This window comes from Camelus bactrianus, chromosome 27 (assembly GCF_048773025.1).
Source record: "Camelus bactrianus isolate YW-2024 breed Bactrian camel chromosome 27, ASM4877302v1, whole genome shotgun sequence".
Taxonomy (NCBI): Eukaryota; Metazoa; Chordata; class Mammalia; order Artiodactyla; family Camelidae; genus Camelus; species Camelus bactrianus.
Window position 1 is genome coordinate 12,662,827 of NC_133565.1, and position 144,179 is coordinate 12,807,005.

Here is a 144,179-nt window from a genome sequence, read left to right on the forward strand (position 1 = left end):
TCACTTAAATAACTTTGAGACTATGATTTTAGTCTGAGTAGAAATTCTGAAAAGAACTGAAAAGGCTAATGGAATCATATAACTGCTAAACCAAGAAAAGTGAGAAGAAAAATCAATTTCATGATTTTCAATGAATTAATGAATGCCATTATAATCCTTGATGAATTTATTTGAAACACTGCTGATTTTTTATTGTTTGTTTCTAAAAAGTTAAGGAAACCTTTTTTTCTTAAGCTCTGGGTAACTTACAGCAATTTGGTAATGTAATCCTTTGGGAACAAAGATGCAACAATGATTTTTACTCCTTATCTTTTGTCCTACAATTTGAAAACTCGTAAACAGTATTCTTAGTTTTATGGCAATATGATTATTTGCATAAATTCAATAAGAGTTTTTTCTCCTTGTGAAAAGACACAATCAGAAACATCAGTTATATTACTAAGGATTTGACTGGAATGTCACATTAGGGATAGATGTGTATAGAATGAGGTAGAACTAGATATTTTAAAGGAAGTAAAGTGGATTTTAAGGAGCCAATGCTTATAAAACCCATTGGAAATAACAGCCTGTACCTGTCTTAAAGGGTTTCCAAACTTACAGTTCAGTAAGGAAAGTCACTTCATGACAGACCCAAGAATCTCAAGATATTTTTGGAATTCCTGGAAGACAGAAACTCACTGGATGCTACTGGAAGCACAGGCACAGTTTCCTGGTGAGTCCTGGACTTCACTTTCCAACCTGGAGAAACACTGAATAGTCTTATGGAAAATTCCAGCAAAGCAAACTCAAGAGGTCTTGCGGTCAATCACTATTCTTGCTGCATTTATGTAAATAATCAGGCAGAGTACATTGAAACAAGATGATCTTGCAAACAAATTCATCTTACTTTGTTTCTGATTGAATGTTGGTGATCTTAGTGAGAAAAATTATGTTTTGATGGAAAACTGCACTCTACCCTTTTGGAATCCATCTTGGACATTTTGCCAGTAAACACAAAAGCCCAAGTTCTAGTTTATTCCAGTTTCTGCCTATGGCTCTCCAAATTAATGTTTCCAATTTTTCTCCCTTCTGATGTGGAATCATGGACAAGTAAAACTTCCCTATTCCCAAATCTCTACAAGTTGTGGCTGGATGACTAGGTTTAAACCTCAGGAGATTACCATGAATGATCATGTGTGGGTAAACTTCATGCCTACTTTTGGGTGTACCACACAGAAAGTTCAACAGAAAACCCAATGCCATCACTATAGACATTTCAACTCAAGCCAGGATATCCATTGGATTACCACTGTGGTCTGTACCCAGTATACAAAGATGCTTTTAGAGCAATGTCAAGAAATCTCAACAGGCTTCCCTCTAGAAACAGAAATGGGTTTGTCTTTGTTTTTCTGCTATTTTCATAGAAATTCCACTTCCTTAAATGTTTGGTAACTAACACCATAGAGCATACCCTCTACTACAAAATATCAGACAACTTAACAGGCCTTTAATGAACCATACACAACCTAGCAAGAAAGGAACTCATGTTATTTTAAGGGACAAAGAATCTCTTTTCAATCCTTTGAACAAAAGGGTGGACTGACTGCAGAATTGACCCTGTTACAATTGTCATGAATTCCTGAATAAACCTGTTTTTACCATTTTAACTATTGTGCAACTATGGGTTTTCTCACAGAGTAGCTAGAATCAATCACCCTAGCCAGCACCCAAACTCCCTCAGTTGCACATTAACTCACAGTCACTAGAAGCCCACTGTGGCCAGGTGACATGCTTAACGTCCATCCAGGGGAATCACCACTTTGTTGCCCAGGGGAAGCAGTGCTTCCTGTGTATCTAAGAGCTCAGGGTCAACAGAGCATAAAGCTGGGGCCCCAGGAAGCAGAAATTGTACCTCTCTCTTTACCATCCCTTGATTCTGGACCCATGAAGCCTGGATATAAGGAAACAGTGCCCTAATGGCTGCTGGTCAGAGCATATACAGCCTACTCAAAAGCTCTGTTAAAGCCTTGCAACAAATGTCCTCCCACCTGGCTCCATAAGAGAGTCTTCTAGAGGTCCTTCCACCATTCTGTCAAACAAGCTACTTCAGAACAGTGGGGAATTCCATGCACATGGACCCACTGCCACAGTTCTTTTCTTACAGAATGTATTCACTGATCTGAAGCAATGATGTATAATATAATGTAACAGTGGACAAGGCATTCTTTAAGTCCTTGAATGATTGTTTTAACAGTAGTTTTGCATACAGGTAAGGTAAATCTGTACCAAGTTTACTGTCTATTCCAGTAAGTAAAAAATAAAAAATAAAAAATAAAAATAAAAATAAATAAATAAATAAATAAATAAATAAATAAATAAATAAATAAAAACTGCAGTTTCCATGAAAGAAGGATCCATTGTAAAGAGCCAGACCCAAGGAAACTAATTAATCTCCATAATCAGCTGAAAACACCAACAGTGCTCTGCTTACTATTGGAAGTAGTCATTATCATGTTTAAATCTAATCAGATTAGAGAGCAGATTCCTGAAAACTCAGAAACAGTCAGGTGACCCCAGCAGAAACACTTGGGTAAGTGTTGCTCATGGCAATTGCCCATCAGGGCTGGAAACAACATTTGCTAGGGCTTTGGTACCAGCAGTCTTTTCTTTTTGTTTGTGTGCTGGTTCCCAAAGGCAACTCCTTTCTGCATGGCAGGTGGTTGTACAGAGAGAAGAACACTGAAATTCTCCAAGAACTCCAGAACACTGAAGACTGGCTTGCAACAATGGAGCTGGGTGTCCCCTATGTCCATCTGTGCACTTCCTTGATAAATCCTTAGCAAGAACTCAGTTAAGTCAGTTTAGTAAGAGTCCCTCATCTTTCATGTCTAATCACCCTCCATATCAATCAGGTTTTGCCTCCTCCAACATCTGACAGGTGATTACAGATCAGCCTGGTCTGTATTCAGCAAGAACCCAATAATCTTGTTAGGTTGATGCAGGTAGAGTCACCCCTATAGTTGATACTTCCTCTTATAATAGTCCATCCACTGACCCATATCAGACTCCTTAGCTACAAATTCCCAGGTGTCCATGCACTATTTGGAAATGGACCCATTCCATACTGAGGCCTTCTATCCCCTAGTGCAACAGTCCACAGTAAAATCCATTTTACTGCTTGAACCTGTGTCTTCTCTTTGACACTATGGTACTACAAATGGGATAGGATCAGACTCATCAATGGACCACTAGATCACTCACCCAGGAACATAACTGTGCACTTAGGAAGATTGTCTTCATCTCTGACTGATCAAGCATCCACTGATTTGTCCAACTCCCACATAAATATTCCAGACAAAGATCCTTTGAAGCTGGAGGCAACAGATTTTGTTTCTTAAGATTGGAATTATTTTCTAGAAGCTGTATTAGGGTCCCAGGAAAAGAAAGACTAGGGTACAATGCTGGGTTTTTGTGTTTGTAAGAAGCTGGGGTAGAGTCCCAGCTAAACATTAGCTGAACCAGAGTCCAAAACAAGCACCTGGGTGTAAGAACCAGGGCTAAAGTGATAGACCACCAGATACTAGACTGAGAGTCCCAAATTTCTCTGTTCACAAGTATGTAGGTACTGATAATTAAGACCTTGGGATCTTCTCCTTGGACTGGAGACCATCTTCAAGAACCCCTGCTAAAAATGTTCCCCATTAACTCTTTCTGCTCCTTTGTTCTTGGTATTTTTTTTAACTAAGGATAAGTTGAAACTTCAATGGACTCTTTGGGATATTTAAGGTCTTTCCACACTGGCTTCTCTAAAACCTGTCCCTTCCCATCACAGCTGCTTCTCCTTCCTCCTTTTACCTCTATAAACCTTCCCTCCAGTTCCCTTGATACTTTGACATGCCTCCCTTCAAACTCTTAACTCCTCCATCCTTCTGCCTACCAGCCAGACTTTCCCCCCCACCTCAGCCCCTCCATTCCTTGAAGTCACTTGAACTTGTCTTCCATTGAGGGCTCTTCATAGATTAAGAGACCCCCTTAAAGAATCACCTGAGGTTGAATAGAGAAAAAAAAAAGCTACTTGAAAACAGATGTTTTACCTGTTCAGATGACTTGGAGACACTCAGAACACTGATAGATGTCTCTTCAGTCACTGACCTTAAACTGAGTCCACAGCTGCCATCAGAACATATGTCAGGGCAAAGAAACATCTTAAAAGTCTTCTCCATAACAATTCAGATGAAAATATAAAGTGGAGATGAATCAATCTGATTATATCACTATATTTTACTGATCTGTATCTAAGATTTATAGTTAAAACTGTGAGGTCTCTGTTGGCATGCCTGTATTTTCATGTGCTTGTGTATGTGTTCATACATGCAAGTTATGTATACTTGACGTTTGTCTAGCCATGCTAATACCCAGGTTGAAATTAGTTGATAAAATCCCACAAAGGATTCTGCTTAAATAAGCTTAGAGAAAAAAGCAAGTGCTTCTTACAGAATGTTAGGTATTCCAAAAACCATATGAAATACAGTAACATATTCAGTTTCTAAACTTTCCCATGGTGTGGGATAATCTTGTAGATAAATCTAAGTTTTAAATTGTTGGCAAAATAAAACGCATAAACTTCCAACTTGCCAGCATTAAATATAATGCAAACTCCCTACTTTGCACCCACATTTATTAGTGAAAATTAAGCATAAATTATCTCCACTAGATTTTTCAAATTATAGAACTACAAATCCATCCTAAGAACAAAATGTATAATAAAAATAAATGATGCATTTTTTTCAGCAATTTATGAAAAGTTAGAAAAGCTAAAAAACTCCAACCAAATGGCATTCTGGAAAAGGCATAGCTTAAGAAATAATAAATAGATCGTTGTTTCTAGGGGTTTGGGGAGAGGGAGGGTGGGAGGAATGAAGAGATGAAGAAAAAGGATTTTTAGGGCAATGAAATTATTCTGTATGATACTATAGTGATGGCTACATGTCATTACGCATTTGTCAAAACCCATAGAATTTTACATCGAGTGAACCGTAATATAAACTATGGACTTTGATTAATAACCTGTCCATGTTGGTTCATCATTTGTACTAAGTATGCCACACTGATGAGGGATGTTGAGGGTAGGGGAGTATATATTTTTGGGTGGAGAGGGATATGTGGGAACTCTATCTTCTGCTTAGTTCTGTTGTGAACCTGAAACTGCTCTAAAAGAATAAAGTATTAAAATTAAAAAAAAAAGAATCACCTGATGCATGTCAAAACACTACAAATAAAAAAAGAATGAGGAAAAAAGGAGAATATGGTTAAATATTTTTTAAACCATTGAGTTTTCTTTTTCAGTTATATATGAACATATATATATATTCATTGTCACATTTTTTTCACTGTGAGCTACCACAAGATCTTGTATATATTTCCCTGTGCTATACAACTCTGTATATGCCTATCAGTATCTGCAAATTGTGAACTCCTAATCTGTCCCTTCCCACTCCCCTCCCCCTTGGCAACCATGAGCTTGTATTCTATGTCTATGCATCTGTTTCTGTTTTGTATTTATGTTCTCCTATATTTTTTTTCTTTTAGGTTCAACATATGAGCGATCTCATATGGCATTTTTCTTTCTCTTTCTGGCTTATTTCACTTAAAATGACATTCCTGAGGGACATCCATGTTGCTGCAAATGGCATTATGTTGTCATCTTTTGTGGCTGAATAGTATTCCATTGTAGAAATATACCATATATTTTTTATTCAGAGATCTGTTGATGGACATTTTGCTGTTACCATGTTTTGGCTATTTTAAGTAGTGCTGCTATGAACATTGGGGTGCAGGTGTCTTTTTCAAATAGGGTTCCTTCTTTCTATATGCCCAAGATTGGGATGCTTGGGTCATATGGTAAATCTATTCCTAGTCTCTTGAGCAATCTCCATACTGTTTTCCACAGTGGCTGCACCAAGCTGCATTCCTACCAGCAGTGTAGGAGGGTTCCCTTTCCTCCACAACCTCTCCAGCATTTCTCATTTGTAGACTTTTCAATGATGGCCATTCTGACTGGTCTGTGGTGATACCTCATTGTAGTTTTGATTTGTTTAAATGTTTATATTGATTGCTTTTGATATTTGGTACTTATATAATATGCCACCAAAAAAAGAAAAAAAAAAACAGAATAATGGCTAGATGTGTTGTGTAGCTCATGAAACTTTCACAATTAAATCAAATTAATTGTTACAAAGAATTGAATTAAGCAGATGTAAACTATATAAAATGCATAAGGGAATATTTAATAAGTGTTTTATGTTTTATATGATTTATAACATGTTGCATAACAATCATGTATTTCACACTTAAGTTTTTTATATTTACGCTTATAAATGTCCATATAAAAACAGTTTCATTAACTTATTTGAAAATTTGAACTTTAAAGCTATATGACTGCAAGGTAAAAATGAATATTCATTGACTACCTACATCATTCCCTAATAAGGTTAATATATGGAAATTTAATTACTGAACATGTTTATCTCCTTGGCATCTTGATTTTATAGGGGTTAGAAAATCTAAATATTTTGGGGTATGTTAATAAACATGAGAAATTGTACTTTGACAAAGTCACATGCATGGAGGAATCTCAAAATTATCATGCTGAGTGAAATCAAGTATACAAAAAGTACATACTGTGTGATTACATTGATATAAATTTAGAAAATGCAAACAAATCTACAGTGATAGAGAGTAAGTTAGTGGTGGCCTGGGGTTAAGAAGGCAGAGAGTGACAAGAAGAGTGACAGCCAAGGATCACAATGTAACTTTTGGAGGGAATGGCATGGTCATTGTCTTGAGAGTCGTGGTGGTTTCCTGGGTATACAGGTCAAATTTAATATAAAATTAAGATTTAATTACATGCTAGATAAGGACATATGTCACTAAAAATTATGAAATAATCTATTCATAAATTTGCTACAGAATGGTACTGTTGGGCCAAAGTTAATAATTGGTTACTTCTGAATTTTCTCTGTAAAAGAAAGGACTAATGTTGAGATATGCTCATGATACATGTACATGAAACTACTGGGACTAATAAGGGTAAAGAAAAACTGTGTAGGCAAGGAAAGTAAGATGTGTTTTTGATGAGAAGAGTGATAAAAGATGTGTTTCTGTTAAAGGAAACAATGAACAGTTTTGTCCTAAAGTAAAATGATTAATCTAAAATAGAATAATTAATGATTAATGATTAATATTCCAGAATAGAAAAGAGGGAACAAATAAGACAAAAATGGAATGGATATTAAAAGCAAAACAAAACAAAAGTGGTAGAAAGTTTGTGGGAAAATAATCTTTAAAGGGAATCTTATAATATATGGTCAAATCTGGCTAATTTGAATGGATTTACTTATAAGGTTTTGAATAGATTTACTTATAATTAACCTTATAAATAGTGGTACACTGATGAAATATCAGAATTTAGTTGCCTGGCATTCTACAGAAAGAATGTTTTCTTAGATTATAGGTTTGCATTAGTAAGAAATGGTGAAAAAAAAGTTTCTGTTTTACCTAAGTATTCTATCTGGGGAACCAAGATTTTGTGTTTTAAAATCATTCCATCTCCTTCAGGTTGTCTTTATCATTTATTTGACTACTTAAAAATAATTTGTCAATTTAAAAGAGCTACATTTTTTACAACCATGTCATTTGCTGTATTTGCTTTTGAAATATTTTAATTGTCACTTTGGTTAAACACATAGCCAAGTAAGGTTTCACAGTTGCCTGGGGTTGTATTTAGTCAAGCATTCAAATATTTTGATATTGCTGATAACTCCTCAAAACCAATTTTTAAAGGGAGTTTTTTTTATTTCAAACTGATTTGGTATTTCCCAGATACTCCACAGAAAACCCCCAAGGATTTGTCCCACAGCTTTGAAAAGGCAGATGCAAATAATCTGGTTTATTTGGTATATTAAATTACATGGAAAACACTATCACATAATAGTGAAGATAAAGCTTCTTAGGTTATATGAAGTGGATATATGTCACTGATACAGGTACTTCAGGAATGGTATGAGGCTCATAGAAATCTATCAACACTAGTTGTCCAGATATTATTATGTTATAATGTTACTGCCACATAAATAATTTTATTTATACAGTCAGCTCTCAGAAGAACTGTAACCATGACCATTTTAAGTTATTTACCACTCACACACAGTTAATGTGTTACTTTGAGTTTTTTTCCTGGAAGTTTTTACCATTAGCTACAGGCAAGAATGCTCTGTGTTGGCAGAATGTGAACAACTTTGAATCTATGCCACTAGACTAAGTAAGAATACCCAGAAGGAGTGACAACATTGATGAGTTACTAAAGCTGTTAACCACCAATCATGTAGAATAAGAATGAATTCCCTGTGACTGAATAAACTGATGGTGGGGGAATTATGATGTTTTAAACATTTTTTGAAACATCCCTAGGTTCATATGTTGTTTCTGTTTTTAAGTTTTCTTTTCCAGATTGAAGGAAATCCTTTTACCTTAAGCCAGGTGTAGCTTTCCACAATTTGGTAAAACATACCTTTGTGAACAAATATATAACAATTCCTTTTTATCCCTATCTGAAACTCCAGAATTCTAAACTTTCAATGAATATCCTTATATTTAAGGCAATACAGTTATTTGCATAATTTCAATTGTTAGGTGGTTTAGATAGAAATGAGCACTGGGCAGGGGGCTAGGAAGGGGAAAGGAACAATCCAGAATGCAAGGAACCTTAGCTGTCTAATTAACCAGAGAACAAGGTCAACCACAGTGCAGGGAACCTGAGTTATCTATCATTCAAACAATCAATCAATCAATCATGAAACAAGGATAGAAAAACAGGAAAGCTAAGGAACGGTGCCACTTTTCCTCTCTTGGATTAGCCCATTCCCAATTTTGGGGAGTTTCCTATCTTTCACTTTTATTTTTACTTCACTAATAAAAAAGAAAAAAAATCTTGCTTAAATCATGCTTTTTGTCTCGTCAAAAATTCTTTTTTGGGGGAGGTGGTGACTAAGAACTGATGTAATTCTTATTTCGCTATTCCTGGTATCATAAATTTTGGTGCCATGACTCAGAAGGTGTGCTTAAACCTAATGTTTCTTCATTCATTTTCCCCTGCCTCCCTAAGGCCAGTGGAGCACAGTCTCCTAGGGTTGGCTGTGGAGGGTAGATCTAGGATACAGGGTGTGGAGCTCCAAGAACTGCTGGGCCAGTCAGGCAGCAAGTAGCCCATCTGGGTCCCTGCACTGGGCCAGTTACAGTGCAAGGGTACTAAGGCCATGGACTGCCTTCCCCTATGCCCAGCCACATGCATGCCTGCCCCAGTGCATTCTGCCACCACCAGCCCTGCCAGCCATGGAGCTCCAAGTAGAGATAAACAGGCTTGCTCTAGAACCACAGTAAACTAATCACTTCTGGCTTTTACACTGGACTGGCCTATAGAGAAGACCACTCACCACCTTAAAACAATGCTCAAAGGAGAAGCTACCAAATCAGGAAGAGTAAAAGATAACATTTGAATTAGACAGCTGCCCCAAGACAATGAATGAGGCCTGTATACCAATTATTTTATTACTCACACCTTAATATACTGGTCCCTAGCCTTTGCTGGGGATCCTTACTTCTGCTTTCTGAGCTCTACTATCGAATTGTCTAAAAAACACCCTCCTTCAATCTCTAACTCTCTTTTTCCCACTGATCACTGCAAGGTCCTATGGTTCAGATAAGGATGCCTCCCTCTTGGGTATTATTAACTTACTCTGTGACCTAAAAGAAAACTCTCAGTTCCCTAATGCATCTGGGGCCACGTCCATGTTGGCACTATTTTAACTTATGGTGCCCTGGTATCTCTTATAATCATACCCTGTTTGCCTTATTCACTGGCCAACTAGCATTTGGCCACCTACATGGCTTAAGTAACATTGTCCCTGGTGGCCTTTTCTAGAAAACACCACCATGACAGTAACCATGGGCTACAATGTCTCTGATTCCTTTCTGGCTTCATATCCTTCCAGGGACACTTGCTTAGGCAAGAAAACATCTCTGCCTTAGAAAGCTGAGCTTCTGGAGTTCTAGCTCAAGTTGTCCTCTCCTGCTGCCTTCCACATTCAGGAGCTTCCATAGGGACCCTCCAACCCTAACTCACTCCATGTTTTTGCTCACCCTGTCTCTGGTTATCCCAGTTGAGCAGCGATCCTGCTCCTGAATCATTGATGACCTGCGGGTTAAAATAATTTCCTTGGACTGCGGAGACTCCCGGCTTATGGTAAGACTGGACACTTTTCCCATCCAGTGAGGAGGCCGGGATGCTGAGTCCTCCTTCTGTGGACCAATAATCCTGGGAGGCTCTCTTTAGTCCATGGCTTCAGGGTACTCTTGATTACAGGCAGAAAACTGAGACATCAAACTATAGCCTGTGGCCTTCACCTTGGGAACCTGATCTCTGAAGACCCCCTTTTCCTCAGTATCCTGCCCTTCAGATGGGAAGGTAACAGTTGATCCATGCTGGGACACCCCTGGGCTACATCTTAGCCAAAAGCATGACTCATAAAAAGGTGCATAAATTCAATCACCTTTCTCCAGCTTAATCTTTTCAACAATATACAAGGCAAATGATCTAAAATACCATAAATCCAGAACTTTTATTTGCTGAGGGATAGCATTGATCTCTTAAAGGAATGAAAAAAATAAACACCTTTTCCGTGGTTACTCTCAGCAATCTGCTGTCCCCAAAACCTCCTTGAGGGGGCTTCATTAAATGTACATCCTCCCCTGCTCTCCCTACCATATACCCTTCATTTAGGGGATAAATATCTCACCAAATCTGCCCGTCATATTAGACAAAATCTCCAAAAGGAAATCCTGGAACCCGGAATGATACTTGATGAATGCTAATCAATGCTGCCACAGGATTCTTGTTTTTGTTTTTGTTTTTTTAGATCCGGTACAAGGGTCCAAGGCTCAGGAGAAGGAAGGAAGGAAAGATGCCAGACATGCTTAAATGATTACAGCCCTTCAAGGTCAGCCACCATTACTAAATCATCTGCCCCAGCAGCCCGAGACAAGCCTGATGATCAATATATCTGTCACTGACCTGGTCAATGGGCCAAGAAATAACTCCATAAGGACAAACCTACAAGATCTGCCTACTTTTGGTATAACAAGCAAGGTCATTGGGTGGCCCTCCATCCCTCGAGTCAAACAGCCCATGGGGGAGAACCAGCCTGTGACCTGCAGATGGTTGTCCAGGACTAAAGAGGCCCGATCCAGTCAGCCCCAATGCAAGAGTTCTTCAAGTTCTTCATCACAGGGCTAGAACCATGGGGAAAAGTGGATGGATGTGGCAGTATCATTTTGGATACTGGGGCCAACTACTTAGTCCTGACTTCCTTCTCCAGACCCTTCTCTTCTAAATCCTACAACTCACATATCCTTCTGATCATTAAAAAGAATGGGGCCTATAGACTAGCCCAACATTTAAAAATTATAAAGGAGGCTGTGGTGACTCTTCATCCAGTGGTTCCAACCCCCTATGTATTACTGAAAACATACCTCCAGGAGCCCAGTGGTACACTGCCTTAGATCAAAAGATGCTTTCTTCTATATACCCCTTAGTCCCCAATCCCAATAATTATTTGTCTTTCAGTGGGACTCACCTAATTGGTATCAACACCAGCTAACATGGACAGTACTACCACAGGAGTTTAGAGACAGTCCTCCCCTCATTGGCAAACTTTGGCCCAAGATTTACAGGACTCACAGCCTGAAAAAGGAACTAATCTCCAACATGTAGATGACTTACTTATCTGCTCCCTTACTTGAGAACAGACCACCCAGAATGCAATCTAAACTCCTGACTTCTTTGGTGAGCCAGGATATAAAGTTTCCAGATCCAAGGTAAAAATTGTCAAACAATAGGTAACTTATACAGCAGTTGTTCAGAGTCCTGCAAACCATAGCCTTTCCCCTGAGTGAATTTAGGGAATCTTACAATTCCCTAATCCCACTAATTGAAAACAGCTCAGGATATTTCTTGGACTAACAGGTTACTGTAGGCTTTGGTCTATAGACCAAACTCTGTATGAGAGTTTAAAGGGTAAGGATGACTCAGTACCTCTACAGTGGAGTCTTTCCCAACAGGAAGCAATGGAAAAAGTGAAAAAAAAATCCCCTAGAAAGATCCCCAGCCATGGGACTTCCAGATCCCACAAGGCCCTTCCAGTTATACATTCATGACAGAGGAGGAATAGCCTTGGGGATCCTCATCCAATGGCTGGGCCCTACCCAACAGTCCATTGATAGCATCTCCAAGCACCTAGATCCCACTGCTCAAGGCTGATCATCCTACCTAAGAGAGTTGGGAGCACTCTCCACTCTCCTGGTGGAAGTTTTTAATCTAAATCTGGGGGCCCCTATACAAGCATATGCTTCATATCAATTTTTTGATCTTTTAAAAGGCAAGGGACATTTCTGGCTCTCAAACTCTCAAAAACCCAGATGTCACTGTCTCTGTTTGTGGGACACTCAATCCCACTACACTATTAACATCACCAGATGACTCTCTTCCCTTTCACCTATGCCATGAGACTTTATCCATTTCTCTTGGTGCTAGAAGAGATCTCACTGACCAACCCCTGGAAAACCTTGTTGAGATTTGCTTCATGGATGGGAGCCACATATTCTTATAAGCCTGTTAGCAATCTGCAACTGCTTTTCAAGCAACACCACAAGTCAAACTTTAAATGGCTATACAACAAAATAATCAACCAATCAGCCAAGACAGCTTTTATACAAGCCCCTAATGGACACCGACAATTCACTCACCACCTGTCCAGTGACAGACAGCTATTTGGGATACAAATGAGGTCCACTGATGCCCCAAATTGGCAGGAAGTAGCTGCAGCAGTCATCACCCTCTACGTCCCAAAGAGTAGGAGTCATATGATTACAGGTGGGGAATGTTAGGCAGTTTAGATAGAAATGAACACTGAGCAGAGGTAGAGGAATGGGAAAGGAACAATCCAGCACACAAGGAACCTGTGCTGTCTAATTAACCAGAGCACAGGGACCCTGAGCTCTCAATGACCCAGAGGTCAGGGAACTGGAGTTGTTAGTTAATCAATCAATCAATCAATCAATCAATCATGAAACCAGGATGTAAAAACAGGAAAGATAAAGAAAAGGTACCATTTTTCCTCTCTTGGATTGGCTGCTCCCAATTTGTGGGTGTGTACTACTTTTCACTTTTTTTAAATCACTAATAAAAAATCTTACTTATATCACACTTTTTGTCTCTTCAAAAATTCCTTTTTTTAAGTGACTAAGAACCGAAGTAATTCTTATTTTCTGTTTCCTGGTAATTAAATAATATTTCTTCTCCTTGCAACAGGACAGAATTGGAAACATTTATTATAACACCAATTCTTTGACTAGAATATCATATTTGAAATTGATATGCATCAAACCAGATGTGACCTAAGAACTTTAAGGAACTAAGGTTGACTTTAAAGATCCAATTCTTACAAAGTCCCTCTTGGAAAATCTATCCTGAACTACGTTAATGGGGTTTCACAACTTGAAAGTCAGTAAGGAAAGTCACTTTCCATCAGGACCAGGAACCTCAGAATATTTCTGAATGTAGACAAGTTCAGGATTTCCAGTCAAGATGGCCAGGTGGTAGGAACATAAGCTTACCTCTCCTTGTGACTACAATCAAAAAGAGCCTGGAACCTAGCAAATGAAATCTTATGCAATTGGAAACACAAAGAGGGAACCACCTTAGGATGGTAGGAGGGTTGTTCTGGTGATATAATTGGGCCCCCAACCTGCCAGGTGGGTGATCCAGAAGCTGAAAAATAATTAAACTACAGAGGCCCTCTCACAGGTGTGAGAGCTCTAAGTTCCACATCAGGCTCCCTAACTCCAGTACCAGCACTGGGAAGAAGAGTCCCCAGGACAACTAGTTTTGAAGGCCAGAGGAGCTTGGCTCTGGGAGCCCCATGGGACTGGAGGAAATGGAGACTCCATTTGCTTGGAAAGTGTACACAGAAATTCATGTGCACAAGGTCCAAGGGCAGAGGCAGTGATTTCATAGGAACATGGGCCAGACATGCCTGCTAGATATGGAGGATATCCTGAGGATGTGGGGGAATGCCTGCTGTTCATCCAGGGGACATAAAAGCTAATGATAGACATTCTGAGAGTGTTAATCTACATGAGCTTTCCTGGAGTCTGTCATCTTGATTGGATTATTACCACCAAGACCCAGCCAGACACAACAGCCTGTAGGGAAGCCTCAGGCTGATTAACATACAGGGTGGGAACACAGCCACACCCATCAGCAGACTTCCTAAGCCACAAAGGCCTCTAGACACAACTCTACCCATCTGAGGTGGAGGACAAAGATTCACACAACAATAAGCAGGCATGGGCTCCTCCTCCAGGAAAACTGCATAAGCCTATAGTCCAGCCTCATCCACCAGGGGCAGATACTAGAAATAAGAAAACAAGAACCCCAAAGCCTGTGGAAGGAATCCACAAACACATAGAAAGATAGACAATATGAGGCAGCAAAATAATATCTTTCAGGCACAAGATAAAATCCCAGAAGAAGAAATAAGTGATGAGGAGATAGGAAATTTATCTGAGAGTTAAAAATAATGATGTTGAAGATGTTCAGAGAACTCAAGAATAGATGCACAGGGCCAAGATTTAAGCAGAGGTGGAAAATATAAAGAATACCTAAAGAGAGCTGAAGAATAAAATCACTGAAATAAATAACACACTAGAAGGAACCAAGAATAGACTAAATGAGGTAGAAGATGGACCAATGAGCTAGAAGACAGATTAATGGAATGAACTTAAATATAAAAAAGAAATAAACTCACAGAAATAGAATACAAACTTGTAGTTGCCAGGGTAGAGGAGGGAGGGAAGGGGTAGACTGGGAGTTTGAGATTTGTAGATCATAACAGGTATATAAGTGCTCTAAAGAAAAAAAGTCTATTTTAAAAAAGAATATTTGGGGAATGTACACAAAAGAGGAATTCACTTCAATCGGTATGATATTGTAGAGAAAACCTAGTGTAGACACTTGGCTTGACTTCATAGCCTCCAGAGGCTTTTAAAAGTGTAACATCAGGTTCCTTAAGAAAAGTTACAGCAAAGCAAAATCAAGAGACCAGATGGTCAATCATTATTCTTGTGTACTTACATAAACAATCGGACTAAGTTTAATGAGGCTGGATTTATTTTACAAACAAATTTGTCTATGATTCTCTCTGATAGAAGAGATGGTGACAATAGAGGTAAAATTTTGTTTCAAAGAGAAACCATGATGTATAATTCTGGGTCCTATCATGCACATCTTGGCAGTCCTTGACAAATGCTGGATTATTTTAGTTTCCTCCAAAATATAACTAAAATTCTCCAAATTAGCACTTCCAATTTTTCTCCCTTATGACTTGGAATCATTGTGAAGGAAAACTGCCCTTTTCCCAAAACCTGACAAATTGAAGCTAGAAAATGTATCAGAAACTTCAAGGAATTCACAACAGGCAACTATTGTGTCTGCTGCTGTGTGGGTCACTCAGCAAGTTCACCTGAATTCCTGATGCCATCACCATGGACAGTCAAACTGAAAACTGGGACACCCATTGGATTTCCTCTGCTACCCTCTGTCCACTATCTAAAGGCGATTTGAGCCCAGCATATTCTTGATTGGCTGCCTTCTGGATTCCTTTTTTTTTTTCCACTATTACTCTTTTTTTCCTCTGATTTTCATAGAAATGACTCTTCATTAAATGCTGGATGGCTAGTGCCCTCCAGCAAATGCACTCTACTAACAAGTCTTAACAGATGATTCAGCTGGTCATTAAAGAACAAAGTGTGTCTGAACAAGAACTGAGTTTAGATTATTCAAAGGAAAGAAGAACATTTGTCTGTTTTTTCCTTCAACAAGAAAGGGTCTGATAAATATATCTGGTGGAAATTCTAACTGGAAAAGACACATGCACCCCAATGTTCAGAAAAGCACTATTTACAATAGCCAAGACATGGAAGCAACCTAAATGTCCATCAACAGATGACTGGATAAATAAATAGTGGTATAGATATATCTCAACCATAAAAAAGAATGAAATAATGCCATTTGCAGTAACATGGATGGACCTAGAGAACGTCATTCTAAGTGAAGTAAGCCAGAAAGAGAAAAAAAGTGCCATGTGATATCACATATATGTGGAATCCAAAAAGAAAATAAAGGACACAAATGAGCTTATTTACAAAACAGAGACCGACTCACAGACATAGAAAACAAGCTTATGGTTACCAGGGGGAAAGGAGATGGGGAGGGATAAATTGGGAGTTCGGGATTTGTAGATACTAACTACTATATATAGAATAGATAAAAATGTGTATTTCTACTATATAGCACAGGGAACTATATGCAATGACTTTTAATAAACTATAATGAAGAAGAATACATATACATATATATGTATATACCTGAATCACTATGCTGTATACCATAAATTAACAACATTGTAAATTGACTATACTGCAGTTAAAAAAAAGACTAAAGGCAGGTTCTCTTACAACAACTGTCTTAAAAGTCGTGCTGTAAGAAACAACATTCTCTCTTCTTCCTCTCTGCCATGTGCTCGGCAACCACAAAACAGCAACTTTGCATGAGTGCATCTCCATCCACATTGGCCAGGCTGATATCCATATCAGCAATGCTTACTGGGAGCTCTACTGCTTGGAACACGGCGTTCAGCTCAATGGCAAGATGCCAAGTGACAAGAAAGTTGTGGGAGGATATGACTCCTTCAATAACTTCTTCAGTGAAACATGAGCTGGAAAGCATGTGCCCAGGGCAGTGTTAGCAGATCTGGAATCCACAGTCATTGATGAAGTTTGCATTGGGACCTGCCACCAGCTCTTCCACCCTGAGCAGCTCATCATGGGCAGAGAAAATGCTGCTAATAATTATTCCCATGGTAACTACACCATTGGCAATTAGATCACTGACCTTGTCTTGGATCAAATTCGAATACGGGCTGACCAATGCACAGGTCTTCAGGGCTTCTTGGTTTTCCACAGCATTGGTGGGGGAACTGGTTCTGGGTTCACCTCCCTGCTGATGGAACATCTCTCTGTCATTTATGGCAAGAAGTCCAAGCTGGAGTTCTCCATGTACCCAGCCCCCCCAAGTTTCCACAGCTGTAGCTGAGAACTACAACTCAATTCTCAAAACCCACACCACCCTGGAGCACTCTGATTGTGCCTTCATAATAGACAATGAGGCTATCTATGACATCTGCCTTAGAAACCCCAATATCGAGCACCCAACCTACACTAACCTGCATAGGTTGATAGGTCAAGGTGTATCCTCCATCACTGCTTCCATGAGAGTTGATGGAGCCCTGAATGTTGATCTGACAGAATTCCATAACAACCTGAGTCCTTATCCTCACATCCCCTTCCCTCTGGCCACATGCCCCGTCATCTCTGCTGAGAAAGCCTACAATAAACAAATTTCTGTATCAGAGATCACCAATGCTTACTTTGAGCCAGCCATCCAGATTGTGAAATGTGACCCTTGCCATGGTAAATAAGTGGCTTGTTGCCTGTTGTACTGTGGCAACGTGGTTCCCAAAGATGTCAATTCTGCCATTGCCACCATCAAGACCAAGCGTATCATCCAGCTTGTGGACTGGTTCCCCACTGGCTTCAAAGTTGGCATTAATTACCAGACTCTCTCCATGGTAACTGGTGGAGACCTGGCCAAAGCACATTGAGCTGTGTTCATGCTGAGCAACATCACAACCATTGCTGAGGCCTGGGCTTGCCTGGACCACAAGTCTGGCCTGATGTAAGCCAAGTGTGCCTTTGTTCACTGGTATGTGTGTGAGGGCATGGAGGAAGGAGAGTTTTCTGAGGCCCATGAGGACATGGCTGCTCTTGAGAAGGATTATGAGGAGACTGGTGTAGATTCTGTTGAAGGAGAAGGAGAGGAAGAAGGGGAGGAATACTAAAGTTACAATGTCACAAAGGTGCTGCCTTTACAGGGAAGCTTATTTGGTTTAAACATTAAACATTTGTGGTCTGGTCAGTTAATTTGTATGTAGTAGTGTATATTCTTGTATACAATTACTGACTTATGCTTTAAAACACAATGTTTTGTTACAGACCCAAGATGTCAACTTCTCTGATGAATTTGAATAAAGTATTCCCTTTCTTAAAAAAAAAAAAAAAAGATTACAAAGAAGGGATCTGACAAGGATTAATTGGTTGGCCAAATTTTATTCAGACTGTTGAAACTTTTCCTAGGCACATATGGGTACCTCCCTGTAAAATCCTCAGCAAGAATTCTGCTGAGTGAGTTTTGCATGAGTTCTTCAACCTCCAGGTCTGGTCATCCTCGAAATCTAATTTTGTTTCACATATTCCAACCCCCCAGCAGGTAATGTTTGATAAGTCTGCTTCATTTTCAGCAAAAATCCCATATGTCTTTTTACCAAGAAATTTCCAATTCCTTGGTGTTTCCGATTAGTAATATACCATCAAGTGACCACCACTGAGCTCCTCTGATATAAATTCCCTCTTCCCAATTAAAATGGTCATGGTAACAGTTCTTTTGAGAGCTCACTGTATAAAGAAAATTATTTATGTGGCAGCAACATTATAACATAATAATATCTGGACAGCTAGTGCTGACAGATTTCTATGCACCTCATACCATTCCTGGAGTACCTGTATCAGTGACATATATCCACCTCATATAACCTAAAAATCTCTATCAGCACTATTATTTGACAGTGTTTTCCATGTAATTTAACGTACCAAATAAATCAGAATATTTCTGCATCTCCCTATCCGAAGGAGAGGGACAAATCCTTGGAGAATTTCCAGGGAGTCTCTGGGAAACCCCAAGTCAGTTTGAAGTAAAAAAAAAAAAAAAAAAAAGACTCCACTTAAGAATTGATTTTTAGGAGTTATCAGCAATGTCAAAATATTTGAACTCTTGACTAAATATGACCCCAGGCAACTGTGAAACCATACTTGGCTATGTATTTAACCAAAGTGACAATTGAAATATTTCAAAAGCAAATACAGAATATGATATGGTTGTAAAAATTGTTGCTTTTTTAATTTGAGAAACTCCATTATTTTAGTAGTCAAATAAATGATTAAGACAATATGAAGGAAGGGGAATGATTTTAAAACACAAAATCTTGGTTCCACAAGCAGAATACTTAGGTAAAAAAATATATTTTTTGCCATTTCTTATTAATGTAAACCTGTAATCTAAGAAAATATTGTTTCTGTAGAATTGCAGATGACTACATTCTGATTTTGCATCAGTTTACTGTAATTTATAAGGCTAATTATAAAACCTTGTAAATAAACCCATTCAAATTAGCCAGATTTGACCATATATTATAAAATTCCTTTTCAACATTCTTTTCCCCACAAAATTCTACAACTTTTGTTTTTAATATCCATTCCATTTTTGTCTTACATGTACCCTCTCTTTGATTCTGGAATAATAATAATTAATTATTCTATTTTAGATTAATCATGTAGTTTAGGACAAAATTTTTCATTGTTTCCGTTATCAGAAACACATCCTACATCACTCTTCTCATCAAAAACACATCTTACTTTCCTTGCCTACAGAATTTTTCTTTATCCTTATTAGTCTCAGTAATTTCACGTACATGCATCATGAGAATATCTCAACCTTAGTCCTTTGTTTCACAGAGAAAATTCAGAAATAAACAATTATTAAATTTGGTCCAATAGTATTCCGTAGCAAATTTATGAACAGATCATTTCACAATTTTCTAGTGGCATATGTCCTTTTTATATGTAATTAATTCTTAATTTTATATTAATTTAGACTTGTATACCCAGGAAACCATCACCACTTTCAAGACAATGACCATGCCATTCCCTCAGAAAGATTCATTGTGACCCTTGGCTGTCCCTCCCCTTTGTCCGTCTCTGCCTCTTTATCCCCAGGCCACCACTGATCTACTCTCCATCACTATAGATTAGTTTGAATTTTCTGAATTTATATCAATGGAATCACACAGTATGTACTTTCTGTATGCTTGATTTCACTTAGAATGATCATTTTGAGATTCCTCCATGCATGTGACTTTGTCAAAGTACAATTTCTCATGTTTATTAACAGATCCTAAAATATTTAGGTTTTCTAATCCTTGTAAAAGCAAGATGCCAAGGAGATAAACATATCCAGTAATTAAACTTCCATATTTTCACCTTATTTGGGAATGATGTAGGTAGCCAATGAATACCCATTTTTTATCTTACAGTCATATACCTTAAAATTTAAAGTTATGAAATAAGCTCATGAAATTGTTTTCATGAGAACATTTGTAAGCTTAATTATTATAAAACATAAGCATGAAAAATATGATTGTTATGTAACATATTATAAATCATATAAAACATAAAACACATTAAAATATTACCTTATACACTTTATATGATTTACATCTGCTTAATTCAGTTCTATATAACAATTAATTTTATTTAATTGTGAAAGTTTCATGAGCTAAACAGCACATCTAGCCATTATCCTAAATTTTTTTGGTGGAATATTACATAAGTATCAAATATCAGAAACAATCAATATAAATATTTAAACACAGCCTCCTTTTTTCTTTCTTTCTTTCTTTTTTGTAGTTTTTTTTAACATTTTTTATAGATTTATAATCATTTTACAATGTTGTGTCAAATTCCAGTGTTCAGCACAATTTTTCAGTCATTCATGGACATATACACACTCATTGTCACATTTTATTCTCTGTGAGTTATCATAACATTTTGTGTATATTTCCCTGTGCTATACAGTATAATCTTGTTTATCTATTCTACAATTTTGAAATCCCAGTCTATCCCTTCTCACCCTCCACCCCCCTGGTAACCACAAGTCTGTATTCTCTGTCTGTGAGTCTATTTCTGTCCTGTATTTACACTTTGTTTTTGTTTGTTTGTTTGTTTTTGTTTTTTTAGATTCCACACATGAGCGATCTCATATGGTACTTTTCTTTCTCTTTCTGGCTTACTTCACTTAGAATGACATTCTCCAGGAGCATCCCTGTTGCTGAAAATGGCATTATGTTGTCGGTTTTTATGGCTGAGTAGTATTCCATTGTATAAATATACCACTGCTTCTTTATCCAGTCACCTGTTGATGGACATTTAGGCTGTTTCCATGTTTTGGCTATTGTAAATAGTGCTGCTATGAACATTGGGGTGCAGGTGTCATCCTGAAGTAGATTTCCTTCTGGATACAAGCCCAGGAGTGGGATTCCTGGGTCATATGGTAAGTCTATTCCTAGTCTATTGAGGAATCTCCATACTGTTTTCCATAGTGGCAGCACCAAACTGCATTCCCACCAGCAGTGTAGGAGGGTTTCCCTTTCTCCACAGCCTATCCAGCATTTGTCATTTGTGGATTTTTGAATGACGGCCATTCTGACTGGTGTGAGGTGATACCTCATTATAGTTTTGATTTGCATTTCTCTGATAATTAGTGATATTGAGCATTTTTTCATGTGCTTTTTGATCATTTGTATGTCTTCCTTGGAGAATTGCTTGTTTAGGTCTTCTGACCATTTTTGGATTGCGTTGTTTATTTTTTTGTTATTGAGTTGTATGAGCTGCTTATATATTCTGGAGATCAAGCCTCTGTCGGTTTCACTTGCAAAAATTTTCTCCCATTCCGTAGGTTTTCTTCTTGTTTTACTTCTGGTTTCCTTTGCTGTGCAGAAGCTTGTAAGTTTCATTAGGTCCCATTTGTTTATTCTTGCTTTTATTTCTTCTAGTAGACAATTTTTGAGATGTATGTCAGGTAATGTTTTGCCTATATTTTCCTCTAGGAGGTTTATTGTATCTTGTCTTATGTTTAAGTCTTTAATCCATTTTGAGTTGATTTTTGTGTATGGTGTAAGGGAGTGTTCTAGCTTCAAAGACGTCTCAACTAGATTGCTATTCTGCTTAAAATTGCTTTTCTATTATTGATTATACACTGTTTTCAAGCATTTTTCCCTCCCTTCTTTTAAAATTCTCTTTTATCTTTTGTTAAAATCTGTTATATTTTCTATTACCTTTTAAATATTTACTTTTTAAACAATTATATATGTCTCCAGTTTTAATCCCTTTAGAATTTTTCTCATAAAATATTTTTATTTTTATTACTTCTAAAAAATCCATCTCATTTCATTTTTATTTCTCTTGGTTTTGATCTCCTATTATTGATTATACACAGGTATCAATTATTGTTTTCTGATCTTTTCTCCTTTTTTTTTAAGGTTTTTAAGCAGATGTCTCAACTCAATTACTATTCTGCTTCAACTTGCTCTTTTATTATTGATTATACATTGTTTTCATCCCTTTTTTCTCCATTCTTTAAAATTCCCTCTTTTTTCGTTTGTTTTTCATTTTTATTCCTGCATAGGCTTTAGATAGTTAAATAAATAAACCCCTTAAGGACCATAATAGATAACTGATACTCATTAAGCCACAGTGCCACAGAGATATAAGCAATATGATGAAGCAGAGGAGCCACTCCCAATTAAAACAGCAAGAGAGGGAGGAGGCCAAGATGGCAGAGTAGTAGGACGCTCATAGATCACCTTCTCACACAAATAAATCAAGTATCACATCCATGGACCCACTCAGCCAACCAGAGAAACTGTGGAATTCCTAAAGAATATTGTCCTCTTCAAAAAACAAAGATGCCAGAATCTTGTAGGAGAAAAGGAAAAAAGAGAGAAGAAAAGGCAAAACAGTGTGGGACCGGTCCTGCGGGGAAGAAGCAGCAAAGGAGGACTAGCACCCTTTCACTGGGTCACCCCCTATACAACAGAGAGACCAGTGGATAGAGGGGGAATCTCCAAGGCTTGGCTCTGCCCCAAGCACACCTTGACCAACAGAACTAAGTTAAACAGGCACAGAGTGTTCCTGCATCACCCAGCCAGTCACCAGCCAGTAGCTGGGGGCTGGGACAGGTTGCCTGAGCTGGGCAGAGGACTGGGGTGGCTGAACTGGGGAAGCCCTAGGGGACTGCAGGGGGCTGCATGCCATGGATGAGTGGGTGCACAGGGCAGAACAACCTGGGCCCTCCATAAAAAAACAAGGCTGATGTACCCTGGGGGAAAGGGTGCATAACCCCATATCTGAACACCCGCTGATGGTTTTAGGTGAAGAGAGGTGGGGCTCAGGCACAACAGCCATGTCCTCTGGCACTTAGCACCCAGGTGGGGGCAGAGGTGAAATCTGAACCTGCATCTAAGGGCTCAGCAGCCTCAAAGGCCAGTGACCTTTTTACAGCCTGAGGCAGATAAGATCCTTTTGCCCTAGTACCGCACAGAATTTGCACCACCAAGACAAACAAGGAGCTTAATTTAAGCACGGAGCAGGGGCAGGGCTGTTCCACAGTCTTCCCTGAGCCCCCTTGTGGAGCGCCGACCTGAGGTGGAGCATGGAGCAGCACGGAGCACACAGTGGCACAAAGCTGAGGAGGGTCCGGTGCCGAGAGAGGACTGGTGGCCACCAGCCTTCCTGGCAGGAATGCTGCATCTGACCGTGGTGCTTGGTGGGGCATGATCTGCTTGCTGACAGGCACTGGGAGGAGCACAGACAAGGGTGCCAGCTGAGGGCCTCTGGAAACAGCAAGCTGAGTTCAGGAAACAGGGTGAAGACAGAAAGACTTCTCATTAAGAGCACGCAGTCTCCAGTAGAACACCCTCCTTTTTTTTTAATCTGTTTTTACCTGTTCTATTTTGTATTACCTTTTTAATTTTCACTTTTTAAACAATTATATATGCTTCTAGTTTTAATTCATTTAAGTTTTTCTTTTAAAGTAGTTATATTATTATTTTTAAAAACCTACCTGATTTCATTTTCATTCCTTTTGGTTTTGACCTCCTGTTATTGATTATACAGAGGCTTCAAATATTATTTTTTGATTTTTTTTCCTTTTTTAAGGGTTTTTTTTTTTTTTAAAAAGACATCTCAACTCAATTGCTAGTCTGATTTAAATTGCTCTTCTATAATTGATTATACACTGTTATCAAATCTTTTTTCTCACTTCTTTTAAAGCACTCTCTTTATTTTAACTTATTTTATCTGTTCCATTTTCTATTACTTTTTTAATTTCTACTTTCTGAACAATTGTATATGCTTCTACTTTTAATTCCTTTAAAATTTTCCTTCTAAAGTAGTTATGTTATTACTATGTTAAAAAAAATCCACCTGATTTCACTTTCATTTCTTTTGGTTTTGATCTCCTGTTATTGATTATACATACATTTCAAATATTGTTTTTTCATCTTTTTTCTTTTTAAGAGATTGTAAAAAGACGTCTCAACTCAAATGCTAGTCTGACTAAAATTGCTCTTCTATAATTGATTATACACTGTTTTCAAACTTATTTTATCTCCCTTCCTTTAAAATTCTCTTTATCTGACTCTTTCTCTTTTTTTAAGGTATATTCCTACATAGCCATTAGATAGATAAATAAATTTACTCCTTAAGGACCACAATAGATAACTGATACACCGTAAGACACAGTGCCACAGAGATATGAGCAAGGTGAAGAAACAGAGAAACCATTTATAATAAAAAGAACAAGAGAAAACCCCTGAAAGAACAATCAATTAAATAGATATTGATAGCCTACTAGATCAAGATTTCAAAAAAAGAGTGATTAAAGTACTGAAGGAATTAAAATAGATAGTGTTTAAAGATATAAGATATGTCACAAATGAAATGGAAGCTATAAAGAAACAAGAAACAAGTAGAATTGGTAAACACATTGGCTGAGATGAGAACAGATTTAAAGGCTGTGCAAAGCACACTGGATAATGCAGAGGAATGAAAAAGTGACCTAGATGACATGACAACAGAAAGCACCCAATCAGAACAACTGTGAGATACACAAATAAAAACAAATGAAAATAGCATAAGGGAACTATGGGATAATATAAAGTATGCTAATCTTTGCATAATAGGAGTCTCAGAAGGAGAAGAAAGAACCAAGGGGATTGAAAAGGCATTCGAATAAATCATGACTGAAAACTTCCCAAACTTAAAGAGGGAATCAGATATCCAAGTACAGGAAGTTAAGAGGTCTCAAACAGGAAGAACCCAAACAGACCCACATGAAGACATATAATCAAGATGGTCAGAGTCAAGGATAAAGAAATGATCCTAAAGGCAGCAAAAGAAAAGCAAAGAGTGAGTAACAAGGGAATCCCCATAAGGCTCTCAGCTGATTTTTCTATACAAACACTACAGGCAAAAAGGGAGTGGCAAGATATATTCAAAGTTCTGAATGAAAAAAAAAAAAAAACTTCAGCCTAGGATACTTTATTCAGTAAGGCTATCATTTAGGATAGAAGGAGAGATAAAGAATTTCACAGACAAGCAAAAACAAAAAGAGTTTAGCAACACTAAACCCATGCTAAAAGAAATACTCAAAGATCTACTCTAAGCAGAAAAGCAGCAGGATGCTACAGAAATGAGAAAAACATAAAAAGGTGATAGCTAATAAATTACAAATATAATAAACACAAAATTGTAAAAGAAGTCATTGAAATCATTAAGAGTGGGAGAGGGAAGCAAGAAAATATAGAGTATTTTTTTCTTCCTTTTTAAATTTTTTGTTCTTGGTAGGATGGGTTCAAGATATAGTAATGGGCTAATAGATTTTAAAAAAAAGGGGTACCCACAAGCCAAAAAGTTACAAGGGAGTCACAAAAACTAAATAAAATCCATGATAATGCAAAGGAAAATTACCAAACCACAAAAGGAAGAAGAAAGGAACAAAGAGGATATACCAATTCAACTGCAAAGATAAGTTCAAAATGGCAATAAACACTCATCTATCATTAATTACTGTAAATGTTAATAGACAAAATGCTCTAGTCAAAAGACATAGAGTGGCAGACTGGATAATAAAGCAAGAACCTTCAATATGCTGCATACAAGAGACCTACTTTAGGGAGAAACACACATATAGATTGAGAGTGAAAGGATGGAAAATGATATTCCATGCAAATGGAAAAGCCAAAAAAGCAGGTGTAGCAGTACTGATTTCAGACAAATTAGACTTTAAAACAAAGGCCAAAAAGAAAGATAAAGCAGGACATTTTATAATGATTAAAGGAGTAATACAAGATGAGGATATTACAATTGTTAATAAATATTCACACAATATAGGGGCATCTAAGTACATAAAACAAGTACTAACTTAGATAAAGGAAGATACTGATGGGAATACAATCATAGTTGGAGATTTTAACACCGCATTAACATCTCTAGACAGATCTTCCAGACAGAAAATAAACAAGGCAACAGAGAAATTAAATAATACAATAGAAAAATTAGATTTGGTGGATATTTTCAGAGCATTACACCCCCCCAAAATAGGATATACATTCTTTCCAATGCACATGGAATATTTTTAGGATTGATCATGTACTTGGGCACAAAATAAACCTCAACAACTTTAAGAAGATAGAAATTATCTCAAGTATATTTTCTGACCACAATGCCATGAAACTAGAAATCAACTACAAAGAAACAAAACAGAAAAAAATGAAAGCATGGAGATTAACAACATGCTATTAAAAAACCAATAGGTCAACGATGAAATCAAAGTTGAGATTAAAAAATAACTTGAGACTAATGAACACGAAAGCACAAGCACACAAAATTTATGAGACACAGCAAAGGCAGTGCTACGAGGGATGTTTATAGTGATACAGGCCTTCCTCAAAAAAGAACAATCTCAAATAAACAGTTAAACCTACCAACTAAAAGAACTAGAAAAAAAAGAACACAAAACCACAAATGGCAACAGAAGGAAGGAAATTATAAAGATCAGGGAGGAAATAAATAAAATAGAGATTAAAAAAATAGAAAAATCAATCAAATCAAAAGCTGGTTTTTTGAAACAGTAAATAAAATAGAAAATCCTCTGACCCAACTCACAAAGAAGAAAAAAGATAGGCACAAATTAGCAAAATAAGAAAGGAAAATGGAGAAATTACACCAAACAAAATATAAACACAGAATATCATATAAGAATATTATGAAAAACTATATGGAACCAAACTGGATAACCTAGAGGAGATGGACAAGTTTCTGGAAACATACAGTCCACCAAGAATGAATCAAGAAGAAACTGACCACTTGAACAAACTGATCACTAGAAATGAAATCGAAATAGCAATAAAAAACCCTACATATAAAAGTCCAGGTTCGGACAGCTACACTGGGGAATTCTACCAAACATACAAAGAAGAACTCAAACCAATCATTCTCAAACTCTTCCAGAAGATTGAAAAGGAGGGAAGACTCCAAAACTCATTCTATAAAGCCACCATCACCCTGATACCAAAACCAGGCAAGGAAACTACAAAAAAAGAGAATTATATGCCAATAGTACGGATGAACATGTATGCAAAAAATCCTCACCAAAATATTAGCAAATAGAATCTAACAGCACATAAAAAAGATTATACAACATGATCACTTTGGGTTCATCCCGGGGACACAAAGGTGGTTCAACATATACAAATCAATCAATGTAATACATCACATCAACAAGAAAAAGGACAAAAACCACATGATCATCTCAATAGATGCAGATAAAGCATTTGATAAAAATCAACACCCATTTATGATAAAAACCACCCAAAGTGGGTATAGAGGGAATGTATCTCAACATAATAAAAGCTATAGATGACAAATCTACAGCCAGCACAGTACTCAATGGTCAAAAATTCAAAACCTTCCCACTAAAATCTGGGACAAGATTAGGATGCCCACTATCACCACTCCTATTCAACAGTCTTGGAACCTTTAGCCACAGCAATCAGACAAGAGAGATAAATAAAACAGATCCAAATTGGGAAATAAGAGGTTAAAGTGTCACTATATGCAGATGACATGATACTATATACAGAAAATTCTAAAAGGTCCACACAAAACTACTAGAAATAATCAAAGAATTCAGCAAGGTAGCAGGTTACAAGATTAACGTTCAAAAAGCAGTTGCATTTCTTTACACTAATGATGAATAAGCAAAAAAGAAAGAAAAGAAACAATTCCCTTTAAAATAGCACTCAAAGTAATAAAATGCCTAGGAGCAAATCTAACCAAGGAGGTGAAAAACTTATACATGGACAACTATAAACCATTGGTGAAGGAAATTACAGAAGACTTTAAAAAATTGAAAGATATCCCATGCTCCAGGATTGGAAGAATCAATATTGTTAACATGGTTATACTCCCCAAGGCAATCTACATATTGAATGCAATCCCTATCACATTACCCAGGACATATTTCACAGAACTAGAACAAATCATTAAAAATTTTTACAGAACCATCAAAGACCTGGAATTGCCAAAGCATTACTGAAGAGAAAGAAAGGGTCTGCAGGAAAAAACTCTCCCAGACTTCTGACAATACTACAGAGCTAAAGTATTCAAGACAGCATGGTACTGGTACAAAAACAGACATATGGACCAATGGAACAGAATAGAGAGCCTAGAAATGAACCCACAAACTTTTGGTCAACTAAATTTTGACAAAGGAGGCAAGAATATACAATGGAATAAAGACAGTCTCTTCAGCAAATGGTGTTGGGAAAACTAGACAGCAGCATGTAAATACATGAAACTAGAACGCTTCCTTACACCATATACAAAAATCAATTCAAAATGGACCAAAGACTTAAACATAAGAAAAGATACCATAAACCTCCTAGAAGACAATATAGGCAAAACATTATCTCACATACATCTCAAAAATGTTCTCCTAGGACAGTCTACCCACACAATAGAAATAAAAGCAAGAATCAACAAATGTGACCTAATGAAACTTACAAGCTTCTGCACAGCAAAGGAAACCATAAGTAAAACAAAAAGACAACCTATGGAGTGGGAGAAAATGTTTGCAAATGAAACCGATGAACGCTTGATATCCAGAATATATAAACAGCTCATATGACTTAATAAGAAACAACCAAACAACCCAATCCAAAAATGGGCAAAAGATCTAAACAAGCAATTCTCCAAGGAAGACATACAAATGAAAATAGGCACATGAAAAAATGTTCAATATCACTAATTATCAGAGAAATGCAAATCTAAACTGCAATGAGGTATCACCTCACACCACTCAGATGATCATCATTCAAAAATCCACAAATGACAAATGCTGGAGAGGCTGTGGAGAAAGGGGAACCCTCCTACACTGCTGGTGGGAATGCAGTTTTGTCCAGCCAGTGTGGAAAACAGTATGGAGATTCCTCAAAAGACTAGGAATAGACTTACCGTATGACCCAGGAATCCCACTCCTGGGTATGTATCCAGAAGGAACCCTACTTCAAGATGACACCTGCACCCCAATGTTCATAGAAGCACTATTTACAGTAGCCAAGTCATGGAAACAACCTAGATGTCCATCAACGGATGACTGGATAAAGAAGCAGTGGTATATTTATACAATGGAATACTATCCAGCCATAAAAACTGACAACATAATGTCATTTTCAGCAACATGGATGCTCCTGGAGAATGTCATTCTAAGTGAAGTAAGCCAGAAAGAGAAAGAAAAATGCCATATGAGATCGCTTATATGTGGAATCTAATAAAACAATAAAAATGAATACAAAATGGAAACCAACTCATAGATATAGAATACAAACTTGTGCTTGCCATTGGGGACAGTGGATAGAAAGGGACTGGGATTTCTAAATGTAGAATATATAAGCAAGATTGTGCTGTGTAGCACTGGGAAATATATACAGGATCTTGTGGTGGCTCACAGTGAAAGATAATGTTACAATGAATATATGTATTTTCATGAATAACTGGAAAATTGTGCTTTATACTGGAATTTGACACAACACTGAAAAATGATTATAACTCAATAAAAAATGTTTAAAAAAAAAGAAAGTGAAACTCAAAATCACACACACACAAAATTTATCCTTAGGAAAAAATACCAGTAATGAAGGAGCAGAAAGTGTTAATGGGGAACATTTTCAGCCGGTGTTCAAAAAATGGCCTCCAGTCCAAGGAGAAGCTCCCAAGGTCTTAATAGTTGATACCCAAAAACTTATGAACAGGAATTTGGTACTCTCAGTCTAGTATCTGCTGGTCTAGCATGCTAACCCAGGTTCTTGCACCCAGGTGTTTGTTTTAGACTCTGATTCAGCTAACGCTTGGCTGGTACTCTAACCTAGGTTCTTACAAACACAAAAAGCCCAGCATTCTAACCTAGGTTTTCTTTGCCTGGGGCTCTAATACAGCTTCTAGAAAATAATTCAAATCTTAAGAAACAAAATCTGTTGCCACCAGCTTCAAGGTATCTTTGGAATATTTGTGTAGGGGTTGGACTCACCAGTGGATGCTTGATCATTCAGAAATGAAGACAGCATCTTCCTAAGTGCACAGTTATGGTTCTGGGTGAGTGATCTAGTGCTCCATTGATGAATCTGATCCTATCCCATTTGTAGTACCATAATGTCAAAGAGAAGCCACAGGTTCAAGCAGTAAAACAGATTTTAATCAGGACTGTAGCACTAGGGGAAAGGAGGCCTCAGTATGGAATTGGCTCATTTCCACATATTGCATGGACACCTGGGAATTTATAGCAAAGGAGTGTGTTGTGTGTCAGTGATGGACTATTATAAGAGGAAGCATCAAGTGTAGGGGCAATTCTTCCTGAATCAACCTAACAGGAATCTTGGATTCTTGCTGAATACAGGCCAGGCTAATCAATAATCACCTGTCAGATGGTGGAGGATGCAAAACCTGATTGATAAAGAGAGTGATTAGACATGGAAGATGAGGGACTCTTGCTAAACAGACTTAACTGTATTCTTGCTATGTAGTTTGCAATGAAGTGCACAGGGAGACATAGGGGACACACAGCTCCTTTTGTTACAAGCTGGTTTTCAGCATTTTGGAGTTCTTGGAGCATTTCAGTGTTCTTCCCCCTGCACAGCCACCTGCCATGCAGAAAGGAGTGTCCTTTGGGCACCAGCACACAAACAGGAGGAAGAGGACTGCTGGTATCAAAGCCCTAACCAGTGTTGTCTGCAGCCCTGATGGGCAAATGAACTTAATTACCATAAGCAACAATTAGCCCAGTGTTTCTGTTGGGGTCATCTGATTGTTTCTGGGTTTTCTGGAATCTGCTCTCTTATCTGATTAGATTTAAAGATGATAATGATTATTTCCAATACTAAGCAGATCACTGGTAAACAATGGTGTCAGCTGATTATGGAGATTATTTAGTTTCCTTGTGCCTGACTGTTTACACTGGATCATTCTTTCATGGAAACTGCAGTGTTTTTATTATTTTTTCTTTCTCCCTTACTGGAATAGACAGTAAACTTGATACAGCTTTGCCTTATCTGTATGCAAAACCACTGACAAAACAATCATTCTTGGAATTAAAGAATGCCTTGTCCACTGTTATGTTATGTTATGTTATGTTATACACCATTGTTTCAGATCAGTGAACACACTTTGTAGCGAAAGATGTGTGGTAGTGTATCCAAGTACATGTCATTCCCCACCATTCTGAAGTAGCTTGTTTGACAGAGTAGTGGAGGGGCTTTTAGAAGGCTCAGTTACGGAGCATTTGTTGCAAGGCTTTAAAAGGGCTTTCGAGTAGGCTGTATATACTCTGAATCAGCAGCCATTAGGGTATTGTTTCCTTATATCCAGTCTTAATGGGTCCAAGAATCAAGAGATGGAAAAGGAAAAGGCATCATTTTTGCTCCTATTACCCCAACATAATGCTCTGTTGACTTAGAGCCCTTAGGTACACAGGAAGGACTGCTTCCCCTAGGAGACAAAGCAATGATTCCCCTGGATGGAAGTTAAGAGTGTCACCTGGCCACATTTGGCTTCTAGTGCCTGTGAATCAATGTTCAAGGGAGGGAGTTTGAGTGCTGGCTAAGGTGATTGATTCTGGCTACCTTAATAGAAAACTCATAATTTCACAATAGTTAAAATGATAAATCTTGTTTATTCAGGAATTCAGGACTATTGTAACAGGGTAAAAGGGCCCTCGGTATTGAACCAGGGTCAATTCTGCAGTCAGTCCACCCTTTTTTTCAAAGGATTGAAGAGAGATTCTTTGTCCCTTAGAATAACATTAATCCATTTCTTGCTAGGTTGTCTACTGTTCATTAAAGACCTGATAAGTTTTCTGATGATATTCCATACTAGAGGGTATGCTTTATGGTGTTAGCTACCAGGCATTTAAGGAAGTGGAGTTTCTATATATTTAAAAAAAAAAAACCGAAAAACAAAGACAAATATAAAACCCATTTCTGTTTCCAGAGGGATGCCTGTTGAGATTTATTGACATTGCACTCAAAGCATCTTTAGAAGGTGGCTACAGACCACAGTGGGAATCCAAAGGATTTCCTGGTTTGCAGCTGGAATGCCTGTAGTGATGGCATTGGGTTTTCTGTTGAACTTTCTGCGTGTTAAACCCAGAAGAAGGCATGAAGTTTTCCCAGACATGATCATTTATGTTAATCTATTGAGGTTTATACCTAGTCATGCAGCCTCAACTTATAGAGATTCTGGAATAGGGAAGTTTTAGTCCTCTGCGATTCCAAGTCAGAAGGGAGAAAAATTTGAAACATTAATTTGGGCAGTCATGGGCAGATACTGGAAGAAAGTAGAACTCAGGCTTTGGTGTAGAATGACAAAATGTTCAAGATGGAATCCAAAAGGGTAGAGTGTTTTTTCCTGTTGAAACTTAATTTTTCTCATGAAGATCACCAACACTGAATCAGAAACAAAGATGAATTTGTTTGCAAGATAATCTCATTTCATTGTACTCTGCCTGATTATTTACATAAGTGCAGCAAGAATACTGATTGACCACAAGGCCTCTTGAGTTTGCTTTGCTGGAACTTTCCATAAGACTATTAGGCCTCTCTCCAGGATGGAAAGTGAAATCCAGGACTCACCAGAGAACTGTATCTGCACTTCCTGTAGCATCAGTTGAGTTCCTCTCTTCCAGGAATTCCAAAAATATCTTGAGATTCGTGAGTCTGTCATGAAGTGACCTTCCTTACTGAACTGTAAGTTTGGAAATATTTTAAGAGAGGTACAAGCTATTATTTCCAATGGGTTTTATAAGCATTTTCTCCTTAAAATCCAATTTAGTTCCTTTAAGCTTTCTGGTTCTACCTCATTCTATACATATCTTTCCCTAATGTAACATTCCAGTCAAATCATTGGGAATATAACCGATGCTTCTGATAGTGTCCTTTCACAAGGAGAACACATTCTTATTGAATTTATGCAAGTAATCATAATAATGTAAAAGTAAGAATACTCATTAAGAGTTTTCAAATTGTAGGACAGCCGTTAAGAAGTAAAAGTCATTGTTGTATCTTTGTTCCCAAAGTTTTACCAAATTGCTTTGTTTACCAAATTGCTGTAACTTACACATAGATTAAGAAAAAGTTTCCTTAATTTTTAAGAACAAAAATTAAAAAACCAGCAGTGCTTCAAACAAATTAATCAGGGATTATAATGGCACTCATTAGTTCATTGAAATCCATGAAATTGATTTTTGTTCTCACTTTTCTTGGGTTAGCAGTTATATTTCATTAGCTTTTTCAGTACATTTGGGAATTTCTACTCAGACTAAAATTATGGTCTCAAAGTTATTTAAGTGATGCTATCAGTGATAATCCCTGACTCTAACCAATTGTAAACACTTTTTTTTTAAAAGAATCAAAGTCAAATAATAACTGTCTGTGAATTACAAATGACTTAAAATGTTCATGATTGAAGTTTTGATGAGAGTTCACTTCATAAGAAAAACTAGTGATTTCTGTGGCATATAAAACTTTATGGTAATAAATATACAATGAGCATACTGACAGATTTCTATGAACTTCTTACTATTTGGGAAATACCTATATAATAACACATATCCAAACATGTATAAGCTAAGGAAGTTTATCATCACTTCTTAGTTGGAATAGAATTTAAAATATCAAGTAAACCTGATTAGTTTAGCATCTCTCTTTTTCAAGGTGGGAGGCAAATTGTTAAGGATTTTCCAGAGGCCTCTGAGATCAAATATTCCATTTGAAATTTGATTTTGGGAACTTGTTATATATGTAAATAGTACCTAGACACTCGAATAATTAAGTCGTATGCCACTAAAAAACAATTCTTACCTGCTCATTTAACCAAAGTGACAACTAAGAGATGTCAAAATCACATATAGAGTCACATAGTTGTCAAAGAACTAGCTCTTTTTTAATATTGAGAATAATTCATTTTCTTAAGTAATGAAATACCTGTTAAAACAACAGGAAGCATAGGAAATTATTTTAAGAAAAATCTTGGGGTCATAGAAAGATTACTTGAATAGTAAAGAAAAATCTTTAAAACTTTCCTGTTGAGAAGAGATCAATAACCTCAGCAATTTTTTGTTGTTTTAGGAGAGAAAAAGAAACCGATTCTAGTGTTACATCAGCGTAGTATTAATTTTATGAGTAATTTTAAAAATAATATAAATAAATCCATCAAATCTATGCCAGTTTGCCAACACGAGAATCCTTTTCCAAGATTCCTTTCCCACAATTCTTCCCCAATTAAAAAATATCCATTCAGTTTTTCATCTTATTATTTAATTTTTCTCATTCTAGCAAACCATACACTCTACTTTTTTAACAAAATTACACTCTTTTCCCCCTAAGAAGAACACACCCTTCATATTATTCCTTAACAAAACACATCTTACTTTCTTTGCATGCAAGGATTTTTTTTCTTTACTGTTATTAGTCATAGGGGGATTTACATATATTAATTAGAATTGTTAACCATTAGTCAACTTTCTTTTACAGAGAAAAGTAGAAAGTAAGCAGTTTTTTAAACTATTTGCCACATACTATCATTCTGCACCATTACAGAAACCTGAATCTCGTCGAGAGACCTAGCAACACTCGGAGGGTGGGAGAACTCAGGTTTATTATGCCAGTGGGCCCAGGGGAGCTAACACTCCAAGCTCTGGACACTGTCTGTAAGTTTATAAAGGCTTTTGTAAGGTTTTAGGTTTAGATTAAGTTTGCACCTTATGCAAATGAAGTGTTAGAAATGGACCAATCAGGAGTTAGCTAATGGGAACCAATGGAATATTAGGGGTAAATGAAAATGTGGTGTTAGAAATAGACCAATCATGACTGAGCTTTTGGGAACCAATGGAATTTTAGGTGTAAATTTAATTTTCCTAGAAGCAAGCCGTTTTACAGAAGCACAAAAGTGGGAAGGCAAAGGCCCTGCCTGGGAGGTCTTGCTGGTCTCTTTGTGGGGTTTGCCCTTTCATTCCCCCTTTTTGATACTCTTTTTACTCCTGGAGTGATTATCAATTTTCCTCAGTCTGCAGATACTCACTCAGTGTCTATACAGCAGGAACTTAACACCAGCTATAAAATATAGGAATACCCTCTGTCTATTAAGTCACCCATGGTCATACTGAAGAGAGCCCCAGTTAGCTGACCTATCCCCACATATTCTTGATCTCCCCTTTGGTGCTGTTTATGGGAAGCATAGTTTCATTGTACCACCTTGTCGCATTTCAGGCTCTGCCTCCCCAGGTAAAATTTAGTTCTGTGTTATTCATATAGTATACAGCATATTCATTATCATCCACCCATGGTTCCCAATCTAGTGTTGTCTGGATGAATGACAAGGTTTAATTGCAGTAGGCCTCTTTAACATATCTTATCTCATTGCCTTCATCACTATGTTTTAAAAGCATATCGAGAGGTTTCCATTAGTTTGATTACATACCCAAGGTATAATCCCATATAGAGGCTGGCCGGTCTGGTTTCTCTCATACCAGTGGGGGCTTGGGCCTCCTCCTGCCCCTGCCCTCTCGGTTTTATTGCAGAGAATAGCAGAACCCACTTAGAGACGGTGTTAATGTTATTAGGTCCTCCAGAGAGGCCTAATAGGCCAGGAGGGGAAATGTAGGCATATCATATTTTGTGCCCTCTCTTAGGCAAGCCCAGCATTCCCTCTGCTTGGTAATCCTGCCATTTGGGTTACCACCAGGCTCCACGAATGTGTGACCTTTCATCATGCAAGTAGGGGGTTTATCCATAAAAGCAGAACGAGGTTTACAATTCTGGCCATTCATCAATTTGTCCAAGGAGAGGGCCAGGTCAAAGGCATAGGATAGTTGTGAGGCATCCTACCAGAAGGAGATATGAAACTGCCAGTAGGAGTCTCCTGGATTACGGTCATTTGGCAGGAGCTACTATAGTCAGTCCTATAGCGAAGATTAGAGCAAGGATTACTATGGGGGAGAGAAGCAAGGTGTGGCAGTGCCAGGTCATCACAGTTGGGATCCCTATTAAAAGGGGCATTTTGATTAATCTGTCTCAACTCGACCTTAGTGACTTCCTCAAACTTCCTCCATGCGTTGACTAACCAGATTCCGGGTGTGGCTAGAGCAGAGCTTGGTGTTCTTCAGCAGGTGTGGCAGGCATTTCTGGATCCTGAATTTTAGTGCCCCTCTGGGAACCTGGTTGACTTTCCAGATGTCCTCATCTCGAAGCGGGTCAGCCCTGTTCACCCTGGTGTGGTGAACCCATGGAATGCCTCCTGAAAATTTGAGACCTGTTGGGATGGTTAATATAACTGGGTAGGGACCCCTCCAAGTGGATTTGAGGGGCTCTTTTTCCAATCTTCTACCCAGACTTGGTCGCCAGATTTGTAGGGGTGTAGTGTCATTCCCGGTGGCACTGGGTTGTTGTCAGTTACCCACCTATGGACCTCTCATACAGTCTTCCTGAGACCCTGCCTTTGCTTATGAAGTTCTAAGCTTCCTACCTCCTTGATGTTTTCTCATAGTCTAAACAGGGGAGGGGGTCTCCCATACAATATTTCAAAAGGGGAGAACCCTATCTTGGTCCAAGGGGCACAGCCTACCTGCAGGAGAGCCAGGGGCAAAATGTCAGCCAAATATATTTGAGTTCCCTGACTGAGTTTGGGCATAACTGGCTTTAGGGTTCAGTTCATGCACTCTACTGTGCCTGAACTCTGGGGCCTGTAGGCCACATGTAGATTCCAGCAGATGTTTAGCATTTTTGCCACTTGTTACACTATCTCCACCACAAATGCAGGTCGATTGTTTGACCCTACTGTCAATGACATCCTGAGTCTGGGAATAATGTCTCTGGGTAAGGGCTTTGTTACTTCTCTCACCTTTTCAGTCTCTGTCAGATATGCTTTTACCTATCCTGAAAAGGTGCAAACAAAACCTGCAAGTACTTGTATCCTCTGCCGAGCACTATTCCAGTGAAATCCACTTCCATATCTTCAAAAGGGGCCTGGCCACAGCACTGGATTTCCATGGGCTGAGTTGGCCCCTTTTTTGCATTGTTCTGGGTACATATGGTGCAGCACTGTGAAACTAAGTCACAGAGGGATGGAAGTCGAGCAATCAGTGTCACTCCAGCAGGACATCTAAGGCAGTCTTTCCTAGGTAGGTGAGCTCATCTTGCTGTGGGATAACCTTTTGGGCTAATTTTTCAGGTATGTATATTCATTTGTCAGGCAACACCCACTAGCCTTCCTCTCCTTTTCTTCCTCCTTCAGTCCTGGCCCATAGGTTTTCCTCTCAGCTGTATCTTGAAGGTGTTGGCAGCTTGGGTGCTAGCAGAACCTTCGCGATGTTCCTGTGATATCTGGAGTGACCAGATTGACTTGCTGCTTCTCACACAGCCTTATCTGCCAGTCAGTTTCTTCTGCTTATGGGATCATTTCCCTTTTGGTGTCCTTTACAGTAGATGACTGACACCACTGTGGGCTCCCAAACTGCCTCTAACAATTTTAATATCTCATCTTTATTTTTGACCTCTTTTCTTCCTGATGTTAACAAACCCCTTTCTTTATATATGGAACCATGTATATGCAGGGTAGTAAAGGTACACTTAGAGGCCATGTAAATGTTGACCCACTTTTCTTTTCCCTCTCACATGCCTGGATGAGTGCCCATATTTCTGCCTTCTGTGCCAACTAGCCCTGTGTTAGGTGTTTGGCCTTTAGTATATTGTATGCTGAGGTCACAGTATATCCAACCTTACATTGTCCATCCTGCATGTAGATACTTTCATTTGTAAAAATTCAAGTTTCAGAGTTCTGGAGCAGAATATCAGACAGATCAGGCCTGCTTGAGTAGACTTCTTCTATTCCTTCTTCACAGTCATGATCAGGTGGGCTCTCTCCCACAAGCAGGAAGGTGACTGGGTTCAAGGTTCTCACTGTCTCAAGAAGGATCCTGGGATTTTCATAAGGGAGCCCTTGGTAATGTGTCATCCTAGTGTTGGTCAGCCATCGATTCCTCTGGCTGTTCAGCAGGGTGTTGACTGTGTGTGGAAACTTTACATTGATAACCTGCCTGAGAGTGAGCATGTCTGCCTACTTGACCAGGGTTACTGTCAGAGCCCATGCTCATAGGCATGTTGGCCATACTGATGCCACTGACACCAGGCGTTTTGACTAATAGGCCATGCCCCGCAGCCAGGGCCCCACTGCTTGGGTGAGAAAACCTAGGGCTGTGTTGTTATTTTCACGGATGAACAAGTTGAATTCTCTTGTCACGGCTGGTAGTTCCAGTACTGGGGCACTTGTCATCAGTCCTTTGATCTCATTGAATGTTCCTTCCTGGTTGGGTCCCCAGTCCAAGGGTTCCTTTCCAGATCCCATAGTGGCTTTGGACAGGGGTTTGGCTATGTCTGAAAAATCAAAGATCCAGATTCAGCAGAACCCTGCTGCCCCAAGGAATTCTCAGAACTCTTTCTTGGTGCCTGGCTGAGGTATAGCATACTGGCTTTTTCCACTCCAGGCCCAAAGCCTTCTGTCCTTCCAAGACAATGAACCCGAGATACCTGACTGTCTCTTTACATATCTATGCCTTCTTCCAAGAGACTTTATAGCCAGCATCTGCTATCAAGTCTAACAGGGCCCGGATTCCCTTGCAGCAGTCCTCTTGATTGGGGCTGCCCAATAATAGTTCATCCACATACCAAAGCAGGGTGCAGTTTAGATCTCCTGGGAAAGCAAACAAGTCCATGGCCAGTGCTTCCCCAAACAGGGTGGGTGAGTTTTTAAAACCCTGTGGTAAGTGAGTCCATGTCAACTGAGTTCTCCTTCCCATGTGGGGGTTCTCCCACTCAAAGGCAAATACTGGTTGGCTGGTGAAAACTTGATGAAGAAGAAAGCATTTTTGAGACCTAGGCAAGTGAACCATTTGACTCAGGCTGGTATGAGTCTCAGATATGGGTTCAGGATCACGAGATGTATCATGCTTATAGCACTGTTGACTACTGGCAAATCCTGTAATGATCTATAGTGTTTTTCTTCAGTATTCTTTTTTACCATTTTTTATTGAGTTATAGTCATTTTACAATGTTGTGTCAAATTCCAGTGTACAGCAAAATTTTTCAGTTATACATGAACATACATATATTTATTGTCACATTTTTTTCTCTGCTGTGAGCTACCATAAGATCTTGTATATATTTCCCTGTGCTATACAGTATAATCTTGGCTATCTTGAAACCCCAGTCTGTCCCTTCCCACCCCCCACCCCCTTGGCAACCACAAGATTGTATTCTATGTCTATGAGTGTTTCTGTTTTGTATTTATGTTTTGTTTATTGATTTCAAGTATGACTGGTCTAATATGGTATTTTTTTCCTCTTTCTGGCTTACTTCAGTTAGAAAGATATTCTCCAGGAACATCCATGTTGCTGTAAATGGTGTTATGTTCTCATATTTCATGGCTGAATAGTATTCCATTGTATAAATATACCACTTCTACTTTATCCAGTCATCTGTTCATGGGCATTTAGGCTGTTTCCATGACCTGGCTATTGTACATAGTGCTGCTATGAACATTGGGGTGCAGGGGTCATTTTGAAGTAGGGTTCCTTCTGGGTATATGCCCAGGAGTGGGAATCCTGAGTCATATGGTGAGTCTATTCTTAGTCTATTGAGGAATCTCCATACTGTTTTCCATAGTGGCTGCACTAAACTGCATTCCCACCAGCAGTTTAGGAGTGTTCCCCTTTCTACACAGCCTCTCCAGCATTTGTCATTTGTGGATTTTTGAATGATGGCCATTCTGACTGGTGTGAGGTGATACCTCATTGCAGTTTAGATTTGCATTTCTCTGATAATTAGTGATAATGAGAATTTTTTTCATGTGCCTTTTGATCATTTGTATATCTTCCTTGGAGAATTGCTTGTTTAGGTCTTTTGCCCATTTTTGGATTGGGTTGTTTGGTTGTTTCTTATTAAGTCGTATGAGCTGTTTATATATTCTGGAGATCAAGCCTTCATTGGTTTCATTTGCAAACATTTTCTCCCATCCCATACATTGTCTTTTTGTTTTAGTTATGGTTTCCTTTGCTGTGCAGAAGCTTGTAAGTTTCATTAGGTCCCATTTGTTGATTCTTGCTTTTATTTCTATTGTGTGGGTAGACTGTCCTAGGAGAATATTTTTGAGATGTATGTGAGATAATGTTTTGCCTATATTGTCTTCTAGGAGGTTTATGGTATCTTTACTTATGTTTAAGTCTTTGATCCATTTTGAGTTGATTTTTGTATATGGTGTAAGGGAGTGTTCTAGCTTCATTACTTTACATGCTGCTGTCCAGTTTTCCCAACACCATTTGCTGAAGAGACTGTCTTTATTCCATTGTATATTCTTGCCTCCTTTGTCGAAGATGAGTTGACCAAAAGTCTGTGGGTTCATTTCTAGGCTCTCTTTTCTGTTCCATTGGTCCCTATGTCTGTTTTTGTAACAATACCATGCTGTCTTGATGACTGTAGCTCCATAGTATTGTCTGAAATCTGGGAGATTTATTCCTGCAGTCTCTTTCTTTTTCTTCAGTAATGCTTTGGCAATTCTAGGTCTTTGTGTTTCCATACAAATTTTATTATGATTTGTTCTAGTTCTGTGAAGTATGTCCTGTGTAATTTGACAGGGATTGCACTAAATCTGTAGATTGCCTTGGGCAGTGTGACCATTTTAAGAACATTTATCCTTCCAATCCAGGAGCATGGGATATCTTTTCATTTTTTTAAGTCTTCTTTAATTTCCTTCTTCAATGGTTTATAGTTTTCCATGTATAATTCTTTCACCTCCTTGGCTAATATTTTCCTAGCTATTTTATTACTTCGGGTGTTATTTTAAAGGGAATTGTTTCTTTACTTTTTTTTTCTGTTGATTCATTGTTAGTGTAAATAAATGCAACTGATTTTTGAATGTTTATCTTGTAACCTGCTACATTACTGAATTCTTCTATCAGGTCTAGTAGTTTTTGAGTGGACCTTTTAGGGTTTTCTATATATAGTAAAATGTTATCAGTATATAGTGGCACTTTTACCTCTTCTTCTCGAGTTTGGATCCGTTTTATTTCTCTCTCTTGCCTGATTGCTGTGGCTAGGACCTCCAAGACTATGTCAAATAGGTGTGATGATAGTGGGCATCCTTGTCTTGTCCCAGATTGTAGTGGGAGGCTTTTGAGTTTTTCACCATTGAGTACTATGCTGGTTGTATGTTTGTCATATATAGCTTTTATTATGTTGGCATAGGTTCCCTCTATATCCACTTTGGTGTTAGTTTTTATTATAAATAGATGTTGAATTTTATCAAAAGCTTTTCTGCATCTATTGAGATGATCATGTAGTTTTTGTCCTTTCTCTTGTTGATGTGATGTATTACATTGATTGATTTGTATATGTTGAACCACCTTTGTGTCCGCGGGATGAATCCAAAGTGATCATGTTGTATAATCTTTTTTATGTGCTGTTAGATTCTATTTGCTAATATTTTGGTGAGGATTTTTTGCATACATGTTCATCAGTAGTATTGGCATATAATTCTCTCTTTTTTTGTAGTTTCCTTGCCTGGTTTTGGTATCAGGGCGATGGTGGCTTCATAGAATTAGTTTGGGAGTCTTCCCTCCTGTTCAATCTTCTGGAAGAGTTTAAGAAAGACTGGTATGAGTTCTTCTTTTTATTTTTGGTAGAATTCCCTGGTGAAGCCGTCTGGTCCTGGACTTTTATTTGTAGGGAGGTTTTTTTTTTTAATTTTTTTAAGCTAATTTGATTTTATTTTAGTGATCTCTTTGTTCAAATGGTCAGTTTCTTCTTTGTTCAGTCTTGGTGGGCTGTATGTTTCCAGAAAGTTTTCCATCTCCTCTAGATTATTCTCCTTCTGCCTTTTTGATGGGCAGGGGAGGCATATTCCATGGAGATTGGCACTCTGTGAGAATTCCCTCATCACACAAGAGCTGGATATGCTTCTGAATTCCCAAGCAGGATTCTGTGGGCATGGGGTACTGTCACAGCCTGGCCGAGGTTGCACGCACACGTTGGTCTATTACCAGTGGTGCATGATTTTGGGCCAATCCTGGGAGTCCCCCTTCTGTCCAGATGGAGGGAAATTCCTTCAGAAGAGAGTCAGGGTTTGTCTGAGTGCTTTCCATTTGGTATAGGTGCCATTCTTCTTCTCGGTTCATGGTCACCATCATGAGCGAGTTTCCTTCATTCCCAGAGTCAGATATGTTTTTTTTTTTTTTTCTGAAGAGAACATTATCTAAGCCCCCAGGTTCATAGAAACTCTCTTCCCAAGAGGGGGATGGGATAGTCTGGTAGGTATATAAATCCACAAGTGACTGAATGTCCTCCCACCTGGCATGATTGAGGATGGGGAAATGGCTGAGCAGCTTAATCCTAGGTGGCCCACAAAATAGTTGCCTTTTTCTTAGTCAAGGGGGCCACAAGATCAATCACCACCAAATGTTGCACCCCAATGTCCACCATAATTTTCATCGATTGGCCTCCCACCAAAATCTCAATGTGGGCTCCTAGGGGCCCAGGAGCAGGGAGCTCATTCCCCCCTAGTCGGAGTCCAACCCTGCTAATCCAATGAGGTCCCTCAGACGGGGTTTGGGTCGGTATTTTCCTTTGCTGGCTGGGGGCTTTCTCTTTGATAGATTCTTTGCCTCTCCGTTATGAGGGCACTGAGTTTTCCAGTGACCAACCTTGCAGTGTCTGCATTGGTCCTGCTGCAGTGTGGCCCTCGCACGAGGTCCCCTCTTCTGCAGTCGGGTTGGATGCCGGTTTGTGTCAGGGCTCCCTAGTGCCACTGCCAACAGCAATGCTTTCTGTTTCATCTGTTTGTCAGCTTCTTGTCGGGCTTTGTGGTCTCAGTTTATGAAGACTTTTTGGCCACCTCTAGCAGTTGATAGAATTCATTCCAGCAAAACCTTCCAGCTTTTGGAGTTTTGAGGTGAAGTCGGTGAATGACTATGCCATGAAACCAGCATTGACCATTCACTGGTTTTCAGGGGCCTCGGGATCAAATGGGATGTAGATCCCAAAAAGCTTCACATACTCTCTCATAGAAGTTTGTGTGGGACTCATCCAGCTTTGGATCACCATGGTGGTCTTGGAATTGTTGTTTGTCTTCTTCATTCTGGCTTGCAACCCATGTAAGAGGGTGCTCCAGTATTCATGCAAAACCTCTCATCTGGCTTGGGCATTAAAGTCCCTGTTTGGTCTCATTTCAGGGGCCACATCTTTCTACATCTAGATTCCCTGCCAAGGCCCCACCCCTTGCAGCCACTTTATGGTTTCTGTCAGGATATGCTTTCTTTCTTCAGTGTTGAAGAGTGTTACGAGCAGCTGATGGATGTCATTCCAGGTTGGTTGATTGTTGGGTCTGGAAGATAGATTCTAGGAGGACATTCATGGCCTGAGATTTCTCTCAATAGGGCAGAGTGTGGTGTTGCCAGTTTAAGAGGTCTGTCATGCTGAAAGGATGGTAGTATAGGATGAAGCAGCCAGGCTGCACAGAGCCATCATTACTTAATTGTTGGGGCCCTTGGGTCTTCCAAGGAGGGATCTGGAGGGAGGCCTCTGGCTGTGTGACTCACTGGGCTGAGTGGAGTCTCCTCCCTATGGGCTTCTGGATTGGACCTGGAGGTTGTGGCTGTGGGGACACAGACAGAGGTGGAGTACCCAGTAGCGGTGGCTGTAGTGGATCCATAGAAACAGGGGGAACATATATCAGGGGCATCAATCACTCTTCTTCAGGGTACCCCTGAAGAATTGGCTTCATCATATCTTCCTTTTCATCTTCAATGTTTGGGCCATGAGGATCCTACAATGTCCCTATTTGAACAGAACTGGACACACAGAGGCAAGGTTTGGGTGATCATCAGCCAAGAGTCAATATATAGAAATTGGTTGGTGTGCCCTGGGGTCCTGGTATTCACTCAGTATACAGCCCAGATAGTTTGCAAGTCAAGTGTGCCCTCTGAGGGCCATCCCACTACAAAGGCAGAAAATTCTAGCTTGCACAATGTGCAAAATTTTCCTGGTGTCAATTTAATCCCATGGTCTCCTGAGAAGCCCTTTTTGAAGTTATTAATCATGCAGTCCAGAGCAGTCAGTCCTTGATGTTGAGGTCCCCATTGTTATGTGACAGATTTTATGGCCTATAGGCATGAGTCTGCTTCTGGCACCACAGATAGTGACCCTAGTTACTCTGTTTCCTCCACTCCTAAAATCAGTGGATCTCCCTAAAAGCCAGCTGCCTCACTGTGTCTCACATCTGCCTGGCTGAAAGCATTGCCAGTGAGTTGGGGTTTCTCCCAGGAAAGAAATCTCTGATGAATTCTAGGGCTTGGACAAGTTTCAGGGATCCTTGTACAAAGCCTTCTCTATAGCCTGAACTGACAAAGCATGGGGATGGGATGGCAGGCTTGTGACAAAACAAGTGTACCAAAAAGGGGCCTTCAAGGAGGGGAGCAGCCAGTCCTGGGGAAGGCCTCCCTGGCTCACATCTTGAGGTCTCAACGTTAGACAGAAAGGGCAGTACTGGGGCTTGTTCACTAATTGTGACAAGATATCTCAGATGTCTGATGATATAGTCACATTTGAAACTTTCTCAAAAGAGTCTCATCCTAGTCCTTGAGGGCACAGGGGTCACTTACTCATGGGATGGTCTACATCCCTTTCCCTCCCTGTGTGGCCACCCTGTGCCATGTTGCAGACAAGACAAAGAGAGGGACTTTTTCTGTATCCACCTGGGCACTCCTCTTTTGGGGATGAAGGTGCCTCAGCATTGGTGGGTCGGTATAATCTGCTGACTCTGATTGATACCCTGAAGGGTTGATACCACCCTGAGCCGTATGAGGTCACCATGAAACCTCATGTTGGGACTCACTCAAACTCTATAGCAGAGCTCCCTGGAGCTACAGACTCGAACCTGAAAGGCAAGCAGGTCAGGCCACATACACACACACACACACACACTCAGAGGTTAATTTCACATTCCTCCCCACCAACTTGGGTATCCTTGACCTATGTTCCCAATTAGGGAACCCTTAGGAGATGATCAATCTCCTCTTCTGTCCACTGGGACAGGACCTGATTATAGACTAGTCCCCAGGTTCCTAGCTGTCTGGTGAGTTGGTCCATCCATCCACCAAATCCAGTCAGGGTTCATCTGCCCAAAGGGCTGAACCAGTTCAGTGAAGGAGGACCCAGAATACTATCATGTGACAGGCCACCTCTTTCACTTTAGGGGTTCCCTGACCTCCAGGTGGTTGCTCCGTCACCCCAGTGACTCAAGGTGCCAGCACGGTTGGAATCACAATGGGGCCTCCAGAAATGTTACAGAAACCTGAATCCTGTTGAGAGACCAAGTGACACTTGGAGGGTTAGAGAACTTAGCTTTATTACACCTGTGGGCCCAGAGGAGTTAACAATTCTAGCTCTGAACTCCACCAGTAGGTTTATACAGGCTTTACAGGGTTTTAGGTTTCCATTAAGTTTGCATAATATGCAAATGATGTGATAGAAATTGACCAATAAGGAGTGAGCTTTTGGGAACCAATGGAAATTTAGGGGTAAATTTCATTTTCCTAGAAGCAAGCCATTTTACAAAAGCCCAAAAGTGGGAAGATATAGGCCCTGCCTGGGAGGTCTTGCTGGTCCCTTTGTGGGTTTTGCCCTTTCAGCACCAAAGTTATTAATACATTATTCATAAAATTTAAAAGTAATGCGTTTTCATAATAGAATTTATTTTTTATAAAGACACTCAAATATGTTTAGCTTGTTTTTAATGTATTTGAAAAGATGCCAAAAGTAGACAAAGTTTTGACTATACTTCAATAAAAAAAGAATTCAATAGCATAAAAAAGTAGATAAATGTTTGTTCAGCAATTAATGTTTAAATATTTTATTTAGAAATGATCTAGATATTCAACAGATATATATTATTTACCTTCACTTAGTATAACATTAAATTTTCAAGTTGCTAAAAAGTTTTCAGGACTACATTTAAGTGGACTTAGTCCTACAAAACATAATTATGTTGAAGTTTATTTTGAAACTTTTATTCCTTTACACCTATTTAATCACTTGTTATGAATAGTTATGCTTGAATTGATCATTAAAATTTCATGAACTAAACAAATCTACACACAATACTGAGTTATTTTTTGTTGACAAATTAGGCAGTTATTAAAAATAAAAGTCAGAGAATTAAAGAAATTAAAAGGTTAAATATACAGTCTTCTCTTTGTTTTCATTTATTTTTTTCCATACTGTGCTGGAAATGTATCAAATAATTAATTTTATTGTACAGTTTTTCTTAGTTTGAATTTATTGTTTTGTAATATTAACCATCAAGGAGAGATAACATAAGCTTCCTTGTCTTGTAAACATTGGCAGAAAAAGGTGTATGTCTTCACTATAGTTGATCTGAAGACATTCCTGTTTGCTTGTTTTTATTTTATCAACAGTTTTGGAAGCTAGCTTTATTATAAACATTGTCCCAAATAAAATGTTATAAATTTATCAATTTTATTAAAAATGATTTTTTCTATGCAGTCATCCTTTGCCATCCTCAGAAACTTGACTCCAGAACCTCCATGGCTACAAAAATACATAGATGGTCAAGTTCATGGTAGAAAACTGCATCCTATTTCTTGTATACTTACATAATTTTTAGATTAATTGCAATACTCAGTATAATGTAAATGATATGTAAATAGTTGCTGGTACAGGACAAATCCAAGTTTTGAATTTTGGAAATTCTCTATTTTTTTTAATGTTATTGATCTACAGTTGGTTGAATCCATGGATGCCTAACCTTTGTATACAGAGGGCTGACTGTATTTTCATGTGTTTAGAAATGCTTAATTTATAGAAGTGCTTGTTTATCTGTAAGCTAATTTGAATACAACTCCATTAAAGGATTTTATAAGTTAATTTAATAATATCATCCAGGGGTAGAAATAACTTGTATATGTAACATACACAAATAGATACAAAAACACATAAACATACCTAAATTATAGATACATAGAAACAGACATCTTATATCTTTCTTTAGAAAATTTTAGCTATGAGGCAGTAAAACATAGTAATACAAGCTCACTGGTTTATCCTCACTTTATCTTTTCATTTGAATTGTGTTCCACCCAAGGAGACAAGTTACAGTGCCTGATTTATCAATATTTTGCTTTGACATGTATTCTGATGAATGTAGTGAAGTAAATTTTAGACCAGTAACCGAGGAGACATCTAGCTGCTGCAAAACCCATCTGAGTGAACAAAATGCAGAGTTCTGTCCCCTAGTAGGAATTTTTTTTCTCTTTTCTGCCCAAAGTGGTTGCTTTGAGGGGGATCCCTTAGTCTGCTGAGAGCCCTCCATGTGGGACTAAAGTTCAAGTGAGTGTCAAGAACCAAGGGGCTAGGTAGGAAGGGAAAACTATATGTGGTGCAAAGCAGGGTAGGAAAAGTAGGATTTGAAAGGAACACATCAAATGACTCAAAGAAACTGGTGGAAAGATCAAAAGCACTGGCAGGGGAAACAGAAGCAGCTGGCACAGGAAGGGAGAGGACTAAGGAGCCAGACTGAGTTTCCAAATTATCTTTAGTAAAACTGTGTCCAAAAGAAAAGGAAGTGAAAAGTGTTGGTGGAGCATATACTCAGCAAGTATTTAGGAATGACATATTCAGTACACTGAGATGCTTCCCAGATCTTAACTACTAGTAACTTTATACTTATGAACACAGAAGACTGGGACTCTAACCCAACCTTCAGCTTCTTGCAAATGCATGCTTGCCTGGGACTCTAACACAGTTTGTGTTTGCCTATGACTCCAACCTAGCTTCTTAGAGAGAAGCCCAGAACTCTAACCCAGCCTCTGTTTGTCTGGGACACTAATCTGTATTGTTGTGTATCCTTAAACATATGAATCAGAATCCCTCCTTACCATATTCAATGGATATTTGTCTGGACCAATGATTTGAAGTCAGACTCAACAAAGGATCCCAAATCAATCAATCAGAAGGGAATACAAAGTCTTCAAAGGAGTACCCAAACTCCAGGATGAATCTAGCTTATATACATTGTAACATTGTAACTGTCAAATAAAACCATACTGTTTAGAGGAGTAAAAACAGGGTTTATTCAGGACTTTTGCAATGGGAAAAGGGGATGTAAGTATAGAACAGTCTCAATTCCATGTACAGCATGAGGAAGTTGGAATTTATTAAAAAAAAAAAAAAAGGAGCTTTGAGGTGGAGCTCAGGAGATGGAAAATTGCTAAAGGCAAATGGCAATGGCCAGATTGTGGTTATACCCATGTAACAGGCATCTTCCTGAAGTCATGCCTGGTTGAACTGTCATAATCTGGTGGATTTTGAAGGATGATATACCTGATTAGATACTGAGGGTAATCAAGCTTAAGGATGAAAGACCCTTGCTAAACTGTTTTAGCAGAGTTCACAGTAAGGATTTTACATGGATGTGCACAGAATGGATTCAGAGATTGTTTAGAAGCATGCCTAAGTTTTGTTGAAGCAAAGAGTCTGTCACTACCAAGGGAAAATTGAACAACTATACCACAATAGATGAAATGAAGATTATGTCTGGAATACAGGAGATTCTTTAGGGTTTCTATTACTGTTAATCTGCTTTGTGATTAAGTTCAGTGGAAAATTACAACTCATTCTGAGCAGGACTACTAATGGCCCATCCCTTCTGGAATTTTACTAATTTAGCTGCTACCACTTTACCAGTTACACAAATGAGGACTGCCAGTGTCATAAGGTTTCCCTCCTTATTGTGTTGTGATTACATGTGTATATGTGCATGTACAACATATATATATATATATATATATATATATATATATATATATATATATAGACATTTGATATGTATAAATAAGTCAGATGTCTTTGAGTGTTTAAAAAATCTAGATGAATAAACATCACTCAAGTACTTTCTTCTTCTTGGGAAGAGGTTAGTGTGTTGTGCCATGTTAGGCAGAATTATGACCTTGTTATTGTCTTTTTTTGAAGTTTAAGTATGGCTGAAGTTGGTGGGTGTAGGTGACAATTGGACAAGGGGTAGACTTGTGATGGGAACTTTCCTGGGATAAGGGATGTACAGATAGCTGGTAAATCATTATTTCTCAGTGCATTTCTAAGTGGGTTTCTAAAAGGTATTGGCTTTGATTCAGCGACTGAGTAGAGTGACCTGCCTTCACCAATGTGAGTGATCTTTCAATCAGAATAGAGGGCCATAGGGGAATGAAAACAAAAAACAAAAAACAAACAAAAAAATTCTTACTGTCCCTTGGAACTAGGACATCTATCTTCTCTTGCCCTTGAGCATCAGATATCCTATTTCTTTGGCCTTTGAACTCTGGAATTTACAGCAAGGGCTTCTTCATTCAAATGCCTTTGGTTTGGGAGTAGCAGTTACACCATCAATTGCTCTTGTTCTTAGAGTTTCAGTCTCAGATTGAATTATACCACCAGCTTTCCTGGTTCTTCACCTAGTGGATGGCATATTGTGGGACATTTACCATGTATAACTACCAGAGAAAATTCCTATAATAAATGTTCTTTAGTATCTATTTCTATATTGCTCTGTCCTATAACTTCTGATTTTTCTAAAGAACCCTGAAAAATATTGATTTAGGCATGGAGAGTGGTTCTAGGGATATAATTTATAGATGAGTTTTTTTGTTTGTTTGTTTGGGGAGTTCCTGGAATTGCTCTCTAATTAGATATAAATATGCTAGTGAATCTATTTGCATTAGAAAGCACAGCTCTGTTTGTGCATGGTGTGACCTATTTATGGAGACACACAAAAATGTCTACATTGAATATTTCTCATCAATCATTAAAAAAAGGAAGAAGTTAAGTATATGTATATGATCTTTTCTAACACTTTTAGAAATCAAGGAATATAACAGAATTGGTTTGTTCCTCCTAATATTGCTGGACAAAATGTTGGGGATGGGGGGAAAGATGAGCTGATACCTGGATATCCAATTCCTTCTTAAGGTTTGGGAAATTTTCAGCCATAATTTCTTCAAATACTTTTTTTTATCCCCTTCTCTCTTTATTCTCTTTTTGAACTCATAAATTTTTTAACATTTTTATATTGAATTATTGTCAATATTGTGTCAATTTCCAGTGTGGAGCACAATTTTTCAATTATACATGAACATACATATATTCATTGTCTCATTCTTTTTTTCTGTGAGCTAACACAAGATCTTGTATATATTCCCCTGTTCTATACAGTATAATCTTGTGTATCTGTTCTATATAAGCCTGTCAGTATCTACAAATTTTACACTCCCAATCTGTCCCCTCCCACCTCCTCCACATTGTCAACAAGTTTGCATTCTATGTTTCTGTTTTGTATTTATGCAGTCTGTTTCTGTTTTGTATTTATGCAGTTTGGTGGAGCCACTGTGAAAAACAGTATGGAGATTCCTCAAAAGACTAGGGATACAATTACCATATGACACAGTAATCCCGCTCCTGGGCACATATGCAGAAGGAACCCTACTTCAAAAAGAAACCTGCACCCCAGTGTTCATAACAGCATTATTTACAATAGGCAAGACATGGAAACAGTCTAAATGTCCATCGACAGATGACCAGATAAAGAAAAACTGGTATATTTTTACAATGGAATACTATTCAGCCATAAAAATGATAACATAATGCCATTTACAGCAACATGTATGTCCCTGGAAGATGCCATTCTAAGTGAAGAAAGCCAGAAAGAAAAAGAAAAATACCACAGGAGATCGCGTATATGTGGAATCTAAAAAAAAAAAAAAAAAAAAGCAAAGAACATAAATGCAAAACAGAAACAGACTCATAGACGTAGGAACTCTTTTTGGAACTCATAATTTTAATGTCAGTATGTGTGATGTTCTCCTACAAATCCCTTAAACTGTTCTCATTTTTCTAAATTCATTTTTCTCTTTGCTATTCTGATTTGATGTTTTCTAGTGTTTTGTCTTCCAGATGACTTATGCATTCTTCTGTATTACCCAATCTGCTTTTAATTCCCTCCAGTGTAATTTTCATTTCTCTTTTTTTATTTTTTAACTCTGTTGACTTCTTCTTTATGTTTTCTATTTCTTTATTAAGTTTCTCACTGTGCTCATTTATTCTTTTCCCAATTTCAGTTAGCATTCTTTTTACTATTGATTTGAAATCTTTATCAGTTCAATTAATTTATCCCTATTTAATTAGGGGTGATTTCAGGGTTTTTTCCCCTTGTTCTTTCATTTCAAACATATTGTCCTGTCTTCTCATTGTGTTCACCTTCCTTGGTGTTTATGAAATTAGGTGAAACAGTCATCTATCCCATTTTGAAGCTGAGGCCTTATATGGGAGACTCCCTGTGCAGTCTGCATATACACAGTGGCTCTGTTGGGAGAACTGGTTTCAAAGCGTGCATGGGCCATGTTTTTCCCTAGAATGTGCTAACAATCACTGTCTTGTTGGGAGACAGGACTGCATTTAAAGGGTCTAGAGCCAGAACTTGTAAACTGAGATATCTCCCATGCTCAATGGCTGTTACTACACTTTGCAGGTGTGATCAAGGCCTGAGGTTCTGGAGCAAACACCCAGTAGTTCATTTCTCCCAGATGTGCTGACAGTCTCTTCCTTGGTTTGGGATACTGCTGGGATCTGAGAGCTTAAGGCTGCACTTGTGAGTTGGTTTCATGATTTTCCCAGTGTGAGTACCTTGATTAGAGTCTGGGTAATGCCCAGAGGGTCTTGAGCTGACTCCCTTCCACATGTGTGCAGGGACAGGCATTCTGGTAATGGTCTCCAACCTGAAGCTAGCATTGCTCTTTTTCATGTGGTCACATGTAAGCATGTTGTCGAGGTGGTGGTCTTTACCTTTCAGCTATCAGTCTTTCCCTAGTGTGTGTACTAAAGTGCATGCTGCCAGTGGCTGCTTCTATCCAGGACAGAGGCAGGGCTGGGGTCAGAGCTGGCTCTGTTCCCTTGAAGTATGCACACTCTCATTGGCAATGGCAGCCTTCACCTTAGTGAGGAGCAGGGCTGGAGCAAGAGTAGCTGGAGCAGGAGGCTGATGCAGGCTGGGGGATGTGCTTTGGTGCTCCTGACCAGCTGATAGAGCCCCAGGACATTTGCAGTCTGTTCCTTCAGCAGTGTGACTGTTCATAAGCAAGTCTGTGCTTGCACTCTTTGAGGGCAGAGTCACAGTTTCTTACAGCCCTCCAGTAAGTCTCACTGGTTTTCAAACCAGCTAAGGAGTCTTGTCTTCCCAGTGTCAGACACAAGGGATGGGGTGCCTAATATGTGGCTCAAATCACTGGCTTCCCAGGAGGGGCCCGTGAACCTGTCATATCTTCCTCTACTTCTGTGACCCCTGCTAGGAGCATGTGTCCCAACCAGGTCACTTACCCTCCCTTCTTACCAGACTCTGTGTGGATCTTTCTTTGCAGCCTTGGTTGTAGGAGAGCCATCCTGCTAGTCCCCAGGTAATGTCAGTGAGTAGTTCTATACATAGTCTAATGTTGATGTGTTTGTGAGGAGAGATGACAGCCCATCATCCTCCTACTCTGCCATGTTGATCCCCCTGCCTGATTATTAGTGCTTTTTTTTTCCAGTTCAAGTGGTCTCAACTCTCAAAGTGGAAGTGAGATAGCCAGTATCAATGGGTTTCTCATCTCCATCCTAAATGGTAGCAGTCTCCTAATTCACCATGGTATCAGTATTTTTGCTCCAGTCTGAGTGTATTATCCCTGATTAAACAGGAAAATGTTAATATTGTCTCCTGAGGCAGTGGCCACTTATGACTAGCTTCAGGTCTGTGTAGGCCACTAAAGGTGAGGTTACAAAATGTAACCAATGAGGAAGTGTGGACACTGCAAAATAACTACTTGATTGTGTGTGTGTATACAGGAATCTGGGGAATATGTGTGGGAATGTACTTTATGGGTGTGGAAATAATGGTAGAAGCAATATAAACTTGGATTAGTCCCAATTAACTAGTATAGGCCCATAAATCAGAGATTGTCCATTGGCTGTTGTAGTATTTGGAGTTAGAAAAGAATCTAACCAGTTGGTTTTTTATGACAAAAAAATGGGAAAAAATTGGATCAAAAGAGAGCCCACAATATGAAAATTAGTCATATTTATTCTTACTTGGTTTAACATAGAAGGTGTTCAAAAGCTTAGGGCCACTGGAATGTAACTGTGGATTTGTTGTTTAAGAACTATTCACCCACACTTGGTGGGTTCTGAAGACCACATTTCACCAATTATTTGAGAAATAAATTTGAGAGTGGTGTTCTAGCACCTTGAGAATCTCTGTGTTTTCTCTTCTTTGTAGGCTGGGCCTCACAGTGGGAATTGGAAAATCCACTAAGTTGAAAAATCTAAATATAGTGGGCATAATTGGATCATGGGATGGCTAACCAAATGGTATCACCTAACCCCCAAATTGAAGGTATAAATAGTTCCTATAGTGAGCAGCAGAAGCAAAGCAGCATGAAAATATTTTGGTTGGCATAGGCCTATGGTGCTGGCTCATTAATCATGGTGATCCTAAAAGTGAAAGAGACAGGAAACCTAATTAAAAATTACTAAATCTGCATAAGCAGAAAAGTTATGATCAAAGTGAAGAAAAGTGTAACTAGAATCATAAAAAGAGTTGGTCATAACCGTTCAATCAGTTCCCTGACATGAACCAGATTATAGACCTAGAGACTCTTGAATGAAAGGGAATGAAGAACTTGCAGAAAGAACTTATCTCAGTAACAAAAAATTTTACTGTTAGTCTTTCTCCTAGCCTTTCCAAAATGGATCTACTGCAATTTACCAGGGTAACTGTGCACTTGGTTTGGAGGGTGATATAATTAAACACATCAGAGACTACTTGGGCATTGGCTGTGTTTGACATTGCCTTTAGGAGAATGAAAACATCACTCTGCCCACTACTGAAAGGAGGGGTTTATGGGGGTCAGGTGAACAATGACATTTTAGCTCAAGTCCATGTCACAGAGGGTCCAGCAGTTCTCCTAACTCATCCTGTGGTCATTCCCAACTCTAGACTACATACTTGGAACAGATATTTAGAAGCTGTCAGAATCCTCTCACTGGTTCCTCAGTCTGAAGGGTGATGGTTGCTATGTTGCAAAGGCCACATGGAAGTCATTTGAACTGCCTAAACCCAACATCAAAAGCAGTGTCACATTCCTGGAGGAATTGCAATGATCGGTGCCTCCATTAAGGACTTGAAGGATGCATGGGTTGTGATTTCCACCACATCCTGTAAAATCTTCTATGTGGTTGATTCAGAAGGCAGCAGAATCTTATCAAATAACAGTGGATTAAGGAAATCTTATTCAGATGTGGTTTCATTGGTGAGCAAATTGATCCACTGCACAGTAGTCATTAAATAGCCATTGATCTGGCACATGCCTTTTTCTCCAACTTGTCCATAAAGTTCACCAGAAGCAGCTTCCTTTAAGGTTTCAAAGTCAGTAATACACCTTTACATCCTACATTGGGGGAATATCAACTTTCCAGATTATGACACAATGATAATCATTCCCTTCTACAAGATACTATACTTGTTCATTTTACTTATAACATTATGCTGAATGGATCTTTTAAGCAGAAAGGGGGACCACTTCAGTCTAATTGGCAAGATATTTATGTATCTGAGAGTGGGGAATACATTCAACTAAAATTCAAGGGATTTCTACCTCAGTAAAATTTATAGAGTTCTAAGGATTAGGGCATGCCCAGATATCTGTTTCAAAGTAAACAGTTGTATCATCTGGCCCCTCCCACAACCAAGACACATGCATAATTCTGATTGGGCTTCTTTGGATGTTAGAGGCCACATATTCTTCATTTGAGTGTATTTTCCTGTCTCATATATTGGATAGCCTGAAAGTCCACTAGTTTTTAGGAGCACCCAGAATGAAGGATGGCTCTGCAAAATACCCAGGCTGTTATTCAGACCACTCTGCCATATGGACTATAAATTCCAGCAGACCCAATAGTTTCTGGAGTTTTGCTGACAGATGTGAATGCTGCTTGGAGCTGTACCAGTCCTGTAGGTGAATTACAAAACAGGCATTTAGGATTTTGCGTCATGGCCCAGCTGACATTCATGGATAACTAACTACTTTTCTATTGATGGTAAATATGAGCCTTCTACTGGGCTTTAGCAGAGACTGAATGCTTGACTGTGGGCCACCAGGTTATCATAGGAACTCAGCTGCCCATCAATAACTGGATGTTAAATAACCAATAGAGCCATTAAGATGGCTCAGCAATATTCCATTGTGAATTGGAATTGGTATACACATAATTGGTCTCAGGAAGGCACTGAAAAAAAAAGTAAGATACATGAAGAAGTGGACCAAGTATCCATAGTCTCCTCCTGCTACTCCACGTGTTCTCAGCCTACACCAGTGGCCCCATGTAGGCCTCCCGAGCATCAGCTGGACTTGATTAACAGGAATTTCTGCAGGATATACAAATGCTAACTGAAAGCAGTCAGCTGCCAACACTGCACCTCATTTTGGGGACATCTTTGAAGGACAGAGGTAAAGAGACGTCATCTCAGGAAGCAGAATTTCATGCAGTGCACCTCCATGTTTACACTGTTTGGAAGGAAAAATGGTGGGCATGGAGTTATATACTAATATATGGGCTGTGACCAATGCTTGACGTTTAGCAACTTGAAAGGCATGTGATTGAAGACTAGTGACAATGGAATTTTGGGAGATGCATGTGGATGCACATTTATCATTGGGCAAAATTTGAAGATATGTATGTCCGATGTGAATGGTCACCAAAGGGTGACCTCAGTTAGGGAAGATTTTAAAATTCAAGTGGTTAGGACAACAGAGTTTGTGGATGCAAGTTAGCCTTTTCATGTAGTTACCCCTGATATTGTTCACTGGGTACATGAAAAAGCTGACCTTAGAGTCAAGGATGGAGGTTATGCATGGGTTCAGAAACATGGATTTCCACTTACTAACCCTGAGTTCCCAATCTGCCAGCTGCTGATGGCAATGTTGTGTTCCTGATGTGGCACCATTTGCTCTGGACTTATTTTCAGGTGAATGAAAGCTTCCTCCTGGAGACACAAAACAATTCACTTGAACTGGAAGTTAAGACGGTCACTTCGCATTAGATGCTCCCTACGCCGCTGAATCAACAGTGAAAGAAGAGAGTTACTGTGCTGTCTTAGGTGATTTTTCTAACTACTGCCAATGAAAAACCATAGCTGGAAAGTTGTTGAACCTGAAAAAAAGAACAGATTTATTAAGGACTATTGCAACATTAAAAAAAAGAGGCCTCACTATAGAAATGTTCACAATGCTTAATACAGCATGGGCAAGTGGGAATTTATAATCAAGGGTCCTGGTGAGATCAGGAATGTGATAATATAAGGGCATTGCTGGTTAAACCTGTTTCAAAGAATTCTTGCTGAAGATAGGCCAGACACGTGACATCACCTGGTGAATGACAGAGGATAAGAAACCCAATTAAATATTACAGGTGTACCCTGGAAATATCGTGGGTTTGGTTCCAGACCATCACAATAAATCAAATATCACAATAAGGAGAGTTACACAAAATTTTGGGTTTCCCAGTGCATATAAAATTATGTTAAGACTAGGGCGGAAGGTATAGCTCAAGTGGTAGAGCTCATGCTCAACATGCATGAGATCCTAGGTTCAATCCCGAGTACCTTTTCTAAAAACAAATAAATAAATAAACCTAATTACCTTCCCCCAAAACAAATAGATAAAAATAAATTGTATAAAAGTTTTTTTAAAAATTAAAAAAATTATTTTAAGACTATACTGCAGTCTATTAAGTATGTAATAGCATTACGTCTAAAACACAATGTATATAATTTAGAAGAATTATATTATTGGTTAAAATAAATAACCAACAAGGATATATTGCACATCATAGGGAAATATAGCCAGTTATTTTATATTAACTCTAAATGAAGTATAATTATGAAAATATTGACACACTATGTTGCACACCTAAAACTAACATAATATTATAAATCAAATGTACTTCAATAAAGATTAAAATATTAATCACGTCAGAAAAGTAATACTATCAGGAAAATGGCTACAATACACTTACTTCATATACGATTGCCACAAATTCTGAATTTCTAAAAAATGCAATCTGTGAAGCACATCAAAATGACTCCTGCCTGTACAGGGTGATTAGTTATGGACAATAAGGGACAGCGCTAAACTGAGCAGGGTTCTTGCTAAATAAGTATTTCACAAGGAAGTTCACAGATGGGTTTAGTAGATGAATCAGGAGCCTGATTAAAGTTTGGCCAAGCAAAGAATCTTTGTTAGTCTCCCTCTTGTTCTCAAAAAAAGAGAAATTTTTCTTTGCTTTGAATAATAAAAGTCCAATTTTTGTTCATTGGGGATCTGCTGAATCATCCATAGAAAACAGTTAGTAACCATCATTTACTGGGTGGTGTTAGCTATGAAATATTTAATGAGAAGGAGTTTCAATTAAATTAAAAAAGAATAAAATCTCAGTTTCTAATTCCATAGAGCAAGCAATGGGGAAGATTTCTAGATGTTCCTCTCAAAGTACCTTTAGATGGAGGAGTGAGCAGAGCAGTGGCAATCCAGTGGATTTCCTGGTTTGCATTTTGAATCTCTGTGGTTATGTCATTAGGTGTTCTGCTGAGCTTCCTGAGTTTCCCATACAGCAGTAGGCAGAAAGTTTGCCTGTACATGACCTGTCCAAGTTATTTCCTTAATATATCCTCTCATCCAGCCTCAGCTTGCAGCACTTTGGGAAAAGGATAGCTTTACTTCTCAGTGATTTCAAGTCAGAATTGATTAAAATTGAAAATGTTAATTTGCAGAATTGCAGGCAAATACTGGAAGATTGAAATGATTCAGTCAAGGGCTGACATAAAATGCTGTCAGAACTCACAAAGGTAAATTATATTTTCCCATGAAACATTATTTTTCTGTCTACAATCACCATCATCTCTGTCAGAAAAAAAAAAAAACTGAACAAACATATGACTAGTTTTTTGCAAAATAAAGCTAGTCTCATGAAACTAGGCCTGATTATTTACATAATGTCCCAAGAATAGTGTGGGGGCATATAAGTCTCTTGGGTTCCCTTTGCTGAAAATATTCATAAGGAATCTCATATTGTACTTTTGAAAACCTATCAAAGTTATGAAGTCATTCCAAGAGCTTGCTAGTATGTTTTTCCTACAAGATCTATAGACTTTTGTGAATCCCTTTTCTTTTCAATTTCCCAAAATATACTGATTTTGCTGGGTCTGGTGGAAATGACCTTCCTTACTGGTTTGTAAGGTAGGGTACCCCACATTCCTAATGTAATCTGGTTTTCCAAGGAGGTTTTATAAGCGTTGGGTCCTTTAAGTCAACAGTAGTTCCATAAAACTGTCTGACCATATCTGAATTGATGCAAATTTTTCTCAAATAAAACATTCCAATCATGTCTTGATAATATAACCAGTGTTTCCATGTTTCTCTGGTTACAAGGAAAATAGATTGTTATGGAACTTATGCAAATAAAACAAGACCATAAAATTAAGAAAGTTCACTAAGGTTTCAAATTCTAGAGGGACAAGGTAAGGAGAAAAAGGAATTGTTGCATCTTTGTTCACAAATGTATTCTTTACAAATTGCTAACATTTCCCTAAATCTGGAAACAAAAACCAAAAAAAAGCAATGTTTCAAACCAAAAATTATTTAAAAATTATAATTAGCCTTAAAGTTCATTCACCTCTTTGTGTTAATTTTTATTCTGCTTGATTTTGGGATACTGTTAGAAATCCATCATCTTCTGCATTCTTTCTGGAAGTTCCTGCATGGTCCAGAAGCATGGTCTCAAAAATACTCAGGTGATCCCATCATGGAACATTCCTGCATGTAGCTGATTGTAAACACTTTAAGAGAAGATACAAAGCAAACAAATACTATCTGTAAATGACAAATTACTTAAAATGCCCATTGTTAAAGCTCTAATGAGACTCATTGAATAAGTAAAATTATTTTTGTGGCATGCAACAGTTTAGCATAATAACTGGACAACATGTGTATCAACAGATTTCCATGATGTTTGTACAAATTCTAAAATACCTGTGTTAGTAATATATATCTGCACATATATAACCTAAGGAGGTTTCTCATTACTTCTTATTTGACAGTGTTTCCCATGTAAATTAACATACCATATTAACCTCATTAATTTAATATCTCCCTTTTAGAAGGTGAGAGACAAGTCCTATAAGATTATCCAGTGAGTCTCTGAGAAATCTCATAGTTAATTTGAGGTTAAAGATACTAAATTTAATATTTATTTTGAGAATTGTCAAGAATATCAAAAGGTTTGAACACTTGACTATACAGAAACACAGCTAACTGTGAAACTATACTTATCCATCTACCAATGGATAATTAAAAACGATAATTAAAAGTTTCCAAAGACAACACCAGTTGCATAGTTGTAAAAAATGTTCCACTTTAAGTATTGAGAGCAGTTTAAACCAACATGAAGGAGATGAAATTATTTTAAGATATAAATTCTTTGTTTTGCAGGTAGATTATTTAAAAGGTAAAGAAAAATACCTTTTTACACTAACAGTCCTATAATCAAACAAAAGTGTATTTTAGCAGATATAATCAGATTCTACTTTTGCATCAGTGTGTTGTTAATTCTAAGATTTTAAAAAAATCTTATATCCGAGACATGGAAACAAGTTAAATGCCCATCAACAGAAGACTGGATAAAGAAATTGTGGAAAATTGTATATGCTTCCATTTTAAATACTTTTAAATTTTACATTAAAATATTTTTATTACTATTATTGTTAAAAATCTACCACATTTAATTTTTATCTCTCTTGGTTTTGATCTCCTGTTATTGACTATACATAAGTTTCAAATATTGTATTTTGTTCTTTTCTCCTTTTTTAAGTTTGAAAATACATCTTGAATTCATTGATATTCTGATTCAACTTGCTCTTCTATTATTGATTATACACTGTTTTCAAACCTTTTTTTCTCCTTTCTTTTCAAATACTCTCTCATTATTTTAAGTTTTATTTCTGCATAGGCATTAGACAGATATATAAATAAACTCTTTAAGGACCAAAACAGAACTGATAAATCATAAGACATAAAGCCAGAGAGATATAAGCAAGATGAAATAGCAGGGGAACCACTCCCAATTAAAAGAGAAAAAGAAATCCCCTAAAAGAATGATCAATGAAATAGACATTGATGGCCTACTAGATCAAGATATCAAAAAAGGAGTGATCAAAGTACTGAAGGAACTAAAAGAGACAGTGTTTAGGCATTTAAAATATGTAAAAAATGAAACTGAAGCTATAAAGAAGAGCCAAGTAGAATTGGTAAACTCATTGGCTGAGATTAGTGCTATTCTAAAAGCTGTACAAAGCAGACTAGATAATGCAGAGGAATGAATAAGTGACCGAGAAGACAGGACAACAGGAAGCACACAATCAGAACAGCTGAGAGAAAAACAAATAAAAAGAAATGAAAACAACATAAGGGAACTATGGGATAATATAAAGCATGCCAATCTACACTTAATAGGGGTTCCAGAAGGGGATGAAAGATCAAAGGGGATTGAAAGATTTTTGAAGAAATCATGACTGGAAACTTCCCAAACTTAAAGAAGGAATCAGATATCCAAGTACAGGAAGCTCAGAGGGTCCCAAACAGGAAGAATCCAAACAGACCCACACCAACACATATCATAATCAAGATGGCCAGAGTCAAGGATAAAGAAATTATCCTAAAGGTAGCAAGAGAAAAGCAAAGAGTGAGTTACAAGGGAAACCCCATAAAGCTCTCAGCTGATTTCTCTACACAAGCACTACAGGCCAGAAGAGACTAGCAAGATATATTTAAAGTCCTGAAAAAAAAAAAAAAAAGATGCAGCCTAGGATACTTTATCCAGAAAGGCTATCCTTTAGAATAGAAGGAGAGATAAAGAATTTCACAGACAAGTAAAAACTAAAAGAGTTTAGCAACACTAAACCTATGCTAAAAGAAATATTCAAAAGACTACTGTAAACAGAAAAGAAGCAGGATACTACAGAAATGAGAAATTCATAACTGGAAAGGTGATAACCACCAAGAATTACAAAATAGAATGAACACAAAATTGTAAAAGAAGATTTCTAAATCATGAAGAGTGGGAGAGGGAAGCAATAAAATCTAGAGTACTTTTATCTTTCTTTTTAAAATATTTTGTTCATGGTAGGATGGGTTTGAGATTATATTATTACCTGTTTAATAAAAATAGTTATAGTAATGAGCTAACAGGCTTACAAAAAAGGGTAACCATGAGCCAAAAACCTACAAGTGAGTCACAAAAACTAAATAAAATCCATGATAATATAAAGGAAAATTTCCAAACCACAAAATGAATAAGAAAGGAACAGAGAGGAAATACCAAATGAGCTGCAAGAAATAAGTTCAAAATGGCAATAAACACACATCTATCATTAATTACTGTAAATGTCAGTGGACTAAATGCACCAATCAAAAGAAACAGAGTGTCAGACTGGATAATAAAGCAAGAACCCTAAGTTGCTGTATACAAGAGACTCACTTTAGGGGGAAGGGGACACATAGATTGAGAGTGAAAGGATGGAAAAGGATATTCCACGCAAATCCTTTGGAAAAGCCAAAAAATCAGGTGTAGCAGTACTGACTTCAGTCAAAATAGACTTCAAAACAAAGGCCATAAAGAAAGATAAAGAAGGACATTTTATAATGATTAAAGGAGTAATACAAGATGAGAATATTATAATCGTTAATATATATGCACCCAATATAGGAGCATCTAAGTATATAAAGCAACTACTAACAGAGATAAAGGGGGATATTGATGGGAACACAATCATTGTCAGAGATTTTAACACTGCATTAACATCACCAGACAGATCTTAGACACAGAAAATAAATAAGGCAACAGATAAATTAAATAATACAATACAAAAATTAATTTGGTGGATATTTTTGGAGCATTACACCCCCCAAAAATAGGATATACATTTTTTTTAAGTGCATAGGGAACATTTTCTAGGATTGATTATGTACTTGGGCACAAATAAACCTCAACAATTTTAAGAAGATAGAAATCATCATAAGCATCTTTACTGACCACACCACCATGAAACTAGAAATCAACAACAGAGAAACAAAGGAGAAAAAAGGAAATTATGGAGATTAATAAAGATGCTATTAAAAAAACAATGGGTAAATGATAAAATAAAAGTTGAGATTTAAAAATACCTTGAGACAAATGAAAACGAAAACACAACCACACAAAATTTATGGGATGTAGCAAAGGTAATGCTAAGAGGGAAGCATATAGTGATACAGGCCTCCCTCAAAGAAGAAGAACAATCTCAAAAAAAAAATCTAACCCATCAGCTAAATGAATTAGAAAAATAAGAGCAAAAGCTCCCAAAAAGCAGCAGAAGGAAGAAAACAATAATCATGGAGAAAATAGACAAAATAGAGTTCAAAACAAAAATTAGAGAAAATCAACCAAACCAAAAGCTGGTTTTTTTTTGAAAAAATTAATAAAATCGACAAACCTCTGGCCAAACTCACAAAGAAGAAAAAAGAGAGAGCTCAAGTAAGCAAAATAAGAAAGGAAAATGGAGAAATTACAATAACATGGAAATTCAGAATATCATACAAGAATATTATGAAAAACTATATGGAACCAAAATGGATAACCTAGAGGAGATGGACAAGTTTCTGGAAACATACAGTCCAAGACTGAACCAAGAAGAAATTGACCACTTGAACAAACAGATCACTAGATACCAAATCGACTTATCAATAAAAAAAAACTCCCTACAAATAAAACTTCAGGACTGGATGGCTTTACCGGGGAATTTTACCAATCATACAAAGATTTTATACCAGTCCTCAAACTCTTCCAGAAGATTGAAAAGGAGGGAATACTCCTAAACTCATTCTATGAAGCCACCATCACCCGCATACAAAAACCAGTCAAAGACACTACATAAAAAGAGAATTATAGGGCAGTGTCGCTGATGAACATAGATGCAAAAATCCTCACCAAAATATTAGCAAATACAATCCAACAGCACATAAAAATGATTATACATCATGACCAAGTGGCGTTCATCCCAGGGACACAAGGGTGATTCAACATATGCAAATCATTCAATGTAATACATCACATCAACAAGAGAAAGGGCAAAAACCACATGATCATCTCAATAGATGCAGAAAAAGCATTTGATAAAATTCAACACCAATTTATGATAAAAACTCTCACCAAAGTGGGTATAGAGAGAACATATGTCAAAATGATAAAAAAGCTATATATGACAAAACTACAGCCAGCATAGTACTCAATGGTGAAAAACTCAAAAGCTTCCCACAAAAATCTGGGACAAGACAAGGCTGTCCACTTTCACCACTCCTATTCAATATACAATTGAAAGTGCTAGCCACAGCAATCAGACGAGAGAGAAATAAAATGGATCCAAATTGGAGAAGAGGTAAAAGTGTCACTATATGCTGATGACATGTTACTATATATAGAAATCCCTAAAGGTCCACACAAAAACTATTAGAAATAATTGAAGAATTCAGCAAGGTAGCAGTTTACAAGATTGACGTTCAAAAATCAGTTGCATTTCTTTACGTTAACGATGAATCAACAGAAAAAAGAAAGTAAAGAAACAATCCCCTTTAAAATAGCACCCAAAGTAATAAAACACCTAGGAATAAATCTAACCAAGGAGATGAAAGAACTATACACAGAAAACTATAAGTCATTGATGAAGGAAATTAAGGAAGACTTTAAAAAATGGAAAGATATCCCATGCTCCTGGATTGGAAAGATCAATATTGTTAACATGGTCACACTACCCAAGGCAATCTACAGATTTAGTGCAATCTCGATCAAATTGCCCAGGACATATTTCACAGAACTAGAACAAATCCTAATAAAATTTATATGGAACCACAAAAGACCTAGAATCGCCAAAGCATTACTGAAGAGAAAGAAAGAGGCTGGAGGAATAACTCTCCCTGACTTCAGACAATAGTATAAACGTACAGTCATCAATACAGCATGATATTGGTACAAAAAACAAAAAAGATATATGAAGCAATGGAACAGAATAGAGAGCCCAGAAATGGACCCACAAATTTTGGTCAACTCATTTTCAATAAAGGAGACAAGAACATACAATGGAATAAAAACTGTCTCTTCAGCAAATGGTGTTGGGAAAACTTGACAGCAGCATGTAAAGCAATGAAGCTAGAACACTCCCTTACACCATACACAAAAATCAACTCAAAATGGATCAAAGACTTAAACATAAGACAAGATACAATAAACCTCCTAGAAGAAAATATAGGCAAAATATTATCTGACATACATCTCAAACATGTTCTCCTAGGACAGTCTACCCAAGCAATAGAAATAAAAGCAAGAATCAACAAATGGGACCTAATGAAACTTACAAGCTTCTGCACAGCAAAGGAAACATAAGTAAAACAAAATGACAAACTATGGAATGTGAGAAAATGTTTGCAAATGAAACCAACAAAGGCTTGATCTCCAGAATATATACACAGTTCATATGACTTAATAAGAAAAATCAAACAACCCAATCCAAAAATGGGCAGAAGACCTAAACAAGCAATTCTCCAAGGCAGAAATACAAATGATCAATAAGCACATGAAAAAAAATGCTCTATATCACTAATTATCAGAGAAATGCAAATCAAAACTACAATGAGGTATCACTTCACACCAGTCAGAATGGCCATCATTCAAAAGTCCACAAATGACAAATGATGGAGAGGTTGCAGAGAAAACGCAACCCTCCTACTCTGCTGGTAGAAATGCAGTTTGGTACAGCCACTGTGGAAAACAATATGGAAATTTCTCAAAAGTCTAGGAATAGACTAACCATATGACCCAGGAATCCCACTCCTGGGCATATATACAGAAGGCATTCTATTATAGCCAAGACATGGAAAGAGCCTAAATGTCCATCAGCAGCTGACTAGATCAAGAAGCTGTGGTATACTTATACAATGGAATACTATTCAGCCCTAACAACTGACAACATAACACCATTTGCAGCAACATAGGTATTTCTGGAGAATGTCATTCTAAGTTAAGTATGCCAGAAAGAAAAAGAAAAATACCATATGAGATCACTCATATGTGGAATTTAAATAATAAAAAAAAACATAAAAACTAAACAGAAACAGATTCATCAACATAGAGTAAAAATTTGTGGTTCCCAATAAGAGAGGGAATGGAAGGGATAGACTGGGAGTTCAAAATTTGTAGATACTGACAGGCATATGTAGAATAGATAAACAAGATTATACGGTATAGCTCAAGGAAATATATACAAGATCTTGTGGTAGCTCACAGCAAAAAAAAAAAGTGACAACGAATATATGTATGTTCATGTATAACTGAAAAATTATACGCTACACTGGAATTTGACACAGCATTGTAAAATGACTACAGCTCAATAAAAAAAAAGTTAAAAAAAAATAGAGAAATTTCCGAAATTCAAAAGTTGGATTTGTCTTGTACTGGCAACTATTTACATATCATTTACATTTTACTGTGTATTGATAGTAATCTAAAAATTATGTAAGTATACAGGAAATAGGGTGCAATTTTATACCATGAACTTGACCATCCATGTATTTTTGTATCCATGCGGGTCTGGAGCCAATTTTCTGAGGATATCAATGGATAACTGCACAGAACAAAACATTTTTTAATAAAATTGATAAGTTTATAAAATTTTATTTGGGACAATCTTTATAATAAAGCTAGTTTCCAAAACTTTTGGTAAAATAAAAACAAGCAAACAGGAATGTCTTCAGATCAACTATAATGCAAGAAAGCACCTTTTTTTCTGCCTAGATTTACTAGACAAGGAAGCTTAAGTTATCTCTTCTTGATAGTTAAGATTATAAAACTATAAATTCAAAGTAAGAAAAACTGTACAATAATATTAATTGCTTGATACATTTTCAGCACAGTATGTAAAAAAAAGTAATGAAAACAAAGACAAGGCTGTATATTTAACCTTTTAATTCTTTGCTTCTGTAATTTTTTTTGATAGCTTCCTAATTTGTCAACAAAAAGTAACTCAGGATTATGTACAGATTTGTTTAGCTCATGAAATTTTCATGATCAGTTCAAACATAACTATTCATAGCAAGTGATTAAATAGATGCAAATGAATAAAAGTTTTAAAATAAACTTCAACAGTAATTAAGTTTCATAGTGATAAGTCCACTTAAAACTAGTCCTGAAAACTTTATAGTAAGTTGGAAATTTAAGTTATATTAAATGATGATAAATCATATATATTTGTTAAATATCTAGATCATTTCTAAATAAAATATTCAAACATTAAGTGCTGAACAAACATTTATCTACTGTTTTATGCTATTGAATTCTTTTTTTTATTGAAGTATAGTCAAAAGTGTCTACTTTTGGCATCTTTTTAAATATAGTAAAAAGAAGTTAAACATATTTGAGTCTATTTATGAAAAATAAATTGTACTATGAAAATGTATTACTTTTAAAATTTATGAATAATGTATTAATAAATTTGGTGCTGAAGGGGTAAAACCCATAAAGGGACCAGTAAAACCTCCCAGGAAGGGCCTTTGCCTTACCGCTTTTGCCCTTCTATAAAACGGCTTGCTTCTAGGAAAACAAAATTCCTAAATTTCCTAAAATTCCATTGGTTCCCAAAAGATCATTCCTGATTGGTCCATTTCTAACACCTCATTTGCATATGCTGTGAACATAATCGAAACCTACAAACCTATAAAAGCCTGTGTAAACCTACAGATGGGGTCCAGAGCTTGGAGTTTTAACTCCTCTGGGCCCACCATTGTAAAAACCTGAGTTCTCCAACCCTCCAAGTGTCACTTGGTCTCTTAACAGAATTCAGATTTCTGTAACATTTCTGGATGCCTCAGTATGATTCCAACCGTGCCAACACCCTGAGCCACCGGGGTGGCGGAGCAACGAAATGGAGGTTGGAGAATTCTGAAAGTTAATGTGGCAGCATGCCACCTGACAGTATTCCAGGTCCTCCTTCACGGAGGTGGATCAGTCTTCTGGGCAGATGAACCCTGACAGGATTTGGTGGAGGGATGGACCAACTCACCAGTCAGCATGTCCAGATCAGGTAGGAACCTGAGGACTAGTCAGTAGTCAGGTCGTGTTCCAGTAGACAGGAGACTGATCATGTCTTAAGGGTTCCCATTGGGAACATAGGTCAGATATAAGTTAGTATCCCCTGAGTGTGTGTGTGTGTGTTTCTGTGGCATGACCTGCTTGTGCATCAGATTCAACTCTTTAGCTCCATGGTGCTCTGCTAGTGAGTTTGAGTGAGTCCAAACCTGACGTTCCTTGGTGACCTCATATGTCTCAGGGTGGTATCAACCCTTTGGGGTATTGATCAGATTCAGTGGAATATACTGACACACCAATGCTAAGTGTTACCTTCATCCCCAAGAGGGGAGTGCCCAGATGGATACAGCAAAAGCCCCTCCCTTTGTCTTGTCTGCAACACTGGCACAGGGTGGCCACACAGGGAGGGAAAGGGACATAGATCATCCCATGAATAAGTGACCCCAGTGCCCTCAGGGACTAGGACAAGACTTCGTTGAGAAAGTTTTGGAAGTGACCATACCATCGGACCTCCGAGGTATCCTGTTGCAATTAGTGAAACTGCCCCAGTACTCCCTTTTCTGTCTGACATTGAGACCTCAAGATGTGAGCCAGAGAGGGCTTCCCTAGGACTGGCTGCACCCCTCCTTGGAGGCCCCTTTTTGCTACACTTGTCTTGTCACTGGCCCACCCCAGCCCCATGCTTTGTCAGTTCAAGGCTATAGAGACAGCTTTGTACAAGGACATCTGAAACTTGTCCAAGCCCTAGAATTTATCAGAGATTTCTTTCATGGGAGAAACCCCGACTCATTGGCAATGCTTGCAGCCATGCAGATATTAGATTTGGTGAGGCAGTGGGCTTTTCAGGAGCTCTGCTTTTTCAAGGAGTGGAGGAAACAGAGATACTGGGGTCACCATCCATGGGGCCAGAAGCAAACCTACACCTATAGTGTAAAATCTGTCAGATAACAATGGGGGCCTCAAAGTCAAAGCTGACTGCTGTGGGCTGCATGACTAAAATTTTCAAAAAGGGCTTCTCAGGAGACCATGGAGTTAAATTGTCACCAGGAAAATTGCACACATTGTGTGAACTAGAATGGCCCACCTTTGGAGTGGGTTGGCCTTCAAAAGGCACACTTGACTTGCCAACTTTCCAGGCCATATAAAGAGTGATTACTGGGACCCCAGGTCACCCAAACCAATTTCTTTATATTGAATCTTGGCTGACGATTGCCCAAACCTTGCCTCTGTGGGATGTTTCCATTAAAATGGTCAGGGACAGTGAAGGATCCTCGTGGCCCAAACATTGGAGGTGAAAAAGGAAGATATGATGAAGCTGATATTTAAAGGGGACCCTGAAGAAGAGCCATTGATGCTTCTGACATATATCCCCCCTGCTCCTATAGCTCCAACACAGCCACCCTTACCAGATACTCCACCTGCATCTGTGTCCCCACTCCCACAACCCCTGGCTCCTAGCCAGGAGCCCATAGGGAGGAGACTCTGCTCAGCCCAGTGAGTCACACAGTGAGTGGCCGCCCTTATTTCCTCTTTGGGAGACCCAAGGGCCCCAACAAGTAAGTGATGATGGCTCCGTGCAACCCGGCTGCTCCATCCTATACTACAAGCATTTCAGCACGATGGATCTCTTAAACCGTTGACACCATGTTCTGCCCTATTCAGAGAAACTTCAGGTCATGATTGACCTACTAGAGTCGATCTTCCAGACCCACAAACCAATCTGGGATGACATCAGTCAGCTACTTGACAATCTTCAACACTGAAGAAAGTGTATCCTGACAAATACCAGAAAGTGGCTACAAGGGTGGGCCGTGGCAGGGACTATAGATGCAGAAAGATGCAGCCCCCGAAATGAGACCAAACTGGAAACTTAAGATCCAAGCCAGAAGAGAGACTCTGCATGAATATTGGAGTGCCTTCCTACATGACTTGTGAGATGAAGCAAAGAAGCCAACCAACAGGTACAAGACCACCACAGTTATCAAAAACATAGATTAGTCCCCCACGGACTTCTATGAGAGGCTATGTGAAGCTTTTCAGATATACATATGGTTTGATCCCGAGGTCCCTGGAAACCAGTAAATGGTCAATGCTGCTTTTGTAGTCCAGTCCTACACCGACATCCACCAAAAACTCCAAAAGCTGGAAGGTTTTGCTGGAATGAATTCTACTCAACTGCTGGAGGTGGCCAACAAGGACTTCATAAACCACGACCAGGAAGCCCAACAAGAAGCTGACAAATCGATGAAACAGAAATCCCTGTTGGCAGTGACACTAGGGAGCCCTGACCCAAACCAGCATACCCCCAACCACAGAAGGGGGGACTGTGTGCAAGGGCCCCAATGCAGCGGGGCCAATGCACATACTGCAAGGAGGATGGTCACTGGAAAAATCAGTGCCCTTATCACAGAGAGGCAAATAATCTACTAAAGAGAAAGCCCCCGGCCAGTGAAAGAAAGTACTGACCTAAGCCCCCTATTATGGACTTCATCAGATTAACAGGGTTGGACTTAGATTAAGGGGGATGGAGCTCCCTGCTCCTGGGCCCCTGGGAGCCCACCATTGTGATGTTGGTGGGTGGGCCAACTGATGACATTTATGGTGGACACAGGCATGGAACATTCGGTGGTGATCAAACTTGTGGCCCCCTCAACTGAGAAAAAGGCAACTATTGTGGGGGCCACCAGGGACAGAGATACTCGCCCATTTTGCCATCCTTGATCATGTCAGCTGGGAGGACATTTGGTCACTCATGAATATCTATACCTACTAGAGTATCCTAGCCCCTCTTTGGGAAGAGAATACTATAAAAACTGGGGGCTCAGATAATGTTCTCTTCAGGAAAAAAAGCACATCTGACTCTGAGAGGGAAGGAAGGTTTGCTCATGATTGTGACAGTGCCCTAAGAAGAATGGCACAAATGGAAAGCACTCAGACAAACCCTGACTCTCTGATGAAGGAATTACCCTTCTTCTGGGAAGAAGGGGGACCCTACGGATTGGCTCAAAACCATGCACCACTGGTAATAAACCTATGACTGGATGCAATCCTGGCCTGGCTGGGAAAGTGCCCCATACACAGAGAAGCCTGGCTGGGAATTCAGAAGCTTACCCAGTGCTTGTGTGATGAAGGAATTCTCACAGACTGCCAATCTCTGTGGAATACACCCCTCTTGCCCATCAAAGGCAGAAGGAAAAGATTATTGACCAGTGCAGGATTTGCGAGTAGTCAACAGTGCTCTGAACATGAAACATCTGGTGGTCCCTAACCTGTATCTGAGACTTCTACCAGCCCAAGTCAAATGGTTCACCTGCCTAGATCTGAAAGATGTTTTCTTCTGCATCAGACTCACATGAGCCAGTCAACCAAAATCTACCTTTGAGTGGGAGAACCCCCACATGGGCAGAACTCAGTTGACCTGGACTCGCTTATCACAGGGTCTTAAAAGCTCACCCACCCTGTTTGGGGAAGCACTGTCCATGGACTTGACTGCTTTCCCAGGAGAAACTCTAAACTGGACCCTGTTTCAGTATGTGGATGATCCGTTATTGGCCAGCCCCAGTCAAGAGGACTGTTGGAAGGGAACCCAGACCCTGTTAGCCCTGTGATTGGTTGCTAGCTATAAAGTCTCTTGGAAGAAGGCACAGTTCTTTAAAGAGACATTCAGGTATCTTGGGTTCATTATCTCAGAAGGACATCAGGCTTTATGCCCAGAGAGGAAACAAGCCATTTGTGCTATACCTCAGCCAGGCACCAAGAAAGAGGTCCAAGTATTCCTGGGTGCAGCAGGGTTCTGAAAATCTGGATCCCTGGTTTCTCAAACATAGCTAAGCCCCTGTACAAAGCCACTGTGGGATCTGGGAAAGAACCCTTGGACTGGGGACCCAATGAAGAAGAAGCATTCAATGAGATCAAAGGAATGTTGAGTGCCCCAGCCCTAGAACTACCAGATGTGACAAGAGAATTCAACTTGTACATCCATGAAAAGAATCACACAGCCCTAGGTTTCCTCACCTAAGCAATGGGTCCATGGCAGTGTCCCATGGCCTATTTGTCAAAATGCCAGGACCCAGTGGCATCAAGATGGCTACTATGCTTACAAGCATTGTCTGCAACAGTAACCCTGGTCAAAGAGGCAGAGAAGCTCACTCTTGGGCAGGTTATCAGTGTAAAGATTCTGCACGCAGTCACCACTCTGATGAATAGCCAGAAGCATTGATGGCTGACCAACAGTAGGATTACACATTCCCAAGGTCTCCTTTGTGAAAATCCCAGGATCCACCTGGAGATGGAGAGAAACTTGAACCCAGCCACCTTCCTGCCCAAGGGATAGGGCCCACCTGACCACAGCTTTGAGGAAGTAACAGAGGAGGTCTACTCAACAGGTCTGATTTGTCTGATATTCCACTCCAGAACCCTGAACTTGAAATTTTTACAAATGAGAGTAGCTACATGTAGGATGGACAAAGTAATGCAGGATATGCAGTGACAATGGCACATGAGATACTAAAGGACTAACCTCTACTGCAGGGCTGGATGGCACAAAGGGCAGAAATATGTGCACTCATCCAGGCATTGCAAGAGGGAAAAGGAAAGTGGGTCAACATTTACATGGACTCTAAGTATGCCTTCCCTACCCTGCATATACATGGTGTCATATATAAAGAAAGGGGTCTCTAAACAGCCACAGGAAAGAGATCAAAAATAAAGATGAGATATTACAACTGTTAAAGGCAATTTGGGAGCCTGCAGAGGTATCTTTCATCCACTGCGAAGGACTCCAAAAGGGAAATGATCCCATAAGCAGAGGAAACCGACTGGCAGATCAGGCTGTGAGAGAACTGACAAGTCAATCAGGCCACACCAGAGCCCCTGGAACCATTGTGAAGGTTCTGCTAGCACTCAAGCTGCCAACACCTCTGAGATACAGCTGAGAGGAAAACCTATAGGCCAGGACTGAAGGAGGAACCAAAGGAAAGGAAGGATGGTGGGTGATGCCTGACAAATGAACATACATATCTGAACAATTAGCCCACCAGGTGATCCTACAGCAAGATGAGCTCCCTCACCTGGAAAACACTGCCTTAGGGGCCCTGCTGGAGTGGTACTATCTGATTGCTCAACTTCCATCCCTCTGTGCCCTAGTTTCACAGCGCTGCCTCATATGTGCCCAGAACAATGCAAAACAGAGGTCAACTGGGCCCAGGGGATCCAGCAGTGTGGGCAGGGCACTTTGGAAGATACAGAAGTGGATTTCACTGAAATAGTGCCTAGCAGAGGATAAAAATACTTGCTTGTTTTTATCTGCACCTTTTCAGGATGGATAAAACCATATACAACATGGACTGAAAAGGTGAGAGAAGTAACAAATGCCTTACTCAGAGACATTATTCCCAGATTCAGGATGTCATTGACCACAGGGCAAGACAATGGACCTGCATTTGTGGCAGAGATAGTGCAACAAGTGGCAAAAGTGCTAAACATCTGCTGGAATCTACATGTGGCCTACCGGCCCCAGAGTTCAGGCACAGTAGAGTGCATGAACTGAACCCTAAAGCCAGTTATGGCCAAACTCAGTCAGTGAACTCAAACAGCTTGGAGTGATATTTGGCCCCTGGCTCTCCTGTGGATATGCTGTGCCCCTCGGACCAAGATAGGGTTCTCCCCTTTTGAAATCTTGTATGGGAGACACCCTCCCCTGATCAGACTGGGAGAAAACATTAAGGAGGTAGGAAGCTTAGAACTTCATAAGCAAATGCAGGTCCATAGACAGGTAACTGACAGGATCCCAGTGTCACTGGGAATGGCACTACGCCCCTACAAACATGAGGACCAAATCTGGGTAAAAGATAGAAAAAGGAGCCCCTCAAACCCAGTTGGAAGGGTCACGACCCAGTTATATTAACCACCCCAACAGCTCTCAAATTTGCAGGAAGCATCCCATGGAGTCACCATACCAGGGTGAAAAGGGCAGCCCTGCCTCGAGATGAGGATGTCTGGAAAGTCAACCAGGTTCCCAGAGAGCCACTAAAATTCAGGATCCAGAAATGCCCGCCACACCTGCTGGAGAACACTGGGCCCTGCTCTAGCCATACCTGGAAGCTGGCTAGTCAAGGAATGGCAGAAGCTTGAGGAAATCACCAAGAATGAGCTGAGACAGATTAATCAAAGTGCCCCTTTTAATAGAGATCCCAACTGTGATGACCGGGCATTGCCACACCTTGCTCCTCTCCCTCATCATAATCCTTGCTCTAACCCTTGCTAAGGACTGACTGTAGTAGCTCCTCCCAAATTGTCATACTCCAGGAAACTCCTACTGGCAATTTCATATCTCCTTGTTGTAGGATGCCTCACAACTATCCTATGCCTGTTACCTGGCCTCTCCTCGGGCAAAGCGAGGATTGGCCAGACTTGTAACACTCATCCTGCTTTTATGGATAACCCCTTCCTTACATGATGAAAGAGCATCCATCAAAAGAGCAAGGTGCTAACCCAAATGGCAGGGATTAACAAGCAGAGGGAACGCTGGGCTTGCCTCAGAGAGGACACAAAATATATGCCTACAGTTCCCCTTCTGGCCTATTCTGCCTCTGTGGAAGACCTAATGAAATTAATACCATCTCTAAGTGGGTTCTCTGCTATTCTCTGCAATAAAACTGAGAGGACAAGAACAGGGGGAGGACCACACCCACTGGTATGAGAGAGAAACCAGACCGGCTAGCCTCTGTATGGGATTATACCTTGGGTATGCAACCAAACTAATGGGAAATCTCTCAATATGCTTCCAAAGCTTATATAGTGATGAAGGCAATGAGATATGTTATAGATATATTAAAGAGGCCTACTGCATTTACACCTTGTCTTTCAATGAGACAACCCTAGATTGGGAACCATTTCAGGATGAAGATGAATATAATGTATACCATATGATTAATGAAGGACTTAATTTTACCTGGGAAGGCAGAGACCGCATTGTGACAAGGTGGTACAATGAAACTATCCTGCCCATAAACAGCACCAAAGGGGAGACCAGCCAAAGATATGTGGGGATAGGTTAGTGAACCGGGGCCCTCTTCAATCTGACCATGGGTGACCTAATAGATAGAGATTATCCCTATATATCATAGCTGTTGTTAAGACCCTGGCCATATAGACACTGAGTATCTGCAGCCTGAGGAAAATTGATGCTCACTCCATGAGAAAAGATAGCATCAAAAAGGGGGAATGATGGGGCAAAACTCACGAAGGGACTGGCAAGACCTCCCAGGCAGGGCCTTTGCCTTCCAAATTTTGCCCTTATGTAAAATGGCTTGTTTCTAGGAAAATGAAATTTACTCCTAAAATTCCATTGGTTCCCAAAAGCTCACTCCTGATTGGTCCATTTGTAACACCTCATTTGCATACAATGAGAAATTAATAGAAATCTAAAACCCAGTAAAGGCCTGTGTAAACCTTCAGATGGGGTCAAGAGCTTGGAGTGTTAACACCTCTGGGCCCACTGGCATAATAAACCTGAGTTCTCCAACCCTCCATTTGTTGCTTGGTCCCTCAATGGGATTCAGGTTTCTGTAACAGTGCAGAAAGATGGTACGTGGCAAATAATTTAAAAACTGCTTAATTTCAACTTTTCTGTGCAAAAGAAAGTTGAGTAATGGTTAACAATTCTAATCAATATATGTAAATCTCCCTATGACTAATAACAGTAAAGAAAAAAAATCCTTGTATGAAAGGAAAGTAAGATGTGTTTTGTTAAGGAGCGATATGAAGGGTGTGTTTTTCTTAGGGAAAAAAAGTGTAATTTTGTTTAAAAAATTGTATGCTTTCTAGAATGAAGAAAAATAAATAATAACATGAAAAACTGAATGGATTTTTTTTTAATTGGGGAAGATTTGTGCGAAAGGATTCTTGGAAAAGGAATCTTGGAAAATGCATAGATTTGATGGATTTATTTACATTATTTTTTAAATTACTAATAAAATTAATACCACACTGATGTAATACTAGAATTGGGTTCTGTCCCTCTCCCAAAACAGCAAACAAGTACTGAGATTATTAATCTGTTCTTAATTGGAATTTTTTAAAAAGATTTTTCTTTACTACGAAATCAAGATTTTGCTTCTTAAAGTAATTTCTTGTGTTTCATGTTGTTTTAAAAGGTATTTGATTACTTAAGAAAACCAAGTCTTCTCAATTTTAAAAGAACTAGCTCTTTCACAACTATGTGGCTCTCTATGTGACTTTGACAACACTTAGTTGTCACTTTGGTTAAATGGACAACAAAGAATTGTTGTCCATCTTATTTAGTCAAAAGTCTATGCCATTTTTACATATTTAACAAGCTCCCAAAATCAAATTTCAAATGGAATATTTGACCTCAAACAGAGGCCTCTGGAAATATCCCTAGCAATTTGCCTCCCACCTTGAAAAGGAGAGATGCTTAAGCAAACAGGTTTACTTGGTATGTTAAATTCCATGCCAACCAAGAAGTGATGAAAACCTTCTTAGCTTATATGTGAGTGGATATGTGTTATTATAAAGGTATTTCCAAAATAGTAAGAAGTTCATAGAAATCTGTCAATATGCTCATTGTATAATTATTACCATAAAGTTGTATATGTCACAGAAATGATTAGTTTTTCTTATCAAATGAATTCTCATCAACACTTTAATCATGATGATTTTAAGTCATTTGTCATTCACAGTCAGTTATTATTTGACTTTGATTCTTCTAAAAAAAACTGTTTACATTTGTTTACAGGCAGGAATTATCACTGATAGCATCACTTAAATAAATTTGAGACCATGATTTTAGTCTGAGTAGATATTTCCAAAAGTACTGAAAAAGCTAATGGAAGCATATATATACTAACCCAAGAAAAGTGTGAACAAAAATCAATTTCATGGGTTTTAATGAACTAATGAGTACCATTATAGTCATTAATGAATTTGTTTGAAACACTGCTTTTTTTAATGTTTGTTTTTTAAAAATTTAAGGAAACTGGAGAGAAGTAAGATGGTGGAGTACAAGGACGCTTGTAGCTCACCCTCTCCCACAAATACAACAAAACTCACATCTACAGACCCATTCAGGCAACCAGAGCAGCTGCCAAACTCCAATAGAACATTGCCCTCTTCGAAATACAAAGACACCAAAAATCTAGTAGGAGAAAAGGAAAAAAGAAAGAAGGAAAAACAAAACAGTGCGTGATCAGTCCCATGGGAAGGAGTGGCAAAGGAGGACTAGCTCTCATTCATTGGGTCTCCCCACTCCAATGGAGAGGCCAACAGGATGAAAGGGGAGCCTTCGAGGCTTAATCTGCCCAGAGCACCCCTAGACCTACAGAACTAAATTAAACAGGCACAAAGGGTCCCCACATCACCCAGCCCGAGATGTGAGCTGGCAGCTGGGGGCTGGGACAGGCCACCCGAGCCAGGCGGAGGACTGGGGTGGCTGCACTGACATAGCCCCAGGGTGCTGCAGGGTGCTGCATACCATGGCTGGGAGGGGATATGGAGGAGAATAACCTTGGTCCCCATAAATTGTGAAAAAAGCAAAGCAACACGGCTGGTGTGCCCTGGGGGGGTGCACCTTAGCCTTTGTCTCCTCAGACCTGAGGCACCATTACTGGTGCTTCTCACGAGAAGACAGGCGGGGCACAGCCACAGCTGCCATATCCTCCTATGTGCGGTGCCCGGGTGGGGGAGGGGCCAAGCCCTGAACCAGCACCCCAGGGCTCCACAACCTCCTAGGCAGGACTGAGACTTGTTTCAGCCCAAGGCAGATAGGATCTTTCTGCCCTGGCACCTCAAGGAACTTGCACTGCCAAGACAAAGAAGGAGCTGAGATTCAATACAAAGCAGGGGTAGGGCAGTTCTGCAGTCTTCCCTGAGCCCGCCTATGGAGCACCGATCTGAGGCAGAGCAGGCAGTGGCACAGAGCAGTGGAGTGACTGCTGCTGGGAGAGGGAGGGCAGCCACCCGCCTTTCTGGCAGGAATGCAGCACCTGACCACAGTGCTTGGAGGGGGCATGATCTGCCCACCTGCCTTGACCCAGTGCAGCATCTGACTGCGGCATTGGGAGGGGGAGTGACCCGCCTGCCCACCGGCCACAGTGCCAGAGAGATATGAGCAATATGAAGAAGCAGAGGAACCACTCCCAATTAAAAGGTCAAGAGAAATCCCCTGAAAGCATGATCAAGGAAATAGACATTGATGGCCTACTAGATCAAGATTTCAAAAAAGGACTTATCAAAGTACTGAATGAACTAAAAGAAATAGTGTTTAGAGATATAAAATATGTCAAAAATGAAATAGAAGCTATAAAGAAGAACCAAGTAGAATTAGTCAACTCATTTGCTGAGATGAGAGCTGACCTAAAGGCAGTGCAAAGCAGGCTAGATAGTGCAGAGGAATGAATAAGTGACCTAGAAGACAGGACAACAGAAAGCACCCAATTAGAATAGCTGAGAGAAAAACAAATGAAAAACAATGAAAACAATATAAGGGACATATGGGATAATATAAAGTGTGCCAATCTAAGCATAATAGGGGTTCCAGAAAGTGAAGAAAGTTCAAAGGGGATTGAAAAGGTATTGGAAGAAATCATGACTGGAAACTTCACAAACCTAAAGAAGAAATCAGATATACAAGTACAGAAGGCTCAGAGGGTCCCAAACAGGAAGAATCCAAATAGACCCACACCAACACATATCATAATCAAGATTGCCAGAGTCAAGGACAAAGAAATGATCCTAAAGGCAGCAAGAGAAAAACAAAGAATGAGTTACAAGGGAACCCCATAAGGCTTTCAGTTGATTTCTCTACACAAACACTACAGGCCAGAAGGGAGTGGCAAGATATATTCAAAGTCCTGAATGAAACAAAGATGCAGCCTAGGATACTCTATCCAGTAAGGCTATCCTTTAGAATAGAAGGAGAGATAAAGCACTTCACAGACAAGCAAAAAGTAAAAGAGTTTAGTAACACTAAACCCATGCTAAAAGAAATATTGACAGGTCTACTCTAAACAGAAAAGAAGCAAGATGCTACAAAAATAAGAAATTCATAACTGGAAAGGGGATAACTACCATGAATTACAAATAGAATAAACACAAAATTGTAAGAGAAGACATCTAAATCATTAAGACTGGGAGAGGGAAGCAAGGAAAGCCACTGTGGAAAACAGTATGGAGATTCCTGAAAAGACTAGGAATAGACTTACCATATGACCCAAGAATCCCACTCCTGGGCATATATCCAGAAGGAACCTTACTTCAAAATGACACCTGCACCCCAATGTTCATAGCAGCACTATTTACAATAGCCAAGACATGGAAACAGCCTAAATTTCCATTAACAGATGACTGGATAAAGAAGTGGTATATTTATACAATGGAATACTATTCAGCCACAAAAATGAACAACATAACACCATTTGCACAACATGGATATTCCTGGAAAATGTCATCCTAAGTGAAGTAAGCCAGAAAGAGAAAGAAAAATACCGTATGAGATTGCTCATATGTAGAATCTAAAAAAAAAAATTTTTTAAAGACAGTTTGTTTTTTTTTTTTTTGCTTCACTAATAAAAAATCTTGCTTATATCACAGTTTTTGTCTCATCAAAAATTCTTTTTTTTTTTTCAGGTGACTAAGAACTGAGGTAATTCTTATACCCTTTTCCTGGTAAAATAAATTTTGGTGCCATGACTCAGATAGCATGCTTAAACCTAATCTTTCTTCCTTCATTTTCCCCTGCCTCCATGAGGCCAGTGGAGCACAAGCTCTTGGGGCAGGATGTGGAGGCTGGAGTGAGGATACAGGGCATGGAGTTCCAAGTGGTGCTGGGCTGGTGAGGCAGTGAAAGGCCCACCAGGGACCCCACGCTGGGACAGTTGCAGTGTGAGGGTACTAAAGCCATGGGCCTCTTTCCCCTATGCCTAGCCACATGCAAACTTGCCCCAGTGCACTCTGCAACCACCAGCCCTGCCAGACATGCAGACCCAACTGGAGATAAACAGACCTCCTTAATCCAGAACCACAGTAAACTAATCACTGCTGGCTCTTAAACTGGACTGGTCTATAGTGAAGACTACTGACCACCTGAAAACAATGCTCAAAGGAGAAGCTACAAACCAGGAAGAGAAGACGACATTTGAGGTAGACAGCTGACACGACACTGAACCAGGCCTGTATACCAATTACTTTATCACTCACACCTTTATATTCTGGTCTCTAGGCTTTGCTGGGGATCCTTGTTTCTGCTTTCTGACCTCTGTTATCAGGTTCTCTAAAAAACACCTTCCTTCAATCCCTAAATCTCTTTTCCCACTGGTCCTGCAAGATCCTATGTCTCTGACAAGGGTGCCTCCCTCTTGAGCTATTATTAACATACTCTCTGACCAAAAGAAAACTCTCAGTCTCCTAATGTGGCTGGGGCCAAGCCTTGTTGCCACTGTTTTAACCTGTGGTGCTCTGGGATCTCATAACCATACCCTGTTTGCCTTATTCGCTGGCCAGCAAGTATTTGGCCACTTCTTTTGTACATGCCTTGACTAACATTGTCCCTGGTGGCTTTTTCTAGAAAACACCGTCGTTTTCTAGAAACCCCAGAGACATGGGCTACAATGTCTCTGACTCCTTTCTGGCTTCATATTCCTCCAGGGACACTCTCTCAGGCAAGAAAATATCTGCACCTTAGAAAACTGAGCTCCTGGAGTTCTATCTCAAGTTCCCCTCTCCTGCTGCCTTTCCCATTCAGGAGCTCCGGTAGGGACCCTCTAACCCTAACTCACTCTATTTTTGCTCCCCCTTTCTCTGGCTATCCCAGTTGAGCAGCTCTCCTGCTCCTGGCCACTGATGGGGTTAAAACTAATTATTTTCTTGGACTGTGGAGACTCCCACCTCATGGTTAGATTGTGGCTGCTTTCCCCATCCAGAGAGGAGGCTGAGATGCCAGGTCCTCCTTCTGTGGACCAATGCCACTGAGATGCTAAGCTTTCTTTGGTCAATGGCTTGAGGGTACACTTGGCTACAGGCAGAAGACTGAGTAATCAGACTATAGCCTGTGGGCTTCACCTTGGGATGCTGAGCTCTAAGATCCCCCTTACCCGAGTATTCTGCCCTTCAGATGGAAAGCCAACAGTTGATCCCTTCTGGGACTCCCCTGGGCTACATCTTAGCCAAAAGCATGGCCCATAAATAGGAGCATAAATTCATCCACCTTGCTCCAGTTTAATCTCTTTTACAATACATAGCAAATAGTCTAAAATATCATCTATTTAGATCTTTTATTTGCTGAGGGACATCAATGATCTCTTAAAGAAATGCAAAATAACCACCTTGGCTGTTGTTACTATCAGCAACTTGTGGTCCCCAACACCTCCTTGAGGGGGTCTCCCTTATATGTAACTCCTCCCCTGCTCTCCCTACCATACAGCCCTCATTTAAAGGATAAATTTCTCATCCAATATGCACCTGAAATTAGACAAAAGCTCCAAAAGGCAATCCAGGAACCTGGAGTAACTCTTGATAAATGCTAACCATTGCTGCCACAGGTTTTTTGTTTGTTTGTTGAGATCAGGTACACGAGGCCAAGGCTTAGGAGAAGGAAAGAAGGAAAGAAGCCAGGCATGTCTAAATGATTACAGCCCTTCAAGAGCAGCCACCATCCCTAAATCCTCAGCCTCCAGCAGCTCAAGACAAGCCTGATGATCAATACATCTGACACTGACCTGGTCAATGAGCCAAGAAATGTCCCCATAATGACAAACCTCCAAGGTCTGCTTACTTTTGGTGTAAGAAGCAAGGTCACTGGATGGCCCTATGTTCCTTGAGCCAAACAGCCCATGGGGAGAGCCAGCCTGGGACCTGAAGATGGTTGTGTGGTGCTAAAGAAGCCCCCTCCAGTCAGCCCCAACACAAGAGATCTTCACCACTGGGCTAGAGCCACGGGGACAAATGGATGAGGTGGGTAGGACAATAACTTTCCTTTTGGACAGTGGGGGCACCTACTCTGTCCTGAATTCCTTATCCAGACCCTTTTCCTCTAGATCCTACAACACATCTATCCTTCTGGTCATTAAGAAGGATGGGGCCTATACACTAGTCCAAAATTTAAAAATCATATATGAGTCTGTAGTACCTCTTCATCCAGTGGACCCAAACCGCTACATATTACTGAAAACATACCTCCAGGAGACCAGTGGTACACTATCATAGATCTGAAGATGCTTCCTCCTGTATATTCCTTAGTCCCCAGTCTCAATAATTACTTGTCTTTCAGTGGGACTCACCTAATAGGTATCAATGCAGCTGACATGGACAGCACTACCATAGGGTTTTAAAGACAGCCCTCCCCTTTTTGGACAAGCTTTGGCCCAAGATTTACAGGAATTAAAGCTTGAAAAAGGGACTATTCTCCAATATGTAGATGACTTACTTATCTGCAACTTTACTCAAGAGCAGGCCATCCAGCATGCAACCCAAACCCCTGACTTCTTGGCTAAGTGGGGATACAGTTTCTCCCCCAGCAATACACCTATCCTTCTGGTCATTAGAAAAGATGGGACCTATAGCCTGGTCCAGGATTTATGAATCATAAATGAGGCAGTAGTACCTCTTCATCCAGTTGTTTCAAACCTCTATGTATTACTGGGGGACATACCTCCAGGAACCCAGTGGTACACTACCTTAGACCTAAAAGATGCTTTCTTTTGTATACCACTTAGTCCCCAGTACCAAAATTTATTTACCTTTCAGTGGGACTCACCCAATGGGTATCAATGCCAGCTAACCTGGACAGTTCTACCACAGGGGTTTAGAGACAGTCCTCATGTCTTTGAGCAAGCTTTGGCCCAAGATTTACAGGACTTATGGCCTGAAAAAGGAACTGTTTTCCAATATGTAGACGACTTACTTATCTGCTCTGTTAATCAAGAACAGGATATCCAACATGCAATCCAAACCCTTAACTTCTTGGTTGAGCAAAGATATAAATTTTCCAGGTCCATGGCCAAAATGGCTAAACAACATGTAACTTATATAGCAGTGCTCTGACTCCTGGAAACCATAGCGTTTCCCCTGAACAAATTCAGGGAATCTTATAACTCCCTAACCCCACTACTCAAAAACAGTTCAGGGCACTTCTTGGACTAACAGGCTACCTACTGTAGGCTTTGGTCTATAGCCCAAATTCTGTATGACAGCTTAAAGGGCAAAGATGACTCAGTATCTCTCCAGTGGAGTCCTTCCCAAAAGGAAGCAATGGAAAAATTTAAAAGTCCCCTAGTAAGATCCCCAGCCTTGGGGCTTCCAGATTCCACAAGGCCCTCCAGTTATATATTCATGACAGAAGAGGAATAGCCTTGGGGATCCTCACCCAATGGCTGGGTCCTACCCTACAGCCCATGGGATACCTCTCCAAGTGGCTAGATCCCACTGCTTGAGGCTGGCCTTCCTGCCTAAGAGTGTTGGGATCCCTCTCCACTCTCCTGGAGGAAGGTTTTTAGCTAACTCTGGGGGCCTCTATACAAGCATACACTAACCACAAATTTTCTGATCTTTTAAAAGGCAAGGGATATTTCTGGCTCTCAAACTCTCAAAAACTCAGATGTTACTGTCTCTATTTGTGGGACACTCAATCCTGCTACACTATTACCATCTCCAGATGAGTCTCTTCCTTTTCACATATGTCATGATACCCTATCCATTTCTCTAGGAGCTAGAACAGATCTCACTGACCAACCCCTGGAAAACCTTGATGAGATCTGGTTCACCAATGGGAGCCACATATTCTCTTGAACCTCTTAGCAATCTGAGACTGGTTTTCAAGCGACACCCCAAGTCAAACTTCAAAAGTCTATGCAACAAGGTAATCAACCAATCAGCCAAGACAGCTTTTATAAAAACCCCTCGATGGACACTGACCCTTTGCTCACCACCTGCCCAGTGACAGACAGCTAGTCTGGGACCCCATTGAGCCCCACCATCACTCCAGGTCAGCAGGAAGTAGCTAGAGAAGCCGTCACCCTCTACATCCCAGAAATTTGGGGTCCTATGACTAGAGGGGGTAATGTTAGGTAGATTAGATGGAAATGAGCACTGGGAAGGGGGAGAGGAAAGGGGAAAGGAAGGGGAAAAGAATAATCCAGAACACAAAGAACCTGAGCTCTCTAATTAACCAGAGTGCAAGGAAGCTGGGCTGTCAATCAATCAATCAGTCAGTCATGAAACAAGCATATAAAATGAAAAACAAAGGGACAGTACCATTTTTCCTCTCTTGGATTGGCCTGCTCCCAATTTTTGGGACTGTACTATCTTCCTTTTTTTTTTTTTTTTTTTTTTTTTTTTACTTCACTAATGAAAAGATCTTCCTTATATCACACTTTTTGTCTCATCAAAAATTCTTTTTTTTTTTTCAGGTGACTAAGAACCAAGGTAATTTTTATGTCCCTTTTCCCAATAACACAGTAACATTCTCTTCTCCTTGAAACAGGACACAATTGGAAACATTGATTATAATACCAAGGCTTTGACTGGATTGTCATGTTTAAAAATGATTTGCATCAAACCAGATGTGACCTAAGAACTTTAAGGAACTAAGGTTGACTTTAAAGATCCAATTCTTACAAAGGGCCCCTTGGAAAATCTGGCCTGAACTTGGCTTATGAGGTTTCAAAAGTTAGAAGTCAGTAAGGAGAGGCCTTTTCAGGCAGGCCCAGGAACATCAGACTATTTGGGGAATGTAGACAAGTTCAGGATTTTCAGTCAAGTTGGCAAAGAGGTAAGACCACAAATGCCTCTCCTCTTGACTACAACAAAAGCACAACTGAATGTTAAAAAACCATCAAAAAATAAAGACTGGAATCTAGCAAAAAAAGATTTTCTGCAACTGGAAACATAAAGAGGGAACCACAGCTGGATGGTAGGAGGGTGTGCTCAAGATATAATTGGGCCCCATACCCTCCAGGTGTTCAACCCACAAGCTGAAGATTTGTTAAGTTGCAGAGGCCCTCCCACAAGAGTGAGAGCTCTAAGCCCCACGTCAGTCTCCCCAGCTTGAGTCCTGGCATTGGGAAGAGAATGAGACCCCAGGACATCTAGTTTTGAAGGCCAAAGGGGCTTGTATCTAGGAGTTCCACAGGTCTGGAGGAAATGGCAACTCCATTAACTTGGGAAGCATGTATGGAAACTCACATGCACCAGGTCCAAGAGCAGAGGCAGTGATTTCACAGGGACCTGTGCCAGACCTGCCTGCTGGATATGATATATCTCCTGGGGACATGGGGGATATCTGTGGCTCATCCAGGAGACATAAAAGTTGGTGGCATACATTCTGGGAGTTTTCATCTATATGAGCTTTCTTGGAGGCTGACATCTTGATTGGATCATTAGCTCCAAGACCGAGCACCACCCAACAGCCTGTAGGGAAGCCTCAGGCCAAACAACATACATGTTGGGAACACAGCCACATCCATCAGCAGACTTCCTGAGCCACAAAGGCCTCTTGACACAGCCCTATCCACCAGAGATCCATGACCAAGCTTTGCCCAGCAGTGGGAAAGCATTGGCTCTTCCTGCCAGGAAACCTGCATAAGCCTCTAGATCAGCCTCATCCACCAGGGGCAGATACCAGAAATAGGAAAACAATCCCAATGCTTGTGTAAGGAATCCACAAACACATAGAAATATAGACAATATGAGGTGGCAAAAGAATATCTCCCAGTACAAGTCTCAAGAAAAAATCCCAGAAGAAGAAACAAGTGCTGAGGAGATAAGCAATTTATCTGAGAAAGAGTTTAAAGCACTGATGATGAAGGTCTTCAGAGAACTCAAGAGGAGAATAGATGCACTGAGTAAAGTTTTTGGGCAAAGTGTTGGAAAATATAAATTATACCCAGGGTTGAGGAACAAAATCACCAAAATAAATAACACACTAGGAGGAACCAAGAATAGACTAAATGAGGCTCTAGAAGAACAGACCAATGAGCTAGAAGACAGATGAGTGGAATGAACTTAAATATGAAGCAAAAACAGACACACAGATATAGAAAACAAACTTCTAGTTGCCAGGGTAGAGCGGGGTGGGAAGGGATAGAGTGGGATTTTGAGATTTGTAGATACTGACAGGTATATAACTGTTCTAAAAAATAAAGTCTATTAAAAAAGAAAGAATATTTGGGGAATGTATAGAAAGAGGAATTCATCTCAATCGACAGGTATTGTAGACAGAATCTAGTGTAGACTCGGCTTGGCTTCATATCCTCCAGAGGCTTTTAAAAGTCTAATCTCAGGTTCCTTATGAAAAGTTACAGCAAAGCAAAATCAAGATACCATGTGGTCAATCAGTATTCTTGCTGTACTTACATAATCAGACTAAGTTTAATGAGACTGGACTTATTTTGCAAACAAATTTGTCTATGATTCTCACTGATAGAAGAAGTTGTGACAATAGAGGTAAATTTTTGTTTCAGTGGAAAACCATGATGTACACTTCTGGGTCTGATCACACACGTCTTGACAGTCCTTGACAAATCCTGGATTATTCTAGTTTCCTCCAAAATCTCACTAAATCTCTCCAAATTAACCCTTGAAATCATTGTGAAGTAAAACTGCCCTTTTCCCAAGCTTGCAAAGTTGAAGCTAGAAAATGTATTATTAACATCAAGAAATTCACAACAGACCATGGATAGGCAACTTTTGTGTCAGCTGTTGTGTGGGCCACTCAGCAAGTTCACCTGAATTCCTGATGCCATCACCACGGACAGTCAAACTGAAATCTGGGACAACCATTGGATTGCCACTGCTACCCTCTATCCACTATCTAAAAACATATTGAGCCCAGCCTCTTCTTGATTAGCTGCCCTCTGGATTCCATTTTTTTTTCACTATTACTCTTTTTTCCCCCTCTGTTTTTCATAGAAACTACTCTTCACTAAATGCTGGATATCTAGCGCCCTCCAGCAAATGCACTCTACTAACAAGTCTTAACAGATGATTCAGCTGGTCCTTAATGAACCAAGTGTGTCTGAACAAGAACTGAGTTTATAGTATTCAAAGGAAAGAAGAACATTTGTCTCTTCTTTCCTTGAACAAGAAATAGCCTGACAAATATATCTTGTGGGAACTCTAACTGGAAAAGATTCATGCACTCCAATGTTCACAGCAGCACTATTTACAATAGCCAATGCATGGAAGCAACCTCAATGTCCATGAACAGATGACTGGATAAAGAAATCGTGGTGTATATATACAATGGAATACTACTCAGCCATAAAAAAGAAATAATGCCATTTGCAGCAACATGAACGGACCTAGAGATAATCATTCTAAGTGAAGTAAGCCAGAAAGAGAAAGAAAAGTATCATGTGATATCACATATATGTGGAATCCAAAAAGAAAAACAAAAAGGACAAAAGTGAACAGAACAGAACAGAGACAGACTCACAGATATAGAAAACAGGCTTATGGTTACCTGGGGGGAAAGGAGGTAGGGAGGGACAAATTGGGAGTTCAGGATTTGCAGATACTAACTACTATATATAGAATAGATAACATTATATTCTACTGTATAGCTCAGGGAACTATATGCAATAACTTGTAATAAAGTATAATGAAATAGTGTGTGTATATATATATATATATATATATATATATACACACACACACACACATATAAAACACATATATATTTATATATCTAAATCACTATGCTGTACACCAGAAATTAACAGCATTCTAAATTGAACATACTTGAGTTTAAAAAAAAGACTACAGGCAGGATATCTTATGTCGACTGCCTATGAATCACGCTGTAAAAAAGCAATAACCTCTCTTTTTCCTCTGTGCCATCTGTTCAGTGGTGGCTAAACTACAACTATGCCTAAGTGCATCTCCATCCACGCTGGCCACGCTGGTGTCCAGATTGGCAATGCCTGCTGGGAGATCTACTGCCTGGAACATGACATTAGGCACAATGGCCAGATGCTAAGTGATAAGACCATTGTGGGAGGAGATGACTCCTTCAACATCTTCTTCAGTGAAGCAGGTGCTGGCAAGCATGTGTCCAGGGCAGTGTTTGCAGACCTGGAATCCACAGTCATTGATGAACTTCACACTGGCATCTGCCACCAGCTCTTCCACCATGAGCAGCTCATCACAGTCAAAGAAGATGCTGCCAATATCTATGCCCATGGTCACTACACCATTGGCAAGGAGATCATTGATCTTGTCTTGGACCAAATTCAGAAACTAGCTGACCAGGTCTTCAGGGCTTCTTGGTTTTCCACAGCATCGGTGGGGGAACTGGTTCTGGGTTCACCTCCCTGATGATGGAAAATCTCTCTGTCAATTATGGTAAGAAGTCCAAACCGGAGTTCTCCATGTACCCAGCCCCCTCCAGGTTTCCACAGCTGTGGTTGAGCCCTACAACTCCATCCTCACCACCCATGCCACCTTGGAGCACTCTGATTGTGCCTTCATGGTAGACAATGAGGCCATATACAACATCTGCATTAGAAACCTCAATACTGAGTGCCCAACATACACTAACCTGCATAGGCTGATAGGTCAAGTTGTATCCTCAATCACTGCTTCCCTGAGGTTTGATGGAGCCCTCAATGTTGATCTGACAGAATTCCAGATGAACTTAGGTCCCTGTCCTCACATCCCCTTTCCTCTGTCCACATATGCCCCTGTCATCTCTGCTGAGAAAGCCTACCATGAACAGCTTTCTGTATCAGAGATCACCAATGCTTGCTTTGAGCCAGCCAACCAGATGATGAAATGTGACCCTCACCAGGGTAAATAGGTGGCTTGCTGCCTGTTATACCATGGTGATGTGGCTCCCAAAGATGTCAATGCTGCCATTGCCACCATCAAGATCAAACGTACCATCCAGTTTGTGGACTGGTGCCCCACTGGCTTCAAAGTTGGCATTAATTACCAGCCTCCCACCATGGTACCTGGTGGAGACCTGGCCAAAGTACAGCAAGCTGTGTGCATGCTGAGCAACACCACAGCCATTGCTGAGAGCTGGGCTCACCTGGACTACAAGTTTGGCCTGATGTATGCCAAGAATGCCTTTGTTCACTGGTACTTGTGTGAGGGCATGGAGGAAGGAGAGTTTTCTGAGGCTCATGAGGACATGGTGGCCCTTGAGAAGATTTATGAGGAGGCTGGTGTAGATTCTGTTGAAGGAGAGGGAGAGGAAGTAGGGGAGGAATAGTAAAGTTAAAATGTCACAAAGGTGCTGCTTTTACAGGGAAGCTTATTCTGTTATAAACTGAAAAGTTGTGGTCTGATCAGTTAATTTGTATGTAGCAGTGTATATTATCATATACAATTACTGACCTATGATTTAAAACACAACTTTTTGTTACAGACCCAAGGTATCCACTTCTCTGATTCCCTCTTTAAAAAAAAAAAAAAAAAGATTACAAAGAAGATCTGACAAGGATTAGTTGGTTTACCAAACTTTAATCAGACCCTTGAATCTTCTCCTAGGCCCATAATGGTACCTCCTTGTAAAATCTTCAGTAAGAATTCTGCTGAGTGTATTTTGCATGAGGCCTTCATCCTACAGGTCTGATCACCCTAGATATCTAATTAGGTTACTCATATTCCACCCCCCCACCAGGTAATGTCTGATCAGTCTGACTCATCTTCAACAAAAATCCTGTATGTCAGTTTACCGACTAATTCACTTGTCCTTTGTGTTTCCTATTAGCAATATGCCATCCAGTGATCCCACACTGAGGTCCTCTGATATAAATTCCCTCTTCCCAATTCTCTATTCTTCATTGAGCCCAGTTCTATATTGAGGTCTCTTTTTCCTTATTACTATAGTTCTGAATAAATATGTTTTTACCACATTAAATACTCTCCACATATGGCTGTCCTGTGATAGTCTTCATAATCATACAATGCAGTAACTCCCCCTTTGCCTGTTTACACAGAGGCATGAGGAGCCCAAAGTGGCCAGATGTCTTAAGCTCCACTCAGGAAAATTATTGTTCTGTCTCCTGGAAGAAACACTCCTTCACCAGGAACTACAAAGTCTAGGTGGGCAGAGCTTAATGTCATGAGAAAAGGGGAAAAAAGTTTCTAAGGGTAATATAGAATGTGATGCCCCTACCATTTCCACCCCTTCATTCCTGGACCTATTAACTGAATCATTACTGGAAGCTGATTCAGGACATGAATGACCTCCTGAAGAAACTTTCCACAGCCCTGCAATATACTGCCACCTTCCTAAGTTCCACTGAAACTGAGTCTTCAAAAGGCCCTTCCCGTGTTGTATCCATCCAGCTGCTTCAGGATGGTGGCAAACAGGGTGATATAGTGGATTCAATGGGCGTGCACCCCTTGCCTCACTTCTTTTGCTGCAAAGTGAATTCCTTGGACAGAAGCATTCCTTTGTAGAATGCTATGATAACAGATAAAACATCTTTAAGTCCACACTGTAGTCTTGGCAACAGCATGCACACAATCAAGGCAAATCCAGACCCACAGTAAGTGTCTGTTTCAACAAGGCTAAAATGATGCCTTCCATTATGAAAGCATCCTGATGTAATCAACATGCCAGCAGGGGTCTGTCTGAGGACCCCCTGGAATGTGCCAAATGAGAGACCCAGTGCTGCTACCACTTTTAGCAGATCAGGCACTCAGTCATGGTTAATGGAATCCCATGTTGATGAGCACAAGAATGACCTCCATCACTGCCACCACAGCCAACTTGTTCATGAGCCCTCTGGGCAAAGACTGGCATGGCAGGGAAAGAGGCTGACTGATACCCACAGAATGTGTTATCCTCCATGCTTTATTGTTGAAATCTTCCTCTTCTGGTGTCAAACCCTGGTGAGCACTCACATGGGACACACGTATCTTTTACTTTTTCCCAATGAGAGAGGTTAATCCACATACCTCTTCACCAAATTTCACATTTACCAGTTTTCTAATTATGTTCCTTTAAAGTCCCTTTGGCCTGACCATCAAGCAAAACCATTGCCTACAGCCCCAAATCATTATATAATCACACTTAAGGCCACTTTATCTTTCAAACATTACGCACAAGCAGGTGCACTGACTGCCTAAAATCCTGAATGGTGGGATGCTCACTGTCCATCCTCACTGTCCTTCATTGAAGCCCCAGGAAGATGCTGTAGCACTACCACTCTCCACTTTCACGTGATGCCTCCATATGGTGTAAAACCATCAGTAAACAGGCTTGCATCTTTTCTTTCTGTGTTAAGGAGCCAGAGGGAATTCCACCTTATGGGGTACAGGTATGGATGGAGGAGACCGCTTCTTCCTGTCACTTATGTGTAACTCCTGGCCTGTCTGGGCCAAATCATATATGTACCACTCCCATTTGACATAGGAGTGCTGCTGTGCCTGCCCAACTTTAAGACTTGTTGGGTTAAATAACACTTGGGCAGCTCCAGTCAAATAATGTCTTGGTGGCTCATGGTTTAATATTCAGTCTCTCATGAGGTTCAGACACAGAGCAAGAGTTGTTTCTCAAAAGGAGAATATTAATTGGAGGTTGATAGCTGGACCTTGCTCTAAAATCCTAACTACCTATGCTGTGATTTATCTGTGGGCTGGCAAAGGCTTCAAATAGCATCCCTGTCAACCAATGGAGCTTCAAGAACCATTATGTCAGCTGGGTTACATGATCCAAGTGGCAGAATGGCTTGCACAGCATCCTGGACCCATTACAGTGCCTTCTCTTCTCCCCCACAACCAACCTCAAAACTTGTAGCTTCTTGTCACTTGATGCATGGGACTGGCTAACACACCCAAATGAGGAATATGTTGCATCCAAAATCAACATGCCCACTGGATATTGTGCTTCTTAGTTCTAAAAAGGGATACAGATACAACAATTTGCCCTTTACCTTAAAAAGGGTATCTGGACATGTCTCACACCTTTTGGCTCCCTAGAGATGGCACTGAAGCAGAAGCTCCTGGGCTTTTATTGGAATTTGATCTCCACCTTCTGACATGCAAATGTCTTACCATTAAGTCTAGAATAGTTGCTGGTCTTCCTCTCTAGGTCCAAGCAGCATAACTTCATAATTCAATGCAACAACATAATGGACCAGCGTGATATCTTGTGGGAGGGAGGGGTGATCAACATCCCTGCAAACTAAACTGACACTGATAGACAGTTGATACATCCATTAGGAAGGACAGTGAAGGTGCATTGCTGGCCTTGCACATGTAATGAAACTGTTTCTAGTAGGCACTAAGGTGAAGGAGGCATTTGCCAGATCAACAGGTCACTACTGGGTATCAGAGTATGTGTGAATTCATTGTATCAATAAAACCACATTTAGTACAGCAGTTGCATCAGTATGTTAATCTCCCAACAATCCACTGTCATCCTTCAATACATTTGTCCTCTGTCCAGGCCAAATAGAAGAGTTGAAATGGGGACTTTAAAGTATTGGCTCTTTAAAGTGTATCTAAGTTCCTTAAAGCTCTCAGGCCATATCTGATTGGATGTGCAACATTCTCAAATATAAAATTCTAGTCAAAGCCACTGTAATGTAACCAATGTTTAGAATTGTGTCCTGTTGTAATTAGAAGATATTTTCTTGAACTAATGCAAATTACAATAGTGCCATACTTATAAGCATTCAATTTCTGGAGGGATCAAGTAGAATCAAAAAAAAAAAAAAGTAATTGTCACATCTTTGGTCACAAAGTGATACTTTACCAAATTGGTGTACATTACAGATAGCTTAAGGGAAGTTTCCTTCAGCCCAGAAAACAAAATTTTAAAAAAAGAGCAGTTTCAAACAAAATGTCCACAGTTAAAATTCTGATATAGTTTATTTGATGAGGGATATTAGTTATTTCTGTGGCATGAAACATTTTAATATGGTAATCTGAAAACTAAGGTGTTGATAACTTTATCACTTCTAATTTGACAATGTGTCCTGGGTAATTTAACTTACAATATAAACCAAATTAGTTTGGCATCTACCTTTTAAAAGATAAGATACAAATACTTGGAGATTTTTCAAAGGCCTTCTGGAAAATCTCAAAGTTAATTTGAGGTCAAAAAGACTGTATTTAAAATCTGTTTTTGAGAAGCTGCCAAAATTTCAAAAGGATGAACACTTCACTAAATATGATATCCAGTCACTGTGAAACAGTGAATTCATTTAATCCAACTGACAAAAGATTTCAAAGGAAAATATGTACAGTTATATAGTTGTAAAGTATCTAGCTATTTTAATATCAAGAACTCAGTTTTCTTTATGTAATCAAGGATATGATAAAGACAATCTGAATTACAGGAAACCATTTTAAGATATAAATATTAGATTCCAAGGCAAACACTTAAAACCTAAGGAATAAACTTTTCTTACAATTTCTTATCAAGAGCAGACTGCGAAGCTAAGTAAAGTTTGTTGTTTTAGCAGAGAAAGAAAAGCAAATTCTAGTTTAGCATCATGGTACTATTAATGCTAAGACAGAGCTTTTAAACCCTTGTAAATAATTCTTCCAATCTTAGCACTGACCACAAAAGATGCTTTTTCCAAGATTCCTTTCCCATACATCTTCTATAACAAAAAAACCAGATCTGAATCACTTTTCTGTACACTGGAAACTAACACAATACTGTAAATCAACTATACTTCAATTTAAAAAAAAATCATGTCTTACTTTTCCTGCATATAGAACTATTTTTTACGTTATTTCTCATGGAACTATCATTTATAAATATCAATTTAAAAATTTAACCATTAGTCACCTTTCTTTTAAAGAGAAAGCTAGGAAGTAAGCAATTGTTAACTGGCACATATTATCATTCAATGGCAAATTTATTAATAAATAACTTCATAACTTTCTAGATGCAGGTGCCTTTTTCATAGTATAACTTCACACATTTGAAAATGGACCCAAATAGGAGAGTTCTGGTCAAGATGGCAGAGTGATAGGACCACGAGCTTGCCTCATCTTGTGACTACAATGAAACCAGAACTGAATGCTAAACAACCATTGAAAAAAGACTGGACCTAACAAAAAAGATCTTCTGCAACTGGAAACATAAAGAGAGAATTACAGCAGGATGGTAGGAGGGGTGTGCTCATGATATAACTGGGCTCCATACCTCCCGGGTGGGTGACTCACAAGCTGAAGATTTGTTAAGTCACAGAGGCCCTCCCACAGAAGTGACAGCTCTAAGCCCCACAACAGGCTCCCCAGGTTAGTTCCCAGCATTGGGAAGGGGAGAGCCCAGGACATCTGATTTTTAAGGCCAGGGGGGCTTGGCTCTGAGAGCCCCACAGGACTAGGGAAACAGAGACTCCATTCTCTTGAGAAACATACATGGAAATTCACATGCAACAGGTTCAAGGGCAGAGGCAGTGATTTCATAGGAACCAGGGCCAGACCTGCCTGCTGGATTTGGAGGGTCTCCTGGGGCCATGGGGGATGGCTGTAACTCATTCAGGGGACATAAAAGCTGGTGACAGACATTCCAAAATGTTAATCTTCATAAGCTTTCCTGGAGGCTGACATCTTGATTGGTTCATTAGCTTCAAGACTGAGCCCCACCCAACAGCCTGTAGGGGAGCCTCAGGCCAAACAACATACAGGGTGGGGACACAGCCCCACCCATCAGCAGATCTCCTGAGCCACAAATGCCGCTAGACACAGCCCTACCCACCAGAGGTCCAGGACCAAGCTTCACCCAGAAGTGGGCAGGCACTGGCTCCTCCTGCAGTGAACCCTGCATAAGCCTCTAGTCCAGACTCATCCTGCAGGGACAGATATCAGAAATAAGAAAACAATAATCCTATTGCCTGTGAAAGGAATCCACAAACATAGAAACATAGATGATATGAGGCGGCAAAGGAACATCTCCCAGGTCAAGGCACAAAATAAAATCCCAGAAGAAGAAATAAGTGATGAGGAGATGGGTAATTTGTCTGAGAAACAGTTTAAAGTAATGATGGTGAAGTTGTTCAGAGAACTCAAGAGGAGTATAGATGCACAGAGTGAAGTTTTTAGCAAGAGTTGGAAAATATAAAGAATACTCAGAGTTGAAGAAAAAAAATCACTGAAATGAACAATACAGTAGAAGGAACCAAGAATAGACTAAATGAGGAAGAAGAATGGATCAGTGAGCTAGAAGAAAGATTAGTGAAAATCACTACTTCAGGACAGAAAAAAGAATAAAAAGGAATGAGGATAGTTTTAAGAGAACCCTGGGACAACATGAAGCACACTAGTATTTCATTATAGGTGTTTCAGAAAGAGAAGAGAGTGAGAAAGGATCTGAGAAAATTTTTGGAGAGATAATAACTGAAAACTTCCCCACCTTGGGAAAGGAAATAGTCACTCAAGTCCTGGAATCACAGAGAGTACCACACAGAATCAGCCCAAAGAGTAACACACCAAGGCATATAGTCATCAAATTGACAACAATTAAGGATAAAGAGAAAATATTAAAATTAGCAAGAGAAATGCAATAAAACATACAAGGGAACCCCCACGAGGTTACCAGCTGCTTTTCAGCAGAAACTATACAGGGCAGAAGGGAGTGGTACAATATATTTAAAGTGATGCAAGGAGGAAACTTACAACCAAGAATACTCTATCCAGTAAGGCTTTCATTCAGATTTGATGTAGAAATCAAAAGTTTCGCAGATAAACGAAAGCTAAAAGATTTCAGCACCACCAAACCAGGTTTACAACAAGTGTTAAAGGAACTTCTCTAGTCATCAAGCCATAAGAAAAGAGAACAGAAAGAAGAAAGAGAAAAAAAAAAGAGAGAGAGAGAGAGAGAGATACCTACAAAAGATTGCTTTGGCTGTTCGGGGTCTTTCATGGTTTCTTATAAATTTTGGAATTGTTCTAGTTCTGTGAGGAATGTCACGAATATTTTGATGAGGGTTGGGTGGGATCTGTGGATTGCTTTGGGTAGTGTGGCCATTTTGATAGTGTTGATTCTTCCATTCCAAGAGCACAAGAAATCTTTCCATTTCTTTGTGTCATTTCAGTTTTCAGAGTATAGGTAACCTCCTTGGTTAAGTTTACTTCTAGGTATTTTGTTGTTTCTGAGGTAATGGAAATGTCTCTGCCAGTTAAAAAATTCTGGTTTTTGAAATGAAAAAAAAAAGTGAATGAAGGTCCACAAATGGCAAAATATCCTTTTTTATGGGTGAATTGTATTCCATAGTATATATATATGCTGCATCTTCATTGTCTATTCAACTATTGGTGTGCACTTGGGATGCTTCCATGTCTTGGTAATTATAAATAATGTTGCTGTTAATAGCAGGTTGTATGTATCTTTTTGAGTTAATTCTTAGTTTATGGTTGGCTTTATTCCTTTGTTAACTATGTAAATCAAAAGGCTAAAGCCCTAAACACTCTTAGAAACAATGAACAACACATATATGTAAATTTTAAAATATATGTGCAGTAAAAAAAAAAAGATATATCAAGCCATGAAAGACATACAATAAACTTAAAAAGATATATTACTAAATGAAACAAGCCAGTCTGAAAAGGCTACAAACTGTATGATTACAACCAAATGACATTCTGGAAAAGACACAGCTACAGAAACAATAAAAGGATCATGGTTTCCATGGGTTTGGGGAGAGGGAGGGAGGAATGAATAGATAGAGCACAAGGGATTTTTAGGGCAATGAAATTATTCTGTATGATACTATAGTGGTGGCTTCATGTCATTATGTATTTGTCAAAACCCATAGAATGTACAACATCAAGAGTAAACCTTAATGTAAACTATGGACTTTGGTTGATAATAATGTGTCTATATTAATTGATTGTACCAAATATACCACACGGATAAGGGATGTTGAGGGTAGGGGAGTATATATGTGTGGGTGGGGAGGGCTATGTGGGAACTCTGTATTTTCTTCTCAATTCTGCTCTACACCTGAAACTGCTGTAAAACAATAAAGTCTATTAATAAAAAGAAAATGGACCCAAATATGTTTAGCTTCTCTATACGATTTTTAAAAGTATGCCAAATGTAGACAAACTTTTGTTCAGCAATTAATGTTTCCATATTTTATCTTATTTGGAAAAGACCTATATGCTAATGAATACACATTATTGACCTTAAATTAGTATACCTTTAACGTTTCAAGTTACCAAAAAGTTTGTAAAATTATTTTAAGTAGGTATAGTATGAAACAAAACTGTTGTTGAAAAGTTCATGTCTATATTTTATCACACCTACACCTATTAATCTACTTCTGCTTAACAAGTATGTGTGAACTGATCAAGAAAACATGATGGGTTAAAGAAGCAAATCTAGCCATCATCCTATGTTCTTTTTCTTGCTGACAAATTAGGCAATGATCAAAAAATTATCACAGAGGCTAAAAACCTAAAAAGTTAAATGTATGGTTCTTGTGTCTTTAGTATTTTTTTAAAATTTTCTACTGTGCTTGACATGCATCAGGTAATTCATTTTTATTGCACATTTTGTTCTTAGGTTGGATTTATAGTTTTATAATCTTGAACATCGAGTAGAGACATAATAAGCTTGTTTGACTGTTAAACCTAGGAAGAAAAAAAAAAAAACCTGTATGTCTGCATTATATTTAATGCTGAAAAACCTGAAAACATACTTGTTTTACTTTACCAACAGTTTTTAAAACTAACTTTGTTTAACAAACATTATCTCAAATCATGTGAAATTAACAAATTAGATTGCTTTTTACATTTCTGAGGTTTAGGAACTTAATATATGGAAGCATTCATTCATCTCTAAGCCAATTTGAATAGAGCTTTTAAGGGATTTTATAAGTTGATTTAGAAATAATTTGGGGAGGTAGAAAGTGTCACACATACATTACATATATGCATACATACATAACCACAGAGACACATGCAAACAGAGTTCTTATATACTTCATTCTAAAATTTATATCTGTGACTCAGTGAAACATAATGATACAATCTAATTGGTTTATCTCTACTTTATATATTTATCTGAACTGTGTTTTTGGCAAATGGGACAAATAAAGGTTACATGTTAACCAATATTCATGGAGGAGACTTTTAAGATTTCCTTTTGCCCTGAAATATAATCTAATGGAGGCCATGGATAAAATTTTAGGCCAGTGATGAGGAGACATCTAGCTCTATCTGGATGTCTCCAAAACCCAACCCAGTGGACAAAACACTATATTCCCAAATAACATTCTGTTCTCATTTCACCCTCAGGTTGCTACTGCCAACTACATAATTGTCACTTCCCACCTGTTTCTAAAAGAATGAAGTCACTGGCCACTGCAGTCACTGACCTTCAAAACAACTTGAAAGGAGTTTAGGGTGGAGATCAGGAATGAGGCACCCTGTGCTCTGGGGAAAACTGGCAGAACAGGACTTCAGGTAGTTAATTACTTTCAGGAAAATATTTTATAAACCCAATTTCTTGCATTTCTCATATCTAGAAAACACTAAAATCATTAATGGAGACGTCTTTTCTTCATGACTAACAGCAATATTCTTATGACTAGCAGTAAATTTCTGCCAAAATGTGTGCTTGACTGCAGGTACCTCTCTTCACCAAAGTCACATGTGTACTGTCCTCCCCTCTTGCCTCTTCAGAGAAGTTCCTCAGAGCTATCTAAGAGGCTGCCTCCATCATTTTTCTACAGCCATCATTTTTCCCCAAATAAAACAGAACTCACAATTCTCACATTGTGCATTTTTTCAGGAAATAGTTTTGTTGCTCCAAAGAAGGGACCAAGAGCAGACTTCTTCCCATCACTTTAACTCTACAAGGACCCAGAGCTTAGTACCACCAAAGGCCTCTTGTGTCCATCTGCCTCCTTGGAGAGTCCAGACAAATTTGGTAGAGTCTCTCCTGGCTCTCAGATCTCCTATATTGGTTGATGATCCTGAGTTTTATTTTGTGGTGTATAACAGGTACCTGACCCCTAATTTGAAAGATACTGGAAGAGTGCCTACCTAATTAAAAGACACTGGGGGGAGCCTGGTTGAAAGACAGTGGGCTTTTCTTAGTTGAAAGACATTGAGTGGTTTGGACTGAGTGGTTGGGTAGGAGGCTGATCTGATAGCTTTCCTCAATTCAGCGGCCTTATTAGAATTTGTTGGAATAAAAGTGAAGATATTACTTGAGACCTTCACTCTGAAGACAATGGACAGGTCTCCTCCCAGTTGGGCATGTCTTTCACAGACAACTGACAAATTTATGGGAGTGGTGGGTGTAGAGTTCTTGTACTGTGCAGTGGTCACATAGGAAAATCCATTATTTAATTAATTAAAACATTTGCTCATTTAGAGATCATGCACAAGAATTGACCATTCAATGATCCAAGCACCCAAGGTGGTCTCTGAGCACCCAAGGTGGCCTTAGACCACAAAAGGGAGAAATCAAGACACATAAGAAGGATGAAATGACTCTCAGGTGATGCTTAGAGGAGTTCAGCTCACAAGAAGCACACTGGCCCACCACACAATTCCATTAGTTCATCATACCCATGACAAATTCAATTTTAAAGTGGGAAATAGATCCTTTCAAACAGAGAAATGAGGGGTATCAGAAAGCCAGCCTCCAACTAACTCTCCAGCCACGTTTATGTATGTACAAAACTTATACTCACAAGTACTTAATTGGGAATTAAAGAAAAATCTTGCCCTGAAAATGGCCAATATGAGCTCTTCTACTGCATACACAGTTCTTAGAGAAAGCTGGCTTGACACAACATCTTTTCAGAATTCTGACTCTGAGGGAACAAGCCCTTCTAGGAAAAACTGGTTTTCTTTCCCTGTGCCTTGAGATACAAACATTGTACCAGGGCTCCCAGAAACACTTACCTTATCTGTATCATCTCTAATTCTGAAACTGAAGGGGGAAATGGGGGAAATAGGCCATTTAAATTTAACTTATTACAGCTGTAATTTATAAACTAGTGAGTTTTATAGTGTAATACCTGATTCGTGACTAAGTTTTAAAAGGAAGCTATGAAATCTCCAGTTGTGCGTATATGTCTATAACTTTGGATGGTATTATCAAAATTCATTTGCAAATGAACCCTGCTTAATTGGTTTAAGGGAAATTAAGCACCTATATAAATTCTCAGACATATAAGAGGAAACTGGCCAGAATGAATTTCAGGCTCATGTGAACTAGGAAATAGTCAATATTAAATTAATACCTGGTATTAAAGTTTTTTAATGAATTAATGTAGATGATTTAGAGTCATCAAACATATTAAGTATAGTACTTTTAATGTACCTAAATTTAACAGAAGTCAAATGAGATTATATCTGTTGTCAATTTGTCAGCAAAAAAACATAACTTGGTATGATGAAATTTTTATAAGTAAATTAAATATAAATGAGATAAGAGCTTTTGGGTGAACTCTTCAGGAATAATTATATTTTAGAACTTCTACTTAATCTCTCCAGACATTTGGTAACTTGAAATTTTAGAGTTACACTAAACTAAGTTAAAGGATGGAAGTTTACTGAGTAGTTAGGCCATTCCCAAATAATATATTGAAACATTAATTACTGAACATAGGATTCCTTTTGCAGAGAAACTATCAATATTTAGGACTATTTTTAAACTTCTATTTTTTTAATTTTTTTTTTGGGGGGGGAAGGTAATTAAGCTTATTTATTTATTTTTGATGGAGGTAATGGGGATTGAACCCCAAGACCTCATGCATGCTAAGCACACACTCTACCATTGAGCTAAACCTTCTCCTTAGGACTGTTAATGCGTTTGGTGCCACACTGAGATGTTTTCTGTAAGAAAGCACACCATTTTAGAAATTGTCATTGGTATTTAAGCTTGGCAATCTACAGAATGCTAATGTAAAAGATGGTTCCTAATTGCTTACTTCTTAGGTTTCACTAGAAATCAAGGTTTTTAAGAGTTGAAGATTCTAATTTAAATATGTAATTAAATCTACTAGAAATAATAAGGGGAACGTTTCAGTACACAGTAGCAAAGTGGGATGTGTGTTTCTAATAAAAGAAGGTATAAGGAATTGAATTGCATTTTGTTAAGTAAAAATAAAATAATTTTGTCCTAGAGCTGGTTGTTTCTGGATGGTTAAAGAAAAATAGACAAACTAATACAATACAGAAAGTTATGGAAGGTTTGTAGAAAATGAACCCTGAAAAAATAGTTTTGTGCATGGTAAAGACTGGTTAAGTTTATATTGAATTTAATTAAGTAAATAGTTTTATTAAAAGTAAGCTGATGCAAGATGAGTTTGGTTTTCTCCTTCTGTTAATAAAACAAAGTTTTCTTAAACTATTAAGTTACTTTGATAAGATTTTAAGTTTATTTACCTTTCAAGTGATCTGTTCCATATTTGCCTTTGAAATATTTTATTGTCACTTTGGTTAAGTGAATAAGTATGTTTCACAGTGACCTATGATCCTATTTTACCAAGTATCTTAAGGCATTTTTTATTTTTTTGGACAAACTTTCCAAATTCTAATGAAGTTCATTTGACCTCTAGCTAACTGTGGGATGCTTCAAAGGGCCCCTGAAAGATCACAAAGAGAGATATTAAATAAATTAGGTTCATTTGATATGTTAAATTACATGGAAGCATTGTCAAATGAGTAATAAACTTCTTAAGTTATACTATATGAGTAAATGTTATTAATCTAGATATTCTAGAAATTATATGGAGTTCCTAAAAAATCTGGTATGTCTTGGTAAAATGTTATCAGTCATAATTCTAGTTATTATTTTAAAATATTGTATGTCACAGCGGTAACCACATTTATTTGTCAGTTGCATTGTAATCAGCTCTTTAACCGTGTCTTCTTAAGAGTTTTGTTATTAATAGATACTTACTCTTTTACTCTAATGCCTTTGCAAAAATGCTTCCTCTTCAAGAAGATTCTTAGCAAGAACTTTTTGACAAGTACAGGTTTCTGGTAACTTTTAGGTCATACTGGTGAACTGGGTAAGAAATTAAAGAATTCTAATGGAAAACCTTATGGCTTCATAATAAAAAGGATTACTTACATAGGAATGAGTGAATTGGTGAATATGGTTATAATTATTATAGTTTCTATCTGAAATATTATTAGTTTTTAATCTGTGTTCCCCAGATATAAGGAAAGCCTTTCCCTTAAGCTAATTATGGCTTACAGCAATTTGGCAAATTATACATTTGCAAGCAAAATTGAAATATTTATATTTTCTTTCTATCTGATCCCTGCAGATACTGGAAGCTCTTATGTTCCCAACATCTTTATCAGGTAAATTGTGAAGGCCACCTCCTAACAGGTACAAGAATCTCAAGGTATTTTGGGGACCTTCAAAAGGGAGGAATTCATCCAAATCTATAGATACCACAGGTGAAATCTGTGACAAGACCTTGGAATGGTTTTCCTGGCCTTGAGAGACCTTTTAAAACTTGACTCTGAGATTCCTTATAAAAAGTTCCAACAAAGCCAATTTTAGAAGAGTCCGTATGATCAATTACAGTTATGTAAATCATTAGACCAATTTTATTGACAGCTGACTTATTTCACAAATTAGTCTTAACTTGGCTATATTTGGTGGTTTTAGAAAGAAAATATTATGTTTAAGCAGGTATTAAATTCTAGTTTTGTTAATTAAGGTATGTATTTAATAAGACTCACTTCTCAGACAGCACCTTGCTGTTACATTATTGTAAAGTGTAACTGAATTGTTAAAAGGACACTCTAAGTTTGTTTCTGAAGCTTATCTCAGTAATATATCTTGGGATGAAGATCAGATACCTCATGACCTGCAACCAGGGAATTATGAATACTGGAAAAGACAGTATTTAAAAGACTATCAACAAGCTAGATGGGATACTTTTAACTAGCTCATGTACAGTGAAACTGGAGGGAATTCACCCCTGTATTAATATTTCCACTGAGAAAGGGCCCATACACTGAATTGGCCTATAGAGGACTGCTGACCTTACCTTAAAACAATACTCTAAACTAACTATAACTCAATTTAAAAAGATTAAAAAATAAATTAATAAATAAATACTGTGCTGTATGCATAAGCAAAGAACAAAAATGAAAACCAAACAACAATACTCAACAAAGGAGAAACTACCAGGTCAGGATGAAAAGATGACATCTTACATAGACAGCTGACAAGATGCCAAACAAAGCCTAAATACCAATTATTTTGAAAACTGCTCACCCTTATGCTTATAAACCAAATATATTTCTTTCTTGGATACAATCTGATGTAGAGTTTAAAATTAATCCAATTGTTGGGGTTATGGTCAATTACTTATATCCAGTACTTCTAGGTTATCTTAGTGGATTTCTCCACTCACTCCAAGACTCCAATTGGATGGTCCTTAGGAAATTATTCTAGAAGAAAGCAGTCAGAGTTCTGTTTGGGTCACTATTGATATTTATAGGATGGGACTGCCTCATTCAGCCAATCAATCATACTTGCTCTGACCATCACCATAAATGTATATTTTCTTTTAAAGTTACCCAAGCTCAATCAGAGCAACAAGTAAAATTTCAGCCACAGAATATGATCTCCCTCAGTTGTAGGATGGACTTATATGGCTAATACCAGGCTATGATCATTTAACTTTCAGGCTCCCCTTTTGTTGGGAAAAATTAAGCCATAACAAGTATAACCAGCCTAGTAATATTAGTAAATTAAGCTTGGTGCCTTATGAGAAATGCCAATATATCAATTCCCTTAAAGGTAAGAACTGGTACAGAATGGACTAAGTCAGACAACCTAGTCCATTTCTAATGAAGTTCTTGGCTTAAATTTTCACTTATGACCTTACTAATATTATTGACTGTATTACTTGTATTCTGTCTACTTCACAAGAATGTTTCCTGCATTACCAAATGTGTGCCTGAGTTTTGAAAACTAGGTGACCTGACCAGTTGACCAGACATACAGTTCTATAGAAAATCCAATGATTGTAACAACATAACTCAGATATGGGAGGAAGTAACAGAGGGAAATATTTCCTGGACCATTAACAGATTAGTAAGACAGGTGGGCCAGAGGCTTTTGGCTACTATTAATAAGGCCTAGTTCAGTAATAGCACATGGAGTGGCTTATCAATGAAATCTTTGCCTGACCTAGAAATGAGCATTCCTAATACTGAGGGATAATATGGTCATGAACTGCTTCCCAACTCATGGTCAAATTTAGGACCATGAAGGGGCACTTACCATCTGTTTCTACAAGAATTAAGTCACTAGCCACTGTAGCCACTGACCTTCAACACATCCTGAAAGGAGTTCAGGGTGGAGATCAGGAATGGGGCACCCTGTGCTCTGGGAAAAACTGGCAGAACAGGCCTCAGATAGATATTTTCAGGAGATGATTTTATGCGCCCAAATTCTTGCATTTTTTCACATCTAGAAAAGCATTAAAATTATTAACAGAAGTATCTGTTCCTTGTGTCTAGCAGCAAGTCTCTGCCAATATGTGTGCTTTACTGAATGTATCCCCTTTGCTAAAATCATATATATATGAACATATATACACACACACACACACACACACACACACACACACATATGAACCTCCCCCCTTATTTCTTTGGAAAAGTTCCTCAGAGCTATCTGAAATGCTGTCTCTTGGGCTATAGTCCTAATTTTGCCCCAAGTAAAACTTTACTCAAAACTCTCACATTGTACATTTTTTAGTAGACATTATTTTTGGGTGCCCCTCAATCCCTTGAGAGCCCTTGATGGAGGGTAGGGGACCGAGAGTTCAAGTGGCTGCAGAGAGAAGAGAGGCTGAGGTGGGAAAAGTCTGGTTGGTGGAAAGAGGGACGGAGGAGGTAGGGGTTTGAAGGGGGACATATCAAATGACTCAAGGGAACTGGAGAGAAGAGCCAAATCAATAAAAGGAGGAAACAGGAGCATCTGTGATGGGAAAGGAGAGGTTTTACAGATGCTAGTGTGGGAAGACCTTAAGTTTCCCAAAGAGGCCACTGAAGTATGAAATCACCCTTAGTAAAATCATGCCAACAAGAAAGCACAGAGTTTGCAGAACACAGTTTCAGGAGTTTAAGAGGGGAGTTTCCATCCACTGAGAAGCTCCCATGATCTTAACTAATGAAATTTTGACACTTAAGATCAGAAAGCTTGGAACTCCAACCCAACTTGCGCTTACCTGGCTTCTAGGAACAGAAACCTAACACTCTCATCCCAGCCTCTCTTTGTCTGAAACTCTAACCTACCTTTGAAAGTATACTTCATTCTTAAGAATGAACATCTGTCCCTACCAGCTCCAGGGAACACTTGTCTGGACCAATTGTTTAGAAGTTGAACTCACCAATGGATCTCTGATCAGTCAGGAGTCAAGATGAAGTCTTCAGATGAAATTTTCAAAGATGTACACTTAGGGTTCTGGGAATGTGGTCTGTGCAGCAGCGATGAAACTGATCCTCTCCAAGTTATACAGATGTAGCTGTCAAAGGAAGACCACAGCTGGATATTAGTTAAAGTGATCAAAACAGAATTTACCCAGGACTGTTGAAATAGGGAAAAGGAGACACCAGTATGGAACTGGGCTCAATTCCAAATAAAGCAGTGACAATGTTAATTTATAGCCAAGGATCCTTGTGGGAGTCTGGATGGAAAATTACTAAGAGGAAACTTTAGAGGGTATAGGGGTTTCTGTCTAATTGACCTAACAGGGTTCTTGATGAAGACAGGGCAGTCTGATCAGGTATCACCTGGTACACAGTGCAGGATGAGAAACCTGATAGATAAACAAGATCATACTGTATAGCACAGGGAAATATATACAAGAACTTGTGGTAGCTTACAGTGAAAAATAACGTGACAATGAATATATGCATGTTCATGTGTAACTGAAAAATTGTGCTGTACATGGAAATTGACAAATTTGTAAAATGACTATAACTCAATAAAAATGTTAAAAAAAAAAGAAGAGTGATCAGATATGGAGGATAAGACACTCTTGCTAAACTGACACAATTCTTGCTAAGGTTTTTATTTTTGTTTTGTTTTGTTTTTTGGGTTTTTTTTTTTGGTATTTTTTGTTTGTTTGTTTTTTGTTTGTTTTTAACAAGCAAGTGCCCATATGGGCCTAGGAGAAGGCTCAGGAACCTGACTAAAGTTTGATCAAACAAAGAATCTTTGTCATTATCAAAGGGAAATTGGACAATTCCTACACAATGGAGGTAAGGAACAGTATGTCTGGAATATAGACTATCCTGTAGAGATTCTCTTGATATTACCCTGCTCTGTGATTAAGGTCAAGGGAAAAATGCAACAACTCAATCCAAGCAACACTGGCAATGGCCCAGACCCTTCAGGAGTGAAGCTGTGGGTCAGCCCCACCAGGTAAGGTGAAAGGGATCCAGAACTTTTAGTAGGAAAAAGGTTGCTATAAAGACTAGCTACTGCTAAATAACCAGCTATAGAAACAAGGAGTGTAAGTGTCATGAGCATTTCCTTCCTATACTGTTAGGGGTATGTCTGTGTGTGTGTATATACATACATTGAGCAATCCCCTCTTCTTTTCTGACCATGTAATATAAAATATACTGGATTTACATAAATAGTATTTAAGCACTATTAATTTTAATCACACTATTTGTTCCTGAATGTCAGGAGAAGAGTTATCTTTATTCAAGGACTTTACCTCCTCTCCTGAGGAAGGGGTAAGCATGTTTTTGGTTGTATGCAGGACAGTTTTATCATGTTAGGGAGAATTATGACCTTGTGATTATCTTCATTTGGAGATTGAGTATGTTTTAAGGTGATACTTATAGATGCAAATTTGGCAAGGGGAGGTCTGTGATGATCAATTTTTCATGTCAGTTTGACTGGGCTAGGGGAAGTGCAGATAGCTATACATCTTGAACTCTGGCAGTGTCTGTGAGGATGTTTCTCAAAGGGGCTGGCATTTGATTCAGGAGACTAAGGGTATCCACCTTCAACAACATAGACAAGCATCATCTAATAGGAAGAGAGAGCCTGAATAGAACAAAAAGGCCAAAGAAGGGAAAGCTCCCTCTCTCTCTTCTTGATCTGAGTCTCCATCATTTCTTACCCTGAGACATCAGAATTCTCAGCCTCTGGACACTGGACTTTCATCAGTGGTCCCCTGGTTCTTGGGTCTTTAGTCTTAGACTAAGTTATACCACTACTTTGTTGATTCTGCAGCTGGAAGGCGGCAGATTGTGGAACTTCTTGACTTCCATAACTGCATAAGACAATTCCTAAAAATAATCTCCTATTATATAGATATACATATACACACACACATAATACACACATACTACTGGTCCTGTGGTCCTCCTTCTTGAAGAGCTCTAACAATGTATTTTATTGTGAAATTATAATTAATTACCCATAAAAGTGACAACAGGAGGTGGGGAGGGTATAGCTCAGTGGTAGAGTGCCTGCTTAGCATGTATGAGGTCCTGGGTTCAATTCCCAGTAACTCAACTAAGAAATAAATAAAATAAATAAACCTAACTGCCTCTCCTGCCTCAAAAAAAAAAATCAAAAATGACAATAAAAGATTTCAAATGTAAATATAAAATCTGGAAAAATAGCTATTGTAATAATAATACTCAATTCTCTTAAGTACTAGAGGGCATGATTAAAGGAAAAATGAAGCATGGGGTATTATTTTGAATAAGTCACATAATCTTTGTTTCCTAGGTAGATTACTCTAAAGGCAATGAAAAAATTTACAATCTCCTATTAAAAACAGACCTGTAGACAGACAAGGCCAAGATGGCAGAGTAGTAGGATGCTCATAGCTCACCCTCTCCCACAGATACACCAAGACATACATCCAAGGACCCACTCATCCAACCAAAGAAACTACACAACTCTGAAAGAACACTGTCCTCTTCAAAAGACAAAGTCGTCAAAAATCTGTTTTATTCCTACATAGGCATTAGATAGATAAATAAATAAACTCCTTTAAGAACCACAATAGATAACTGATACTCCATAAGCCACAGTACCAGAGACATATGAGCAAGATGAAGAAGCAGAGAAACCATTCCCAATTAAAAGAACAAGAGAAATCCCCTGAAAGAATGATCAATGAAATAGACATTGATAGCCTACTAGATCAAGATTTCAAAAAAGGAGTGATCAAAGTATTGAAGGAACTAAAAGAGATAGTGTTTAGAGATATAAAATATGTCAAAAAAGAAACCAAAGCTATAAAGAAGAGCAAAGTAGAATAGGTAAACTCATTGGTGGAGATGAGAATGGATATAAAGGCTGTGCAAAGCAGACTCGATAATGCAGAGGAACGAATTAGTGACCTAGAAGACAGGACAACAGAAAGCACCCAATCAAAACAACTGCAAGATAAACAAATAAAAACAAATAAAGCAACATAAGGGACTTACGGGATAATATGAAGCATTCCAATCTCCACATAATAGGGGTCCCAGAAGGGGAAGAAAGATCAAAGGGGATTGAAAAGATTTTTGAATAAATCATGACTGAAAACTTCCCAAACTTAAAGAAGGAATCAGATATCCAAGTATAGGAAGTTCAAAGGGTCCCAAACATGAAGAACCCAAACAGACCCATATCAAGACATATCATAATCAAGATGGCCAGAGTCAAGGATAAAGAAATGATCCTAAAGGCAGCAAGAGAAAAGCAAAGAGTGAGTTACAAGGGAACCCCCATAAGGCTCTCCGCTGATTTCTCTACACAAACACTACAGGCCACAAGGGAGTGGCAAGATATATTCAAAGTCATGAATGAAAAAAAAAAAAAAAAAAGATGCAGCCTAGGATGCTCTATCCAGTAAGGCTATCCTTTAGAATAGAAGGAGAGATAAAGTACTTCACAGCCAAGCAAAAACTAAAAGAGTTTAGTAACACTAAACCCACGCTAAAAGAAATAGTGACATGTCTACTCTAAATAGAAAAGCAGTGAGATGCTACAGAAATGAGAAACTTGTAACTGGAAAGGTGATAACTCATGAATTACAAAAAAAATGAACATGAAACTGTAAAAGACATTGAAATCATTAAGAGTGGGTGAGGGAAGCAAGAAAATACAGAGTATTTTTTTTCTTTCTTTTAAAATTTTTTTTTTGTTTTCAGTAGGGTGGGTTCGAGATATAGTAATGGGATAATAGACTTACAGAAAAGGGTAACCACAAGCCAAAAACTTACAAGGGGGTCACAAAAAACTAAATAAAATCCATGATAATACAAAGGAAAATTATCAAAAAACAAAAGGAAGAGGAAAGGAACAAAGAAGAAATACCAAATCAACTGCAAAGAGAAGTTCAAAATGGCAATAAACACACATCTATCATTAATTACTGTAAATGTTAATGGACTAAATGCTCCCGTCAAAACACATAGAGTGGCAGACTGGATAATAAAGCAAGAACATTCAATATGCTGCATACAAGAAACCTACTTTAGGGAGAAACACACATACAGATTGAGAGTGAAAGGATGGAAAAGGATATTCCATGCAAATGGAAAAGCCAAAAAAGCCGGTATAGCAGTACTAATTTCAGATAAAATAGACTTTAAAACAAAGGCCATAAAGAAAGATAAAGAAGGACATTTTATAATGATTAAAGGAGTGATACAAGATGAGGATACTACACTCTTTAATATATATGCATCCAATATAGGAGCACCTAAATACATAAAACAATTACTAACAGAGATAAAGGGGGATATTGATGGGAATACAATCATAGTTGGAGATATTAACACAGTATTAACATCACTAGACAGATCTTCCAAACAGAAAATAATAAGGTAACAGGGAAATTAAATAATACAATAGAAAAAATAGATTTAGTGGATATTTTCAGAGCTTTACACCCCCCAAAAATAGGATATACATTCTTTTCAAATGCACATGGAACATTTTCTAGGATTGATCATGTACTTGGGCACAAAAAAAAAAAAAAAAAAAAAAACCTCAACAACTTTAAGAAGATAGAAATTATCTAAAGCATCTTTACTGACCACAGTGCCATGAAACTAGAAATCAACAACAGAGAAACAAGGGAGGGAAAAAAGAAAGCATGGAGATTAAACAATATGCTATTAAAAAACCAATGAGTCAAAGAGGAAATCAAAGCTGAAATAAAAAAAAAATCCTGAAACAAATGAAAATGAAAGCACAACTGCAAAAAATTAATGGGATACAGCAAAGGCAGTGCTAAGAGGGAAGTTTATAGCAATATAGGCCTTCATCAAAAAAGAAGAACAATCTCAAATAAACAATTTAACCCACTAAATAAAAGGACTACAAAAAGAAAAACAAAAACCCAAAAAGACAGCAGAAGGAAGGAAATTATAAAGATCAGGGAGGAAATAAATAAAACAGACAATTAAAAAAAAAAACATAGAAAAAAACAATCAAATCAAAAGCTGTTTTTTTTTTTTTTTTTTGAAAAAGTAAATAAAATTGACAAACCTCTGGCCAAACTCAAAGAAAAAAAGAGAGAGCACAAATTAGCAAAATAAGAAAGGAAAATGGAGGAATTACATTTTATTACAATAAAATAGAAACACAAGAATATTATGAAAAACTATATGGAACCAAACTGGATAACCTAGAGGAGATGGACAAGTTTCTGGAAACACACAGTCCACCAAGACTGAATCAAGAAGAAACTGACCGCTTGAACAAACCAATCACTAGAAATGAAGTCGAAATAGCAATAAAAAACCTTCCTATAGATAAAAGTCCAGGACCAGACGGCTTCACTGTGGAATTCTACCAAACATACAAAGAAGAACTCATATCAGTCCTTCTCAAACTCTTCCAGAAGACTGAAAAGGAGGGAATACTCCCAAACTCACTCTATAAAGCCACCATCACCCTGATACCAAAACCAGGCAAATACACTACCAAAAGAGAATTATAGGCCAATATCACTAATGAACGTAGATGTAAAAATCCTCACCAAAATATTAGCAAATAGAATCCAACAACACATAAAAAAGATTATACTTCTTGACCAAGTGGGCTTCATCCCCACCACAAGGGTGGTTCAACATATGCAAATCAATCAATGTAATACATCACATCAACAAGAGAAAGCACAAAAACCACATGGTCATCTCAATAGATGCAGAAAAAGCATTTGATAAAATTCAACACCCATTTATGATAAAAACTCTCACCAAAGTGGGTATAGAGGGAACATATGTCAACATAATATAAGCTATATATGACAAACCTACAGCCAGCATAGTACTCAGTGGTGAAAAACTCAAAAGCTTCCCACTAAAATCTGGGACAAGGATGCCCACTATGACCACTCCTATTCAACATAGTCGTGGAAGTCCTAGCCACAGCAATCAGGCAAGAGAGAGAAATAAAAGGGATCCAAACTGGAAAAGAAGAGGTAAAAGTGTCACTATATGCTGATGACATGTAACTATATATAGAAGACCCTAAAAGGTCCACACAAAAAATACTAGAGCTGATTGAAGAATTCAGCAAGGTATCAGGTTACAAGATTAATGTGCAAAAGTCAGTTGCATTTCTTTACACTAATGATGAATCAACAGAAAGCAAAAGTAAAGAAACAATCCCCTTTAAAATAGCACCCAAAGTAATAAATTATCTGGGAATAAATCTAACCAAGGAGGTGGAAGAATTATACACAGAAAACAATAAATTGATAAAGGAAATTAAAGAAGACTTTAAAAAATGGAAAGGTACCCTATGCTCTTGGATTCAAGGAATCAGTATTGTTAAAATGGTCACACTGCCCAAGGCAATCTACAGATTTAATGCAATCCCTATCAAATGACCCAGGACATATTTCACAGAACTAGAACAAACCATAATAAAATTTATATGGAACTATCAAAGACCTAGAATTGCCAAAGCATTACTGAAGAGAAAAAGAGGCTGGAGGAATAACTCTCCCAGACTTCAGACAATACTATGGAGCTACAGTCATCAAGACAGCATGGTATTGGTACAAAAACAGACATATGGACCAATGGAACAGAATAGAGAGCTCAGAAATGAACCTACAAACTTATGGTCAACTCATCTTCGACAAAGGAGGCAAGAATATACAATGGAATAAAGACAGTCTCTTCAGCAAATGGTGTTGGGAAAACTGGACAGAAGCATGTAAAGCAATGAAGCTAGAATACTCCCTTACACCATACACAAAAATAAAGTCAAAATGGATCAAAGACTTAAACATAAGACAAGATACAATAAACCTCCTTGAAGAAAATATAGGCAAAACATTATCTGACATATATCTGAAACATGTTCTCCTAGAACAGTCTACTCAAGCAATAGAATTAAAAGCAAGAATTGACAAATGGGACCTAATGAAACTTACAAGCTTCTGTAAAGCCAAGGAAACCATAAGTAAAACAAAAACACAACCTACAGAATGGGAGAAAATTTTTGCAAATGAAACCGACAAAGGTTTGATCTCCAGAATATATAAGCAGCTCCCATGACTTAACAAGAAACAACAAACAACCCAATGCGAAAGTGGGCAGAAGACCTAAACAAGCAATTCTCCAAGGAAGACATACAAATGATCAATAGGCACATGAAAAAAATGCTCAATATCACTAATTATCAGAGAAATGCAAATCAAACTATGATGAGGTATCACCTCACACCAGTCAGAATGGCCATCATTCAAAAATCCACAAATGACAAATGCTGGAGAGGCTGTGGAGAAAGGGGAACCCACCTAAACTGCTGGTGTGAATGCAGCTTGGTGCAGCCACTGTGGAAAACAGTATGGAGATTCCTGAAAAGACTAGGAATAGACAACAAGGAATCCTGCTCCTGAGCATATATCCAAAAGGAACCCTACTTCAGGATGACACCTGCACCCCAATGTTCATAGCAGCACTATTTACAATAGCCAAGACATGGAGATAGCCTAAATGTCCATCAATGGATGACTGGATAAAGAAGAAATGGTATATTTATACAACATAACACTATTCTGCCATAAAAACCGACAACATAATGCCATTTGCAGCAACATGGATGCTCCTAGGAAATGTCGTTCTAAGTGAAGTAAGCCAGAAAGAGAAAGAAAAATACCATATGAGATCACTCATATGTGGAATCCAAAAACAAAGCATAAATACAAAACAGAAGCAGACTCATAGACATAGAATACAAGTTTGTGGTTGCCAAGGGGGCGGAGGGTGGGAAGGGATAGACGGGGTTTCAAAATTGTAGAATAGATAAACAAGATTATACTGTATAGCACAGGGACATATACACAAGATCTTATGGTAGCTCACAGAGAAAAAAAATGTGACAATGAATATATATATGTTCATGCATAACTGAATATTTTTGCTCTACACTGGAATTTGACACAACATTGTAAAATGATTATAAATCAATAAAAAGTGTTGGAAAAAAAACAAGAAGCCAAAAGTATATAAAATTCAGCATGCACTTAATAATGAATGTTTCAGTACTTTTTCTTATTTTGAAATTATTTAGATATTAAATGGATGTCTACTACTTAACCTTTCATAACTGTAAAATATTTTGGGAAAGTATTTTTAGGCAGAAATTAGAAAACATAACTTTTGTTGAAATAAAGTTTGTTCAAATAATACTCCATTTAAATTAAATTTTTCATTTGTGTAATGTTTAACATCTAGTATATATAATATTAGTTTATTTGAGTAGTGACCCCAAGCAGAATAACAATGTATGCTTGCATTACATTTAATGTTGACAACTCTGAAGATATATCTGTATTATTAAATCAACAATATCAAAGTGGTCTTAAGTACCAAAAACTTACTCATCCCATGTAAATCTGGACAACCTTTGAGTTGGTTCCTATGTTTCTGGGAATTTAAGAAGATTTAACATATAAGTGCTTATTTCTCTCTAAGCTAATTATGATGGAACTCCCTTAAGAGATTTTATTGATTAATGAGGTAATACCATCAGGAGATAGGCCAAAAAAAAAAAATATATATATATATATACACACAAACAGAAACACACAGAGATACACGTACACACAGACACAAGTAGAGGCCTTATATTTTTTATTTTAAAACTTTTATTTAAAACTTATTAGAAACGAGTCAGGCATAAATACAATAATACAAAACTCACTAATTTATAGAAGAGTGGATTCTATTTTTTCTCCACTTTATATTTTTATTGGAAATGCATTTATGGCAAATGGTTTAAAGTTAAAGATTATATGTTCAATACAAGGGCTAAAAGCTTTTTACCAATATTTATTCAGGGGACTTTTGAGATTTTCTTTGCTTTTATATGTAATCTTATAGACTGCATCTTAGGCGAGAGACTATGATGACATCATGCAGCTTTCTGGATGTCTCCAAAGCCTAATCTAAATGGATGAAATACCAAGTCAGTTTCCAATTAGTCTTTTGTTCTTTTCAGCCCCAGGTAGTTGCTTTTGTGGGGTCTCTGAGTCCTTGAGAGCCCCCAGTAGGGTGGGGACCTAAAGTCCCAGTGACTGTAGAGAACTGAGGAGCTGGATTCAGAAAGTGATGGTCTGGAAGGAGCAAACAGAGGGGTGGAGGAGGTAAGGCTTGAAGGATGCAGAGGAGCTGAAGAGACGATGGAAGGTGGTAAAAGGAGGAGAGGAGGTGATGGGAGCAGAGACCTCAGAGAAACCAGTATGAGGGGATCTTCAATTTCTCAAAGAAACCCCTGAAGTTCCAAATTATCCTTGGTAACTTAATGACACCAAGAGAAGTAACTGAGAGAGTTACTGACATGGTGGCATACTGTCAGCTGGAGCTCAAGAAGGGGGATATCAGTCAAACAGTAAGTTTCCACTGGATTAACAGATACACACTACTATATATAAAACAGATAAACAACAGGGTCCTACTGTACAGTATAGGGAATACATTCAATACCTTGCAATAGCCTACAATGGAAAAAATCTGAAAAAGAATACATATATATGATACACATCACTTTGATATACACACACACACACATATATATATATCACTGAAAGTAACACAACATTGTAAATCAACTATCTTTCAATTAACAACAACAACAAAGTTCCCATTGGAGGAGCAGGATCAAATGGAGAGAACAAAGTGGCCTCAAGAGCCAGGATTAAATACCCAATGGTAATCATCAAAAAGACAAGAGATAACAAATGGTGGCAAGAATGTGGAGGAAAGGAAACCCTCCTACACCATTGGTGGGAATGTAAATTGGTGCAGACACTATAGAAAACAGTATGGAGGTTCCTCAAAAAATTAAAACTTGAACTACCATGTGATCCAGCAATTCCACTCCTGGGTATTTATCTGAAGAAAGTGAAAAAAAATTATCTCAAAAAAATTCTGCACCCCCATGTTCATCACAGCATTATTTACAATAGCCAAGGCATGGGGACAACCTAAGTGCCCACTGTCAGATAGACAGATAAATAAAGATATAGATACACAGACACACATATATACACACAAAGGAATATTATTCAGCCATAAAAAGGAAATCCTGCCATTTGCAACATGAATGGAACTTGAGGGCATTATGCTAAGTGAAATAAGTCAAACACAAATAACGCATGATGTCACTTATATGTGGAACATAAAACAAAAACAAGGGAACACATAGATTAGAGAACAAATTGGTGGTTGTCAGAAGTACAGGATGGGTGAAATGGGTGAACTGGGTCAAAAGGTACAAACTTTCAGTTATAAGATAAATAAGTCCCAGGGATGGAATATACAGTACAGTGACAATAGTTAACAATACTGTACTGAATATCTGAAAGTTGCTAAGACAGCAAATCTTAAAAGTTCTTATCTCGAGAAAAAATTTGTGACAATCTCTGGGAATGGATGTTAACAAAATGTATTAAGTATACACATGTATATTGTTATGATATATGTATCAGTATGTTGTTTGCCTGAAACTTACATATAGTTAAATGTCAATTATAGCTCAGTAATAATAGTAAAAAGAGCTAGGATAGTTTTTTTCTGGCTCGAGATTCAGGGAATGACCCCCCAATCAGAACAAGGAGCCAGCAAGGACTTCCATTCCAAGAAGTCTGATACTCTTGTGCGAGCGTACTCAGAACTGAAAGAATCAAAACGTGTCTTCACCATGCTTCAATAGACCTTTGTCTGGAGCACTCCGTCAGGAGCTGGACTCACCAACAGATACCAAAATGGGCAGGACGACTTGAGATCAGACAAAGGTCTCTGCAGCTGAAAGGTCTAGAAACTCCGAGGGTCCAGTGGTGGTTCTGATCCAAACCCAAGCCGTGGAGCCAGAAAACTGTCAAAGATAAAATCAGACGCTAGTTAAAGGTTCAAGAACAGATTTTTCATCAGAAATACACCGTTGTAATAAGGAAAGGGTCCAGCGTGAGCTGAACTCTGCTTCTACTTGCTCAGAGGTGACTGAGCATCTCAAAGGGAGACTAAGGGAATAGAGGAGGGGGGTGGGGGTTCAGGAAAGTCAGGAAAGTGAGAAGTTAGCAGAAAGTGGTAAAGGAGGGGTGTTCGTCTGAGAGTTTGTTAAGGAGGACTCACCAAAGTCAGGCTCCCACAGAGACAGGAGCCCTGTCTCCAAAAGTGGGATGAATAAACAGTAAATTCCTTTGGCTGAGTTTTCTCAGGCCGGCACTTTCATGGGGGAGGGGAGGGTCCAGGGGCAACCCAGGGAGCAGCTTGAGCTATTAGAAACTTGTTACTTTTTTCTGAAGTCTTTACAGGCCAAGGAGATTGAGGCTTAGTCCAGAGGAGGGCTCAGAGGGGCCTGGCTAGTTTGGTTAGAGAGAATCTTTGTTAGAGGCAATACGCCAAGGAAGAACGGCGTGGAGAGGAACAGAGGAAGGGCGGGAGGAAGGAAGAAAACCACCAGAAGCTGAGAGTGATCAAAGGCAATTTACGCTGAAGGAAAGACTATTTTTTAAGAACAAACTGTTAATAATCTACCAATATCAGATTTGGCTAACTATTGTCACATCACCCCTCAAACAGCTGATGAATAGGATTCAGTAGGAAAGCGCTCTGTGGAGAGAAAGCGGAGAAAATCCCAAGGACTGTGTCAGGGAATCAAAGAGCCTCCAAGGAATACACAGAGGGATCCAGGACCAGCGAGCAACAGCGGGTAAACGCCTGCCCACCGCCCGACTGCGGCACCTGCGGGCCCCCTGCCGGCCCCACCCGTCTTGCTCCTAGTCCAGTACCATCCGTGCGCCGCTGAGGACCCCCCTTCATCCGCGGTTCTCTGCGAGGACTGCTCTTGGCTCCCGCATGTGGACACCAGGTGGCGCTGTGACCCGCCGCTCCGAACGTTCTGATCGCTGTCTCCATCCCGCCTACAGGTGCACAATGAGGGGACAGGAGGCTGCACTCGGGCGGGGTGGGGAGGGGGTGTGTGAGGTGGGGAGACAGACAGGTGAACACGAGCACTCAAAGTCCCTCACACTTGCTCTGCGCGGGCCCAGAACCCCTCCTGGAAATCTCCAGGGACCTCCCCAGTAGGCAGGGACCACACTCACTTGTTCTGTCTTCCCAACACGCAGATTTCATGAGCCTGGGGTAAATGTCAAGAAACAAGACCCAGACGTTCAAAATAACTCAACACCCAGACATTTCTCTGTGGGCTGCCCCTGCTTCACTTCCTGCCCTCTCTCACCTGGCCAGTCCCACCAAGCTCTGCCCTCCATGTTCCAGACAAGTTACCGTCCCTCTGTTCCCTCAGATGCACTGGCCTTGCCTGAGGTGGGGACAGGCTTTTTCCTTTTCTCCCCGCCCCCTGCCCCGCCTGCTCTTTGCCTCCCTCCCTGCTCCTCACACTTGAGCACTTCCTCAGATAAGCTCCTCCAAGAGGCTTTCCTTGTGTGTCCTGCCCCAGGTCCTGTTCCTGTTTTGGAGCTCCCAAGCACAGCTGTCTACTCACAGTTTAGTTTTCTGAATCCCCACTGGACTGAAATCTCAGAGAATACGGAGACTTCATCTGTGCTAATCCCCTGTGGCCACCCCTCACATGTAGTGGACACAGAGTGACAGAGAAGATTCTCTTCTCATTGAGGTTCAAAAACAAATAAGGCTATTTCAGTCTCACACCTCTCACCTCTAATCTTGTTATCTTCCCTATAGCCCCCTAGTCTCTGCAAATATGAACTCTGAATCTGAATATGCTCCCCTAGGGAGTCAGCACTGCAGGGTGAGAAATTACAGGACACACAGGGCTCCTTCCCCTCTCCTTTGCACCCATGCTTTCCCTCTCAGTGGGGTATCTCACCTTGCCAGATTCAAGTTAACTAAGCATTCTCCAAGAATCATCTCAGAAGTTGGTGCTCCTTTTATAAACCATTTCAAACATCAGTTCTACATTTCATAAATTTTCATATGCACATTTTCTTACATTTTCAATCCTAGAGAAAAAAAAAAACCTCATATAATCAATGGCATCTCAAAGAGTACGTTGTCATTGCACACACACATGAACTTGGTCTGAAAACCTCTCACTGGCATTTTCTACCTCTATAAGGGTAGATATAGATAAAGGTTCTGTGTAACATATGTGTAAATGTCTCAAAAAATCTAAATGTATACACAAGTTTAAATGGTACTATGGAATGACATTAAAAAATAAATACCATGAGTAGTTAAATTTTAACGTGTAAGCTTCTGTAATTTTTTAATGTATACAGTATTTTTTTATTCTATAATTTAAAAGGTATTTTAATCCTCTATTCATTGAGGTCCTTCACCAGTGGCTTGAGAGAAGTTTCAGGGACAGAGTGTTTTCTAATTAAGAAATTCTACATCACATCTCCATTAACAGTATGACATGGGACACGACAGATACTGATGACTCTGAGTGCAAACTGGATTCTGAAGATATGGATGCAGGTTGTGAAAATACTTATGGGAACCTAACTAATTGTTTTTTTACGTATATAGGAGCTATTTCTCTGTTATTTAAAGGGCTCTTTCAACAAGTACAAGCTAAGGATTATGAGCATTTTATAGTATAATGCAATTGGGCACTTTTCTTTCATTACGCTGCATCTTAAACTGATGATTCTTCGATTTGATGGCATATGCTTAAAACCCACCCTTTTGCAAAAGGAAACAGTGGAAATTCTAATTTTGACCTTCCTACTTGTATTACAACTACCAGTTTTTTCTCTGTCTTCTTTTGAATATTATTTGAATTATTCTGTCATCTAAATACTATCAATCAAAAATCTAAAGCTTGGTCTACAGAAATATTTCAGTCAAAGTCTGCAGAAGAAATAAAACAGAAAATTATTGCAAAATTAAAATGTTTTAAAGATAAAAAATATCTAAGGAACTTCCACCTGAAATTAGCATGTTTTGGGCCACTTTACCCAGTGGGGAAGAACATGGCCACTGAATCTATGAAGTAAAATTATAGGTACAAAGGGTCATGGTTCCTAAAACCAGTAATTACTGGAAAAAGTTAAACTGAAATCCCAGGAAAAATCTGTTTAGCTTATCAATACCTAGAGCAGGGGAAATGGGAACACATTATCATTCCCAGTGATAACAATGCTACATTTCATAATTTACATGAGGTAAATTACATGAATGTAGGGAAATGTTTAATATCCTATAATTGTGCTTTTAGTCTTTTATGAAGGAGCAAAATAGACAATTATTCTAGTAATGCTTCAAATATCAAGACCTTTTCTGGTGCCACACATTTTGTAGTCAAGATAATATAAAGCTTGAATTCACAGATTACTGAGTCTGAGGGACCACATCAACTCTATCCACATTTTTTAAATGTCCCATAATCTAATAATTCAAAAATATGTATTTGATGTCAAAATTATTCCATACTCTGTTGTAGGAAATGGTGACATAGCTGTGATTAAAAAAAAAAAAAAAAAAAAGAATTACCTGCTCCACTGAAGACATACAAATGGCCAATAGGCACATGAAAAAAATGCTCAATATCACTAATCATCAGAGAAATGCAAACTAAAACAACAATGAGGTATCATGTCACACCAGTCAGAGTGCCATCACTCAAAAGTCCACAAATGATAAATGCTGGAGAGACTGTGGAGTAAAGGGATCTCCTACACTGCTCATGGAAATGCAGCTTGGTGCAGCCATTATGGAAAACAGTATGAAGAGTCCTCAAAAGACTAAAAATAGACTTACCATATGACCCAGCAATCCCACTCATGGGCATATATTCAGAGGGAGTGCTAATTCAAAAAGATACACTGGATAAAGAAGATGTGGTATATTTATACAATGGAATACTACTCAGCCATAAAAACTGACAACATAATGCCATTTGCAGCAACATGGATGCTCCTGGAGAATGTCATTCTAAGTGAAGTAAGCCAGAAAGAGAAAAAGAAAAATACCATATGAGATCGCTCATATGTGGAATCTAAAAAAAAAAAAAAAAAAAGAAAGAAAGAAACAACCAAATAAACAAAGCATAAATACAAAACAGAAATAGAGTCATAGACATAGAATACAAACTTGTGGTTGCCTAGGGGGCAGAGGGTGGGAAGGGATAGATGGGATTTCAAAATTGTAGAATAGATAAACAAGATTATACTGTATAGCACAGGGAAATATACACAAGAGCTTATGGTAGCTCACAGAGAAAAAAATGTGACAATGAGTATATATATGTTCACGTATAACTGAAAAGTTGTGCTCTACACTGGAATTTGACACAACATTGTCAAATGATTATAAATCAATAAAAATGTTAAAAAAAAAAAGATACATGCACCTCAATGTTCATAGCAGCACTATTTACAATAGCCAAGACATGAAAACAACCTAAATGTCCATCTACAGATGACTGGATAAATAAGCTGTGGTATAATTTCTATAATGGAATACTACTCAGCCATAAAAAAGAATAAAATAATGGCATTTGTAGCAACATGGATAGACCTGGAGATCGTCATTCTAAGTGAAGTAAGCCAGAAAGCAAAATACCATATGACATCACTTATATGTGGAATCTAAAAAAAAAAAAAAAAAAAAAGGCACAAGAGAACTTATTTATGAAACAGAAACAGACTCACAGACATTGAAAACAAACTTATGGTTATCAGGGGGGTGGAAAGGGATAAATTGGGAGTTAAGATTTGCACATACTAAATACTATATATAAAATAGATAAACAACAAGTTTCTGTTGTACAGCTACTGTATACAGGGAACTGTATTCAATATCCTGCAGTAACCTATACTGAAAAAGAATATGAAAAAGAATATATGTATGTATATGTATGACTGAGGCATTACGCTGCGCACCAGAATTTTATGCAACATTGTAAACTGACTATACTTCAGTAAAAACAAATTACCCCCCCTCAAAAAAGAATCACCTGCAGTCGACTCTATTCTGTTTATCCCAAGTACTTGTACATAGTTGTGTAAATCCTCTTCTGTTGGTGTATACAATCTCTCAGAGGTGTCTCTTCAGAGATAAGACAGACAGATAATGACAAATAATGATGATATGACTTGTATGTGGAATCTAAGAAAAAACAGACTCATAGAAACAGAGAGGAATACTGCTTTCCTGGTGCTGGGAGGCAGGAAAAATACGGAGACAGTTGTCAAAGGGCACAAACTTACTGTAAGATGAATGAGTTCTAAGGATATAATACACAGCCTAGCAATTATAGCTAACAATACTGTATTCCATAATTAAAAGTTGCTAAGAAACTAGATCTTAATTATTCTCATGACAAAAATGAAATGATAATTATGTGATGTGATGGAGGGGTTAGCTAAGACTACAGTGGCAATCACACTGCAATCTATAAGTGTATGAAATCAACACATTGTACACTTTAAGCCTAACCAAAATGATACTTCAATTATACCTCAATTAAAAATTGATTCATTTTGAAATGCCCCCTCCCCCCAAAACAAAAAAACAATTTAGAAATAAGTTTGCAAGAGATGCTCTTGTGCCTCTTAAAGCCACAGAGAGGTCAGGCACCAAGTTGCCGGCATATCTTCCATGCTTCCTGGCACCAACCAGGATTCTAAGCAGACCTGCAGGAGTTTTTGTAATTACTTGTTTGTCCTCTTTCAAGTGAATGAAGGATGCACTCAGATTTCTGCGGGCCATTTTACCTACCTAGTCCATTCCTTCTCACAGTGGAATGGAGCACAGCCTGTATTAAGTATATTTTTTTTTTTCAATTTAAGGGCAGGGATGGTAACATCATTTTTGTTACCAGCATCTTGAATCTTTGTCTTTGAAAAGGCCAGGTCTCATCTCTTTCTTAGAGGATTCTGGCCTCCCAGTAAGTACCATACAGGACAATCTTCTCTGATTTTTAGAGTCAATCAAAGGACATTCTTGCCTATAGTTTAATGCCAAACCTATTGACAAGACATTCCTTGTCTATGGTTTAATGCAAGCCCTAATTACAGGACCTACAGTAATATGTGGGCTGACACTCAGAGCCAGAGCCAGAGTTAAGAGATAACATAAGACCTCAGTGTGTGCCCACAGAATGCATTGCTGGGGGAGGTGGGAGATCACACAGGGAGCAAAGTAGAAGGTAAGACAGATGAAAGACTCTTAAAGGGCCGGTAACCATCTCAAGTGGTTTGAGCTGACAATGATGCTTAATACTTAAAAGCGCATTTGATGGTTTCTGATTGTGTCACGTCAGATCTCTGTCTTGCCAGTGAGGGAAGGGGCCACAGCAAGACATGTGGCCACAGGTAGTCTCAGTGTTTTCACCTCTAACATGTGGAAAATAAATGTACCATTGGGACTTTTTGAGGATGAAAACAATAAATGCATGTAAGAAATAACTAAAATCATCGCTAATACTCATTGAGCTCATTTGAGGTGTCCGACCTTGTCCAAAGCCATTCTTATAAACTGTGTCAGGGTACAGCTAATGTGAGCCATGGCTTTGACTGAACCTCAGGTGGTTCTCTCTTGAAAACAGTAAAGCCCTGCACATAGAAGCCACAATTCAACTAGCAGGAATGAAACTGGAGCAGGGGAAATTCTTACTTGGGTACATGCCTCACATGACTGCCACCCGTGTGCGCCTTTGATTGGAATCCCAATCCCTTCCTCAAGCGCCACCCATAATTGGAGGGAAAGGAGGAAAGCCACTCACTGAGGATTCAGGACTGGAGATCAGGTGGGTGCTGGATCAGTGAGGACATTCTTAAACTCAAGAGTCCTTGGCCTGTTCTCCCTAGGATTTTACCATGTATAAGAAAGGTAGTTTCATACCTTGATGCTTAAAACATAACGAAACAATGCCTGGGCAACATTCCGAAAGCAATAATCCACAAGAAGAAGCATCAAAGTCTTCCTTCAACTTTTTCTTCTCCCCTCAGCCTCTGCTCTCTCCTCTGGTTATTTGTCCCCGGTGTGGCTTAGGAGGGAAACTGATCCATTACTACGAACAGATAAGAGAGGTTCAGGTAAGAAAAACAGAGGGTAGTAAAATAGCTAATAAAAGCAAAACAGTTAAATTATTAAAAATTATAAATCAGGTGATACATGCTTTATAAATATGGAAATAGTTCTGAGTCTATCTAGTAAAATGAGTCAAAGATAATTGTGCCATTGTATGATATGAGAAGATATAAAAAGTAATTTGGTAACATCCAGTAATATTTTTTTAAAAAGACACCTTCTGACTCTGTGAATCTTCCCTACAAAAATGTTTTCATGCATTTAGTTGTATGCATAGGGATGTTTAGTTCAACACTGTATCTTGTAGCAAAATGCTATAACAACAAACAGAAACATTAATATTTAAATATCAAGGAAAAAACAGTAAATTGGAAAATCATTGTGGTCTAATGATACAATGAATTATTATGGAAACTTGTGAGAACAAAACGTTAAAGCATCTAAAAACTGTCCACCACAACTAGGGGCTACAGAACCTCGTGGAATGTATATCCCAGCACAGTGATGAGGAACGTGGTCTCCAAAGAGAAAGACTGAGCCTAGTGCCATGATCTTAGCACTTCTTATTCCTGTTGCACCCAATCCCTCCTCTCTTCTTCGTACACTTTGTTTACTACATAATGCATACATTTACCATGAGTGTTAATCAAGTGATGAAAGATAAGTATAATCAGTACCCGGAATATACGAAATTCTTGACAAACACTGGCAGTGATTAATATTATTACAATTGTACAGTGCATATCTGTCAGTGGATGAATGGATAAATAAGATGTGGTGTGTATCTGTACAACTGAATGTTATTCAGGCATGAGAAAGAAGGAAACCCTGCCACTTGTGACAACATGGATAAAACTTGAGGGCATGATGCTAAATGAAATATGTCAGGTAGAGAAAGACAACTATTGCATGATATTATTTATGTATGGAATCTAAGAAGGGTAAACTCACAGAAACAAAGAGTAGAGTGGTACCAGGGACTGAGATTTAGTGGAAATAGATGTTGGTAAAGGGTACAAATTTCTAATTATAAAGTAAGTACTGGGGATCTAATGTATAGCATGCTAAGTATAGCTAATAATCCTGTATTACATATTTTGAAGTTGCTAAGTAAGTAGATATTAAATGTTCTTACCACAAAAAATAAACAGTAATCATGTGACATGACTGAGGTATTCGCTAATGCTAGCGTGGTAATCATTTTGAAATATGTAAGTATATCAAATCAACATGTTGTAAATCTTAAACTTACATAATGTGATGTCAGTTATATCTCAGTACAGCTGGAAAAAATTACACCATTAAAAAATCCATGCTTGCTAAAATATTACAAGTAGACTACTGTATAAACTTTAGGTAATAAATTTTCTGCCATTTTACTCAAAATTTGTATAATATGTTTACCTTCAAAATAATTTTTTAGTTAAAAGATATGGTTGAATTTTTTTTAAGAATTTTGTGGCAAAAGCATAAGTTAAAAATGGTGGTTTTGGAAGCAAATAAACTTCTGCATTTAAAATTCAACCATCCATTCCAGAGAAGAACATAACAATTCAAACTCAATTACCAGGACATCAGCAACAAGAGATGACATGCAAAGGATATGAAGAGGGAACCAGAACGTGGATTCAGAGGGACCTTCATCATCGAACTCTGAGAGCTCCCCAGGGAGGCTTACATGGATGAGAAGGTTGTTAACTGGAAACCTGTGGCCACTTCTGATGGGAGGGAGGTCTTGGCTTTGCTCTTAATGATCCTTTGACTGCAGAGTCTGTCCTTAAAGTCTAGGCTTTGTCTCTGTAGCTTTTCAGATGCAAGGCTTGACAATAAGACCCTCAGTGTTCCTAAGACAGATAACCACCCCCATCATGAACATGGCATATGATGATTTCTAAATCTAGACACACTGTAACAGTGAGTATTTCCACAGTCCTTCAGATGTTTTCACGCTGCAGCACTATGGCTTTCCTGGGGTTTCCCTCACTCCATTAGGCATGTGTCTCAGTCATCCTGGGCTAGTGTAACAGAATACGAAGGATGGATGACTTAGGCAACAGACTTCTTTTCTCACAGTTTTGGAGACTGGTAAATCCAAGATCAAGGTGCCAGGGGATTCAGTTACTAGTATGGATTCTCATTCTGGCTAACAGATAGCTGCCTTCCGTGTGCTTATGTGGCCTTTCTTCATTGAGTGTACTCAGAGATAGATAAATAGATAGCTATGTTCCTCTTCATATAAAGGCATCAATCACATCATGAGGGCTCAGGATCTCATCCTCAAGACTTAATCTAAATATAATTACCTCCCAAAGGTCACAACTCCAAGTAAACGGGAGATAGGGATTCAACATATGTTTTGTGGGGTAGGCATAAACATTCAGTGCCTAACAATATTCTTTACTGCAACTTTTTATACTACATCCTTTTCAAGGCACTATAAATCACTTCTCTATCTGTTGGAATGCCCATTTGACAGTTGTGTCTGTGGTGGCAGGATCCCCATCTGCTCAGAACACCTCTGTGTCATCCACACCGAGCAGAACAGATGACTTGCAGGTGGCTCAGCATTTCAGTTTACAGAGGTAAATTAAACATTGCATCGACCTCCCTTTCTTTATTCAACATAGAGACATAAGTATACAAAACATGATTTGGCCTTTTGTAGATTGAAATTCTTTTGTAGCATCCTGCCATATAGAGATAAAATTGATTTGAGCCTTGCCTACTGATGTATCCCCATCTCTTTGCTAATTCTACTCACAAATCTGTGAATATGACATGTGACTTCTTTGCAGTTCGCCAACATATGAGATAACTTGTTACCTTAGTTATGTGTATCTCTGTGTGGGTGGTAGAGGAATTTTAAGGAAATCCCAATCCCCTTGCCTATACTGAACCTCCAGAATTAAGTGTTTGGAGATAACTAGTATGATGGCAAAGAAAAATGTATATTGCCCTCTGTGTGTGTGGCTTTTTTCTTTCTTAGCTCACTCATCACTCTCGATAGAAAAATAAGAGGTCAGGAAAAAATAGCTAATATTTATGGAGCCTGTAGTTTGCTCCAATAATGGTTAATTCTTCAGAGCATTGCTGGGCCTCCTGGTTATTGCATTTAACATGCAGGAGAAATTAAACACAGGGTCCCTCCAACCACCTTTTCCTGAAGACTTTCTACATGCTTGATGCGGCACTTCGCACTTCAGAGGTTTGTAAAGTTCAGAGGTTTATGGTATTTTGTTTTAACGTGAAGCTAAGACAATTACAAAGCATGATTTGAATTGACAGCAGATTTATGCAATGTTCAGAATCCAGGAGAGGGGTACATACCGGGTGACACCTAGGAAATCCAGGTCTTCACTGGAAGCAAGGATTCTGGGTTGGAGGTGTTGGAGAAGATCCTGAAATTAAAATCAGTGAAGCAAAAGCTACATTCATTTATCCAAGAGTGAGTTCTTAAAATTTTAAGTATTACAGAAGTAAATTTGAAAACTTTGTAAAATTGATTTCTAATATTCTATGGTTTTCTGTTTATATTCTGCCCATTCCTTCTTTTCTACACATATTTTTACACATTTGCAAAAAATTTAAGGAATTCCAACTAACTTTCAAAAACAATGAAAGAACATATATTATGTTCTGTGTGGTTTGGAGAACTGACTAAAGAGAAGAAAATTTACATTTTTAAGACCATATAGTAATCACAATGATAGCCAAATTTATAGGGTATTGATGAAGAAGCTTCAGGAATACCTCAGTGTGAAGACTGTTAGCCTAAACACTGACAACAGTGCTGGGATCCTGGAGTAAGAAGAAGTCCAACGGCATGTGGAGGAGTAGAATTGTCACTGCTGGTCTGGGGGAGAAGGAGTAAAGGGCAAGGAACACAAATACAGGGGCACAATGAGAAGAAGTTACTCTTGTAAGTTGACTGACTAGTGTGGACACAGTCAATTCTGGCACAAATATATGTTCAAGAAGTTCTAAATTTTTAAATTAGCTCCATGAAAACTGAACTTGAAGTGCAAAGGGCCCATTTTACAACTGGTATAAACACATCCATCATATTCATTTCAAAATCTCACTGGATCAAACAACACGTTTAAAATTTAGAATAAAGAAAGCCGTATCGTGTAAAATTCATGGAAATGTCAAACGTAACATGAGACGCACAGCAAGGTTCCCTGCCCTTGATACTCAAGAGATGTAATGCAGCGGAAAATTATAAAAATATCACAACAGGAAACATTTACTAAAATCTGTACTTCATAACAAAAGTGGCATTCTCATTCTAATAGCAAAACAGTTACACTCAACATTATTGAATTGATAACTATATGAAAATTTACTAAGAATATAAATAGACTTAAACAGAATGGAAAGGCATAATTACTAAAATGACGAACTTGGGTTTCACATAATATTTTAGGAGTATAAATATGAATCTGTAAACATAAGTTAAAAATTTTCCCCCTTTGGACACAATTAAAAATGTGAAACAAACTGCCTTCAAGGTTCCTTTTCCAAGTAGATGGGATAAACACACTCCACCCTGTCTCTCTCGCTGAATGTGGCTATAAAAGTTTGGTAAAATGTGTGGAACAACTATTTGAAGACTCTGAAAGTAAATGGTAATGGGGAATCAAGGAAGAAACTGTATTGCAAAGTATTACTAAATTACTTAACATCCAGAACCCAAGGAGTGAGTGCTGAGGCGCAGAGAGAGACCTCCAGGAGAAGCCCTCTAGTTCTAACCTAAGGATTGAAAAGGGAACTCCTAATGCTCAGAGAGTGCTTCCCCTCCCCCTTTTATTTTCTCAGCTCTCTCCTCCCTGAACCCTGTGCCCTCCCCGTTGTCATGGTGACAGTGGCAGCTAAGGGAGCTCACCAGAGCAAAAACTGAGAGTAGGGGAACTTTCCTCTCCTTTGGGATAAACTGCAGTTTCAAGACTGTGGGAACAAACCTCACTATTTTTATTTTCTCTATCCTCTGACCACTTCACTCCCAATAAGGTCAAAATCACTGACAGGAAAGAAAGGGAAGCAATAGGAAGCAAAAATTACTGGAAGGTTGTGGAGAGAGAGAATCTTGAGATGGAAACTCTTTAAAGTGCTTTAAGAATTCACATGCTCAGTGCCCTCCTCTAACTGCTTGAGTGGGGATCTCATCCTAATTACCATACCAAAGACTGAACTACCCAGGCTCCAGATTGAACTCTGGGTAAAGCCCAGAGAGTGAATACTTTTGGCTTCGTGGGCTATATTGTTTCTCTTGAAATGGCTCAACTTTGCCATGGAAGCATGAAGGCAGGCATGGACAATTAAATTAATGGATATACCGGTTCCAATAAAATTTTATTCACAAAAACAGGTTTAAGTCCTCAGATCATAAGTCAATAGAAATACATGACATTGTTTATCCCAACTAGAGGTGAGTAACATGTCTCTGTAGGCAGAAGAATGGTTTTGTATTCAGTCCGCCACTAACTGCTGCTTTGAAACTGAAAGTACATTCTAGCTTTGTTTTCTCATCTATAAAAAGGTTAAATTCATAGGACAAACTCCACCCATATTTTCTGAACATTAATTTTAGAAAAATGCCTAATACAAAGTAACCTCTCAATAGGTGCTGGCTTTAAATAATATTATCTTTATATAATGTGTATACTTAAACACATACAAAGAAATAAACATTGTGATACATTTTAATGTATTTTACAAATATATGTTTAAAAAGGACACTAAAGTCTTAATAGTGATGGTGCACTGCAATGATCAATTTCTGGAATCAGGGATATACACTAGAGTTTCCTTAATTGTTAAAAAAAAAAATTTTTCCCTTTTCCACTTTCTTTCCTTTTCTGCTACTGACAAAGATTCTTTCCTTGATCAAACCCAGGCTCTGGAATTTTCTCCTAGGCCCATTTGTGCACTTCCTTGTAAAATCCAGTTTTACCAAGAGTTACTTTAACCAAGAACTCCATCCTCTATTATCTCCCAGTTTGTGTCTACTGAACCTGTCCTATCTTCAGTGATAATCCTATTAGCCAGAATCCCTCTTGCCCCTAATATTTCATCTTAGTAAATTTTTTTATCCACTGACTCCCACCTCAGTCCTTGGCTATAAATCCCCACTTGTTATGCTGTATTCATACTTGAGCCTAATCTCTCTCCGACTGTAAAATCCCACTGCAGTGGTCCCCAAACCTATCATAATGATAATCTGCCTTACCATCTTTAATGTGTCATTGAATATTTTTCTTTTACATTTCTGCCAGCATATATTCCTGTTTCAAAACAACAACAGTAAGATTGTCAAAAGTTCTCTTTAACATTACCATCAGCATGTATTTCTCTTTCAAAAAAATCAATAGGATAGTCAACATAGCAAAAAAGTATAAAGGACAATAAAAGCAACTAATAAAGTATAGCAGACGACAGTGTCTTTATGTTGGGATTTCCTCTCTTTCCCTAATCTTCTCTAATATTCCTTAAACATTTCATCAGAAAGCACACAATACAGAATCAAAATAATTAGAAACAAAAATAAAATATGCATGACATCTGAGGATGTATAAACTACCATGAGCAAGGTGCTGATTAAGCTGTAAGATCAGAAACTACCTTCCTTGAACAAATAATGGATTTGTAAACAAAATTGTTAGAATCCAGCCATGCAAGTTCATTTTTATTGGTCTATGGCTGCTTTCATGCTACAGCTACATAGGTAAATAACTAGCACAGAGAACATTTGGCCCTCCAATCTTAGAATACCTAGTATCTGGCCCTTTTCAGGGGAAAAAGAAAAAAAGCTAACTTCTAAATTACTGAGTTTGGGAAATATTTCCCAAGAAAGAAGAAAGAAAAAGTCAGAACTGGGAGAGTAACATAGGTAAACCAAAGGCAGTATCAACTGAAAAAACAATTTGGGAAATGAATGCTCAGTTCTCAGGTGAAAGCTTTGGTAATGGAGTAAGTCAGGATACATAGAAAAGCAAAGCCCAGTAGCTGTTTTAAAAGTAGTGAAACTTTTTCAACTTTGCACAAAAAAAATGTTTTACGTAATTTTTTAAAAAAAGAATTTTATAATAAATACTGAAACTTTGGAGGGGAAATTTGACCTTGAAGTCCTTAAGTGTTTTCTCATATTAAATGCATTTTTTAAAGAAAATTAGTAAAACAATAGAAAGGCAATAGCGAATATTAAGGACAATATAAGAAATTATTAAAGTAGTTTTCTATATTTTTAAAGACATTCAAGTTCAGTATTATTGAAAAACATTTAAATTTTCAGATGAATGCAATAAAATTGAAAAGGGTTAATATTTTTAAAAGGGAGGGTCTAAATTACGGGTTTAGGCAATGTTTATATGGCTAGCTTTCTCTAGGGAAGAGAGGGTTGTGGAAACATCACAGTACGTATTTTTCTTAGAAAAAAAACAAAAAGAGGTTAATATAAAATTAAAGAGAAATTTTCGAAATAATGATACTATGCCTAGAGTGGAAAAATTTCACTGGAAGTTTACTCATGTAATTTGTTAAGTCTTCGCGGTGCAAACGAGCGACAGGAAATTCCCAGCCGGCACCTTAAAGCGGACGGACCCGGAGGAGGGCGCGGAAACGGAAACCCGGAGGGAAAGCGACGATACACTTGGTTCCGCCCCGCCCACGCCGCGCAGGCGCGTACGGGATGAGCTCCCGGGGCCTCGGGCTGGCCTGCAAGTCATGTGACCTTCCCACAAAGCCCTGCGAACGAGCCGGCGGCGCTGTGCAATGACGCATTTCCGTCAGGCTGCCGTGCTAGACAGGAAGCGCTAACGTCGGCTGGTGCGGCTGGTGTCCGACCCGCCGGGTGTTGGGGCGCGACTCCGCTGCGGAGCCTCGAACCCATGTGTCAGGCTTCTTTATCAGACTAGGAACGTTTTCAAAAAGAATGACCTATTAAGCCTTTAGCCTAAGAAATTACACTCATGAATTACGGTGTGACTGATGAGGAAAACGTTGTGTTTGTAAACACGCACGTACACAGTTCCGCAGGGAGGAACGTGACGCAATGCAACGTCAACTGAACTAGTTTTATAACCAAATATGAACTGTTCATGTGTCCATAGCAATACACTCCCGTACATCTGTTTGTAAATAAAATCAATCAGCCTAATAGGATTCACACCAACCTTTAACCCTTAGGTTATACATAGAAACATGTTAAGTGGATCTAGGTCAGCCTTCCCTGTTTCTTCACCGAGAATATTTATGAATCCTCTCCTCCCTAACAGTTATGCATTATGTTTCACTTTTGAAATACATATTTTAAAAAATCCTGCTCAAAGGAACACAGGCATTTCCGGTTCCTGGATCTCGTCTCTTCTTTTGAACTTTTATTTAGCTTGCTATTGGCCTCCCATTTTTGTTGATGCTAGATGGCGCTGTGAGCTCAAGGGTCCCTGGTTCCCCGCCAAAAAGTGTAGTGTGTACTTCTGAAATTTGAGAAGGTGGGTTTAAGGCGTGAAAGTAACTTCTGCTTGGAGCTGAACTGCCTCCAGGAGGATAGTTCGTGATCTGACTCCACGTCTTTCACGTGGAAGTTTATTACTCATTCAAAAGAAGGTTGTACGCTGAAAATTCTAAACTTTTCTGTGCCCATTTTTCCTGGACTTTTGGCTGCCTCTCATTTTCCCCATCCCTTTTTTTTCCCTTTCCTACACGGAGTCTGCGTCTAAACCCCGTATTTTTCCTTCAGACTTAAAAGAGTCCCAAATTCTTATTTTACTGTCACATCAGCTGTGTTCCTAGTAAGCAGATTTCCATAGTAGCCTGATGAAACACAGAAAACTGTAAAATCCAAGCACATTAACATGGAATAAAATCCTTCAAATGTCTACCCCAGGCATGTATTTCTAGATTTCTTCAAGTGTACTGAAATTGCTACTTTCTATGAGGTACCTCAATTATTTTGACTTCTAAATATGTCTACCTGAGTACACTCCCTTCTTTTGTCTTCCCAAGCTGTAATTCACAAGGATTTCTGCTATGTATTATGTATTCAACCACAAATTGTTTTCTTTAGGGAAACTTCAAAGACGATTTAAATTCAAGTTGCATGCTAAACCATCTTGTGGGTTGCAACAGAGTAATGCACATTGCCCACTACAACACAGATAATCTGATTTCCATTGCCTATTCAAATCTCAGCTTCACTCATGTCTCAAATAAAGGAGAAACTTTACCTTTGTTGTTCACTTGTTCATTCTTCACATGCAGCAAAATACACACCACGTGATTGCTACTCAGTTTTCTTAGTTTTCAAAAATTACTGGGTCAAAATCAGTTGTCTTCCTGTATATCAATAAAGAATAATTTTATATTGAAGTTAAAATATATTTTACAACATCAAAAAACATGATATACTAAAAATCTGACAAAGCATGTGCAAAATTTGTACTCTGAATATTACAAATACTTATGAGATTAATTAAATAATATTTAAATAAATGTAGAGATACACCAATTTCACTGACTAGAAGGCTCAATATTTTTAAAATGTCAATTCTCACAAATTTATCTAAAATTCTTAGCACAGTCTCCAGTCAACGTCCCATCATTAATTTTTGTAAAAGTCAAAAAGTGGATTCTAAAATTTATGTGGGAAAGTAAAGGACTTAGAATAGTCAAACCTCGTTCAGAAAATGAGGAGCAATGTTGGATGATTCACATAACTTATTTCAAGGCTTAATATAAAGCAACATCAACCAAGATAGTGTGATATTGGTGTAAAGATAGACATTTAGATAAATGGAACAGCATAGCATTCAGAAATAAACCTACATATATATATGGTCAGTGGATTTTTGACTAATGTGCTAAGAAATTCAATGGAGAAAGGATAGTATTTTCAGCAAGTGGTGGCAGGACAACTGAGCAGCTATATGCCAACAACAACCACAAAACCCCAAAATTGTCCATCCTTATTTTACACTATATACAAAAATTAACTCGAAATGCATCACAGATATAAAACCTTAACATATAAAATATCTGAATAAAGCATAGCAATTAATCTTTGTGACTTTGGAAGAAGCAAAGATTTCATAGATAGGACAAAAATATTATAAACCATGGAAGGAAAAAATGGCTAAATTGTTCTTCATCAATATCAAAAAATAAATCTACTCTTTGAAAGAGACTATTAAAGAAAATGACAAGAGATGCCACAGAGTTACAGAAAATATTTTCAATATATAACTGAAACATACCTTATATCAATAATTATGTATATATTAAAATTTAACAATGATAAAATGAAAAACAGAAATTTTAAAGTAGGAAAACTGATACTTAACCAAAGAAGAGTTGGTAGACAAGCCCATAAAATATGCCCATATGAATATGCTAAATATTATTGTCATTAGAAGGATGTAAATTAAAACCACAATGAGATACCACTACACATCTACTGGAATTATTTTTAATAAGTAAAAAAATTACTGTCAATACCAAATACTAGGGAAGATGTGGAGAAACTAGAATTCTCACAGTTTGCTGTTGGGAATGTGAAATGGCATAGCCACTTTGGAAATAGTCTGGCGTTTTCTTGTGAAGTAAATCATACATATATTACATGATCTAGCAACCTTGCTATTACGTATTTTTCCAAGAGAAATGAAGCTATACATCCACAAAGGTGCTCTATCTAAATGCTTATAAAAACTGATTTGAGCTTTATAATAGCCCAAATCTGAAATAGTAATGAAATATTCATCAAGTGGTAAAAAGATTAACAAATTCTAGTACATTTATTCAAAACTACAGCCCCAAATTTAAAAGGAATAAAATACTGGTAAGTGGAACCATGTGAATGAATCACAAAAGCATTATTCTAAGTGAGAAAAACTAGACAGAAAAAAATTGCATACAGAATGATTTCATTTATATGACATACTGGAAAAAGGCAAAACATGCTAGATATGATCAATAACTTTCAAGGCTATGTGTGGGTAGAGTTACTACAAAAGAGCACAACAGAAATTTTGGAGGTGATGAAAAATGCTCTTTATCTTAATTATGATGGTGGTTGCATGACTGTATATGTATTATTTTAATACATTGAACTGTCTACTGGAAAATGATGGCTTTCAACTTAATAAATCCAACTTAAAATAAAATGGGTTATTGCTTGTTTTCAGTCTTTCCTTCTTTAAATTAGGAGGACCCTTTCAAATGTTAAAAAATATGATTATCCCTTTTTTCTTAGTAGATTTTTCAATTTTTATCTCCTACTCAGGGATAAAATGGTAAGAGTCCTGCCTACATAATCAGACTTATCTCTTGCCCCAATGCCCACTGACAGTTTTATGAACAGGTCATTCTTATTACCTTGTTACCTTTGAACATCTTTACCTCTGGGTAGTTATTCCCTTATTTCCATAGCCTTGAAATCTGCATTTGTACTTATTATGGACTGAACTGTGTCTCCCCCAAATTCATGCATTGAAGATATAATCCCCACACCTCAGAATGTGAATGCCTTTGGGGAGAGGGCCTTTAAAGGGGTGATTAAGTTAAAAATTAGGTCGTTCGGGTGGGCCTTAAATCAATCTTACTGGTCCCTGTAAGTAAAGAAAATTTGGACACACAAAGAGACACCAGAGTTACTAACACAGAGGAAAGAAGACGTGCAAACACAAAAAGGAAAGATACCATATGAGGACACAGCAAGAACACAAGCCAAAGGAGAGGCCTCAGAAGAAACCAAATCTCACAACACCTTGGTCATGGACTTCCACCCTCCAGAACTGTGAGAAAATTAATTTCTGCTGTTTTCACCACCCACCCTGTGGTGTTTTGTTATGGAATCCCTAGCAAATTAATACAACACCCTAATTACTAACTCAGTCAGCATCTCGCTTTAGAAAACTTATACCCCTGGCCACTCTGGTCATTCTCAACTTTCCCTTTGGATTTGATAAAATTCACTGAGCTTAGGTTCTGCTTTTCTCTTCCCCATTATAACTTTTCAACTGTACTTTTTGCTCAGTGGTTCTGTTCCCATTTAATGTTCTTCATTTTAGAAGAGTCAGTGATGGCCAAGAAACTGGAAGAGTGTATACAGTCATTACAGATATCACATGAATTTGGGGGGCGGGCAACTTTGAGGGGCTGCAATGTGAACTTTTGGGAATCTCTAAACACATCAGGGCACTCCTCCTATGGGGACAGTTTCCAGTGGAGGACAACTTGGCCTCAGGAAGGCCAGAAAAAACAGTAACAAGGTTAAGTATTCAACTTGTAAGTAAATAAAGCACTTAAAATAGCGAGCTCCATTTTGCTTCAACGAAAATGAGAAAATTTTAAATTCTTACTACTCATTTGATTAAAAGTTTGAGTCAAATATGACAATTCTGAGACTAGTAATGCTATTTTGGAGAGCATAAATTAATGTACTCACATATAAGAAGAATCATAGCACACTTGTTAGATAATAACATACAAGTAAATTACATGTTACTTGTTATTTTTATAGAGAAACTGTAACAAAATTTTAATCAGTGTTGTAAATATAAATGACGTATCTTCACATTGTGCATGTGGTAATGCAGATGAAAATGAAAACTGAGTTACTAATGATGGACTGTCTGTCTGAGCTATAAGCCCTATTTGTCACATACAAATCAATGTATTCATCTATGTATTAATTCAGCATCTAGGTGTTTTCACCAGTGAGGTCAGAGGAAATACCCTAGGCTCTGTGGATATAGGAGTGAAAAGTCAAATAGAATTATCTGTCTCCAAAATGCTTACATTTTGGTTCTTGTCTTCCAGGTTCTGTAAGTAGAAAACTTGTCAACATGGTGCTTGTTTAAAGAAAGGCATCATCCCCATTATATCTTTATTTTGTTCTTTTAAGTGTGTCTTGTTAATCATCTGTAGCGAGAATCTGCATGTTCTCTGTGTTTGTTTTTCCATCTAACTGCCAGCTTGCTCCCCCAAATTTGACTACTGAACCTAGACTTTTGGTAGCTAAGACCTACCTATCTATCAATCTATCAGTGTATCTCAATATGTGACAGTATTACCTTTTAAAAACTAAAATGTAAAAAATTATAATTGTAATAAACTACACACAAATATAAACTTTACCATCTTAACCATTTTTAAGTGTACAGTTCAGTAATATTAAGTACATTCACATTGTTGTACAATCAATCTCTAACATTATTTTCATCTTGTGAAAATGAATCTGTGCACATTTTGTTTGAAGCAACTCTCCATTTCTACCTCCTCCCAGCCCCTGGGGATTACCATTGTATTTTCTTTATGAACTTGACTACTCTAGGTACTTTGTATAAGTGTATTCATACAATATTTAATTTTTTGTGCCAAGTTTATTTCACTTAGCATAATGTCCTCAAGGGTCATCCATTTTGCAGCATGTGTTAGAATTTCCTTTCTTTGAATGCTGAATAATATTCCATTATATGTGTAAATTACATCTATTAATTTGTTGCTAGACACTTTGATTGCTCCCACATTTTGGATATTGTGAGTCATACTGCTATCAACACAGGCATAGATACCTCTTCAAGACCCTGTTTTCAATCTTTTCAGGTACATACCCAGAAATAGAATTGTCGGGTAATATGATATTCTGTGTTTAATATTTTGAGGAAATAACTGCCTTTTTTCCTATAGCACCTTTACCATTTTATGTTCCCACTAGCAGTGCACAAGGATTCTAATTTCTCTACATCCTCACCAGCACTTGTTCTTTTCTGTTTTTCTATTTCTTGTTTATTTTATAATAGTCATTCTAATAGGTATGAGGTGGTATCTCATTGTGATTTTGACTTGCATTTCCATACTGATTACTTGTGTTGAGCATCTTTTCTGGTATTTTTTGGCCATCTGTATCTCTTCTTTAGATAAATGTTCATTCAAGTACTTTGCACATTTCTTATTCAGGTTGTTTGTTTTGTTGTTGTTGAACTGTTGAAGTTCTTTATATACTGGATTAATGCTTTGTCATCTATGATTTGCAAGTATTTGATCCCATTCCATAGGTTGCCTTTTCAGTCTATTGCTTGTACCCTTTAATGCACAGAATTTTTCATTTTGGTGTACTCCAGTTTACCCATATTTACTTTTGTTGCCTATGCTTTTGGAAGTATATCCAAGAAATCATTGTCAAATCAAATGTCATTAAGTTTTCCTCCTATGTTTTCTTCAAGGAGCTTTACAGTTTTAGACCTTACATTTAGGTCTTTGATCCTTTTTGTTTTGTTTTGTTTTTGCATATGGAATTGTTTTTGCATATGGTATAAGATCAGGGCCCAAATTTACACTTTTGCATGTGGATAACCAGTTTTTCCAACACCTCTTCTTGAAAAGGCTTTCTTTCCCACATTGAATGATCTTGGCACCCTTGTCAAAAATCATTTGCCCATGTATGCAAGGGTTTATGTCTGAGCTCAACATTCTATTCCATTGGTCCACAGAGCTACCTGTATGCTGGTACTACACTGTTTAAAAAATACTGTAGATGCGTAATAAATTTTGAAATCAGGATGTATGAGACTTTCAACTTTGTCCTTTTTTGATATTATTTTGACTATTCAAGACCTATTGAGATTCTGTATGAATATAAGGTTGCAATGCTGTCTTTGATACTGATGAAAGTTCTCTCGTTGACTGAACTCAAGCCAGGTTCCTCTGAGCCTTCTTCTCAACTAAGCATAAACCTTGACCTATAAGAACTACAGATTTCAGCACCAATGAGTTTGTCCATCCTCCTCCCAACACATTAAAAGACTTAAAGAAATATTAACATAGTCTAACAGCTCAATCCCTAGGATTAGCCAAAGCTGCCCCGAAAAATTATTGTTTGTTCCAGCCAACACCTGATCCCTTTTCCTTAGAGCATTTACTAAAAAGGGCTCACAATTTTGACCCTTTCTCTGTCCCTTTGAGTTGTATATGCTCCTCTTTCAACTCAGGGAAGTCTTTCTCAGGGGCCTGAAGCTACTCTTTTGAAATAAAATTAGGGAGGATAGGGCCTTGTCTCCAAGCCTCTGTGGGAGAGCAACTTAACTTCAGCAGCTGTCAGCTATCAGGCACAGCTGGATTAATCACATTTACAGGAACCGACCCTTTGTCATTCTCCTCTTCCCTGAATCCACTGAGCTCCCACTCACCTCCCTCCCTTCTCCTCCCATTCTCTCTCTAAAATGCCTAGTAATCTCTGCACATAGAAAGTTGAGTTCAGTTCACACTGGACTCTCTTCCCCACTGTAGTAATATATCATTGATTAAAATTTGTCCTTACCGCTACTTCGTGTGCATGCTTTTTTTTTTTTTAATGAAAGGAGGCACTTAAATATCTTATTTTACTTTTAAAATCTTGGCACTTTGGTAAACATTGTATGATAGGTTCTCTGATTGTGGAGGCTGCCACTGCTAGTCTGGGTCACAGCCTGGGGGCATCTCCCACACAGAGGCTATGTGGAGAGGTTATACTGTGAGGCCAAAGGTGAGATATCAAGGCGGTTTCTCAGTGTAGCATTCAAAGGATATGCTGCAGAGAATGAAACTAAGAGCCCTGAGTAATGAAACTAAGAGCCTTGAGTAAGGTAAGCAGACAAAACATGTAAAATGCCAGACTTTTCTTTTTTTGCTACTTACATGCTGTTGGCAGGGGGCTTTCCTGTTGAGATTTGTGAAGTATGGTTGCCTGGGCTGATTTCTCAATCTTGTCATTTTCTTTGTGGCTTTGGGCAAGTTTCTTAACCTGGCTGCACTTCAGATTTCTGATCTGTAAACAAGAGTAATTTAGTAATTAATAAATAGCAAATAATTAGTAAATAATAATGAGAGTCCTGATATAATATTTTGAAACTCAGAGGTGATAATACATTCGGGTATAGTACTACGGCAAATACATCCTGGTGTCTGTGTTGTCGAGCATGTTTCTAGGAAGTCTCTGCGATGTTCTCACTGCAGGGCTGTCAAGTGTGGGGGGAGCTAGGACTTAGCCCAAGTTCTGTCTCCTGGAGGTAAGTCTACAAACCAGACCTTGGGATGCCAGGTTTCTACGTGGGCAGTCACAAACCGAATCCCCGTGCCCATCCATCCAGGTGACTATTCCAAATTCCCTCCTGACTCTACATCCAGAATCAAGAGGTAAGTTTTAGCAAACTTGGAGATGGGTGAAGAAGGCGCATCATTGGTTCTGTGTGGCTTTTTCATTTTGCACTGCTGCTCACAATTTAAGAAACATCTCTCCTCAGAAAATAATAATATGAATTCATTGAGCTAAGCGACTGTTATTAACATATTTAACTCCCACACATCTCTATGAGGTGGTCATTTCTGTTATTGTCATGGGGCATAGAGTAAAATCAGATATCTAAACACTGACTGACAGTCTTTGATCTAATCAGTGGTACAAACAGGAAAGCCTCACAGTCAATTCCCCAGGTTTGTTACCAGCTTTTTACCACTGGCCACATTTGAGGCTCATGTAAAGATGAAAACCACACTAGAGATGTGGCACTGCTCTCTGCCTCAAGTCACCCAGAACATTCCCCAGATGCAGGAGAGGAAAGTGTGACAGACACTGCATGTTGATTCCCTTAAGATCTATCTCAGTGCACCTTATCGAACAGTCCTCCAAGTCCAATGATAAGTAGAGAGTGCGACCATGCCAGCTCCCATGCAGACAGGATTGTCATGTACATCACTGTCCCACTGAAACGTGGGTCACAGAACTATGGGAGCAGCGCAGAAGCAAAAGGCAAAGACACAGGAAAAGTTATTGGAACTTGTCCCTCAGCCCTTTGTCTTCCTGATTGCAAAAAGAAAGGTCATTACATGTCATAGCCATCTTGCAACAAGTCCAATGTGAAGGACTACACATTAGAGATGAAGCAAATTATATGCATAAGTGGATTGAACCTCTCATATGGACCCCAATCTGCCTCTTTAATGATCCCTGTTATATGTGGCTGATAAACTTACATTATAAAATAACTCAAGTAGATTTTTCTGTTTATAAAATCAAAACAAAATTATCATCAAAAGGAAGAGAAACCAGTAAAGCTTATCGCGTTTGTTTCATCTCCAGTTTCCTTTAAGTTGGGGAACCATCTCTGCGCTTTGCAACATAAATGCCACATTCTATGTAGTTTGCATGGAGCATAGGGCTGCTATTTGCAGGCAGTAAAATTAAGATGATTGGTGAAAGGCTCTAATAACATGAAAATGAGGGATATTTTTTAATTAAGATCTGATCTTTAAATTCTCTGTGTAGAGTATTGACCCCCAGAGCCCCTGAATTCAGCCATACATACATATACTTTGGAGTAAAAATATCCATGAAGTATCAATGCTTTTGCCCTGTTGATCACAACACATGATTAAGATCAAGTGCCTCCCACCCCAGAATAGTTTTTAAACCATTAGATCAAGGATTTAATTACTTGCATAGCATCTCAGAGATGCACCCTGTGAGGCTGTTTCCTTTAAAAGAGAAAGAGAACGGATAAATTGGGAGTTTGAGATTTGCAGATACTAACTACTATATGTAAAATAGGTAAACAGCAAGTTTATATTGTATAGCACAGGGAACTATATTCAATATATTGTAGTAAACTATAATGAAAAAGAATGTGAAAATGAATATATGTATGTATATGTATGACTAAACTATTATGCTGTACACCAGAAACAGACACAACATTGTAAACTGACTGTACTTCAATTAAAAAAACTGTTTTTAAAAGAGAATGTGTTCCTGCTGACATTCATGCCCACTACACTGAAGGTCCTAAATAAATCCTACTTTGCTTGTTGGAGTCTTGAATCTTTTTCTACCCTCGTCTTGCTTTTGTGTCTCTTGGTGGTTTCGGATGAGGAAATCCCGGTTCAGCTCAGGCTGAAGAATCATGTCTTCACTCTTCAGGACAGTCAGAAGCCTATTCACAAACAAACTATTGTCAGAGAGGTGTCAGAAGTTCAGCCTGAAATAATGGGCAATGAAGAATCAGATAAATAATAGAAAGGTGGACAAATAATTGACTAAGTCAACAAAAAATGATGTTTAAAAAGTCGCAAGAATCAAACTCTTTTTAACATATGGTAATTGACAAAGAGTGATAAATAAAAGATTGTAATTTCATTTCTGCAAGACCATATTATAAAAGAATGTGTTGCCTGGAACAGATGTACGAAAACATATTCTGAGCATTTTTTTATTTCACTGAAAGCAATTTTGCTATCAACTCAACAGAGAGTAAGAAAATAATAAATATCTATATTACAGGCCATCTGTACAAGAAACATCACACATTTATAAAATGAGGTGGAAGTGATCACAGGCTCCAACTGATGTCTACACTTGGGTAAGGATAAAGGCAAACAGAATAACAAAAGTCATACTTGCACAGTAAAGAAGTGTCTGGTCTCCACATTCAGAGTGGGAGTCTTAGTGTTCTGTCTACACAAATGAATGACTTTGTTAATCTTTCACAATTAAAGCAGAGTAAGCCATATGATAAAATGTCCCCAGCACTTTCTAAGCATGAATCTCAGAGCAAATTTTACGTTGTGGTTCTTAGAGAAGACTCTGACCCCTCTTTTCCCACCAGATGTATGTCAGAAGAAATTTCTGGAAAACCCTAAAAATGCAACATCTGTCTTTCCTAAACAAACAAATTCGCATTCGATTTAGTAAAGAGTGATGCTTGAAAAGATTGAAATAATTGAAAAGATTCTTTGAAAAATGATTATGAATGAATTTTAAAAAACAAGAATGAAAGATAAACACAATTTAAAAAAACACAAATCTGGTTGTAGACAATGTTTATACGATTAAAAAAAATGAGAATATACACACGTTAAATACATTTGCATGCCAAAACAAAAAGCAAGAAGGAACATCACAAGGCAGGGCCTGAAGCGGTAACATACAGCAAGCAGTGTGATTTCTGAACAAACGTGTTCTTTATACAAATTCTCCAACCGGCCCCAGAGGGAGAGCAGGGAGCAGCTGGCCTCGGCTGTGCAGCCGATCCGCAGGGAGGCCCCCAACTCCGCGGCGGCGCCGAGTGAGGCCCTTGCCGGGCGAGGTCCGGACAGCGCCTGGAGGGGCATTGCGCACGCGCGGGGGCGCTTTGCGATGCTGTTTCTCGGGCTCCCGCCGCCACTGGCTATCGCTGGCGCGGAAAGTGTAAATTCCCAGAGATTCCAGAAAGCAGGGAAAGGACAAGAGGAGGCGTGCAGTGGAGTAAAATTCACCCAGAATGCACCCAAAAAAATTAACTTGGAGAGTGGTGTTGAGAGATTGCCTAAGATTCACAAGGACTTTAGAGACAAAAACTACAATAGGGCATCTTCCATGCTGTCCTGGCGGCCGCGGTGGGAAATCAGCTGTAAAGTGTGGGGGACAGTTGGAGAATTTTTAATAGGGAACAAGAATCACGAGTTTAGTGCATATCTCCCTCATTTTTGTTTAAAATGGTCTAAGTATGTGGTTATAGAGGAATATCCTTATTTTGTGAAAATGCGGGTAGAGACCTCACGATGTTTTATTTACTCTAAAATTGTCCACTTCCCACCTGTGTACAGGGATGAGCTTACTGTAGAAATGTGTTAATAATTTTGAATCGAGGTGCATGGATATACGTGTTCATTTTACTATTCCTTTTGCTTTTCTAAAGAAAACTTTCATTTTCATTATAAATGTATCTTCTTTAATTCAAGGGAAGTTATCTGTCAAATTGTATACTAAAATGGTAAAAGTACTAGAACAACATATATCGCAAAAATTCCCTTGAGTATTTTCCAACTTTCTATAAAATAAATCGTTTTAAAACAGGTCCCCTTTGTGTGCGCCGCTGAGGACCCCCTTCATCCGCGGTTCTCTGCGAGGACTGCTCTTGGCTCCCGCATGTGGACACCAGGTGGCGCTGTGACCCGCCGCTCCGAACGTTCTGATCGCTGTCTCCATCCCGCCTGCACGTGCACAATGAGGGGACAGGAGGCTGCACTCGGGCGGGGTGGGGAGGGGGTGTGTGAGGTGGGGAGACAGACAGGTGAACACGAGCACTCAAAGTCCCTCACACTTGCTCTGCGCGGGCCCAGAACCCCTCCTGGAAATCTCCAGGGACCTCCCCAGTAGGCAGGGACCACACTCACTTGTTCTGTCTTCCCAACACACAGATCTCATGAGCCTGGGGTAACTGTCAAGGAACAAGACCCAGACGTTCAAAATAACTCAACACCCAGACATTTCTCTGTGGGCTGCCCCTGCTTCACTTCCTGCCCTCTCTCACCTGGCCAGTCCCACCAAGCTCTGCCCTCCATGCTCCGGACATCTTCACAAGTTACCGTCCTTTTTTTCCCTCAGATGCACTGGCCTTGCCTGAGGTGGGGCCAGGCTTTTTCCTTTTCTCCCCGCCCCCTGCCCCGCCTGCTCTTTGCCCCCCTCCCTGCTCCTCACACTTGAGCACTTCCTCAGATAAGCTCCTCCAAGAGGCTTTCCTTGTGTGTCCTGCCCCAGGTCCTGTTCCTGTTTTGGAGCTCCCAAGCACAGCTGTCTACTCACAGTTTAGTTTTCTAAATCCCCACTGGACTGAAATCTCAGCGAATACGGAGACTTCACCTGTGCTAATCCCCTGTGGCCACCCCTCACATGTAGTGGACACAGAGTGACAGAGAAGATTCTCTTCTCATTGAGGTTCAAAACCAAATAAGGCTATTTCAGTCTCTCACACCTCTCACCTCTAATCTTGTCACCTTCTTTATAGTCCCCTAGTTTCTGCAAATATGAACTCACTTTGAGTCTGAATACGCTCCCCTAGGGAGTCAGCACTGCATGGTGAGAAATCACAGGACACACAGGGCTCCATCCCCCCTCCTTTGTATTGAACTGCACAAAAGAATGGATCTCTC

General features: G+C 38.7%; 1 long non-coding RNA gene and 2 pseudogenes across 3 annotated transcripts; 2 read left to right on the forward strand and 1 right to left on the reverse strand.

Moving 5' to 3' along the window:
• The first annotated feature begins 16,786 nt into the window (after nt 1-16,786).
• LOC105081144 (tubulin alpha-1A chain-like) lies at nt 16,787-18,050 on the forward strand (annotated as a pseudogene).
• Nucleotides 18,051-48,601: 30,551 nt separating this feature from the next.
• Nucleotides 48,602-118,355, reverse strand: LOC105081146 (uncharacterized). 3 transcript variants are annotated; one of them, XR_836402.3, is made up of 6 exons: nt 117,005-118,355; nt 115,965-116,088; nt 105,113-105,247; nt 59,301-59,463; nt 56,516-56,780; nt 48,602-55,579 (listed from the first exon to the last, which is right to left on the reverse strand). It is a non-coding gene; the product is annotated as an uncharacterized LOC105081146 (long non-coding RNA). The 3 variants fall into 3 exon arrangements; XR_012502683.1 differs by having other exon boundaries at nt 56,516-56,613; nt 116,346-118,355; XR_012502682.1 differs by having other exon boundaries at nt 116,346-118,355.
• Nucleotides 87,672-89,019, forward strand: LOC105081145 (tubulin alpha-1A chain-like; annotated as a pseudogene).
• Nucleotides 118,356-144,179: the final 25,824 nt, after the last annotated feature.